Source organism: Hydra vulgaris, chromosome 15, assembly GCF_038396675.1.
Source record: "Hydra vulgaris chromosome 15, alternate assembly HydraT2T_AEP".
Lineage (NCBI taxonomy): Eukaryota > Metazoa > Cnidaria > Hydrozoa > Anthoathecata > Hydridae > Hydra > Hydra vulgaris.
The window spans coordinates 4,577,264-4,695,000 of NC_088934.1; the positions used below are offsets into that span (position 1 = coordinate 4,577,264).

General features: G+C 27.1%; 4 protein-coding genes across 5 annotated transcripts; 2 read left to right on the forward strand and 2 right to left on the reverse strand.

The window, feature by feature from the left end:
• The first annotated feature begins 1,595 nt into the window (after nt 1-1,595).
• On the forward strand, nt 1,596-2,882 carry LOC136071966 (glycoprotein-N-acetylgalactosamine 3-beta-galactosyltransferase 1-like). Its single transcript, XM_065818629.1, has 3 exons — nt 1,596-1,841; nt 1,948-2,155; nt 2,231-2,882. The coding sequence occupies exons 1-3, from the start codon at nt 1,659-1,661 to the stop codon at nt 2,836-2,838; spliced, it is 999 nt and encodes a 332-aa protein (XP_065674701.1). The 5' UTR covers nt 1,596-1,658; the 3' UTR covers nt 2,839-2,882.
• A 12,692-nt stretch (nt 2,883-15,574) lies between these two features.
• LOC136091697 (uncharacterized) lies at nt 15,575-16,471 on the reverse strand. Its single transcript, XM_065819404.1, has one exon. The coding sequence runs from the start codon at nt 16,469-16,471 to the stop codon at nt 15,575-15,577; it is 897 nt and encodes a 298-aa protein (XP_065675476.1).
• A 13,802-nt stretch (nt 16,472-30,273) lies between these two features.
• Nucleotides 30,274-100,008, forward strand: LOC136072048 (Golgi apparatus protein 1-like). Of its 2 annotated transcripts, none has more exons than XM_065820065.1 (25): nt 30,274-30,474; nt 47,392-47,537; nt 54,750-54,785; nt 58,321-58,410; nt 58,615-58,842; nt 66,563-66,808; nt 66,911-66,961; nt 68,021-68,147; nt 68,983-69,203; nt 69,325-69,440; nt 69,513-69,614; nt 70,604-70,760; nt 73,980-74,117; nt 74,556-74,642; nt 74,758-74,820; nt 77,518-77,628; nt 78,853-78,941; nt 81,382-81,481; nt 84,961-85,053; nt 88,003-88,413; nt 88,492-88,593; nt 98,187-98,279; nt 98,813-98,933; nt 99,045-99,151; nt 99,324-100,008. In XM_065820065.1, the coding sequence occupies exons 1-25, from the start codon at nt 30,357-30,359 to the stop codon at nt 99,492-99,494; spliced, it is 3,324 nt and encodes a 1,107-aa protein (XP_065676137.1). In that variant the 5' UTR covers nt 30,274-30,356; the 3' UTR covers nt 99,495-100,008. The 2 variants fall into 2 exon arrangements, with proteins under 2 accessions (XP_065676137.1, XP_065676138.1); XM_065820066.1 differs by lacking the exon at nt 73,980-74,117 and adding an exon at nt 74,156-74,293.
• Nucleotides 100,009-112,847: 12,839 nt separating this feature from the next.
• On the reverse strand, nt 112,848-117,046 carry LOC136091698 (uncharacterized). Its single transcript, XM_065819405.1, has 5 exons — nt 116,676-117,046; nt 114,022-114,273; nt 113,699-113,875; nt 113,230-113,517; nt 112,848-113,147 (listed from the first exon to the last, which is right to left on the reverse strand). The coding sequence occupies exons 1-5, from the start codon at nt 117,039-117,041 to the stop codon at nt 112,848-112,850; spliced, it is 1,383 nt and encodes a 460-aa protein (XP_065675477.1). The 5' UTR covers nt 117,042-117,046.
• Nucleotides 117,047-117,737: the final 691 nt, after the last annotated feature.

The following is a 117,737-nucleotide window of genomic DNA, read 5'->3' on the forward strand; positions in this document are numbered from 1 at the left end:
TATAGTTGGGCCAGTAATGGTACCAACTGTTAGCCAACTGTTTTATTACTGTTGGGCCGTTAATGGTACCAACAGTTTATTAAATAGTTGGCTAAGTGTTGGTAAAAGCGTAACGTTTTTTTCACGGTACCAACTAAATAGCCAACTGTAGCTAATAGTTGGTTATTAGGGTCGGGCCAACTTTTTACCAACTGTTCGATGTTTACTGGGTCTCTAACACTTTTTTCGTAAGTACTTTCGTTTTAAACATCAAAAAAAACAAAAAAACAAACTTTAAACATAGTTCCTCCTCCTAAGTAGTTTTATTTTAGTATCAGTTGTTTTTTTTATCCGCCTTTTTATAAAGAAAAAAATACCAAAATACAATCCAAACACAGAATCCTTATACAATTTCTACTAAAATGAGCTCTTTTTAATTTAAAATTTGTTAAAAACTGATAAAATCAACAAATCTTATGATCAAGTTCTCTCTCACGAAAAAAATAATTATCTTTTCTAAAAACAACCTTTAAAAAACTTTATGTTAACCAAATATAATTTTTATTTCAAATTCAATTTAATTGAATATTTTAAAGTTTTAAGTAAATAAAAGCATAATATTTACTAAGTTAAACTATTTATGTCTCCAATAGCATTTAAAACTTGAATTTAAAAAACTATATACAAAAAAAACTTAAAATTTTTCAAAAATTATGTCGCTCTAATAATGCATCATGATAGGGATTCAATAAAAAGATTGTGTTGACTCCGGTCATCTCATCCGGTATACTTTTTGAGCCCCTGTCTAATTAAATTGATTATTTTTATTTTATTTTATGAAAACGTTCTTTTCTGTGTAATTGAAAACGTTTCTTTGTATTTTACTTTTTTTACCTGCACGAACGGCGAAATATATGTTGGAAAAAATAAATCCTAGAATATGTAGTAACCAAATTTAATATCATGAAGTTTCTATTTAAAAAAAAATTCTTCAAATTTTGAACAAAAATTCAACTTGCCATAAACCGGAGAATTTTAATGCTTAATTGAAACAGTATTTACTAAACGTGGACATATTAAATATGTTTTTACTAAACGTGGATATATTAAAACAGTATTTACTATATATATTAAAACTTTACTGGATATATTAAAACAGTATTTACTAAACGTGGATATATTAAAAAAATATTGCGTTTAGTCTCTTTCGTTTTCAAAAAAATGCCGACTTTCATTTTCCTGAATATTTTAATTCTGGAGACAAAGAAGCTTTTTAATTTTGAATAAAAGAGACATTTTTGGATTGTAAATACTTAAAGTATTTGCTACGACTGTTTTATAAAGGCTGTCCTGTCGCGTTTCATGTATTTTAGTGATATAAATGGTAAATAAGACAAATGACAAGAACTTAAATTGTACTTTTTAACATTATACAGTAATAGTCAAAGTAACAGTTTTAGTCAAAAATAAGCGGAAAACACAAAAAACTTAAATTAAAAAATATATATTTTAGATTTAAAGAATTGCAAATTGTTCTGATCTCTCTCAACTATGCTTAACTCCCTTAACTACGCTGAGTTATAGCAAAAACCGCAAACAAATGTAAAATACGTTTTTTTTAATATAGGTGTATTGATCGTTTTCTGATCTCTTTAAAACACTATGCGCCGCCGTACACTATGCGTTGTTACTTTTCTACTGTCAACAAGGCTAAAGTTTTCTTACTTGGATTTTTGGTTGGTTTAATAATAACAATTTTGCTAAACAGTTGGTTGGCGGAGCAAAAAGATTATTATCCTAGTCCAACTACAAATGATTGCTACAAGACTTTAACTTCGCCAGCAATATTCAATAATTTAAATGTAAGTTTGTGTTCGAACAATATTGGATTTTATTTCTTTTGTTTCTAGAAATAAAATGTGATTTTAAAATTTTATTGTACAAGCTAAAAAACCATTTTTGTTTAAGGATTTGTATTCAAAGAAAGAAGAAAGTGTTGCTCTTGAACTTGCTCGGAAAGTTAGAATTTTATGTTGGGTGATGACACATCCTGTCACACTTTACAAAAATGCAAAGGCAGCTCGTGATACATGGGGGAAAAGATGTAATATTATTTTGTTTATGAGTTCTGTTCAAGATGATTGTTTTCCAGCTGTTGGACTTGGAGTAGCAGAAGGTCAATTTTTTTCAAAAAGAGTTAAATGTAAAGCAATGTTTTTATTTATTTTGTTTATTTATTTATTACTTTTAGGTAGAGAAAATTTATGGCTGAAAACCAGAGCAGCATGGAAATATATATTTGAAAATCATTTTAATGATGCTGAATGGTTTATAAAGGTTGATGATGATGCTTTTGTTGTTCTTGAAAATCTACGTTTATTTTTAAATCCACATCGAACTACTGATCCCCATTATTTTGGACGTCATTTTCAAACTTTCAAAGGTTATAATAGTGGAGGTGCTGGCTATGTGTTTAGTAAAGAAACATTGCGCAGATTTGTTCGTGTTATGAAAGATCCATTTCTTTGCAAAGAAGTCTCAGATTTTGAAGATAAAGAGATTGGAGTTTGTCTTAGTGCTGTTGGCATATATCCTGAAGAAACACGAGATATTAAAGGGAGAGAAACATTTCATCCATTTCATCCATTAGTTCATGTAATGCCTGGTCTTATAAAAAGCAATAATTGGTTATATCAATACAGTAAATGGGAAGTTCGTATAGGTCCTGAATGCTGTTCAGATAACAGCATTGCATTTCACTACATCAGACCAAATGACATGTATTTTTTAAACTTTGTTCTTTACCAGGTTCACCCCTTCGGGATTAGTCATTCTAATGTTTTAAACTACCATGTTTAGTAGAAAATTGATTGTTTTAAGTTATTTTATTTATATCACTTTAATATCTTTTATTTCTTTTATTTAACAAGGTTTCTAAACTTAATTTTATGGCATCTGTTTGATAAATTAGGTTTTGCAATTATAAGACTTGCTAAATTTATCCAGATTTAATTAAACATGTTTTATTTATATATATGTATGTATGTATATATATATATATATATATATATATATATATATATATATATATATATATATATATATATATATATATGTAAATTATGTTAGTGTATTTTACAAATAGAGTGCTCAATGTTCTTAAAGAACAGAGCAATAATTAATTAGTAAAAAACAAAAGTAAAAAAAGTTAGATAAGTGTTTTTTACTAATTAATTATATATATATATATATATATATATATATATATATATATATATATATATATATATATATATATATAATTATATATATATATATATATATATATATATATTTATATATATATATATATATAAACACACTATCTCTCTCACACATACAGATATACACACACAATAGTATTCATCACTGCATATGCACGACATTAGTTGTATATATTTATATATATATATATATATATATATATATATATATATATATATATATATATATATATATATATATATATATATATAAGCACACTATCTCTCTCACACATGCAGGTATACACACACAATAATATTCATCACTGCATATATATATATATATATATATATATATATATATATATATATATATATATATATATATATATATATATATATATATATATATATATATATATATATATTTATAAAGATTTCCTAGATACATCATATATATAATAAAATGTCCTAGCCCTGGCTATTAAGCTCACCTTGAATTAATGTTTAACCTGGGCCGGGGTTGTAAAAAATCCCAAATTTGGCCAGGGCTTATGCGGTTAGAAAGAAATGATATGAAAATTTTCTCAAAAGTTTTCCCAGATACATCATATTAAGCAACCTTTTGAAAAAGGTGTATATATATATATATTATCACATCGTCGTAATGTTGCTTCTTTTTCTCTTTTCTACAAATACTATAATATGCACTGCTTTAAAGAGCTAGCATCTCTTGTGCCATCTACTAAAATTCATTCTTGTGTTACTCGCCATTCAATTAGGTCTTATCCTTTCATGGTGGCTGTTCCTAATTGCTCCAAAAAATCTTATTTGTCTAGTTTTTTTCCAAAAACAAAATCGTTTCCTTCATCTTGTTTTCCTGATTCATATAGTTTGCAATCTTTTAAGTCATCTCTCAATCGTTATCTTGCTCTATAAACTATCTTTTTTCTTCCAGTAACTTCTAATTCTAATATATATGTATATATATGCATATATATGTGTGTATATATATGTATATTTGTACATATATTTATGTAAATTTATAAACATATTTATAAATAATATATAATATAAAATAAATATATGATATAAGATAATTGTACAATATAAAATAAATATATAATATAAGATATGTATATGCATAATATAAGATATATATAAATATATATGTATATATATATATATATATATATATGTATATATATATATATAAAGTTTTCCCAGATACATCATATATATAATAAAATGTCCTAGCCCTGGCTATTAAGCTCACCTTGAATTAATGTTTAACCTGGGCCGGGGTTGTAAAAAATCCCATATTTGGCCAGGGCCGGGTCCCCATTCACTTCCTTGAGTGTTGATATTCATTAGTATAGGAATGTTGAAAGTTTTGCGATAGTTGTTTGCATTAAATAATTGAGTTTTGTTGCAGTAAAAAATAACAAGACACTGCAAGCCCCAATCTGTTACAGAAGTGAGATCAGATTAAAATCAGCTGCCTGTTCTAAGCGATCAAAACAACTTTTTGTATAGGCAGAAGTATAAAGTTGAGCCATTAGCAAAAAGAGCTACTTTCGATGTAAGGTTTTTAAAAAGATCAATGACGAAGGTAACCAAAAGATAACAGGATAGAACCTTGTGTTACTCCAAAAGTTTCCGGAAATGAAAAAGATTGTTGTCCTCTGTGATGGCTTATGCGGTTAGAAAGAAATGATATGAAAATTTTCTCAAAAGTTTTCCCAGATACATCATATTAAGCAACCTTTTGAAAAAGGTGTATATATATATATATATATATATCAAAGGGTAAATAATAAATATTTCTGGTTTTAAATTTTAGTTAATTGAATATGAACTTTTTTTATCATAAAATTCAATAGATATTTTTCAAAACAAAAAAAAAATTCGTTTATTTATCTTGAAATTTTCTAATATAAAATGAAATTAAACATTCATATTAATTTAATTAATTTAAATTTAAACTAACTAATTTTTATTGGTTGATAATAAAATTAACAATTCAAAGACCAGAATTTTTTCCAGTTATAGTTACCTGCAATCATTTAATTGCCCTTTGTGTGTTCAAATATATACATATATATATATATATATATATATATATATATATATATATATATATATATATATATATATATATATATATATATATATATATATATATATATATATATATACCCATGCCAACAAGTTATTTATAGAATATAATTGTTTTTAACATATTGTTTATAATATTTTAAAGTTATTGTTACTATTATTATTGTTATAATGTTATTGTTAAATTGTATAATTTTGGATTCGTTATTGTGGGTGTTATTTTTGATCATTAATAAAATGGAAAACAAAACTATTACTCAATTATTTTAATTTTTATGAGTTTAATTTATCATTGACTAAAATTTATTAATTTTTTTATAATATATAATTTTTTTTTTAATTTATAATTTTTTTTAATATATAATTTTTTTAATTTTTCTTATGATATGATTCTTATGATATGATTCATTTTCTTATGATATGATTCTTATGATATGATTCACATTGAATATATATTACATTTTATCACATTAAATAATCCCTATATATTTCCTTTAAAAATTTTGTGGGTATTGTGTTGGGATGTTATTAATGTAGCATCTAAGTTCAGGTAAGCACGGCACCATCGTGTATATTATGTTTATATATTAAATATTAAATTAAAAACATGTTAATAAACGAGCCACACTTCATAGATTAACCAGGCTTCAGAGATCAAGGCTGGAATATAACCCTGTGAGGTACTCTTGTTATTGGTATTATTTTTTAAGACGCATTTTTACAAATGGCCCTACCAAATTTTTAGTGGTTAACTTAAAAGCTCGTTTGGAAAACTGTCATTTTGTAGTTCTATATTAATGAGTGCTATAGTAATGAATCTTTACAGCTAGTCCGTGTCTGTTAAAATGATGACCTAAGAAAGATTAAAAAGGATAATTGTTTTATGGTATTGTAGAATGGTACCTTTTGAAAATGGTACGGTAGTAAGTGCACATTTCATTTTTCACAGGATTTTTATATCGGGTTTTTAGTGATAGGTAAAGCTGAAAAAAAAATTCTATACTAAATGATTTCCACGAAGTGTGAGAACGAAGTGAAATTACGTCGTTTGTCGAGGTAACAATCTTCGTACTATAGCTAATAAAAGAAAGGTTTTGTAAAATTCAGGGGAAAAAAAATTCATTAACTTTTTTTTGTACCGAAATAAACAAAACAATCAAAGTCGCCGATGTTCATTTCGCATGTACTCATTCCAAAATATAGCATTTCGCAAGTTAAATTTCAAAATAAAGCTTTTTTGCTATTACGAAATTAGCGCTTTGGGACGTAGCATTTGCGAAAAAAGCGCTTTCTCTAAACGACGTTTCGAAGTCCTTTATAAAAATTTGTTCTCTAAATGGATAGAGTTGTAAAATTTAAATATTTTTATCTACCAAAATGTTTGTAGTTAAATGATATTTTTAGAATCACTATCTGTGAACATTAATAAAAATTATATATATATATATCTTGAAGAAAATAGTAAATGGAAAGTAAAATAGTATGACCATTCAACAAGCAACAAATCTTTGACATTTGAAATATTTCCATAAAACATTGTCGTTATGTTTTTTAAGATTTGTAATATCTGATGCAGGGCAAATCTAGGAATAAAATGAGGTGGGCGAATCCTTAAAACGTACCAACTGATTTCTAAATCAAAAAAACTCTTCAAAACTTAAAATCATCCGACTAAAATGTATCAAATGCCCGACTAACCGACTATATTCCACAAAAATCGACTATAACTTAAAAATTGCTTTTTTTTTAGGGAGAACGAGAGGAAGGGGTTACACCCCGTAGATTTGCTCTTGAGCCTTCTCTTTTGAAAAGACTCTTTTCAGTCTTCTTTCGAAATGAATTGTTTCGCAAGTTTCTTTTCACAAGTCGTTATTACAGAATTTAATTTATTTTATTTCTCATACAACGCTTAAGGGAAGGTAAATTATCGCTAATGTAAATTCTGTAAAAGCATTTAAAAATACGGTAGATAAAGAATCTTTATCTAAAGCGGCCGTGACGTAGTGGTTAGAGCGCTTGCTTTAGAAGCAGGAGATCCAGGTTCTCGAAACAAACTCTGAACATAATTTGCGTCACGGTAATAGGCTATTCACACGAGGGTACATTTGACGGAACAATCCGTGGAACATGGAACATGAACAAATATCCTCTCACAGGACGGGTGACATTAGTAAAAGTTAAGGCTTTCCGTTTGTCAGCGTGCGGGTCTCAATTATTGACCGAAGGCATTTGTTTGCGGGTGTGCTGGTCATTTTTCCATTTTAGAAGACCTACAACGGAAGGGCTCGCACAATGTATTTCGGGTGTTAGCATTTTAAGGCCTTCCGTTTCAGACTCGCGCTTTATTTAAGCAAAATAAACTATGGCTTCCAAAAGGATATTTAAATGGTCTGAAATAACAGTACAATTAGAATTGTAGAAATACGTTAAACTGGATCAAGATGGTAATAATATACAATGCTTGCTATGTAACGTTGGAATTGTTATGTAAGTTCGAAAGGGAGGATCTTTCGCTACACACGAGTACAATCAACATTGTAAATCCATTTCACATGAGCTATCTGTTCGTAAAGAAAATGAAGCCGAGTCTTCCCAAACTAATATACATCAATTTTTTCCTGTTGTTCTACCAAAATTTTTGAATTTAGAAATTGTGTCTACTTCTAGAACTGATTTTAGTATAATTACTGAAGCTAAAATAAAATTAACCATAATAAACCATGCGACGCTGTATTTAATAAGAGAAGAGAACTTGTAGTCCTTTTTAACTCCTATGGCATTATGGGTAGTATGATAACTGATAATGCAAAACTTGTTAAAATAAATGATAAAATTTATCTTCACAGCATTCAATGCTCTGGAAATCACATCAAAAAATGTGATCACTGCATTCATTTATGCAGAAATCAATCATTCATTAGCCGATTGGAAGCAATACAGATTATAAGAGATGTTTTACAAGTTATAGAATCATCTAAAATTCGTGATGCAGACTTAAAAGTTCTTATAAAATTTGTAAAGAGCTGTAAACTTAATCATGTACGGTGCAATGAAAAGCAAAAATTGTTAGCTGGAAAGGTCAGTTTAAAAATTAAAGGTGTTACTTCATTATTTAATCTGAAAAAAGAACTTCTGACAATTAGAATTACTGTTTCAGAAACGAATCAAATTTCAGGATATGATTCATTTTTTAGATAATTTTATAAATTTTACAAAGAAAATCCTAAACAAAACTCTACTACATGCAATGCAGTCTTGTCTAATATCAAGAGCAAGTGATAAAACAAATAAAAAATTTCAAATTGTGATGTTAGATTTTTTTTTGACTGCTTCGAACATTTGGTAAATCTGTTTATAGATTTGTTGCTTCAAATCTCTCTAGTGTTTCTTTGAGACATATACAACGCATCACTGCAAAAACATCGAATAGTTTTATTCTTGATGTTTCTTCAGATAATCTTAACTAAAGATTAAATGAAATTTATGAAATAATGTCTGGTACCAATAAACTAATTGTGTCTGTATCTATGAATGCTACCAAAGTTATACCAGCTCTTTTAACTTGTGTAAAGTTTAATTGTATTGTAGGAAAGGTTGCACCAAATCATATACTGACAACAAATGATGAAACACTTAGTGGTATTGGCAGTACAACAGATCAAGCAACAGAAGTTAAAGCTGTTGTTATAATGATTCACAATTGTCCTGAAGGAGTGACACCAATGAAATTTTTATGTATTCATTGCCAAAGTACAAATGAAAGTAATCATACATTTAATAATCAAATTTATGATGTTTTAATAAAACATCCAAATTTTGAAGTTGTGTCATATTGCACAGATGGTGTATCATATAAAAGAAAATGAATTACAAAGATTTTATTATCATTTTTTGATGAAAAAACAAATGAAGTTGCTGAAAAAACAAATGAAAGTTGTGAAATTCTTGTTGCGAAAAGAGGCTTAGTTTTGATACATTCTACTTTAGCAGAATACGGAGCCTTGAACGGTAGCTATATGCTGCCATATCAAAATGCAGAACTAGAAGAGATAAAGGACATTAAAAAAAAGTATTTTATAAAAATTGATTGCTGTGAAATTACTGAATAGCTTGCAGTTGATTAAACTGCTTAAAGCATTTTGAAGTTTTCTTTTGGAATATTCAAAAAATCTCTTTGGTAATACCATTTAAAATTTTGCAGTAGTTTTTGTATGTATTTATTTCATAAGTATATAGCAAAGATAAATTAGTTATTTTTTAAGAATGATAAGGGGAAAGACACTCCAGGAAAGCTCCTCCACTCCCATATATATATATGTATATATATATATATATATATATATATATATATATATATATATATATATATATATATATATATATATACATATATATATATATGGGAATTTACCGGTAAATGGTAAAAAATGGTAAATTAAAAAAAATAGAAATTCTTATGAAATAACATGCTTTTTTGACTCCTTAACATAATTTAGACATAGCTATGAATAAAACACAAAAACTGCAATTTTTAGGATTTATTTTTCAACAAAAAATGGGCTTTAAGGAAGCACAAAGTGTCAAGTAGGTCATCACTCATTCTGGATCGAATTTTTGTGACAAATAGTCCAGCAGCAGAAAATGCTCTCTCCGATTCAACACTTGTGGGAGGGATAGTTTCCAGACCATTGAATAACAGCTCAAGATTTTCAGTTCTTTTGCTGGTGGCTTCAAAGACCATCATTTCTTTTGAAATGGCCTTAAACTCATCATTTGAGTTATGTCTCTGCTTTTTGGCTGAATGTTCGATGACCTCTTCCAACTCTTCCTGGAGAGAAAGTTATTCTTCAGCTTCTTTTCGTCCTTTGCCTCTCTCTACTTGAACCAGGATTTCAATGTCTTTTGTGGAGAAAAGCCTTGAAAGCAACGACATTGCAGTTTTCTGAAGAGTAGTCTTAGAAGGCATGTTGAAAATTTCATGCTCTTCAATTTCGTGAAGGCAGTCTGGGTTGGACAAATATTTGTACAGACTGATCAAGTTGCTTTGTCTCCTCCCTGTAAATTGCTTTAAGACAGCATCTTTCATTCTGATGCAAAGGCTGGACTTTTTCTGATTCAATTTATTGATCAGAAACTTGAAGATTCCCTCTGCTGTCAACAGGGTAGCATTTTTCCTGCAAAGAGCTTCGCTGCCAATTTGACTGGTTTAAGGGCATCAACAATGTCGGTCAAGATATCCAACTCTTGCTCTGTGCAAATGAGACTTGGAGAAATGTCTGCAAGAACAATTCCAATTTGTTCATTGATTTTTAGAAAATGTTGAATCATTGCCAAGAGACTTTTCCATTTTGTTCGACGCTCAAAAATGGTAGCAACTTCTCGGCCGTGGTTTTTTTTAACTTCTTCTTGGAGCACATCGTTTTTGACTGGAGATTTCCTAAACAACTTGACAATCTTCCGAACTTTGATGATGACAGACTGGAAATGAACTTTGACCTTTGGGAGAGAAATGCTTTCATTGATTTCATCATCAATGAATCTGGAATTTTTTTCGTTGTCCGAATCTGAATCTTCCTCCTCGTCATTATCGCTCTCTACCTTTTCATCGTCCAAATTGTTGCTCTGATTTTTTTCGTACAAAACTTCCTGAAAGAACTTCATCAATTGACTCCTTCTGAAAAAATGTTGAGATTTTGGGGACTGTTTTGGCTACAGGTTTTCTTGTTTCTTTCTTGTCCTGGGGCTTTTTTATCCCATGTTTTTGATCAAGATGGTACCACATTCCTGTTGTAGATCCTGTGAACTGAGTTTTGTTCCCACATATCTTGCAAACACTTTCAGAACAATCTTTTTCATAATGTTTTCATTTTTTTATGAAAACTGTAATTATTTTATGTGTGTCAGTTGACTGACTAAAGTACTACTTGACTAAATAATAGTATTGAATAAAAATGATTGAATAAAATTGAATAAAAAATGAATAAAAAAAGTAAACACTAACACTTTCTTTTAATTTATAAGATGCATCAAGTGGCATCAGACGCCATTTATAATGGAAAAATTAGTTAAAAAGTTCAAATTTGTTTGTTTTGATCACTGATCTTAAAATATAACTAGATAGCGGATTCTATTGTTTTTTCCAAAAAAAATTGAAGCCAAAATTGGCCTCCCAAGATGTCGGCAATTTTAGTTCCAAGCGGTGCACAGTGGGTCAGAAGCCGACAAAACCATACAAAAAAGTTTTTAAATTTTGAAATTTTGAAAAACGCAAATTCTGCTCAATATATTAATAAGCCAGAAATTATATTTTATTAAAAAATAATTTTATAATAAAACGCCATATTTGTTGTTTAAATATTTCCTTAAATACTTTTTATCAATAACAACAAAAAAGTGTGAAAATTTTATTTTTTTACATCTTTTGAAAACTTTGATTTCTTATTTTAAAGAAGTTTAAGTTTATTTTTTAACTCATAAATGACTTATATAGTATTATGTTAATATTTAAATCAGATAAAAAAAAAAAATTTTTTGCATTTTATATAAATATTTTCAACAATGAAAGCATCAATAATTTTGAGTTATAAGTTTTTATTTTTTCCAAAAATATCATTTAAAACCATCGGATCAACCTGTATCAACCGCTTAAAATGATATATAATTGAATACCAATATGACATTGATCTTGTGGTATAAAAATTGGCTGCCTATAGCTGCCTAAACGAATACACTTTTAAATTCAATTAACTACGTCCACGTTTCTTGTTAATGCGTTTTTGATCGATAACAAAAAATTTAAGAAGATTTGAAATTTAAAAACTGCAGTTTGACTTTATAATAATTTTTATAAAAGACATAAGTTTAAAATTAAATATTTTTGTATTTTTTAATTGCTTTCCAGTAACTTCCTCGTATTTGCTCAATGAACATTTAGATCGCATTGAAACCATTATTCCTAATTTTTTTATGCTACCGTTTTAAAGTAATAAAAACTCAGAGAAAAAAAAAATGGCGAATATTAGCGTTTTTTAGTGTAAATTTTAAACTTCAACAGCGAATTAGAGCACTTTTTGATGATTTTCAGACCTATGTTTTTATACGATTCTTAATCAGCATAAAATTCTCTATTATAATCAGCAATAAAAAAAAAAAAAAGAGGGGGGGGGGAAACTGCAGTAGCGCCGAGTCTTCTATCGTTGGCTCTTGCAATAGTTCAAGTACACCAGATGGTAGACTTTTTTTTTTTGTTATGTAACTTCTTTCTTAATGTGCAAATTAAAGGATCAGATGCACATAAAAGGCGATGAAAAAGGTCTATATTGTTTTTTTTTCGATCGCATTTTCTTGTAAAATTTTCACGAAAAATCTTAAAAACTTTATTGGTAGCTTCTTGAGCCTCTTCAGAAAACATACCTAATGGAAGAGTAAATAGTTCGATGACTTCATAGCCATGAATCAAAATCTTATGAAGTGTTTGGGTCATAGGATACCAAGGGTACAGGAATACATAGAGCGAAGCAGTTTCCCAACAGAATGTTTTAAATTTGAATGAGTTAATTTCATAACCACTTGATATTGTGACCAGAATAATATGAAGCCTTTTTATAAGATCTACATCGATGTTCATTATACTAGCTGAGACATCGTATTGCTGAAAAAATCGCCTAGCTGTGTTGCCATCGTTTGATGTACCTGCCCCACCTATTCTCGGTTGGTCTATGACAAGACCTATCCTTGTTCGAAATTCAGCACAGACTTCAAGCTTTCTCAGTTTAACAATATTTTTTTCGTCTTGATTTCTAGCCTGCCACTTCATAATCGGCATCTTATAAGAGATATGGAGCATACATTCTTAAAACCTTATCCAAGCATGCAAAGTTGAAACGCCATGTTTTATATTGCCTTCTGAAGTTTTTTTTTGAACAACTAAAGATAAATTGTTCATTTCAATTGGAGATGCACCACACACTGAACAGCATTGGTATGAGTTGGTTGCTGTGGAAATAATAGTTTGAATTTTTCCATCTATCATTGTTAAATTTACAATATGTTGTATTTCAACTTCCTTTGTTGTACCGTCCTCCAATAAAACAGGTACAATAGATAATGTTATCTCTTTAATAGAAGCCATAATTGACTCATATTCTGCAAGAGTTACTTCATTTGATTCTTTTCTATATTTAAATCTCAGAGGTCTGCAGTAATTAGTTGACGATGGTTTCGGATTTCTCCAAACAACCTGTTTTTTGTCATCTTTGAAACAATATAGTTCTAGAGGAACCAAGCAAGTTATGAAAAGTGATTCATCTGTATGAAGTTCACTGGAAACATCTGACATTTGTTTATAAACAGATTGTCCTGTTGCACCATCAAAACCAGCTTTGTATATTATAAATAGTTTAGTACAATCTTTAAGCACAGGTGAATTTAACACAACACTATAAGCTGAACATATTCTTGATGCAGTATGAAAAAGAAGAGCTTGTAATGGAACTTCTGCAGAGTAGTCAGTGACCTGAATGTTTTCAGGGTAGCATTTATTTTTAGCCTCTTTTACAATATAATAGGATGGGTATAGAGAGCTGAATGGAAGAGCATTGTTTCTTAAATGCTGATAAGTTTCTTTGGATAAATTAGCATCTAAGACTAGCGCTAATGATTGTTCTGAAGTAAGTGATTCTGTCAATAATTCTTTGTTGTATATTTTTTTAACCATTTTTGCTTCTATAAACCTTTTATCCCTTTTCAAACTTTTACTTGCTGCATATAAAAGTTCGTTTAAATTATATTTACTTAAAAGCTCTTTAATTATGCGAACTTTAGTTCTCACAGACGCATCTTCAAACAAAATCGAAGGGCGTCCACCTTAAAGTATAATATTATTTTATCAATTTTTAAATCGTCGTAATAATATACAAATAAATTATACACATTATAATAAATTTACACATAGTTAAAGTAAACATACCACAGGTTTTTGTTTCGATTTTTTTTTTTTTTACAGTCATATATAGTTTGGTTTAACCAAACTTTATATCTTTTTTCAAATACTGCACTTGTTCTATTCGATTTTTTCCACTTGTTTTTAGCTTGGTAAATAAATTTCGAAATAATTGACAAGTTATCATTAGATTCTTCAAAATTGCTTTGGGAAACAAAACTCAAAATCATTGCATGGAAATCATCATAGGATAGCTGCGAGCTGTAGTAACATTAGAGCTTATCGAGGCTCGCTTTAAAAAGGTTGACAGTTGGAGAACCGATTACTTTATCTGGTAACATATTCCATGCGTTGGCAATGCGATTGTTAAAAAGTGGAAACGAGCTAAGTTATTGCTGTACTTTTCACGGTGAATTCTTTCTCTGTGATTTGCTCTTTGTGGAATTGTGATGAGAGAAAAGTGCCAGTTGACTATGTCAATGATATTAACAATTTTATATTTTTGGATGAGGTCACCTCGTTTACGACGTTCAACAAGAGAAGATAGGCCAAGTTGTAAACATCTGGACTTGTAGTCTAACTTTTTTAGTTTGTCTGGTATTTTGTGGCTCTGCGCTGTATTGATTCAATAGTTTGTTCATCCTTCACCAAACGAGGGTTCCAAGCTGGAATTGCAAACTCAAGTAAAGGACGGATGTAGGTGGAGTAGAGTTGTTTCCATAAAAAAGCGTCATGAGATTGGAAAGTGTGTTTTAGGATGCCTAGCATTTGATTTGCTTTACATGAGGCAATGATGGATTGGGTTTTTACTTTGAGATCATTGGTAATTTGAATTCCCAAGTCACGCTCAGAGGCGGTTGCTTCCAATGTAGTTCGAGTTGTTATTGAACAAGGGCCTAATTTCTCCATTGAGTACTTAAAAGGAGTTAATTTTTTTGGCCAAAGTGCTTGATCTTGCATTTCTTTGCATTTAGCTTCATGAGCCAAGATTTAGTCCACTGGACAATTTGGTCAATATCTGATTGGAGTTGAAGTTGAGCAGCAAGTGAGTTGACAATACTTAGGATTTTAGTGTCATCAGCGTAAATCTTACAACTGTTTTCTTTGCTTATTACATCCGGCAGATCATTGATGAAAATAACAAATAAAATTGGACCCAAGACTGATCCTTGCGGAACTCCACTTGTCACAGGTAACCAATTTGATTGAGTGTCGCCAAGGATGACTCGTTGAGACCTGTTGAGTAGAAAAGCTTTTATCCAATTGAGAAGATTGCCTTCGATTCCGTACATTTTTAATTTGTAAAGCATTCGTTGATGTGGGACTTTGTCAAAAGCTTTAGCAAAATCCAGAAATACGAGTCAACTGGTAGCTTTCTGGCTATATTTCCAGTCAAGAAGTCCATCGTTTCAAGGAGATTTGTAATGCATGCTTTATTCTCTAAAAATCCGCGTTGACTATTTGATAAAAGATTGTTTGATTTTAAATGCTGCATGATTGCCTTCTTAACTAATTTCTCCATTATTTTACACGAAATCGAGGTGAGGGATATTGGTCTATAGTTTGATGGATCAATTCTGGAGCTCTTCTTAAATAAAGGTGTTACATTTGCTTTGGACCATGAGCTTGGAATTTCACCGTTGTCAGATGACTTTTGAAAGATGAGAGTAAGTGGAGAAGACATTGAGGTAGAACAAAAGCGTAAAACGTGAGGACTGACATTATCTACACCAAGTGATTTAGATATATCTAGTGCTGAGAGTTCCGTTAGAGTGGCCAGAGTATCAAAAGATATACTATTGAGGATTGTGTTAGTTCTACGATCAAAACGGGGAAGATTGTCATTGGATGGCTCTTTGATGAAAACTGATTGAAATTGATTGTTAAGTGAGTTGGCTATTGTAATTTTGTCAGAGCTAATGATCTCACTGGAACTGGTGATTCGCATAGATGAGATCTGATTTATTACAGAGCATTTACTATTTATGTATGAAAACAGTCTTTTAGGATTACGCTTATCATTGGCAAGGGCAATTTCGAAAGATTTCAGAGAAGAATGACTTAATTTTTTAACAAACTTTCTAGTTTCTCTATATTCCCCAACCAGTGATGTGATTTTCCATTTTGAACTGACGTTACGAGCCCATAGCGATTTTTTAAGACGAATAAGAGATAATAGTTCTTTTGTCATCTATGGTTGTTTTTTGGGGGATGATTTGTTTGGCATACGAGGGATAAATTAAAGACAACATTCATTGTATTTGTTGAGCCAAAGTTGGTAACATTGTTCTACATTTAAGTCTTTAAAAATAGACGACCAGTCAACATTATTGAATTCTCTGTTGATTTTTTCGTAGTTACCATGCTTGTATATAAATTTAGAGCTGTTGAAACGTGATAATTTTATGCTGGAAGCCAGTTTGTAATGCCAGGTGATAGTGCAAAGATCTTGATCAGACAAACCGAGTGGAGGACCGATGTTGATTTCGCTAGCACGATATGAAGAGTCACATATGATGAGATCAAGAGTGTTTGTCATAGGGCGATTAGCAGGTTTGAAAGTAGGGACAGTGACGATTTGGTGAAGATGACAATCTTGAAAAAGAGAGACAAATGAAGAACTGAGACCAATTTTACTAGAGGAAAAGACTGAGTTGAAAGTCCAAGTAATCTCTGGGAAATTAAAGTCACCAGCAATGATGATACCGTTGTATTTTTTAGTCGATATTAAAGTTTTGGCATGGAAAATAGCACTTGAAATCTCTGAGAAGGCTTCGATACCGGAGGATGGAGGATTATAAATGCAGCTACGGAGCAGAGTTTTATTCAAAAGCTTTAGCTCCACCCATAATTGTTCTGAATAGTAAGGAATAAAATCTTTGTGTAGTAGGGATTCCTCTATTTTGTTTGAGATGATTTTACTGTTTATGTATATAGTTACACCTCCTCCAATTTGGTTGCAACGGTCTGAATGATAGAGGTTGTAGTTCTGAAGAGAGGGAGTTGATTGGTCATTGAACCATGTCTCGGTGATAAAAATAATGTCAAAAGAGTTGTTTTCTGCAAGTAAGGACAGTTCGATGAGTTTTATTGGATTGAGGGAGGTTGCATTGGTGTAGAAGCACGAAAGATGAGATAATTTGATGAAAGAGCTGGCCTCGTTAAAGAATGTTGAACTAGTGAGATGTTGAGAGCGACTGAATGGCTTCAGCAGTTGATTTCCATTGGAGGAATGGATTCCTCTCTCTTCCATTGATGTTGACTGTTTTGGATGTGTCAATGCATTTGATTTTTTCGCTGCGGATGACAAATTGAAAGGGTTTGTCAAGTAAATCTTTTGCTAACAGTTCTGCATTTTCTGTAGCATGCTTTTTGTTTAAGTTTTTGAATGTTTCTTGTTCGAGAGGTGTACGGTCTGGGCGAATGTAGACAGAATTTAGTTCATCTATTGAGGCAAGTCGCTTTGCACTTGTTAAGAGATTATTGCGGTGCTCATTCGAGTCAAACTCAATGATGATCAATTAATTTGGTTCAGCTGCTTTGTAGTTAAACTAGTGTTGTTGTTGATTTTTTTGTGAAATGCCTAACAACTTTAAAAGCAACATTATAGTTAAGATTTTTAAGCATACTTTGAACTGAAATTAGCCTCTGGTTATTGTCAAAAGATTTTGGAAGACCAAAAACTATAGCTCTTTTTGATTTTGTTTCTACATTTTTAGCATTTTCGTTGACTGCTGTGATAATTGCTTTTTTGGCTTCTGAACCGTGCTTGACCGCGGTTACCCAGTTAAGAGTTGTGGTCAAGCTCGGAGATGCTGACTTTGGCTGTTGAAAAATATTTGCTTTTAGAGTAGTATTTTCAGTTTCAAGAACAGATACGCGGGTGAAAAGCATGCTGACTGTGGCTATTAGTTTTGATATCGTAGCATCAAGTTTTTGAGAAGCAGCTGGATGGTTACCTTGACCAAGGCCTGTCCAGTTCGCTGCTAGAGCAATAAGTTGGTCAGTTAAAAAAGGTGTGGTCATAATCATCAATGATTTACAAATTGCTCATCTGATATTTTATATTTGATAAGAAGGCGACCACCTTGAATAACAGTGGAATACATCTTAGTCAAGAACTTTTTAAACTTTTTATTTCTTATTAACACAAATACTGTAAAAAGTTTAGATGTGTTTTTTTCCGTCAGGGTTATATATATATATATATATATATATATATATATATATATATATATATATATATATATATATATATATATATATATATATATATATATATATATATATATATATATATATATATATATATACATACATACAGGGTTATATATATATATATATATACATACAGGGTTATATATATATATACATACATATATATATACATAGAGCCGTAAGAACAAAAATTAGGGGAATTGGGGGAAGGACAGTACTACCCCGAAATAGTTTTAAGGACCTTTTTGTTTAGTTATTTTTTCAGTCAATTTCTTCATAATTATTTATTTGAAAAATTATTGGAGGGGGCAAATGCTCCCTGCTACCCACCCGGTTGCTACGGGCCTGATATCTATCTATCTATCTATATATATATATATATATATATATATATATATATATATATATATATATATATATATATATATATATATATATATATATATATATATATATATATATATATATATATATATATATATATATATATATATACTATATATATATATATATATATATATATATATATATATATATATATATATATATATATATATATATATATATATATATATATATATATATATATATATATATAAAAAGCGAAATAGAAATATAATTTGGTTCAACCCACCGTACAGCAAAAATGTTTCAACAAACATTGGAAAAGCGTTTTTAAAATTAGTTGACAAACATTTCCCTCCCTCTAATAAATTGCACAAAATTTTTAACAGAAACACTATTAAAGTAAGCTATAGCTGTACAAAAAATATTGATAGAATTATAATTTTGCATTGATTAATAAAAATGAATTTCTCAAAGAAAAAAATACTGAAAATTTTAACTGCAAGCAAAAACTTGACTGCCCTATGAATGGCAAATGCTTATCAAAAAATATTATTTACAAATGCATTGTTTCCTCGCAAAACAACCCTGATAAACATTATATTGGCTTAACCGAGGGCAAATGGAAAAAACGTTATGCCAATCACAAACAATCTTTTAAACATAAAAAATACTCAAAAGAGACTATGCTGTTTAAATATATTTGGCAACTAAAAGAAAAAAGTATTAATTTTAAATTAAACTGGTCTATCCTAAAAACTGCGCCTGCCTATAACAACATTTCCAAAAAATGTATACTATGTTTACAAGAAAAATTTGAAATTATTACTCATTTAGATCAAAAAAATTTACTGAATAAAAAATCAGAATTAATTTCTAAATGCAGACATGAAAATAAGTTCCTTTTAAAAAATTATAAAAACAAATGACCAGTCCAATTTTATCCTAATTCTAAAGAATTCTTTTCATGATTTTTTAATTAACTAATGTAGTTAATGCAACTTCCTGGTTGCAAAATACTACAGTTATTACATAATTAATTATAACAATTCCCAACTTCCTGTGAAATAATTTTTCTATAATTTGAAAATTTTTTTATGTTTAGACATTCTTCCTGATGAACCTACTGATGGTGAAACACAGTGTTGAAGTAATCAAAAATTAGATAAGTGTTTTTACTAATTTATATATATATATATATATATATATATATATATATATATATATATATATATATATATATATATATATATATATTAGTATAAAATAACTTATCAAACAGTTTTCATTTTACACTGTGTTTCATTAATTAAGACTAATCAAAAAAAGATTTCTGATGAGTCTTTATCGACATATCTTCTCCGTCCAAAATAAGCAAAAATTGCGTTCAAAAACCGTAGCGATAGTAAATAATCAAATAGTAGTTTCTCCTCTATTGATGAGATGAGGTTCTACGTCGCCGTGAAGTTTCTCTGCAGGTGTATCACCACCACCTTCAGGAAAATGTTCTTCTGGAAAATTTGTAGTGAATGCTTTGCGCATGTTCGAGGCATTGTCTATCACAACACACATAACTTTGTCAAGTATTTTATATGATTTACAAATGGATTCAATATGTTCGGCTATGTTATCCCCAGTATGAACACCTAAGAATTGTGTGTGACAGCGATAGTTATGTATGTAAAGCGCAGTTACACCAAGGTAATCCCTCATTTTTCTATCTGACCAAATAACAAGTGTTAGGGAAATTGCTCTACAATAGACACGGGTAGTGATGAATAAACTTTTAATATAATGCATTTTTTCCTGTATGTGATTTTAAATGGCGAATAAAGTTGCTCGTAGTCACAACTAATTAAAGCTTGACAACATTTACATTGTGCTGATCTAGTTTTTTAATTTTTATTTTTCTCTAACTCTGTAGAAGCAAAATTAACTACTCCAAACAATGCAAACTCCAAACACTGCAAACTCCAAACACTGCAGGCGTTTTCTAAACTTTTATAGCACTCATAGTTTTAAGTTAGCTTTTAAAAATTTACAAATTGCCGAAATCGGTAGCAAACACACTTTAGAGTATTTTGAATTGAAAAAGTAGTGACTTCAGACTTCCAGAATGGCGGACGCGTTTTTATAACGAATTTTATGAATAAATTACATAAAAAATAATAATAGGAAGATTTGGAAGGTTAATGGAAGTTTTTGATAAAAAATTAATTAATTAAAAATAAAGAGAGAGTTTAGAAAAGAAATAAATAAAAAAGACGAACAAAATGTCCCAAACCAAATCAAAACTCCTTGCGTAAAAGCAAAAAAAAAAAAAAAAAAAAAAGAACGAAAAAAACTTTTTATGTTTTTTAATTAACTTTCAAGTTAATTTAAAGATTCAAAAAGTTTTTATTTTTAATTTTTTTTTTCATCGCAATTAGTTTTAATAACAAAATTTAATATAAATTTAAAGATTCCGAAATCTCAATATAGTTAGTAAAATTTTTGAAGAGGTGTTTCTGAAACAGCAAAAGGATATTTTGAAATTGATAAGCAGTAACTTGAAATGAACGAATTGACGGGTTACTAAAGGATATTAATACATTTAAAGCCACTTGCGAGTCTTTAAAAACAGAAAATGAAAAGAGAAAAGCTAATCAAGTAAAGTCAATCAGTCAGTTGCTGAATTACGAAAAAGTACAAAAGGACATTGAAGAAAGTTTATCGTTTCATCAAGATTGTCACGATAAAAAGGTTAGTGACCTAGAGAAACAAATCTTTTTAATATCTAGTTCAGGAAGCGAAGACAAAACAAAAATACAACAACTCGAAGATCAGCAAAGAAGAAATAACTTAAGATTCGAGGGAATTACTGAAAACGACTCGGAAATAAAAATAATAAATATTCTTAAAAATAATCTAAATGTAAATGGAGTGAAAATAGAAAGAGCTCATCGGACAGGTAAGCCTAATACCAACAAGCCAAGAACAATTGTGATCAAGTTAATCGATTAAAAAGATAAAATAAAAATTCTGAAAAATGCAAACAAACTTAAAGGTTTGGGAGTATTTATAAATGAGGATTTCTCCAAAACATCGTTAATAAGAAAAAAATTATTCAAAGAAAGAAAGTTACAGAGGAACAACAGTAAGTATTGTATTATTATATATGATAAATTAATTGTAAAGGATTTTAAAAAATCAAAATTTAAATTATTTTATTTTATTTGTTCTTAAAATTACTCTTATTTAAAATGGCTGACGAAACTGACAGATCCGATTTTGAGTTTAAAACATTTGAAATTTAATAATTTAACACTTTTAAATCAAAGTTCGGATCCTGATATTAATTTTTATAACAATGATGAAGTAATTAAACATATTAGCCCATTATATTATAACTCAAACTCAAAAAATATCACAGAAGGAATGGACGATAACTCAAAAAAATTTTGAATCATTAAAACCGTTTTTATATAAAATCAAAATTAGTTTTAACATTATTTGCCTTAGCGTCATGGTGTCATGATAAAAATATTGAAAGCGATTCAAATACCTAATTACAATGTGATACACCAAGTTAGAGGTTGGGGCAAGGAAGGTGGGGGTTTATGTATATTTATTATTAACTCATTATCATACAAATTTATGCAAAATTTAAGCTCAACCACTAATGACTACGAATCATTATGCGTGGAAGTCGTTAGCAAAACCTCAAGAAATATTATTATATATGTATTATATAGACCGCCTACAGGAAAAATTAATGCATTTAAAGTTCACATTAAAAAAATAATTTAGAGTAATTCCACGTCAAAACAACCAATTTTTTTTAAAAATGCAACCATATGTCCTTGGATTTTTTTTATATTTTTACCATAGTTAGTACATTATAAAATAAGATAAATCCCAAAATTTCAAGGTCTAACTCCCAACGGTTCGTGAGTAATGGTTGTTTTAATTTTGGCTACTATTATTGTTTTGGTCATTTTCCGCCATTTTTAAATTTACATTTCTCCTTATAAAATCAAGTCTATAAACATGTGAGTTCTAAAAATAAGTGACTTAGTTAATTTCTAGGTGAGGAATTTGAATATATAAATAAAAAACTCAGTTTATAACTAAAAAGTACCTAAATATCAATTATAAATGTTAAAATAATGGACACCTGCCCCAGTAAAATTTTTAGGTGTGCAGTAAATTTTTTATGCTTAAAATTTCAAATTAGATCATTATATGTTTGAAGAACATTGTGTTAAAAAATCATTTCAGCCAAACACATAGTTCAAAAATTTAATGAAAACTATTACAAAAATAGAAAATATTGCATATTTCGCTTATCGCAGCATCCAAAATAAATAAAAATGATGCATACTTGAATTGATATACAATTTTTTATAATATATCCATTAAAAATTAATGATTTACAAATACATACTTATTAATTTTGTTAAAATCTTTTTTTGAAAGTTCGTATTTGTCTGATATTATTTTTGGTGCACTTTTTAATGTTGTTACATTGGTGATTGGTATCCAACAATAATCATCCCTTTTCGGCCAGAAAAACTGTTAAGATGGACCGTGTGGATGCATAAACTTTATTTTTATATCATTATATTCTTCATCTTTTTCTTCGACTACTGCAATCCACCAAAACGAGTCATATGTACATGCGTAATATTTGTATTTCTGCATTAGCTCAGAAGTTATTAAACTTAAATTTTGGTATCTTGATTTTTTAGTTATATTAATAGATTTTGGATTTATATCGTTACTAGTTTTTTTAAATAACATAGATGTTTTCGAAACTGGTATTCAATGGTGAAATCCTCGACTTCCTGGTATTTTTTTTCCCTTCTCAAATCGTTTATTTTATGTAGCTCTAACATTATCCATAGTTCCTTTATCAGTTTTAAAGAACTTTATTGTGAGCATTTTTTGAGAGCAAAATTCAAACATTGCATCGATTGTTAGCATTTGATTTTTCTTTGGACGTTCTCCTGCTGTTGTTCGTTTTACTGTACCACCTATTGCATCACAAGAAGATTTGCCATGACTAGTTGAAAAAAATGTCCATTCAGCTTCCAATAAAAAATCTTCTGATCGATTGCATAGATTTAGAAAATTTTTATAATTTTTATACTGTCCTCCACATACATCAGAAAAGTAATACAATTTGAAAATTAAAGAAGGGTTTCTTCAATATAATTACATAAAATATATTTGAAACCAAATTACCTTTTATTTTTTTAATTTTTATATGCACTTTATAAACATTACAACAATTGCCATTTTTCTTTTCAAATCTTTTTCCAAAGTAGTGAAAATGGTGATTAAAAATGCTGAATAGTTCTTCACAAGCACGCAACTCAGATCTCCATAAAATGTTTTGACGAGTATCAGTGTCTAGGTCATGAAGTAAAAAAATCTCTTTATTTCTAGAATATGAGGTTTTATGGCATTCTGACTTCAAAACTTTACCAATATCATATGAAATCATTTTGATAATGAATTAAATGTTATACTTGCATATTTAAAAATGCACAAGTTTTAGTTACATTATTTATGTAGAATTAATTGCAACATTTAAATTAGATGAATATATCTGAATTCAGCAATTAAACTTTGATAATTGGAAAAGACAAGGAACCAAGGAACAAAAAGGAAATAAAAAAATACATTAAAAAAACTTTCATAACTTAAGAACCACTTAGATTTAGATAGGAATTATCATTTTTTCCTAAAGTACTTTGGCGAAAATTGAAAAAAAAAAATCAGAGAATTTCGGGTTGTATTTTAAGTAACTTCCAGTTAAGTTCTATACTCCAAACCTTTGAATGTTCATACTTATGTCATTTAAAGTGTTTTGCAAAAATTTGCGCTACAAAGAACCTGGGAACAAAAATACCCTAAAAATTAGAAATCTAAAACGTGGGGGAAATTTATTTTTTGAAATACTAACTCTAATATCCTAAATTAGGTAGAAATTTCTTTAAGGTAATAAAATTTCATTGAAAAATAATGATATGGAAAATAACGATTTTTACAACCCCCTTGTTTTGAGGGGGTTGTAAACTTTACATGGTTATACATTTTGAATGCCAAATGACTTTTTGACAAAATTTTAAAAATATGTACAATTTTTAGTCTTATTAAAGCAAGTAATTTTTCTGTTTGGAAAAATCAATTCCCCTCACGTTTGGGCGGATGATTTCTACTTTTTAGGGTATTTTTGTTCCCAGGCTCTTTGCAGCAATTTTTCGCAAAACATCTTTAAATGACATAAGTATGAACATTCAAACGTTTGGAGTATAGAACTTACCTGGAAATTATTTAATTCAAACACCGAAAAATCGTGGTCCGCCCCTGCAATTATATATACATTTTTAGTACAAAAGTATAATATTTACAAAAATATGCATTTGGCATAAATGAATTTTTCACACAATGTTCTTCAAACATACAATGATCTTATTTGAAATTTTAAGCTTAAAAAATTTACCGCACACCTAAAAATTTTACAGTGGCATGTGTCCATTATTTTAACATTTATAATTGATATTTATGTACTTTTTAATTATAAACTGAGTTTTTTATTTATATATTCAAATTCGTCACCTAGAAATTAACTAAGTCACTTATTTTTAGAACTCACATGTTTATAGACTTGATTTTATAAGGAGAAATGTAAATTTAAAAATGGCGGAAAATGACCAAAACAATAATAGTAGCCAAAATTAAAACAACCATTACTCACGAACCGTTGGGAGTTAGACCTTAAAAATTTGGGATTTATCTTATTTTATAATGTACTAACTATGGTAAAAATACATTAAAAAATCCATGGACATAGGGTTGCATGGCCTGGTTGTTTTGACATGGAATTACTCTTTAAAAAAATCAAGTTTAAGTAAAAGTGTTTATTATATCGGAGATATTAGTTTTTACATTTTTGACTATGACGTTAATAAGCACATTAATAATTTCTTTAATGTCTTTTTTCAATCTGGTTACAGACCATTAATCAATAAACCCACGCGTGTAACTAAGACTAGTGCAACATCAATAGATCAAATTTTTACCAATGAATTTTTTTTCATTAAAAACAAAAACAGGAATATTTAAAACGGATATTACGGATCACTTTCCGATTTTTATTATTTCAAATAAATGCAATAAGTCTTATTTTCACAAAAGGAAAGTAACAAAACGACTAATAAACGATACCTCGATTAAATCTTTTCATGGTATTATATCATTTTAAAAATGGGACAAAACTCTCTTAAATTTAAATGCTGATGAAGCCTATGATATCTTCTGAGCTAAGTTTCTTAAATATTATAATAAAGCATTTCCCAAAGTTACAAAATTATTAAAAGAAAAAAGCCTTTTAAGTTCTGGGATAACAAAGGAAGTTGTTAAACCTTCAAAAATAAAACAGCAATTATATTGCAAATATCTTAAAAAAAGAACACTAGAAAATGAAACTAACTATATAAATTATAAACGTTTATTTGAGTTAATTTTGAGACGTTTAAAAACTAATTACTATAGGGATCAAATAATAAAAAGTAATGGTTCACAAAATACATAGCGCATTATTAAGGAAGTAATTGGCAAGAAAAATTTAGACAGAAATGCTCTGCCAAATATCTCATATTCAATAATAAATTAGTTGTTGATAAATTATATAATAGCAGAAACGCTTAATAACTTTTTTGTTACTGTTGGTAAAAGTTTATCCGCAAAATTGAACCATCTAAGATAAGCTTTAAATCATACTTGACATCAAATAATGCTATTATGCCTAATCATAAACTTACAAAGGTAGAATTATTAAATTCAGTATCCATGTTAAAACCTAACAAAAGTTCAGGTTTAGATGATGTCAAGCAGTAATGTCGTTATTAATTCACTAAAATATATTACAATACCACTATTACATATTTTTAATTTATCTTTAAAACATGGAGCTTTTCCTGAAAAATTAAAAAGTGTAAAGGTTACACCAATTTTTAAAGCAGGTGATCCTTCTGATGTTTCCAACTACAGACCGATCTCTGTTCTTAAGAAATATTTAAAGCTTTTGATGAACAAAAATTTACTTTAGGTGTCTTTATTGATCTAAGCAAAGCGTTTGATACCGTAGATCATAATATTCTTCTTTATAAACTTAAAAATTATGGCATCCTAAATTTTAACTTAGATTGGTTTAAGAGTTTCTTGAAGAATAGAAATCAATACATTTTATATGATGGCAAAAACAGATTTAATGACAATTAACTGCGGAGTCCCTAAAGGATCAATTCTAAAACCGCTTTTATTTCTCATTTATGTAAATGATTTGAGTAAATTTTCTAATATCTTAAACTCAAATTTTATTTGCCAACGATACTAATGTATTTTATTCTAATAAAGATATTAATATTCTATTTGCAACAATGAACAAAGAGCTTGCGAAACTAAGCGAATGGTTTATATCGAACAAATTGTCCTTAAAAATTAAAAAATATATATATACTTGCTTCCATCGTCTTTATGATAATGACAACGTTTCCTTAAAACTTCCTAAGGTTTTTATTAATAACTCTTATGTCAAAAGAGAGGGTTCTTTGTTGTTTCTAGGTGTAGTTTTAGATGAAAATGTAACGTGGAAAGAGCACATACGTATAATCCATAATAGAATTTCAAAAAATATAGGCCTCTTCTATAAAGCCAAACAGCTGTTAAACCAAACTTGTTTGAAATTTATTTTTCTTTTATTCATTGCTATCTAAATTACGCTAACGTTGCTTGGTGCAGCACTAATGTATCTAAAAATAAAAAGCTTTTAATTAAACAAAAACACACTGTAAGAATTATTGGAAATGTGGATCGCTTCTCGCACACTAAATTTCTTTTTAATAAATTCAAAATACTCAACGTATTTCAACTTAATTTATATCATATTCTTATATTTGTTATAGTTAAATAAAATGGCACCCATTTTATTTAACTGATTTTTTGAAAAAATAAATCATTTATACTCAACAAGATTTTCAAATAACAATTATATTCAACCAAAAACATATTATTCTGCTACAAAGTTCTCGATTGCAATCAGAGGACCTAAATTATGGAACACGTTATTGGATAATGAGTTAAAAAAAATTCTTCCCTTGATCAATTTAAAAATAAAATAAAAAATAAATTTTTGATAAGTGACAACAAATAAGACTTCTTCTAAAACTTTTAAATAGAAATAATCACTCGTTTTATTTACTTGTTATTTACTTTATTTTTGATCATATTTATTTTTGATATTAATCTGAATTTTTACCTTTCTTTGATGTCCATGTTTTATCTCATTTTTATTTATTTTTTAAATTAAAAATCTTAATAAATAAAAGTCTGAAAAATAAAATTATAGATATATAAAAAGTATTTTTATATTTGCATTTATATATGCATTTTATGTATATATATTGTGATAACCGTTGCATTTGTATATGTATTTTATGCATGTATACATTGTGATAACGGTAATACTTTTTTTTGTTATTTATATTCTTGTTTTGAAGGGGCTTGACGATTAGACTGAATTTGTCTTCTTTTTGCTCTAACCCGTGTTTATACATTTTGTAAAAGTCTAATTTGTAAAAATTTGTAAAAATTTTGTAAAAAAATTCTTTAAGAAAAATAATACTTATAAAGTCACTAACGGGTGATGCGGAAGTTATCGGACAAATTAAAAACGTCAATAACTTATTTATAAATAAAAAAACAAACTACTTTTATATTTTTTTTTAAATTAAGCATTTATCTTTTAATAAAAATATATTATTTTTTATATGAAAAAACACCACCATCTGCAATTGATCTCAATTATGCTCTGACGCCTTTCATATGCGAATGTAAAAAGTTTAAATCAATTTCTTGTAGTTTTAGTTTAATGCGATCAATCAAAACTTGCTCTATTGAAGCTTTCCAATCTCCCTCGTAAACCTTCTGTGCCAAATGTCCCCAAAAATTTTCAATTGGTCGTGCTTGAGGCACATTTGGGGGATTGGATTCTTTATAAACGTAATAGACATATTGGTCCATCCAATTTAGAGAATCTTTAGAATAATGAGAACTTGCTAAATCTGGCCAAAATAAATAGTTAAAGTCTCCATGATACTTGTGAATAAATGAAAGAAGTCGTTTTTCTAAACATTCATTAACATAGATTGATGAATTGATCGCTACAGCCTTGGAAGTGCGAAACAATGGCTCGGACATACCATGGTCAGATATGGCTATCCACATTATTAATATTTTTGGAAATTTCTTATTTCCTATATAACGAACACTTTTTGGGCATGTCTTTTTGTTGTTTGTGTAATATCTAGAATTTCCGGGCATGTTGCCCCCTGCAAAACAAAAGTATTTTTCGTCATCGATGACTAGAAGCGATTTTGTGTTATAGAGTTGGTTAACTAGTTTCCTGCTTCTTTTCTTTGCCTTTATTTGTTGTTCTATAATGTATTTTGGAGTCTTTTCACGTTTTCTATATTTAATATTATTTTTTCTAACTGACGACCAGTTGTCGATTGATTTACACCGAATTTAATACCTATTTTTCTCTGACTGACCCCTTTTCGATTGTTGACAAGTCTCGTTAATTCGGCTTTCTTTTCTCTAGTCCAGGATGTCGGACGACCAGGGTGCTTTCTATCAGAAAACGATTGAACAGTTTTAAGTCTTTTTAGGTTATCATATATTGTACTTCGAGCAAATCCTGCCTTTTCTAAATAATTTACGATTTTTTTTATTTTTTATATTAGGTTTATTTACAAAAAACATTTTTAGTCGCTTTCGAAAAGATTCTCGTTCAGCTGCATTTAAGCTCATTTTAAATAATTGTGTTTCAAATAATAAAGTTTAGATTTTATAGAACGTTTATGCCTACGCATAAAACCACAAAAACTAATTATTATGCTCAAATAATGAAATTAGGATTTGTCCGATAACTTCCGCATCACCCGTTATGCCGAAATTAGCAAGTCTCAGAGCAAAACACAAGTCGATTCCTGAGTTGAGTCACGGGTGTGACTAAAGTCGGACTCGAGTTCGAGTCGATTGACTGGAGTCTTAAGCTTATATATATATATATATATATATATATATATATATATATATATATATATATATATATATATATATATATATATATATATATATATATATATATATATGTTATAGTATGATATAAAAAAACCAGATTTCTTAAATTCTCATTTCCATAAAAATTCATGATAGGCCGTTTAGGTTGTACAAAATCTTTAAAATTTGAATAAAAAAAAAATGTAATTCCTAAACTTTTCTTGACGTAAACAAATAATTATTTGAACTTTATTTAAAAAATGTTTCAGTCAAACTATAATTATAAGAAAAATAAATTTATCGGAAAGAGTGCAATCCGGATTTTAGTTTGCGAAGATCTTTTACGTGTCATAGTCCGTTGTTAAATTTAAAATATACGAATAAATCGTGGAAGTGAAGAAATGGCGGAGTTTAATTATTTTAACCGAACAAAAATAAATTCAATGAAAGTTTACTTACTTCTGATACTTCTACATTTTATTATACATGGGAATGCTAGGCCTCCTAATCAGAAGGAAGGTAGGCTAAATTATATTCCCTTACAATATGATAAATTTTGTAAAAGTTCATAATTATAATATTACATTGCTACTTGTTGACTGAGATTGAAGCAAAATTATTTACAGACAAATAAAAGATATGCACAAGTTTAGCGTCGTGTTTATCATCATAAATTTAAATTGTTAATACTACAAAAAAATAAGGAGCTGATTTTTATATTTATAATAATGATAATAATAATAACAATAACAACAACAAAAATAATAATAACAATAAATAATGCAAGTTCTATAAATAAGTAATTCTATATTTATGTTTATAATATAATAAAATATTATTATAATATTACATTTAAAAAGCTTTTAATTAAAAGTTGAACTTTAATTTTTTTTTCTTTTAAAAACATCAAAACCAATAGTTTTCACTATAAACTTTACACTTTTAAAATTATTCAGAAAAGTTATTCTTAATACATAGCATAGTTTATATTAGTGAGTTTGTTGACATATATCCCCATCTTTTACTTGTTCCGAAACATATTTTTTTTGAAATATTATCTTATAGTGATGGAAGAAAAGATTGTACCATTGTATTTCACAGTATTCACTCTAACATTTAATTAAATTCAAATAATAGACATCATTCAACTAAAAACAATTATTATGTTTAAAGCTGTTATTAAAAATTATATATATATATATATATATATATATATATATTTATATATATATATATATATATATATATATATATATACACTTCTATAAATTGTTGCATTTGGGAGTACAGAAGGTAAAAAATGATTCTTTTGCCGACAAATACGTCACTTTTAATTACTTTTGACTTTTTCGTGTTGTCAGAAAGTTAAAACCCTTAATTTAAATACAAATTAATCGTTTTTTAAAATAAGCGCAAATTTATTTGACCAGAATGTTTTTAAAAACATTCTGAATGTTTTTAATAATATTCAGAGTGTTTTTAATGGAGTGCTGCTACATCAACTGACAAATAGCCTGACTCGCAATGGAGTGCTGCTGCATAAACTATCTTATAGCCTGACTTGCAAGGGAGTGCTGCTATATTGACTGAGGGTTATGTTGGGGCAGGCAGTCTATCAAGTGATAAATAAAAATTCTGGTCTTGCATATTAATTTTTTTTTTGTGTCAACAAAATACGGAAAAACTTTCTGACAACCAGTTAAGAGTAATATATATATATATATATATATATATATATATATATATATATATATAATATATATATATATATATATATATATATATATATATAGAGAGAGAGAGAGAGGAGGAGAGAGAGAGGAGAGAGGAGAGAGAGAGAGAGAGAGGAGGAGAGAGAGAGAGAGAGAGAGAGAGCGCGAGAGAGAGAGAGAGAGAGAGAGAGAGAGAGAGAGAGAGAGAGAGATAGATAGATATAGATATATATAGATATAGATATATACATATTTTTGTGGCAAACCAAAATTTAAGTTTCCAAGTACAATTCATTAAAAAATATATACTGTTGCGCTTTCACTTAAAATGCCTTATGACAAAAAAGTTAAATGTACGCTAAATGTACTCAGCAAATTTTGCGACCTTCGTCCACGCAATGTAAAATCAGTTACAAAATTTCCGCATAATGTTTGTGTTTGTAGTTTGCATGAAAATATGCGATTTGCCTTAAATGCATTAACAAAATCAATTCAAGCGCTTTTAATCAAAGTTGGATCTGAAATGATAAATAACTTTGTTTGTGAACCGTACACATACAATTGCGCCTATGACAAATGCCTTGCATGCAAAGGTATGAAACAGTTCGATAAACACTTGCAAACTGTTAATACATTTGATTTCGAAGTATCCTGGGACGAGTGGAGAAAGCCTGAAACTAAAACATATGCAAACATTGAAAAAATTTCAAAAAAGTCTACTGTAACAGAACTCATCCAACACATCAGCGATGTGTGATAAGTTCGTTAAACACGCATTTGTAAAGAAAAACCAATCAACAATTTTTAATTGAATCAATCAACAATTTTTAACTGAAGGAGGTTTCGATGAGTGTTAATTCTGAAATTGCGGTAATCCAAGTTGACTGGGCTGAAAACGCTAGGTGTTTCTATCAAAATGAGCCACAAGCGGCTCATTTTGGTCAAAATCAAGTTTCTATCATGACCCTAGCAGTCTGGAACATTGAGTTAAAAATATTTGCCATAGTTTCAGATTCAACTGATCATACTTAGTCTTCCGTTATACCGTACATTGACAAAATCCTTCACTTTATTCCTGATCAAGTCAAAGAAGTACACATGTTCAGCGATAATGCCACTTCTCAGTTCAAAAACAAAAGCATTATGGCTGCAATGGTTGTGTTTGAAAAATGTTTTTATAAAAAAATCTTCTGGCATTTCTTTGCAGTGATGCACGGGAAAGGAGTGGTTGACAGAATAGGAGCTACTGTTAAGTGAATCGCAGCCCTGAGAGTTTGAACTAGTCAATACGAAATCAGGTCAGCAGCAGATTTTGCGTTAGCATTACAAGATTTGCAAATATCTGTAATTCACATGTCAGAAAACGATACAAGACAACAAAAAAATGAACTTGGATTCAGTTCAATTTTAAGTTATTCAAGAAAAATCAAAGGTATATCAAAATCACATTATTTTTATGTTCAGAATGATAACGTTGTTCCGATGCTATTTTCACCTGAGTATAATTAAAATTTATTACAAAATAACAAGACTTAATGATTTTAATTTGGCTTTTTGTTTCGTCACTGAACGTTGTGTCACTGAACTGATAGTTTTTTTTCTGTAAAATAAAACGACATGAAAACTTTATTGTTTGTGGCTTTTTTTATGACTACCTTATTGCCAAATGAATAAATTACAACAAAAAATCTAATAAGTCACGCAAGAATTAAAATTTCAGCGAAAACTCCATTTAAAAGTATGCTGATAAAAAAAAACTTTTTTCTGCGTTGCGTCACTGAACTCATGTTTTAATTTTTGCTATGTAGCAGTGTTATGTTAATACAATTGTGTTTAGTTTATATTATAAAATTTTAATTCAAGATTGATTTAGAGTAATAAAAAATTATTTTTGAGTTATAGAAAAATTTCTATTAAAAAAAATCTCTCCGCATGATGCGTCATTGAACTATGGAATTGGCCATATATATATATATATATATATATATATATATATATATATATATATATATATATATATATATATATATATATATATATATATATATATATATATATATACACCGTAAAATTGCCTAAGCTTGGTCACTTAAGCTTTGAACATTTATTTATCACGCAATTTTCAATTTTTTTTCCTGAAACATACAGAAAGTTATATTGATAATTGATATTGTAAAAATAAAAAAATGAAAAATAAAAACTGCTCTTCAATATTTAGTTTAAAATTAAAACATCTACTTTGACCTAACTTTTAATACGATCTCATAAGTTCGGCCACTATATAAATACTATTAATGTATCACAAACTTAACGTCACAAATAATGAAAACTAATTTTTAAATGTTGTTTTATTATAAAATTATGATATAAATTCAGGTAATACCAGTATCTAAGGAGGGCGTCGCCCCAGCTCAAAAAAAAAAGTCTTTCCGGGCACCGAAGAAAACAAAAAGAAGTACATAAAAAAAAGGTCTTTTTAAACATAAGTAGTAGTATTTTTCATTTTTATTGTATTTAGTCAACTATTTTATTACTTTAAATAAAATAGTTGACTAAATACAATAATAAAATTGAAAATATATTTTACAATTAATTTAAAAAGGTTTTTTCAATTAACAAAAAAACACTAAATTGCTTTATGTTTGTTGCCAATTTTTGCACTTATCTTTGACCATAGTAGAACAGCAAGATCCAAACAACCAATCATCACAAGATTCGCAACACATTCATAATTGTCCTTGAGCTGTAATTTTATCTCCAAAAAAATGTCACAAGCTTGATATTTTTCAAACTCAAAGAATCGTCAGTTAATTTTGAAATTATGAACAAATTTATTATTCGAATAAGATACCATGGTGTGTATCCATTATAAAAAAATGTCAACATTTACTGGTAAATTTACAGGTAAAATTACAGGTAAAATTTAGATTCGCAACACTTATCAATATTTTACAATATTACTGCTAGTTAAAGTATCTCAAAGTTCAAAAAAATTTCAAAGTTAGAGTATTTCAAAATTTCACTAGTTTTTATAAAAAATGTAGTTAATTTTCAAAAATTAATAATTTTTTTTTGTAAATATAATTTGATAATTTCTTAATAATACTAAGATTAAATATAATCATTTACTTTGATAATTTGCTTATTTTAAGTTTGAATAGTATATATTTTTCAAATTGTTGTTTTGTTATAAAAAAATTATATTTACGAACTAATTAAAAATTTTATTTGAGAAAAAAAATTTGTAAAAGTTGAGTTTTGCATACATTATATATATTTTTTCTTAAATGACCGAAGTTACATGGTGACCGAACTTAGGCAATTTTACGGTTACAATAAACAAACAATAAACACAATATCCTTAATAATAATTAAAAAAAAATCCATTTTTAACACACTCGTCATCGTTCAAAAAACTTTTATATAATCGTACAGCCTGGATTTTATTTTGCTGTGCAAAAGAATTACATTTTAAATGTTGCCTAAATTGTTATTGTTGTTTTATGTTTGTGTATAAGTAAAAGTTATATGCCTGACTTTATTACCATCATTCAATAAATATCAGCTTCTATCTTCCTCAAATACAATAATTAGTCAAACAGTTATCCTCAATTAAGCATTGATGGTAATAGAAACCAGTTCTTTTCGACACCATTAAAAGTTGCTTTATTTCAATTTTATTATTTTATAATATTTTTTTTTTGCTAACATTTTCACTCTGAAAAAGGCTGTAAGCAACCACAATTAGAATTGGAAGTTACTGGAACAGAAAAGATGAAGTTTATAGAGCAAGATAACGATTAACAAACAACTTAAAAAATTGCAAATTATATGAATCAGGAAAACAAGATCAAGGTAGCAAATTCCAAAGAACTGATGTTTGAGGAAAAAAACTAGACAAAAAAGAATTTTTAGAGCACTTAGAAACAATGACAGTAAAAGGATAAGGCTCAATTTAATGACGAGTAACACATTAATGAATTTTAGTAGATGGCACAAGAGATGCTAGCTCTTTAGAGCAGTGCCCATTATAAATTTATAGAAAAGAGAAAGAGAAGCAACATTATGGCAACATTACTTTGTCTAAAAAAGAAAGGGCATCATTGAAGATCTGCCCCAGATATGGCAACAGTATTCCATTAAGGGACAGATTTGAGATTTGCAGAGATAAAGAATAGAATCCTGAGTAAAAAAGTGGGTAGCATGATAAAGAGATGCAACCTTGGCAGATGCTAATTTTGCAATGGATTTGATATATGGTTTCCAAGAAAGATCGGAAGTAAGAGTTAATCGTAGAAAACAAAAGGTAGATGACTCATCGAGTACATTACCATTCATAAATATAGGAAGAGATTATTATCTAGATTATTGCAATAACGATTAGCTGAACAAAATTGAGTTTTATCTGAGTTAAAGTTCACCAGCCAGTGAGCCACATGTTAAAGTTGCAAAAAGAAATTGCTAAAAAAATGTTGGTTTTATACAATTTATTAAATATATTGTCAATTTCAAATGTAAAATAGACCATTTTCCAGTAACCTTTAGACCTATGTTTTTATATGATCTCTAATCAGTATAAAATTTCCAATCATAATCAATCATAAAAATGGGTGAGTGGAAACTATTATAACACCCTGTTTTGGCCCATTTTCAGCCATTATTAAAATTTCTGTAAATAAACTACAAATATTCTTGAAAAAAAGATCTCATTCAATTGACATAAATTAAAACCTGGCAGTCTCTCTGGTTCACTTTGCTTGCTAAGCCAATGTGTCTGCATTTTTTTCAATTAAAGAAAACTTGTTATTTTTTTTCTCTTAAAGAAAACTCATTTTAAGAATACTTAAAAATCTAAATCAACTTATTTCTTTTTATATTATTATTATATATTATCTTTTATATTATTATATATTTTATATTATTATATATATATTATTAACTTATTATATTGTTTAATTTTAAAATACTTTGTTTAACTTAAACCTTTTTTTAATCTTTTTATAAAAGGCTTTTTAAAGCAATGCAAATTATCATACTTAAAAAAAGAAAAATAAGCAACTTAAATTTGAAATAGCAGACCTAAAGTAGGACTCAAAAACATATATCAAATAATAATTATGGTTTAAAAAATTGTATAACAACATAATTTATTGCTTCAGTGAAAATATTCTTTATCTAGAGTTGATACCTTCTGTTAATCAAAAGTTATTTATCAAAACTTAGTTAAAAATACTTTAAACAATTGCAGTTAAAATTCATTACTTAACTAGGTAACATTTTTAACTTGAACTTCCATAAACCCAGGCTTGGATAGTAAGATGATTGTAATAAGATAGTAAGATTAAATGTAACTGAACACTCTTATAATTTTTTTTCTTTACAACTTGACCACAGCGGTTTTGATGTTTTATCTATTAAAATGCTATAACAAATTCTTACGTTAAGAATAACTTTTAATGGTTGATCTTTTCTAAAGCTTTTACTATACGGAAAAGCTTTGAATAAAATAAAAATTAATTATAGTGATTGTTTAAAATAAACACATTTTGAGTAATTAACAAATGTTATATATATGTTATAAATTATATATTAAATATAATAATAAAATATATAATAAATTATATAAATTATTAGTATATTTAGTAAATTAAAAAAATATGTTATAAATAACAAATGTTATATATATGTTATAAATTTTTTTATGCTGGCATATTTTTTTAATGAGAATTTAATTGTTTGAAACTATTTTTATGTCTTCCTAAAAATCTTCTTAAAGTATTTGTACATTACTTTCAATTATGAATAAGTTGAATTAAATCTTCAGTTGCAATGGAAGAATTTAATTGCTTTATTTTTTTTGTTGCTATTTTTATAAAGAATTGTTTAAAGCTACAATATTTGAAAAAAAAATTTTGTGCAACTTCTTGGAAAAAATGTTTATACAATTTAAAAATAATACATATAACACTTTTTAATAATTTTAATAAAATTTGTTCATTCATTAAACAATCATTAAAAGTAATTTGTTAAAGCGTTTTGCATAACTTTAATAAAATGTTTCAAAGGATAAGTTTTAAAGTAATTTATTTTAAACACAATTAAAATTGTAACAAAAAGTAACTTAGGCTTCGAGTTTTTTTTTTAGTGCTTATATATATTTTCTTTTTCGTAAGGAGTTTTTTTTTTTTTTCATTATTATTTTTTTAATTTTCTTCCTAGTTTAAGTTTAGTTAGCGTTACTTTTTTCAGTGCATTTCTAAAAGGAATAAAAATCATCAAAACATCTAAACGTTCTTGGTCAAGTTGTCAAAAAATAAAATCTTTTCCTTTACGCCATTCCTGTCCAAGCCTGTAAACCACATTTTTATTGATTTAAATATTCTTAAATAAAATAGTGTTATTAAAATAACTTGTGCGTATCAAATAAATATTTCAACTTGTTATTTTTTTATATAACGCATATTTTATGTTTATAATATAATCTTTTTATAATGTACAGTTCTAAAACCTGCCTGGTTTACGTTTTTTTATATCAGCCCTCAGAATTAGAAAAAATGAAGTCGGCAATATTTTGCCTACCATCTTTAAAAGGTTGGCATTAGGTTGTGAAAAAAATTTAATACAAAGGTTTTACCATATAACATAGAAACAAGGTCGGCAATTTGTTGCTAACCTCAAACACTTTAAGGTCAGCAATTAAATTGGCATTGTTGAATGCCAACCCCAATCCCGAGGGCTAATGTATCTCATTACCATACCGCTTTTTTTTCATGAATTAAAATGTTAGACTTACTTTCGTTAATGACATTGTTGAAGATTTTGCAAGATACAAGATTTAGTAAACTGGTAATAATGCTTAGCATCAGACAACACCTTTTATGCATTAATTTCTTGTAATAATGAATAGGCGTTTGTTCTTGGAAGAAAAAAAAAGAAGATTATTGTTAGGTATAGCAGCTGCATAATATAAAAACCATGGAGTAGAACAAGGCTTGACTTGGAACTGATAAGAAGAAATAAAAGCCTCCATACCTACCTTGATCCAGGAAGTTACATCAGAGATGCATTTATCAGTGGACAAAGAAAAGACATCACCCCTATGATACAAACATAGGGCAGCAAATTTTTGGGGGCAGCAAATTTCTGTAAACATTTTTAATTTAATAAAAAGCAATCCAGAATTCATACGACAATCAGAGTTTCAGTGTAGTTAAATAACAATTAAATGAGGTTGATTCTGTGCAACACTGTAAGTTGTTACGATATTGTAGAATAAATTTTGTTGTGTTGGTTGTTATATATGGTTACCTTAGTTATGTTTTCATAAGAGCTTATTGGTTTGCACAGAATCAAGACATAATGAGCTAAGAGCAGCAAAGGTCAATGGGTAAATACTTGTAATTATTTATTGGGATAAGTTTTAGTCTGAAAGTTGTTTTGATTATCTTTTAGTTCATGTTTTCAATAAATTGTGATTTTTACCAAGTATTGGAATTTGTTTTGTTGTTATTTCTTTTAAAAGGATATTTATTTTGTTTATTTGTTTATCTTATATCTATTAATCATCATTATATTATAATTGTTTCAATAAAAAAAAACAGAGTTAAGAAAGCATCATGCATTCCTTTCTTGACCTAATGCACTTTTTTTTTGCTTGTAGTGCCGGCTAATTTTTCATAGCCTATGTGTGGCAAAATTATAAATTTGCCTCCACATACATATATACATATATACATACATACATACATGCATACATACATACATACATACATACATACATACATACATACATACATACATACATACATACATACATACATACATACATACATACATATATACATTAAGGTGTCCCAAAAAACAACATTTTTGAAAAATATATGCAGAGACCCCCTTAATGTGTACTATCTAATACAAAAACACTAGATTTAAAATTTTTTTGATTAAAATATATTTTAAGAGGTCCCTCAAGACCCTCGAATATTTAATGGGTCCCTAATATTTTCAAAAAAAAATTTTCAAAAATATGTCAACCTGGTACTCAAATGAAGCGAAATTATATAAAAATTTCAAAAATAATATAGATTTCAAATATAGAATTGTTATTTTTGGTTTTATTACATGAAAAATTACGTTTTTTAACAAAAAACAAAAAAATGGATTTTTTTAATGTATTTTTATGACAATTTTGATAAATAAGTTTAAATTTTTCCAAATTAAATATTATTTTTGAAATTTTTATATAATTTTGCTTTATTTGAGTACCAGGTTGACATACTTTAAAAACTTTTTTTTTGAAAATATTAGGGACCCATTCAATATTCGAGGGTCTTGAGGGACCCCTTAAAGTATTTTTTATTCAAAAAAATTTTAAATCTAGTGTTTTTGTATTAGATAGAACACATTAAGGGGGTCTCTGCATATATTTTTCAAAAATGTTGTTTTTTGGGACACTTTAATATACATACATATACATACATACATACATACATACATACATACATACATACATACATACATACATACATACATACATACATACATACATACATACATACATACATATATACATACATATATACATACATACATATATACATACATATATACATACATATATACATACATATATGCATACATATATACATACATACGTACATACATACATATATGCATACATACATACATACATATGTACATACATACATACATCAAGCCTCGAAATCAGGAAAAATAAGGTTGGCAATAAATTGCCGACCTCAAACTGTTAGAGGTTGGCAAAAAAAAAAGAGTTACAGTAAAACATAGAAATGAGATCGGCGATTGTTTGCCGACATCAAACACTTTGAGGTCCGCATTGCCAAACATTGACCCTAATTCCGAGGGTTAATGCACACATACATACATTATTATGTATTATGCGACTGGTGGTTTTTCATTTATAATAAAAAACAATTAGTTTTTAAAAATTAGAAACAAATTTTCAAAGATCTTAAAAGAAACCATGCAAAAAAAGTAACAGTTAATTAGAGTGAAAGATAAAAAAAATTAATTTAATAAGCTAAAGTTCTAAAATAGTAAAATTAAAACTTGATAAACATAAAACTCAATAGAAATTATTTTAGACGTTTGTAGTTTATGTTTAGAATTATGTTTGGAATAAATAGAAGAGGCTAGGGCTATTACTCTTGACATATCTAAGGCTTTCAACAAAGTTTGGCATACTGGTCTTCTCCATAAGCTTGTTTCATATATATGTATCTGGGAAAGTTTTTGAGATTATCAAATCATTTCTTTTTAACCGCTTTATTAAAGTCATCATCGAAAGCCAACACTCTTCTTTATTTCCAGGAACTTCTAGGGTACCTCAAGGTTCTATCCTTGTACCTCAAGGTTCTATCCTTGGTCCTAGTTTGTTTCTTATCTACATTAATGATCTTCCCAACAACCTTACATCTAAGGTAGCTCTTTTTGCTGATGACTCTTTTTTAATACTTTTTTTAATTTTATACTCCTGTCTTAATGAAAGGTTGTTTTTTTTTGATTGCTTAGAACAGGCAGCCGATCTGGAATCTGATTTCACTTCTGTAGCAGATTGGGGCTCACAGTGGCTTGTAAATTTTAACTCCAATAAAACTCAGCAAAAATTTATTTATTGCAAACAACTATCCCAGTACTGTCGACACTCCTATATTAATGAGTGGCAACCCTCTTACTGAGTCTTTTTCTTTACGTCCTCTTGGATTATCGTTTACTACTGACCTTTCATGAAATCCATATATACAATCGGTTGCTAAATTAGCATCTGCTAAGGTTGTTTTTCTTTATTGTGCTTGCATTTTCTCTCTCCTGATTCCATTCTCTACCTTTACAAATCTCTTATTCATCCCTGTATGGAATACTGTTGTCATATTTGGGTTGGTTCTTCTAATGATGTTCTTACTCTTCTAGACAAGGTCCAAAAATGCATTGTAAATTTAGTTGGACCCGTTCTATCTGCTAACCTTGTTAAAGTTGCATCTCCTTCAAAGGAACGATCATCTCTGGTTCCATCAACTAAAACTCATTCTCGGTTGACTCGTCATTCAGCAAAGTCTTATTCTTTTACTGTATCAGTCCCTGCATGCTTTAAAAACTTTTATTCATCTAGTTTTTTCCCCTGCACCAAAACCCTTTGAAACTCTCTCCCATCTTCATGTTTTCCTGACTCATATAACCTTTAACTTTTTAAGTCTTCTGTCAACCGTGTCCTTGCTCTAAAACTCTTTTTTTTTTCTTCTAGTAATTCCCAACTTAATAGTGGTTGCTTGCAGCCTTGTTGGGAGAGAATCAGAATAAAAAATAATAATAACTTTGATTTTTTCTAACAGTTTTATATTACACCAAACTCTTTTAAATAAAGTAACAAAATACTATTGTTTATTGTTTTATCAATATGTTCAAAATTGTGTTATTTGTATATTTATTATATCAAAATTCTCAAATAATATTATAAATAACTTATTTTTTATTTAAAAAGTGGATCATTCCATATGAAATCATCCAAAAAAAATATTTTTGACACCCTTACATTTCAGAATTTGTTCATTTTTACCTCACTTGCAGTCCATATTAAAAAAATAATAGCTGCAAAAATTTTAGTTAAAAATACACATGGGTTCCAGATGTATTGTAATAATGATGACTCATCGTTTTAGTGCTTATCTGAAGCGACTACAAAGCAACTTTGACATATAGTATTATCATAATAGCTTGGGGAAATTTTCTAAAATTTGGTACCCCAATAGAATTTTACTTAGGGAATCCAAAAACAGCGTCCTCAAAACTTGATTGTTTCAGGAAATGTCTTATTTATCCAATTTTGTTCAAAATTATTGACTTGTAAACTCATGATTTTTGGAGGTAAAATGAAGACTGTGGCCAAAAACCCAGAGTAAAAAGTTTAATTGTATGTCATTATTTTATCTTAAGTCTACTGAAAAAAATTAGATTTTTCAATTGTCTCTTTAATACTTGATTCTCAAAATTTGCGTTTAAAAATTCCGCTTTTTTAGAAAATTTTAAATTTTGTAACAAAAGTAATTGAATGTTTTTTAAAACATTTATTTGATTAAAACATCAAATAGTGTTATTTATTGACTAGTTTAGGACATTTATAGTCATGGGGCAAGGGAGGGCCAGGGGGGGTCACTCCCTACATTCCCTGGTTGGGACGGCCCTGCATTCTTGTGCCAGGAACTGTTCTTCAACCTATATATCTTTTTTCTAATTGTGCTTGTATTTGGTAGATTTCATCTTTAGAAGAAATCTCGGCTTTACAAAAGGAGTACATTAAATTAACATCTAAAATCTGCCTAGTAGTTATTTGTTTTAGACTTTCTTGACATACTACTCTTTTAAAAGTCCCACCAATACCATCAGGGGGGGGGGTTTACCATGACTGGTAGCAAAAAGTACACATTCAGCATTTAAATCCAAGTCTTTACTGTGATGAAAAAGATTGATATAGTTTTTAAATTGCAGGCCTTGTTACGAGATTTCGCTGCGTAGCGAAAACGCGTAACGCATTTCTAAGTAACTCAACTCAGCAATTATATTTTGCATCATTAGAAGTTATATTGCGTCACTAGCGTCTTTTCAAGTACCGCATTGTAATTAAAGTTATTTTATTAACGCGTTAAAAATCATACAAACAGTTTGTTTTTTTCTCACTATAACAAAAGTTACAAATAAAATCTAAGTTCTTATTAAAAAAATCATTTTTATTATTTTTTTCAAATATGAACTAAATTTTATTTTGAGAAAAATATTTTTTTCATGAAACGTAAAATATTTGTTTATTTTCTTATGATTTTATATTTGGTTTTTGATTATTTTATTAACTGTTACATAACATTTTTTCTTATTTAATTTGTGAACTCTTTTTAATAATGTTTTTAAACAATAAAGTTTTTTTTCGTTATTTATCAGTTACCGATAACATATTCGTGATCATAATTTATTTTCATAAATTAAATGAACGTCATTAAAACTTTACGTTATTGAATTAACAATAAACAAAATATCTTATTAATAAAATATTTACATCAAAATAAATCGTGCATTTTTTAAACTAATTATGACTAAAAATAATTTTTATATTTAAAAGGAATTTATATATTTAATTCCTTAAGATAAAACTTAAAACACTTTTTTTTTTTAACTAATTTTAAATAACAAAAAAAAAAAATTATGAAACAAACTGTTTCTTTAACAAAATAATACATTATTTTACAATTGCAGTTAAATGCTTTTACTTAGACTTTATTTCTTCTGAATAAAAGTCACGTTAACGGTAATCAAAAGATAATTTAAATATTCTAAAAGATATAAGTTTTTGCGTAGCGCAAAACTGCTGAACGCGTAGGCAAATCGCCTTTTCGCAAGCAAAATGCGAGCTGCGTAGCGCTTCTTAACAAGGCCTGAAATTGTGTTGCACAACCATCAGAAAAGTATTTCACCCTTGGTACATCAGTTAAATTTTCTTTGATATTTCTAGTTATATATTCCTGAGTCTTGTAAATAAATCCTGTGTCATGATCAACATCTTCTGAAAGGTAACAAAAAGATTTATGTTTGAGAACTTTTTTCTCTATAAAACAAAGTACAATTGTAAAGAGTGAGCATTGACTTTTTCCTCCAGTGATAACTTTAAGCTTAATCCTGAACAACATCTTGATAATTTTCAGCAAAATCTCCTAAAATTAAACATTAGTTTTAGTTAAGGTTTTCTTTACAGTTTATTATGCATCTATTTTGTGTTTTAGCAATATATGAGTGAGTGGTAAGGTTGTCAATGCTGTTTCATAATAAATCATTATATTCACTTAGTGGCAATGATTGTTTTAGTAGTATTGTACGATTGGTACTCTGCCATTGCTTGAATGCTACATCTTCTTCGAGCTTATTGTTCATAAACTCCTGCACTAAAAGACATTTTAATGCTTCAATACCAGGGCATTGATTACATTAATGCAACATACATTCTGCATTTTCAAGAGAACAAACAATCAATGCCATGGCATCAATGAGAAATTATGTATTTTGGTCCTGGCATCATTCTTGAAAATTCATCACTTTGATAAAAGTTAATCACTAAATTAATTGTGTCTGGTGAAAATGAGTTTCCGGTTTTTTTTTGAGGAAATGATAGAATTCCATGCTCATCTTTAACTTTTCTTGCAGTTCAAACAAAATACTCAGACACTTAAAAGTAGCTTGATATCTTTGTACGTGTCCATGATTTTGGTGTAAGTGTTGACATTTGCACCTTAAGGTGATAAGAGTCAGTCTCTGAATTTTTTTTTTATTTCATACATTAAAATCATGCTCATTGTTAATGTTGTTGTTTGAAATGGGGCTTTTTATTTCTATTGTTAAAGAAGTTTCTTTAATGTTATATGCTAATAAGACCATTTTCGCAACTCTGTCATTAGTGTTCTCAAACTTTTGTTTTGCTGCAGGCAATTTCCTGTGTTTTGAAAGACTTTTTAGTTTGACTGGTGAAATTCCAAGCTATCCTATAGTGGTATCTAAGTTAATTTTTCTCACTTTTTGATTCCCATTCCTCTTGTGAATTTAAATCTTCATCAGTTTCTACTGCTTTTTTGTAACATTTACTGCAGAATTTTCAACCTGGTGTTACATAAACATTATTTTCTTGCAAAAATTTTGCCAATTCTAGGAAAATCTTCATATTACCTTAGAAACAAATTCAGTTTTAATTTTTTTAAATAACTGAAATATAAAAAAATTTTTATAAAAAATAATTTTTTTTTAATTTAATTTTTATATCAATTCTGTTTTTGAGATAATAAGAGGTAATTATTTCAGTTCCAATCAGCATTCACCGATTGGAATTGAAATAATGAAAATATATTGTTTTTCAAACTTAAACTAAAAAAAAAATTATGTTTTTTAATTGAATTTTAATAACTATTTATTAATAATTCATTTTATGTATGAAAAAAATTAAATAAATAAAACCCAGAGTGATTAGGGAAGGGGGGGGGGGGGCAGAGTTGATCATAGGCCCCTGGCCCTCCCTTGGCCCATGACTATAAATGTCCTAAACTAGTCAATAAATAACACTATTTGATGTTTTAATCAAATAAATGTTTTAAAAAACATTCAATTACTTTTGTTACAAAATTTAAAATTTTCTAAAAAAGCGGAATTTTTAAACGCAAATTTTGAGAATCAAGTATTAAAGAGACAATTGAAAAATCTAATTTTTTTCAGTAGACTTAAGATAAAATAATGACATACAATTAAACTTTTTACTCTGGGTTTTTGGCCACAGTCTTCATTTTACCTCCAAAAATCATGAGTTTACAAGTCAATAATTTTGAACAAAATTGGATAAATAAGACATTTCCTGAAACAATCAAGTTTTGAGGACGCTGTTTTTGGATTCCCCAAGTAAAATTCTATTGGGGTACCAAATTTTAGAAAATTTCCCCAAGCTATTATGATAATACTATATGTCAAAGTTGCTTTGTAGTCGCTTCAGATAAGCACTAAAACGATGAGTCATCATTATTACAATACATCTGGAACCCATGTGTATTTTTAACTAAAATTTTTGCAGCTATTATTTTTTTAATATGGACTGCAAGTGAGGTAAAAATGAACAAATTCTGAAATGTAAGGGTGTCAAAAATATTTTTTTTGGATGATTTCATATGGAATCACCCAAGTATGTATTTCTTATGATAAATGATTTCAATATTTCAAAATATCTTATTTTGTTTAAATATTTCAATATATTATGTGAATGCTTTTAAATAATAACAAATTACTTCTAAGGAATGTTTATAATAAACACGTTTAAATTATCAAACAGTATTTTTATAATTTTTCTTATTTATGTAAATACATTTTTTTTTCCCAACAAAATTCAAAATTAAACAATAACACCTTTATTAAATAAATACCATTGTCAATTTTTAAAAAAAAATTATTTAATTTTTTGTTTAGCAAATGAAGTTTTTTCTTAACAAAGAAACGTGTACTCTTTTTAATAAATTTCTTTTTAAAATTTTCAGTATTGTTTTTTTTTAGTTTTCCCTTTAGTTTATTTAGTTCTTTCAGCACATTTTTAAAACACTTAAATTGTCAAAACAAACATGCAAACATCTGTGGCCAAGTTGTCTAAAAAATTATTTTATGGGTGGACAAATAAGGAGTATGACTATAAGGAGTAGGACAAATAAGGAGTATGACAATACATACATACATACATACATACATACATACATACATACATACATACATACATACATACATACATACATACATACATACATGCTTACATACATACATACATACATACATACATACATACATACATACATACATACATACATACATACATACATACATACATACATACAAGCACAAACATACATACACGCACATACGTACATACATACATACATACATACATACATACATACATACATACATACATACATACATACATACATACATACATACATACATACATGCATACATACATACATGCATGCATGCATGTATGCATACATACATACATACATACATACATACATACATACATACATACATACATACATACATACACACATACATACAAATCAAATTAATTAGGCGAAATTCTTTGATTAAGATAAGATGATAAATAATATCTCTCTCAATTTTTTAGAAGAAAAGATCCACTTTGATCCTGCAAGTGACAAATATCTGTTGTCAAAAGATGAAACTTGTATACAGGATGTGAAAAATCTATGTAAATCAGTTAAAAAAGAAAATAACTTTGCTGTTTTTGTTTGTTTGCAAGATGCTGCTCACGTAAGAATTTTTGTTTAGACTTGAAATTTTTAGAGTTTAAGTATAGTTAAAAACATAAAGCTTGAATAGAAAGTAAATAATTATAGAAAAAAAGTTAATGACTTGAGATATTAAAGCATTCTTTAGAACACAGATTAAGTTTTTCTAATATAATAAAATATAATCTCATGTTTTATATAAACTGACTCACAAATATCACATCCAATCGAATGAGAAAGACAAATACCTGCTCTTTACCATTTTAAGTATAATTGATGGATTTTGATTTAATTAAAGTGATATTATATTGAAAAAACTTTAGTATTATTTACCTTTTTTTGTATTATTGTCAACATTTTTTATTGATAATTGAAAATATATATTATAACAAAATATTGTGGTTTATAAATTTGTAAGTTTTTTAGAATAACTAGTAAATCAAAAAAAAATTCTTTTTTCAAATCCATGCTTTATGCAAGCAGAATTCTATTGGGCCTAGAAATTCTTTTTTTGTTATCTTTTGTAGAAGGAAAAATTACTGTTTTTTTTTTTTTTAAATTTAAAAATTACTGTTTTTACTAAATTTTTGTTTTTTAACCTAATAACTTAAGACTTAAAAAACAATAGGTTTTGAATCGCTGCACTTTAATGTCTTCGAAACTGCAAATAATTTGCAAATCAATGATTTTTGTGACGTAATACGCAATTCATATCAAATAAATAAAATGTATGGGGGAATACAAATTAAATTTTTGTTAACTTAATTAACTTTTTTTGGTCAAATTTTTCCATTTCCTTGTATTGTCATCGAAAATGATTAAGTGTGCAAAATTTGAGCAAAATTGGTTGAGAAAAAAGCTTTCAAAAATTGATTTCAAATTTTGTGGCACACAAACATATATATATATATATATATATATATATATATATATATATATATAGAGAGAGAGAGAGAGAGAGAGAGAGAGAGAGAGAGAGAGAGAGAGAGAGAGAGAGAGAGAGAGAGAGAGAGAGAGAGAGAGAGAGAGAGAGAGAGAGAGAGAGAGAGAGAGAGAGAGAGAGAGAGAAAGAAACCTTATATAAAGCATGGAAAAAAAAAAAGAAAAAAGATTGATCTAATGTTTGTATAAACTGCATTTAATCTAGTTTGTTTTATTATTTTGATTGTATATTATAAATACACAAATAAAAGTATAGTTATTACTAATTTTTAAATAAAATAAAAATGTGTCTATTAAAAGAACTTCAGTCATGTTTAATAAAAGAAACTTTTAAAACAATCATTTCCCAAACTGTTTCATATTGATTTAAATTAACTTTGTTTTGTAACTTTTTTGAGTTGTTTCATGCTTTTGAATGTTGTTGTTATATATTTTAAAAAAAGGTTTTTTATACATTTTTATTTCTATAGGAAAAAAAGGTTTTTTTATACATTTTTATTTCTAAAGGAGGAGCTCAATAGCTCCTTCTAAAAGAACAACAAGAATTCTTCAGAATTTTTTTTTTACCATCAACAAAATGTAAGTAGTTAACAAAAAAGAACAAAATTTATATCTTTTCAACAAAATTTATTAACAAAATATATATATATATGTCATAAAGTGTACAAATTACATTAAAATAATAACAGCAAAAAGAATTCTTTAAATAAATACTAAATGAAAATTTTTATAAAAACCTGGCAAAGCGAACATTTTATTTAAATTTTAAATAAGATAACACTGGTCAACAGAGAAATTGTAAACAAAAATAGCTAAAATATACTAATTCAAGGGTGCTCTAGTTTCAAAGTTATTGCAAGAGGTCTTGTCAATTGATTTCATGGTTTTTCATTGAATATGCTGACTTCATCTTTAATCGCTTCCCTTGTTTCATAAGTTTTTCATGCAATTTAACTGTTTTAACTGTTTGTTATAAAATATAATGACATTATTTCATTAATTTTAATCAAACATGTTAAGAAAGTGTGTCAATAATCCGTATTTGTTATGTTATATCTATGGCAAAGTGATATTGGTTTTAGAAATGTACTGTCCCACTAGTGATCAAAAAAGCTTACCATTTGTATTTTGGTTGTAAGTTAGGAGATCAAAAACAACCCTGGGCTCTTCACATTTGTTGTACTTCTTGTAGTGCAGGGCTTTCTAATGGGTTAAATCGCATAAGACAAGCCATGCTATTTGCGGTACCCATGATTTGAAGGGAATCAACTGATCATGTTACCAACTGTTACTTTTGCATGATACCCTCCATAGATCATGGCATCACATATACATCAACATTACTACTACCAATTTTACCATAAATTATCCGTAAAATTACCAACATTAGATACATATTCATCAAACTTTGGCAACCCACAGTTGCAGGGCCTAATTCTGAGATATCAGAAAGTATTTTTTCACACTGACAAACTTCTTTTAAAAAGTATTTTCTTTTGTTTGAATCGGCAGGTAATACTGAATTAATTTTAAGAAAGTGTCTTTCCAAAAATTTGCGGAGATAAAAAAGACTGTTTAATATCAGATGTAGATTGGTTCACCTCTCGCTTTCACTTCTTTCTTTGCAATCTTTTTGATGAATTCTTTTATTTTTCATTTAATTAGTTTCAGGAATCCGATATTCTGGCTGTTTCTTTCTAAATTTTTCTGAATTATTGAATGCTTAACTTTATTCATTTTAATTCTAAATTCTTTTAAGCAACAATTTTCAATTTAACTAAATTATACTATAACTAATTAATCAGCAAATATGCGATTCAAACCCATTGGGCACGTGTCGCCTGGAGGTCGTCCGTAAGATATCTCATGGACGTCCAGACATTTGTAAGACGTATGAAGGATGTTCCCCGGACAACACATGCCCACTGGGAATGTTATAAAGCTAAAGAAACTAATTATCACACACTGATGAATATTTGTGATATGTCTGTGTGTGACGCAAAAAAACAATGCTAAAATATCATAGAAAAAAAAAAAATACTTTTGCCATTTAATTCTGTAACTAAAAATACTCAAAGTAAAAACAATCAGTTTCATTGAAACTTTTTAACACTTCTTTTTTCAAATAGTTAGATCTTTTAAATCAGGCGCAGAAATTTAAAATGCCTTTCACTTTGGCATAAAATTTAAGATACTTCCAAGATACTTAATTGCAATTTATGATAATAAAATATTAAAAGTCATTATTATCTTTAAGAATCAAAAAATCTGGGCCATGAAATCAACTTTAAACATCATAACCACATGTAATAAGAGTTTTTGTTTTTTGTCTCGAAAATTTATCCCGAAGTTTGAATAATTAAAACATATAGAAAAACTTGTCTTCTATAATTTTTTTTTTAGATAATCAAAATATCACCTATCTCCTTTTTTTTAAAAACTAGTTTAATGTAACTAATGAAATGATATAAATTTAAAATTAAAAATAAATTTTATTTTAAGTATATTTAAAAACACACACCTAAAATATAGATCTAATTTAAAAATAATTGAATCTTTTCGACTATCAATTCGTGGCCTTTAAGATATAACTATATATATATATATATATATATATATATATATATATATATATATATATATATATATATATATATATATATATATATATATATATATATATATGTATATATATATATATATATATATATATATATATGTATTATATATATATATATATATATATATATACAATATATATATATATATATATATATATATATATATATATATATATATATATATATATATATATATATATATATATATATATATATATATATATAATATATATATATATATATATATATATATATATATATATATATATATATTTAAATATATATATATATATAAACATTTCTATTAAATTGTTAATACTTTGCATAAACAAATTTGTTTTAACATAAACAATCTTAATTAAGTTTGTTAACATAATAAAAGTAAAATAGACATTTTAAATACTAAACCTATGCTTTCTTCAATACCATTATTATCTAAATTAATTCTACTGTTTTCTTCAATACCATTATTATAATAATTTCTTCTAAAATAGTAGTTTAGGCAATTCAAAATAAAAATGACCCAAATAACTAATCTAAAATAAAAAATCTAAAATAAAATAGCAAATAAAATATTTAAAATAAGGCTTATCATTAGCTTCTAAAAATTTTAACAGTCTCTTTAGATCAACAGCATTGAATTAAAAAGATTCATTTATTGAAAAACTTACAAAAGTATTTACTTATTCTAAAAAAGGATTAAAAAATAACATATAATTAAAATAATAGATTATAAAACAACTTTAATAATAATCTGGCTATATAATAAAAAATTGTTATTTGTTATTATAATGCTGTTTATACATATTTTTTATAGATTTTAATAAGTAAAAATGTAACATGTAACAAAAAATAAAATACCAAAACGTCCTACCAAAAACTTAAAAATATTAAAAGGTTTTAATAATATACACCTTAACAATAACATGTTTAAAAAAACATGTTATTGTTAAGGTAGATCCTTAATTTTGATTTTTTAAAATTAGAATATGAACATTAAATAAAACTGTAAGAAAAAAAACTTTTCAAAAGCAGTTTTAAACTGCTGAGTCAGCATAAATATACACAAAAAGTGAGTTATGTAAAACAACTGTTGCCAGAAAAAGACTTGTTCTATCAAGCTAAAAATTTTATAAATTGGAGACACATTAATAAAGTGCCTGAAGCAGGATTATTTTATCTTTTTATGTCTTTTTATAATGACAGCTACATTATTCTAAAAATTAAACTAAAACTTGATGGGGAAATGCAAATTTTTCAATAAAAATATTATTTTTGTTGAATATCCTACTTCAAGCACTAATTTAAAGTATAGTAAAAATTTATTATCCTTTAATATAATAACTCCTAAAAATTTGAACATTTTACTATATGCAGACAGGGACTATTCTTGACTCTTTTTGACAGCAACTGTATTTGGGTACTGTCGAAATTAAAATTTGATAACCTTTTTTTTTTTACGTTTTTTATGGCAAATATTGTTTTTTCGCTAAAGAACTGATGTTCGAGGAAAAAAACTAGACAAATAAGAGTTTTTGGAGCACTTAAGTACAGTCTCAGATAAAAGATGAGACTTGACAAATTGATGAATGGCGAGTAACACGAGAATGAATTTTTTTAGATGATATAAGAGATGCAAGCTCTTTAGAGCAGTGCCCATTATAGTATTTACAGAAAAGAAAAAGAGAACAACATTATGACGATGTGATAATGGTTGGAGGTGGGCTGCACATGCAGGTCTATCAAATATTAATGAATTTCTTGAAGTTGTGTCAATTATTAAGGAATCTCTTCAAATTATGTTCAAAAACATTTGCCTTGGTTGAAAATTTTAAATATTCTCCCTCTCAAGACAAGCAATTGCAAAATTTAACAGCAAAAACTATGGGTGTGGAAAATGTCATGTTTTCAGTAGTTAAAATAATAAACAGTGTAAGTCCAGTAGTTCATTAAAAAGTTTACATTTCTGTTAGAGCTGACCCAACATTACTATATACTTATACAAAGAACTTCAAGGAAAAGATCAATTAAATGGAAAAATGTACAACCTTAACCTTTCTGTTAAAATTAACTTTGCGGGAGCAGCAGTTAAGGATTAGAAAATGTCAGTCATTTTTTAACCTTGAGCTGAGCTGAATCCTGGAAACACATCAGAATTTGTTGCCTGTATTGCTGAATTAAACACAAGATTTTCAAAAAAGTTTGAAGATATTAAAAAAGATGCTGTCAAAATCAAATTGTTCACAGTGTCATTTTTTTGTTAAAATTAAAACTGTACTAGATAAATTCTGAATTGAGTTAAGTGATGTTTTTAGAGAGACATAATCAATATAACCTGATAGTTTACAAAAATCTTGACCAAAATAAATACAGCAGTTTAGTTAACAATGATGGGTGTTTTTTTTGGTAGCACATGCTTGTGTAAAAGTGTGTTTTCTTCGATAAAATTTGCAAAGTTTAAAACAAGATTTGTACCGATAGATATTAACTTGCAGAATACTTTAAAAATTGAAAATAGTCAATTGACAATTGAAATAAAAACTTGAAAAAAAAAAGAAGCAGGTTTTTGATTACCATTAAACTATTAATTGTACTGTACCTAATAGGTAGCTAGTATATGTGTTTGCAATGTTCCTTTGTGAGACCACTTTTAATAAATTAAAAAAATCAATTTTTTTAAATAAAGTATTTTTAAAAATCACCGGCCCAGTTAACAGGTTAAAAACATAACCCTTATCAAAAAAGTTACGTCCACCCCTGTTCTAAGATTATTATATTAAAAAAATAAACAAATAAAAATTGCTTTTAAAAAAATCAATTTTTTGCATTTTTTTTTCACAATAGATTTATCTTAAGAAAGTTATTCTATTATATTACAACTCTATCTACTTGATTTTTATTTATGGTAAACACTCTTCTTTTGTAAATGTATTTTTATGTTTTATTATTCATATTTTAAGCTACATATTTACATAACTAAAGTTACATAAGTTACATACTTACATATTTATATACCCCTAATCCTTCAGCAAACTCAAATTACCTTAAAACTGATCCTTAGACAAACTTAAGTTAACTATAAATAAAACTGTAAAAAAAAACAATTGAAAAAGAAAAACTGTAAAATTTAAAATAAACTTTAAACTTTACATAAGTTTAAATAAATATAAATAAATTAGATATTTGAAAAAAAGTGCTGAGATTCGTGTTTGCAATTCATGACCTTTAAGCTCCCACACTCCCCCACACTGGTTTACACAAGCTATTTATGGCTCGCGCAAAACTAAAAATTTCCGAGTTTTTAAAGCTGTGGATTTCAGCAGGCATGAAATATTTTTTTATATTTGATAAATATATTTTTAATATTTTTTAAAATACATCCTGAGTGGTTACAAGATGAATTATAGTTAAAAGAACTATTATTGTTGCATTAAAAGATGGATTTTAAAAGATCTTTGTATTTTTGCTGTATGATTTGCTTTTCACAGCATATTATTTACAAGGTTTGTGTTCCAGAGTTTTGAGTTAAAAAAAAACATTTAAAAAAATTGAATGACTTTCTTGACTGTAGTGGTCCCTTCTGGAGCCTTGGGAGGAAAAATAATAATAAAAAGTTAAAAAGTCAAGATTTTTATTTGAGTTTAAAAATGTGAAAATATTTATAATTTTAGAAAGATGAAGATAGTCTTTCTGATGAATGTCATGAAGTAAGTGATGTTTTTTGGTTTTAATATTTGTTTATTGTACTTACTTTTTTTTGTAAACTATAGAAGATTTATATTTTCATGTATTATATATAAATTAGTAGAAAATTAGTTATCAAGTTTTTTTTCATTTTACACTATTTCATCAATTAAGACTCATCAGAAATGAATGATGAAATTAACAAACTTTAATTTATATCAAAAATTAAATTACAGGAACTTATAAATGTCTTATCTACTGTATATTTCACACATTTGTGGAATATGTTGACATTGTATAAATAATTCCTTAGAATTGTTCACTTCTGGTATTTTTTAAAAATATATTTTTAAAAGGGAAATTATTTAAATTACTTTTTGAGCTCAATTATTTTTATAGTTTTTTAAGACAAACTTATTTTTATGCATTTAGAAATCAATTTCAATTTTTTATTAAATGAACTTGTTTTGCATGTGTAATTATTTCAAATTTTTCTTGTCATTGTAATATGCATTTTTTTGAAATATTATTATACACAGGTGCTGTTTTAGTCTGGATCAATTCAACATAAAATCATCAATTTTTTGATCTTTCAATTCCATATGCATTTTGACAGCTTGTTGTCTTTTAAATACTTTTTATTTTTAATGGATTGCTTATTATTGGCAAAATGTTTTTTTTCCATTAACCCTCTGTTAAGCCAACATAATTTTTATCAGATTCTATTTAAAAGAAACAATACATTTACAGTGAGCAAAAAAATTAATCATGCAGCCAATAGAAATTAATAAAAGTGCATTTTTCTCAAAAGGTATAAACTTTTTTGAAAAACTAATTTCACCAAAAGATAGCGCTTAAAAAATACATTAAACATCATGTTTGAAAATAAAAAATTTGAATTTGTTATATTTAAAAAAATAAAGAGCTAACTTTATTGAAAATTCCTGACAAAAAAATTAATCATGCAACAAGAAAATTCGAATGGTAAGTATCAAAAATTATATTATATTTAATTATATTATTTATTTATATTAATTTAAACTATATATTTATATTAATAAACTTTCCAGCAATGACCAGCATGGAAAATATAAAATATAAAAGAAGCTACACATCTCATTCGATCGGACTTCGTGCACGAGTAATTGCGTTATGGCAAGATGGCCAAAGCCAAAGATCAATAGCTAAAACGCTATGTATATTGCCTGCAACCGTGCAATCCATCGAGGAAAAGTTTAAAAAAGTTGGAAACCTCGAAAATCAACCTGGAAGAGGATGCAAACGAAAGACTACGGCGCGTCAAGATCGATCTTTGATCAAAAGATTCAAAATTAATCCAAGATCTTCGACAACAGCAGCAGCAAAAGAGTTGGAAGAGAGTTTTGGATTGTCTCTCACACCGCAAACAATTAGAAATCGCTTGCATGAAGCGAATTTACATGGATGAACACCACGCAACAAGCCGTATATAAGCCCAATCAATAGAAAGAAGCGGCTCGAATGGGCAAAAAAGTACGTGGATAAGCCACAAGAGTTCTGGGACTCAGTCATTTGGTCTGATGAGTCAAAATTCAATTTATTTGGCTCTGATGGAGCTGTAAAGATATAGAGGAAGCCAGGAGAAGAGCTTCAATTGAAGTGTTTAAATGCCACAGTTAAACATGGTGGCGGTAATATTATGGTCTGGGGATGTATGGCAGCAAGCAGAGTCAGAGAATTGGTGTTTATTGATCAGAGAATGGATCAATATTTATATAAATCAATTCTGCAAGATAATTTAAGTTCATCTGCAGAAATTGTCGGGTTGAAAGATAATTTTATCTTTCGGGTCAGATATTACCAGAAACTTGGTAAATTCAACGCGTAGACGTTGTTTAGCCGTCATTCAATCAAAGGGTGGACCTACGCGTTATTAATTTTATATTAATTTTCTTTATTTTTAATTTAGTTTAATTTTTTAAATTATGCATGTTTAATTTTTTTGCCTTGGTTTTTTGATTTTTTATTTCTTTTGTAATTTTTCGTAACTTTTATTATTATTTTGTAATTTTTTAGTTCCTTTTTCGATAAATTCATATATAAATTTTAATTATTTAATATAAAAATCATAAATTTTAACTTAATTTAGTTTAAATTCAGTTTTAAAAAATTTTACTATGGTGCATGATTAATTTTTTTGCTCACTGTATATACCACAATTTTTGATAAACATTTTTTACTCATTGAGCAATAGTTTTTTTGTTTACAATCACAATTTTCTTTAATTTTTTTTATTTCGAATTTCTTTTTTATTTAACAAAGCATTATTGTAACCATTTATAATTCTTTTCACTTTTTTCAAATAACTACAGCTAATTGTACATCAATTTTAATTTTTATCAATTTTATTTTATTCATCAGAGGGTGGGAAGTGTTTATCCACCAATTTTAAAAACACTTCTATGTATATATATTTAATATGCTCAGACATTTACTTGGAAAAGTTAGCAAAATGTTTCTATTTATATCTTATATGTTGTAATAACACATAATAAGCTTCGAAATAAAAATTATTAAAACAAGAAATTTCAAATAGTATATGAAAAACGCAATTTATATTTTATGTTTTCATTTTATTTAAAAAGATATCAAGGTTTTACATTTTCTATAAGTTATCAAGTTGTTTTTAGGACCTAATTTTTCAAAAGAAATATCAATTTAAAGTTTTAAAAATTTTAAAAGATTTTCGAGAATTTTTAATGCTTGCTTACAATATATATTTAATTGAATGGATATATATATATATATATATATATATATATATATATATATATATATATATATATATATATACATATATATATATATATATATATATATATATATATATATATATATATATATATATATATATATATATATAAGCACATGCTTTCTGGAAAGACTCAATATATATTTATATGTATACATGACGTGCAAGTAAAAGACAGCAGTCTCATCATCAATCTCATTTTGTTTGTAAATATACAATATGTTTTTATGTTATATAAAAAATAATTTTAAAAATGTTGAATGTTAAAATTCATAAATAAAAAACAAAAAATCAAAACAAGGTCATATACATTTTGATCTCATAAATGAGTATAGAATAAAACTATTTGTATTATAATATAATAATTTGTAATATAATATAATAGATTGTTTTTATTATGGCACGTAATAGAATAAATTAATTTAAGTTATTAATTTAATCATTAAAAATAGAAAAATATGGTTTAGTCAAATAAGTACTATTAGTCAAACTGCTATTTTAAGTAGCAGAGTAGTCAAATAAGTACTGTTTGACTGCTGCTTTAAGTTTGAGTAGGTACACAATCTAAATATGAAGAACAGATCATTATTATTTTTATCATTAACAAATTATTACAGAAAAAAAAATTATTTTAATCTTTTTCTGTAAAAACTATATTTTTTATAATAATAATAATAATTATTATTATTATTAAAATAATAACAATAATAATAATATTTAGTTCTTATTTGTATTAACAGTAAAATTGTTTTACTTTTTTTTACAAGACATTGTGGCACTACAAATATAATTTAACACGTGATCCCCGATTCGACCAGGCTGCATACAAAACTTGCGAATCAGCAATAAATACTAAAGTAAGTAGATTATTCTTTTTAATATTAAATTGTGGATTTATTTAATAAAGTTAATTCATTGCTTTTTTTGTTATATTTAATTAATACATATTTTTCGATTGTTTTATTTCTTGTTGAATGTATACTAACACATTTCACGTTTAGATATTATTTAATATCATTAACATAATTAGCATAACATAGTATGTAACACATTAATTTAAGCTTTTAAAAGAATGTCCTATGAGTTCAATAACTTCTCCTGGATTTTTGATGAATTGTCTCTTGGAACATCGTCAAATGGTTGATGATCATAGTTGTAAACAGTTTTTGATGCGAATGTCGGCTATAGTTTTTGAAGATTATCGACTCATTAAAGGTTTTTATGATCATTGTGAAGCTGATGTTAAAAAAACTAACTGTGGATCACTTAGCAAGCCATCAGAAGAATATGTAAGTTGGTTTAGTCATTCTTTTTTATTTTATTTTTTATCAAGATTGTTTTTTTTTTTTTGTTTACTTCAAGTATTAGTATTACATTATATATGTAATATTAGTATTACATTATAATTATATATATATATATATATATATATATATATATATATATATATATATATATATATATATATAAAATAATTATATATATATATATATATATAAAATAATAGTATATGTATATATATATATATATATATATATATATATATATATATATATATATATATATATATATATATATATATATATATATATATATATATATATATATATATATATATATATATATATAAAATAATAATAATAATATTTTATTTTTTCCAGTATTAAGCATGTCTAGATTTAAAAAAGGTTAAAATAAGGTTTATAGAAAGTTTTGCTCAAAAGAAGTTGTTAATGAGAACTCTTGAAGTGGAGGTAAAAATTTCAATTAAATGGTCTGCAAGGCTCTTAAAAAACAGTGACATCAATGTTTTTCTTCAAGTTTGCATTGTTTGATATTTTAATAATAATATAACGTATCTCTTAATAACCAAGTCATTTAACTATATATACAGTGATGTACACATCATGAGCATCTGATGGAAAACAAAAAATTTTTTTTAAAGATTTTCTTAAAAGAATCTCAAAGTGCCAAAACAAGTTGTGTTCATATCTTAAATAAACTTTAGAAAACAAGTTTAGATATAATTTATCAAAACAAATTTGTTATTGAGATAACTAGTACTGAGATATTTTTAATCAAAAAAACTTCTCAGCTTTTTTGTAACTTCAACATCTTATTATAGTCTAAGCCTAATTTTGGCTTATGGTTCTGCTTAGTTTTTTTTTCTATATAAATATCTGGTTTGTTAAAAGAATAGTGTGTTCAATTTAGAGGTTTTTTTAAACAATAAATTTATATATAAGCTTGGATTTTCCCTTTTTCGAATTTGCAATAAAACTTTTGCACTGCATTTCAGTTTATGAACCCTTTTAGTTCTCAGGTTTCACTTTTGACAAAATGAAAAATGTAACTGAACTTTGATCTGGCTTTTCTTAAATAACTAGTTTTATTAAGAAATAAGCACAATGTTTATTTTTTCACTGATAAATTTTTTTTTCTATTTTGTTGTTACTAAAAATATTATTTTTGGTTTTTAGATTTGATTAGAGCGACTTGTTTTTAACAACCTACAGTCATATTCACATCTCTCCGATAAACTAACGGAGTATTCTTAAAACTTTTCATGGTTTAAAAAAAATTCTATTAATAAGTGCAAGTTAGCAAGTTAAAATATATTTTAACTTTAACAGCAATGCTTATTTTTATTGACATCAAAGATAAATACTTTAATGAAACAAGATTTCTTTTTTTTAAATAAAAACATGCCGTAACTTTCCTTTGTAAAAAACATTTTGACTTTAAAGATAAAAAATTTTTTTGTTAATGTCTTAATAAATAATTTGTTTTGGTTATTAAAAGTTACATAAGTTTACATTTAGGTTGTTTATTTTTCTTCAATTTTGTTTTATTGATATGTAATTAAATTTATTTTCTAAGGTTTGAGGTTATGGTTTCTATGATATGAATACAACTTGGCTTGGTACTTTGGGACCCCTTTTAAAGGGCATTTAAAAATATCAAGTTTGTTTCTGCATATTTTTTTTTTTGCGTTTTCTGCTTTTCTTTTTTTTCTTTTAATTACTAATTAGTAGTGATTCTTCCTGGGAATTTGTTCCCGGGAAAAATTTTATTCCAATTTTCCGGAATCCCGGGAAATTTTTTTCGGGATCCCGGGATTTTTGTACACACATTTTTTAACTTTCCCGCCAAAGTCAGAATTTTTTGTTTTCCGGACCATAAGAAATATTGCTTATTTATATTGTTTACATATTGAAATTTATCGCAGCGCATTGGGAATTTTTAAAAAAATGTCCTTTAATCTTAAAACTTCGAAGGTTTGGAGTTATTTTGATCTTAAAAAAGCAGACGAGGCACAATGCAAACATTGTCCAAAAATATTACTATGCAAAGGTGGTTCCACTGTTGGATTGAAGAGGCATTTAGAAAAAATCCATAATATTATTTTAAATAAAGAAGAAGAACCATCAACTAAAAAACGTTGTGTTCAATTAACAATTGATTCCATGACAAAAAAAGTTTCATTGGGAGAACGATTGGCTCGTTTTGCTGCGATTGATGGTTTTTCTATTAATGCAATAACTGAATCGGATCAAATTCGTGAGTTGCTTCGTGATAAAGGCTTCACTCTTCCTAAATCGAAAACAGATGTCATGAATCTTATATATATATATTATTTGGAAATAGTCGAAGAAAATAAAAAAAAGATACTCGAAATAAAAGAAAAAAAATGCAAGTTTAGTATAGATTTGGATGAATATTCAAAACATGGCAGAAGATTTATGAATATAAATCTTCACTTTAATGAAGGCTTTATTAATCTTGGATTAGAGCGAATGTTAGGATCGCACAATTCAAATGATTACCTAGAACTACTCATCAAAAAATTAAACATGTTTAATGTAAGTCTTACAAATGATGTAGTTTGCATAACAACTGATGGTGCTTCTGTTATGGAAAAATTAGGATATACTTCGCCTTCTGAATATCAACTTTGTTTTGCACAAGCAATACATTTAGCCGTTGTTGATGTAATATATAAAAAAAAAGGTAAAAATAATAATCAAAGTACTAATGACAAAGATATTGAAGATGATGTCTTTGATGATGACGATGATTATGATGAGGAGGAGGATCAGCAAAATGAAATTAGTGACCAAGTTCCTGATCTTGTTCCTGAGCTTCATAAAGTTCTTGTTAAAGTTAGAAAAATAGTTGTAACTTTTAAAAGATCTCCTTTAAAAATAGATTCTTTAAAGCGTTATTCTAAAAATGAATTTGGACAAGAGCTAGTGCTAATTTTGGATTCAAAAACTCGTTGGAATTCAATGTTGACCATGATTCAAAGATTTATTAAAGTTAAAAAAGCAGTTTTTAAATCTCTCGTGGATTTCAGTTTAGAAAACCTAATGTTGTCTGATGATGATACAGTAATTGAAAATTTAGTAAAAAGTCTGGAACTTATTGTCTTAGGTTCTGAAATGATTTGCAGAAGGGAAGCAACTTTATTAACAGCTGATGACACGTTAAAATTTATGGTTAAAGAACTTGATGTTCAAGATTGCTACCTAGCAAAAGATCTTAAAAATGCTTTAATTGAAAGAATATGTCAAAGAAGAAAAAAAGATCTTGTTGGTTTACTAAAATTTTTAGATAATCCACAATCTTCAAAAAGTGATATGGATGATGACTTATTTAGCATGCCATCTAAAGCAGTTATGATAAATTTAGCGATTGAAATAGCTGGTCGACTTTTTCCCATAATTGAAAATATAGAAAAAGAAAAAGATAGCGATAGAAAACTTAACAATAGTATTATTGATATAAATCAGTTATCTGAATCTATGCCTGCCAGATTAGAAAAATTTGTAAAAAAAAAAGATGTTTTTGAAGTCAAGTGCAATAAATCAATTATGCGTCAAGAATTCAATCTGTTTGAAGCTACTAATAAAAGATCGCATAACTTAGATATGCTTTATAATGCGCTTTTAACTATTCGTCCTTCCAGTGTAGAGGCTGAAAGGGTGTTTAGTTCAACTGGATTTTTTTTACCAACTATAGAACTAGATTGATCGACATTCATCTCGATGCACTGGTTTTTCTCAGAAGTCACTTTAAAGTTGTAAACAGTTACAAAAAATAAATAGAAAAATAGAAAAGTGTATTTAGTTATTTATATTTTCTCTGATGAAGATTTTCCCGGGAATTTCCCGGGATCCCGGGAACAATGTAAATAATTCCCGCTATCCCGGGAATGGAAAAAGTCCGGGAAATCGCAATCCCTACTAATTAGAAGCAAATTGTACAAGCATTTAAATTTTTTCGTTTTAATTTTTTTGCAAATTTTTTTTAAATATATAGAAAAAATTAATTACATTTAAATTGTCAAAAGTTCGGATTTAGGTTGTTCATTTTTCATCAATTAAGTAAGCTCCACCTCCCACCTCCTTATTTTACAGAAATAGGGCCCCTCTTGCCGTCTATATTTAATGCATTAATTGTGCCAGGATAGCCAGCAACCTGGAAAAGTCAGGAAAATTCTAAACTATATTAAAAAGTCAGGGAAATTTATTGATTTTTGCAAAAGTCACGGAAAAGTCAGGAATTTTGATGAATTCAGTATCTATCTATCTATCTATATATATATATATATATATATATATATATATATATATATATATATATATATATATATATATATATATATATATATATATATATATATATATATATGTATGTATGTATGTATGTGTATATATATATATGTTTGCGTTCCCACACAAATTTTGAAAGTTTAGTGGAGTTGGCCTTGCTTTCATAAACAAAAGAGTTTTATGTTTATACCACCTGTCTTTGAAGGTTTTCAGTTAGCCCAATTTAATTGCATAATTGATAACGTAGCCAAATTATTTTAGAGTACAATTGATAAATATTTCCCTAAAGGCCACAAATTTCACAAATTTTTTAATTAAAACAACTTAAAGGTTAGTAATAGCTGCTTTCCAAACATCAAGAGTACTATTACTTCTCATAATAAAATGACATTATTTAATTCTCATGAAAATGCCAATCAATTAAAGCAGGAAGACGAAAGATTTCTACCCAAGGGCCATCACAAACAAAATCACGGAAAGAGTCCCAGTCAGTTTTAAGGTAGTTGTAAGAGGTATAATGATAGGGGGGTTCTGATGATGAAGAAGAATAAGATAATAGTTTTAAAGAGATCCTGCTAAATTTTTTAGGTTTGAACCTTGAAGTCAAGTTTTGCTGAAAGGAAAATAAGTATATTTACATAAATTATATAGACTGACACCATAGGGATCATCCATAAAGTATGTACGCTCGGAGGGGAAAAGGAGGTCTGCAAATGGCATATATGAGTTGTGAGTGTAGTGTGTCAATTATAAAAGAAAGGAGACCCTGAATTAAAAAAATATCATAATATGTTAGATAAATAGGTTAAAAGCGTAGGTACTTTTAGGGAGGTTGAATAGAGGATTATTCAAAAAAGAAGGAAACTCAAAAAAGCGTATTGCAAAATGCTGGGGGGGGGGGGGAAGGGGTAGACAAAAAAAAGTGTACATACTTTATGGACAACCGCATACCTATCATAAAATTTATACAGTGTTGGCCGAAAAAAAAATTTTTTTTCAAGAAACATTTTACACTTTTTTCAATAAAGAGATTTTTTAGATTTTTTTTGAGAAAAAAACAGGCGAAAATATTTATTATAAAACCATGTAAAGTTGTTGTTTTTCCGGACTGTGGACCATTGGTTTGAAATCAAAAGTCAGAAATGCGATGCAACCTTTAGTTTTTAAGTTTTAGATTAAAATGTATAGGTATGTTTAAAAACCCCATAAGGCGTACTTTGGAACTAGCAAGAACGCCAAAAGGCGTACTTTGGAACAAAAAGGGTTAAAACTTTTTTTTAAGTTTTCAAATGCATTTTTTTAAACAGAGCAATCGTTATGTTCATTATCTCTAGTAATTTGTTTCAATGTTGAAAATTGGGCAATTGAAACAATTTCAGACAGGCACCAAGTTTTGTAAATACATTTAAAAAAAAAGCTATGGTGTTCTTTTATTTAATTTCTTCCGTCATTACAAAATTTATTAATCAAATAATATGCTTTACAAGTGATCAAAATTTATTTTCTGGTTTTCTTGTTATATAATTAATGAGAAAAAATTAGGGGTGCACCAATGCATCATCGGCCTGCCAATGCATTGACCATTTAGCTGATGCATCTTGGTAACCTTTGGCCAATGCCTATTGTTTAAAAAAAAATAGTTCATTTTATTTTTGTGTTTCTATATTGTATGCAAAAATATAATTATTACATAAACGAAAATGGCTGAATAAGCCTAAGTTATTATGTAGACATATCTGCAACCAGCATTAAGTGTATTTTTATAATAGAAGAAAGCAATTATATGACTTATGGATCCAAACTACACAAAAAGATAAGTTTAAAATCAATAAATGTAAATGTTATGTTAAATGTGAAAAAAATTATCTGCCAGATGTTTCTCTTCTTGATATTTTTATTTTGCAAAATTTACAAATTGTTTTGAACGTTTATTTTTATCTATATCAAAAGTATATTAGACTATTTTGATTTTTATTGAGCAAAGCAACTAAGCATTAAGCAAATTTTAGTACATAAGCAAGCATTAAAATTGACTGTAAACATAATATTTGGAAGAAAAAAAATGTATACATACATACATACATACATACATACATACATGTCCCAAAAAACAATATTTTTGAAAAATATATGCAGATACCCCCTTAATGTGTTCTATATATAATAAAAAAACACTGGTTTTAAAAATTTTTTGAATAAAAAATATTTTTAGGGGTCCCCCAAAACCGTTGAACATCAGACAGGTCCCTATAATTATTAAAAAAATAGTTCTTCAAAAGTATATCATGTTAGGTCTCAAAAGATACAGAATTTTTTTTTAATTTTAAAATTAGTCATTATTTTATAAAAAACCCTAAAAAAAATTATAATTTAAAAATCTTGTTATATTCTCTACTTTTCGTTTTTGCTTAAAAGACATCATATTCTCTGTACACTAAAATCTAAAATAATAATTTTTTAATGAAATGATTATTATTTTAAAAGTTTTTATATAATTTTGCTTCTTTTGAGACCCAACAAGACATACTTTTGAAAAACTTTTTTCTTATTAATATCCTAAAAATATTTATTTAAAAAATTTTTAAAACCAGTGTTTTTTTATTATATAGAACATATTAAGGGGGGTGTCTGCATATATTTTTCAAAAATATTGTTTTTTGGGACACCCTAAAATATATATATATATATATATATATATATATATATATATATATATATATATATATATATATATATATATATATACATACATACATACATATACATATATACATATATACATATACATATACATATACATATATATAATATATATATATATATATATATATATATATATATATATACATACATACATACATACATACATACATACATACATATACATATATACATATACATATACATATACATATATATATATATATATATATATATATGTATATATATATATGTGTATATATATATATATATATATATATATATATATATATATATATATATATATATATATATATATATATATATATATATGCAACCCTCGGAATTAGGAAAAATGAGGTCGGTATCAGGTTGGCAAAAATTATTTGATACAAAGGTCTTACCATAAAACATAGAAACAAGGTTGTCAATTTTTTGCTGACCTCAAAAACTTTCAGGTCGGCATTGCCGAATGCCGACCCTAATTCCGAGGGTTGTATATGTATATATATATGTATATATATGTATTTATATGTGTATATATATATATGTGTATATATATATATATATATATATATATATATATATATACATACATACATACATACATACATACATATATATATCATTTATTACATATGTATATTTACATATGTATATTTATTACAGATATATATGATAAAAACATTTATAGGCACAGCATGAGCAAAGTGAAGTTGTTAGTTGTCTGGAGGCAAATATTAATGAACTAACCCCTCAATGTCAAGAACAAATACTAAAAATTGCGGAGCTTCAAGCTGATGATTATCATCTTGATAGACCACTTTATTACGCTTGTCAAGAAGCTCGAGAGCGTTTTTGTCGTGATGTTAAGTCTGGTGATGGACGCATTTACAAGTGTTTAACTGAACATATTACTAATGACTTGATGTCACAGCAAGTATGTTATTTCCCGATTTTATGAATTTTTTGGGTATGGTTTTCTTTCTTGTTGTTTTAGTTGCATTATTGGAAATATTTATTGTTGTATATATATTTTTAGTGTGCATTAAAATTAGTTGCACGAGAGAAGATGGTGCAAAAAGATGTTAAGGTATTTTTTGTTTTAATATGTTTTAACAGTCTTAAACTTACATATAGAATAGTAAAAAAAAAATTTGTTTTTTGAATATATTTTTAAAAATTTGTTTATGCTTAATTTTGCTTAAATTATATTAATTATGCTTAAAATTGTTCAAAATGTTTGTTATTTAGTATACATTTTATATTGTATTCGTATAGTCTAAAAACCTTTGCCAATGCCCCATAAAAATACTCTCTTTGATGACTTGTTGGTATTTTTTCAAATCTTCAAAAGCAAACTTTCTAGTTTAAAACTCAAAAATTGATTTTTAACGCAATATATGAAAGATATGTTTATAAATAGGTAATTTGTGCTAAAAATGGCAGAAATAATGAAACAAGGTTTAATTCTCTGAGTACTTTTCTTCTAAACTAGCAAAGGTTATGCAGATTTTTTTAAAGGGTTTTATGTTTTGTTTTGTATAAATTTATATTTTATGTTGTTTAAGATAAAAAAGTGAATACATGATATTAATAGGGAAGGTCAATTTGGAAACTGAGTCATTGAACTAGTAGAGTTGGGTGTATTATTGCAAGTTAAAACATCACTCTTAAGGAATTTATGTATATTTGTTTTGTTTTTTGAGAAAAGCTAATTTTTGATTTTGTTGTATAAAACAATGTTTTTAAAAAAATTTTCAAAATAAAAGCAGCATTAAAAATAACGCTTAAAGAGAAAACATTTTTGAAAATCATTGAGTTTAGAATATTATTTAAAAGAAATAGTCTTAACTTTACTTTTAAATCTGCCCAATTAAATAGTAATAGTTTATATTCTTTTTGATAAATGTCATTAAAGTAGATAAATTTGTGAACGTAAAATGAATTAAATTAATGATTTTACTTTTTACAAGTCCAATGCCTATTCCAAAAAAAGTTGAAAAATTTAAGTAAAATAGAATGTTTTATAAAACGATTTCTTTAAGGTTTTCTTCTTGCAAAGCAATGTGCAAAATAAATTTTATATAATATTAAATTATGTTAAAATTAGATGTTTTCAGTTATTTTAGGAATAAACAAATTTTTTTAGGTTGATCATAGTCTCTGGTCAGCATGTGAAGCTGACTTCAAGAAATACCGATGTGAGCAACAAGGAATTACTGAGCATGGTGCTGGATCTAATCTTTTATTGTGTTTGCAACAAAGAATTTCACAAGGTAAAGTCTAACAAGGAGAGTCTAGTTTAATAATAAAAACAAATCTAGTCTAATAATACAATATTTATTAAAATAATTTTAAATACAATATTAAATTATTTAATGGAATAAATACATTATCATTTTGTTTTAAAACTTTTAAGCATTTGTCAAGTATAAAGTTTCGTTAGCATTTACTGATAACACTAGTTTACAAATTGTTTTGAATTTGTTAAAAATTGTTGAAAAATTTTTTTTAAGGAAATAATTATTAAAGTATTAGTAATAATATTATTTTTGCTAATAAAAGCACAGGACAGCCAAAAAAATCTGGTTAAAATCTTTTTAACCAATGAATTTATGTATTTTACGCTGAAACATATTTAGTATTAGTTTTTTTTTTTTACTACTCACAGTTCATTTACAATATGACAAGGATTATATATTGCAAGTTTATAATAGAATAAATCAAAGTATATTTTATCAAGGTATCTCTGTATGTAAAGGAGGCTTTGCGTATCTATTTTTATGACATTTTCCATCAAAATTGTATCTCCATAAATACAAGCAGTATGTATGGCTAAATCTTTACTTAAATTTATATACATCAATCTATGTACTTAACCGCACTCCTGATCCCCCCATTCCTAATTTATTAATCTGTTACTGTAGATTTAAAATATCTAAATCTTATTTAAATCTTAAATTATTGTTTTAAATTATAAAACAAATATTTAATATATATATATATATATTATTGTATATTTAATATATTACAGATATTATCTATTTAAATTAGATTTAGATTTAGACTTTATACAGGTAGCTTTCATTAGGTAATGATTTTATTTTAAAGGTCAAAATGTTGACCCTGCTTGTCAAACTGAAATGAATTCGTTTTCCATTCAAATATTCGAAAATTATCAGTTAAATCCAATTATTGTTGCAAAGTGTGAAGCTGAGATTCATACTCATTGCTCAAAATATATTGGTAATCGTGATAATGGCTACATGATGGATTGTTTAATGGCATTAGCACCAGAAAATAATTCTTTAAGCGAAGAGTGCTTTACATCGGTTTGTTTTTATTAAAATATTTTATGATTATTTATTTTTGAGTAGATTTTTATATGTTCTTTTAGTTCCATTTTAAAAGATAGCAGATATTTTATATGTTTTTTTAATTCCATTTTAAAAGATAGCAGAGGTGCTACGAGAAACAGGAGCTGGAAGTAACTATAAGGTTGATAGAGCATTGTATTTGGCTTGCGAGTCTGCAATCTCAACTCTTTGTTCTGGTAAAGATGACACAGCGTAAGTTTGTCTTTATTGTCTTTATCACACATGTTCATAAACATTTTTTTTTCAAATGAATTTTTTTTTTAGTGTTCTTACCTGTCTAATGGATAATGCACATTCACCTAAAATGCCAGAGGAATGTTCGGCCCAAGTGTTTCATCTGCAGTACTTTATGTCGCGTGATTTTAGGTATTTTTTTATATACTATATATGTAAACAAAAATTCTTAAGATACTTGACATTACTCTTGTTTGTGTAAATGGTTGTAGTTTTTTGCTGAACAATCAATGTTTCATATTATTATAAACACAGAAAGGTTTGGTTATATAATTATATATATTAAAAGTGACTATACTTTCTTGAGCACCATTGAAACAGATATACTGTAGAAGTAAATGTAGAATAAATGTAGAAGTAGTGTGTATAAAAATTTGTCTATTATACCATTTATTTATATTCTTTTATACATTACAGCAGATTTAGTTTGTTTCTATGAGTGTAACATTTACACAAGTTTAAAGACCAAATATTTATTATTAGACACTAAAAAAAATTTATCAAACACTAAAAATTAATCCTTACGTTCTGAAATTAATCTTCTGGCGTTCTTACTAGATCTGAAATACGCTTGAGTTTTTAAATATACCTTTATATAACATATTTTTTTACTTTAAAAAATTAGTTAAAATGCTTACAAAAATATATCAATTAAAAATATTTTCCTATCACTATTATTGTGTAATTATGTAATTTTGATTTGTTAAGCAGATTTTTATTTTAACTCTTTCATGTGCGCAAATTAATTTGAGTGCACTAAGTTGGCTGAATTGTGCAGACTCTAGGTAACTTACATTTAATATATTGAAATTAATTATATAAAAACTATAATAAAATGTTGTCTTGATATTTATTATTTAATTTTACATTACACAATTTTTTTTTTGATTAATTTAAAAAAAAACTGAGTTCAGGAGTTAAATAAGCAAAGCTGTACATAAAAATGTTATCCAACTTGATGAACATTAATATATATATATATATATATATTTTTAAATTTTTATTTTGGAAGATTTTTTTGTGCCTATTTAAACTAATTTACACAGATGGGGAGACAGATGTAGGTGATATCCTATCATTTGTGTGAAGCTTCTATATATATTTGTTTATTATTTCTTCAGACTGGATACAGAACTATACTTGGATTGCCGGCATGATGCAGAAGAAATTTGTCATGCTGCAGAATTCAATGAAAAATCTGAGAGTAAAATACCTGGCAATTTTGTCATAGCATGTTTGTATCGTAATTCTTTGGATTCAAGTCATGTAAAAAAAAAGGTATTATTTTTCTTTTTTTTATTATTTACTTGTGGTTTATTTTATTTTGACTAAATAACCAATAAATAAATATTTTTTAAAAATAAAAATAAAAAGAATTATTATCCTGAAAATATAAATTATTAATTTAAACATTAATAATAATTAAATTAAATTTAAACAATCTTTATTAGTTGATTTTTAAATTAACAACTGAAAGTTTAAAGTCCAGAAAATTTAGATACATCAACTTGCAATGATTTAATTAACCCTTTGTGTAGGAATTTATACTTAATAGACTTTAAACCTTTAGAGTTTATGCTTAATAGACTTGAACCAACTCCAAGAATACTGTACATTGCCAATGAACCAAAAAATATAGTTAGGGCTTTTGTGATTCAGTTTGAATGCTTAATAACATAACATTGTTAAACATAATAAAAGTTAAAGTATTGTTATTATTATAGTAGTTATTATTGTTGTTGTTATGTTGTGTATATTATTATTTTGGTTTGGTTTTTGAAATAAAATATAGTTTAATATTAAGTGTGTTGTTTTTTCAACGTCGTTATAATTGAAAACATTGAATGCTTAAGTGTAAAACGTACAATAAAGATACTTTCAGGTTTGTCGCAACTACAACAAACACCAAACAGTTCAGGTCACAACTGCAACAATCAATTATTGTTTTAACAATTTTTTAATATTGCTTATGTAGTCATCCTAAATTTAATATCTTATTATTTGGTGCATGATTCTGCTTTATTTAATTGTTTTTTGCTTTAAAAGTCTTGTAAATTTACTGTATTTATTGTATGGACTGCAACGTTTACAATTGGATTATTTAAATGGTTAGTTTAAACTAAGTGTTATTTAATTTTTATTACAAATTTAAGACCTTACAAAATTTAAACCAGTTTCAACCTTTTAAAACAGTTTTAACCTGTGCTAGAAACAACTTTGGTTAACCTGATGAAAGTATAAAATTGCACTTGTTTCAAGCAGAGCTGGAAAAAACCTACTTTATTATTTCAGAAAGTGGATTTTTAAGGGTTTTTTGGGTGTGATTTTTAAATGCTAAATATCATTATCAAAATGAAAAAATCAAATATTAATGACTGCATGACAAACATAATATGGAGATTTCCAGAAAATGCAATGAATATCATAACAAAGTTGTTTATGATATTAAAATTTTAGCAAAAAATGATAATGTCATAGTAATAGTTTTCAAAACTTAAATTGTAAAAACAAAAAACCCAGAAATTCTATTTCATTGGGTTTTTTAAAAAAACCCTAAAGCCCAATTTGTCCAGCCTTGGTTTCAAGAAATCAGGAAGAAGAAAACTTAGTTATTTACTTGATTTTACATAAAATATTTTGCTAAAATGTTTTTGTTGAAGACAAAACTTTGTTTAATTAAACAATAAAGTTTTCATATTGTTAAAAAAAATTTATATGATGGGGATATTTTTGATTTAGTTTTTATCAATTGAAGTAAAACTTCAAGTAAACTCTTACTTTATTTTAAAAGGATCATTTTTTAATTGTTAACTTACCTCATTCTTTTTAAATCAGATCACAGGTTTTCATTTTGTACAAGTAATTAAAGGAAGGTTTTAATGCAATAATTTAAATTTAAAGTATTAATAACAAAATTAAATCAAGAAATACTAAACTTTTAATTTTTATTTAGTTAGTGTTATATTATCAAGTAGCTTGTTCAAAACAATTATAACAAAAAATTATTGTATTTTAAAAGTTAAAAAAAACCTTTAAAAACATTTAAAAAAACTATTCAGCAAACATTTTAACAAAATATAATAAATAATATTTATTATAAAATTGAAATCCTTTAATATATAAATGATTATTAGAAGAATCATTTTTAAATTTAATTTTGTAAAATTGTTTGTTAAAATTATGTGTAATAATGTATAATGTTAAATTTAAATTAATTTTAAAAATATTTTTGTTAAATTTGTTTTAAATATTTTTAAAGAAACAATCAAAACATTTCTTAAGTTACATAAAATATAAAGTTCAATAACTCTTTGACTGCGCAATACAATTAAAAGGTGTTTAGAAAGATTCTATCAAAAAAAAAACAATCATTCGTTTTCACAACAAAAGATATATCAAACAATGTGTCAAAAAAAGAAAAAGTTATGAACTATTAAGTGGTACCATATATAAATTACTGAAACTGATATTTTAGTATTAAAATATCAGTTTCAGTAGTTGCAGTTTTGAAGATCAGGGTTTTGCCAGGACTGTGGCTCACCGCACTTTAACAGAAAAGTCACGATTGTGGCTCACCGCAGTCAAAAGGTTAATTTAAATATATAAGAACATGTATATAAAAAATGTAATCAGTCAGAAATAATAAGTTTGGAAATGAGCATTACCTGATTGCAATGCTAACTATCGCTTTCGATTACTTAATGACACGCACGCATACTCAACCACACATACTCTTTTCTGGTGTTTTACAAATCAGAACTGTGTATTTTTATTGTGATGCCACCACTAGGAAGATTAAACAAAATTAATTTTGAGCTTTTGTCAGAATTTTTTCCTAGGTAAGTTGTCTTTGCCATGTTTAAAAAGCCTCACCTGATTCAATATTGGATCATTTAACTCCATTCTTGCTTTGAAAAGTACAATTCGATATAAACTAAACGGTTTGTATCTGAATGAGTTATGAATTTTTTACTTGTGGTATTATTTTTAACCAGTTTAGCGCATCTTTTAAACTAGTGTAACATTTTAAAGTCAGAACATTCTCAAATTTCAAATGTCAAACTCTTTCAACTTTTCTCTCAAATGTATTTGTGCTATTTCAAGGTAAAAAAAAAACTTAATATTGATGAATATTTTCTGAGTAAAAACTATTATTTTATTTTTTCTCCTTCAAGTTTGTAGAATTGTAGTGTTTTATGTTAAAAGTCATCAGGTATCAAGGAATACCTTGTTTTACCTAATCATTCGGTTGTTTTTTATCTATTAGATTTTAAATGTTAATTTATTACACTGTAGAATCAAGAAAATTTTTTATTCATAAATATATTCTGCATGTTTGATTAGACTAATTTCCCAAAAGCATGACAATACATTAGCCAACCCATACATAACCATTTTAGTTATAAAATAATTTATTTTTAAGTTTTTTTTTTGCTTTTATTTTCTATAAAGAAGATGATGTGTAAGAACGCTTAAAACTAAAAAAAATTTTCATAGGTTTCCCCGATTTGTGCAAATCATATTCGTCGAGTCATGCACCAGCGCGCAACAAATATTCGGTTAATGCCTGAATTAGAAACTCCATGTCTTACTGACCTTGCAAAACATTGTATTGATAAAGTCAAAGAAGGGGAGGTAGGTTTCCTTTTTTAATTTTAATTTTAATACTTTAGGTAAATGAAAAATGTGCTGGCCACATCAGACGTATAATGCATATTCGTGGAGCTAGAGTTAAATTATTACCTGAGATTGAAATACCGTGTCTACTTGATCTTGGAAAGTATTGTGTAGATAAAGTTGATAAAAAGCAGGTAGAATAATACAAGCTTTTTGAACAATTTGTAAACAAGTCCAGAGTTTTCCAAACTGTACAGAACAATTGTTTGATAGTTAATTAGTTAATTATTTTTTGGTTTTTTTTTTTTTTTTTTTTTTTTTTTTTCTGTGAAAGATAGTAGTTTCAGTTGGTAAATTAGTAAATTAGCATATGTTATATTTATGTTTTAGTTTTCAGAATTTTCAGTAATTTCATTTTATTACTATTACAAATAAAAATTTATTTTGAATTCTCAGGAGATTGAGTGTTTACAAAATAACTATGAACATCTTACTGATAAATGTCATGAAGCTGTTAAAGAGTTTACTAAGTTTGAGTCTAAGGTAATGATTTTTTTTCAAAAATGTTTATATAAACTATTATTGTGTATAAATGTAGGTAAAATTGGATTGACTGAATGTTTGAATAATATAGTTGATGAACATTTCCTAATAATAGGACTTTGATTTGGATAAACACCTAGTTGACAAATGTGGTCCAATGGTTCATAAGTTTTGTAAGGTATGACACTGTTTTATAGTTTTCTTCAATTAAGTTGTTTATTAATGTGTGCGTAATATTATGTTTAGAGGAAATCGAGTACACAATATAATTAAGTTGGAATTTGGTATGCTCCATAATGTTTTTTAGATCTAATTCATCTCAAAATCAAACAAAAAAAAATTAGAAACCAACTTAAAAATATTTTATATCCCAATAAATACTCCTTTCTTACAAGTTTTACCAGTAGAAAAACTGAGGTTTGGTTATTAGGAACTGTCATTGAATATCTTCCAGCCAATTGGTAGCTAGTTAAAGGTGATATACTCAGATATTTTTCCTTTCTTAAAGTGGTCCACAAGTGCCAAAAAAGGTTCATATCATAAATAATTCTTAAAAATAAGTTTCATGTTAATTAAACTTTCCAGAAAAAATTATTTATCGAGATATTGGTGAAAAACTTTTTAAATGGCGTTTAAAAAAATTTTAACACCATTTTTTTTTCTCAATGTGAAGTTTCGGTTCTTTGATTTGTATTAAAATAAAAAAAAATTGTAATTATTTTAAAAAAAATATCAGTATGTTTAAATTTACATGTTTTATATTTACAGCGCTTGTTGTTACTACTTTAGTTTACTTGTTGTTACTGTTAGTTACAGTATAAGTTTATCGATATTTAAAAAAAGTTGCTGGTCTGATTAATGTGCTTTTGTAATTAATAAATGATGTCAGTATAAAAAAGTTCTTTCAAATAATTTAAACTCAAGTTATAAATCTTATGTTTGGGTTTACGTAGAATAATGCCTTTATATAAAACCTTTTAAAAAAGGTATAAAAGCTAACTAAAAATAACACAATCAAGTAAACACCTTAAAAGTCTGACTTAGTGCTATAAATAAGTTTATATAAATATAAATTTAAAGATGATATTTGTTAAAAACAAGTTCTGCTAATAAAATCTTAAAACTGGGTTGGTTGGATTTATTAGGAAATAATTAAAATACATTTAATTTCAGGTGAATCAAAACGATATATTTTAATGGAAATAAAAGTAAAGCAAAGTAGAAAAGCGGTAATCTTTACAATTACAATTTTTTATTTTGCTAAAAGTCTCCAGCTGAACTAAAATGTTTAATGTAGCACAAATGTTTTTTATAAAAGTGGAAAACCCAATCTAATTGTGTAACTCATTTAAAAAACTCTTTGGTAAGTACATTTATTATTCAAACCAGATATTTTTACAACGGAAAAAACTTTACAGATTCATGGAGTTAATATTAACCTCTCAATCTGAAGTATAATGGCAAAACAACAAATATTTTTTGGTAATATCTCAAAAAATAAATTGTTTTGGTACTTTTAATAAACCAAAAACTGATTTGCTAATCTTTATTTACAAAATAAACATAACTTGTCTTGGCACTTGGAAATCCCTTTAAATTGGTTCTTTAAAACAGGATCAATAAAAAGTACTAATAAAAAAAACACAGTTTTACCCAAATACTATTTTCATAACAAAATAGGGAAAATTTAGTAAAAGTTTGGTTAAATACCTGAGGTAGAAAACCAACAAATTATAAGTAAGAAAAATACTCAACAAGTAACAATAGTCTTTTCGAAAAGGTAGTAGAGGAGGTTTTTGATTCAAGCAAAAACTGGTGTTCCTTTACAAAATAACTGGCGTTTCTTTACAAAGAAAAACTGGTGCTCCTTTACAAAGAAAAACTGGTGCTCCTTTACAAAGAAAAACTGGTGCTCCTTTACAAAGAAAAACTGGTTTTCCTTTACAATGAAAAACGGGTGTTTCTTTACGATGAAAAACTGGTGTTGAAAAAAATGAATGTTTAAAAAAATACTTACATCGCTTGTGATTTTGCTAGTAAATCTCAAAAAATATGAAAAGCTGAAACACTGAGAATTTTTATCACTTAAGATGGCAAAAACAAGTGTTATTACACAAAATATATGCTAAAAAAGCTAAAACAAATAGCTAAAATAGAATCATATAACTGAAAATGCAACTTGCTTTAACTTTTCTGAAATGTTGGAGCTTGCAGAAGTTTAAAGGTTCTGAAATTTAAGCTAACCATTATGAAAAAAAGCATAACAGTTAGTGAAGCTAAGCTAATGCAATGATCCCTGTTGTATTAAAATATTGGTAATCTTGATATGGGATTTGTAGTTCTTTCAAAGAGCTCTTCATAATGGTATAGGAGGAAAGTATAACAGGAAAAGCTGAAAATATTAAGATTGTATTTAGAACCCTAGACTTCAGTGTTCTTTATTAAAATGGAAAAAATAATGGCAAACAACTGCTATGACTACTGACCGTCTTGCAGTGTTATTTCCAGCAAACCTGACTACATTAATAAAAAAAATTTGTATAGGCTCAATTAGTGATGACACTGGTAGTAGTATGGCAGCACTAACATACACTTGAAAAGGTGACGCTTTTGGAAAATATTGTTGGCTTTATAATGAGAAAAAATGTATTAGCATAAATGTTTGAAAAAGACAAGTTTACCCAAACAAAATAAAATTTTTTTTTTTTTGATTTTGAGATAAATTAGAACTAGAAATCCATTGGGGAGCATACTGAATCCCAACTTAATTTATATACATATATATATATATATATATATATATATATATATATATATATATATATATATATATATATATATATATATATATATATATATATGCTATCTTTAATAGCATGAACTTGAAGAAAACCAAGGAGAAAAAATTCTTGAGTGCTTGATTCAAAATAAAAATGAAATTGATATGGACTACAAGTGTACCAATGCATTAGAACACTGGCAGTTGGTAAATATGATTATGATAAATAAATAATTATAAAAATTATAATTGATGAGATATAATTCTTATTTTATTTAAATTTTAGTCTTATTATTAGCACACTATATATACTGGGTGACCCAGCCACACCGTAACATTTTAAAAACAAAACTTGAAGGGGTTCACATTGACTTATCACAGAATTTTTGGAACAAACACTGGAGGACACCTCTTTTGATCACTTCCAATGATACCCAGGAATATCACAAAGGCTAGGCATTTTGTTTTAAAGATATATTTGATGTGGTATGCAACATCTTCAACTTTATCAGTGCTTAGATACCTTGTAAAATATACATGTTCATACTACAATGTTTTATGATGAACCCTGGTGTGACTGAAAATCTGTTGTTTTAAATTTTATATTTTTGAAAATTTTTAAAAAATTTTTTTGAATCATTTTTTCATTCAAATTTTATTTTTAATTCCATTCCATCTTTTTAGTTTCAAACTAAATATATGTAAATTAATTAAATTTATAAACTTTTTATTGTTTATTATTTTATTAAATTATTTAAAATTTATTTAAGGTTGTTGGTTTTTTAATTCAATTTTTTTTATCCAACAGTTCTTAAACTATTATGAAATAAATTATTAAACTAGTGACAGATTACTTGCTTCTTAAGCAAGAAGTATGGAGTTCTATTGCCAGCATATTTAAATGTAGTGGCCCCCTTAGCCTTGGGGATGTAAGTTTAGTAAATGATAAAATTTCATCATCATTACACATTATTTATACTCATAGTATTTGACAGATTGTGACAGTGCCTGATTGTAACATGCAGATTAAAACTTAATATTTGAATGGATTTAAACTGAATTAGCATAATTAACAAATTTTATGAGGGTTCTAAAAAAAATTCAAATTTTTGCAAAACTTTCTTTTGTTTTTTAAACTTCTTGTTAAATTTCTATTACGAATGTCTCACAAATCAATGAAAGAAGGAATTTTTTTGACACACAAGGGTGTTATAGAAATTGAAAGTAGAGTAGGTATACCTTAGAATAGTACATATAGAGGAAGTATTTAAATTTCATTAAAGATCAATCATTTTAAAGCTTTAACCACAGAAGAAAGGCCAAAATGCTATAAGTCTAAACATTAAATTTATTTTTTGTCATTTTTTTAATTAAACCTTTAAAATTAAATCCAATTATAATATTGATATTTTTTTTTTTTTTTTTTTTTAGTTAGAGATGAAAGATTTAGAGTTTAGTCCTTCTTTAAAAGAATATTGTTTAAATGATGTCTTAAAGTTATGTCGCAACTCAAAAACAAAGTAAGTTTTTCTCATTTTTGTATAATGATGAATAAAGAATTTTCATTGGGCGGCGATAAATAATTTAATGCTATCTTGAATGTCAATGGATGCTACAATCTGTTTTTGCTTTTTCTCTAATACAAGTTTAAAAATTTTTTTTTCCTATTAATTTAAAGGTTTTAAAAAATTTGCTATATTTAAAAAATATAAGTTATGAGTTATAACTAAAAATACTATTTTTGTTTCCTTTATAACAGAAATATAAATATATATTTCTGTTATAACAGTTAACAAGAAGAATGTGAAAAAAAGTTAACAGTTAACAAGCCAGCTTTAGACTTGACTTTTAAACCCAAGTGCAAAAATGAGTTATGTTCATATTAAAGAGAATGTCTAAAAAAGTTTTAGTTGAAAATTTTTTATTAAAACAAAAGAAATTTAAGATTCAGTATAAAAAATTAGGTTGTAGTTTTTTTCTATTTTGAAAACATATAAATTTTTTTTTTCCACATACAATCAGTAAAATCACTTTTATTCATATTTTTTTTCACTAAATCTCAAAACATATTAAAAAAATTTAAAATAAATTAGTAACTTTACTTTTAAGATTTTACTAGTGAAACTTATTTATAACAGTTGTTAGAATAGTTGTATATATTTTTTATATATTCATTATATACATTATATATTTTTTATATACATTATATATTTTTTATATAAATTATATATATAGTTTTATATACATTATATATATATAGTTTATATACATTATATATTTTTTTTGTTTATAATTAACCTTTTTTTAAATTAATTGTTTTTAAATCTAACAGTTGTTAGAATAGTTGTATATATTTTTGATATATTCATTATATACATTATATACTTTTTATATACATTATATATTTTTTATATATTTTTTATATATATTTTATATTACATTATATATTTTTTATATACATTATATATTTTTTATGTAAATTATATATATAGTTTTATATACATTATATATATAGTTTATATACATTATATATTTTTTTTGCTTTTAAATTAACTTTTTTTAAAATTGATTACTTTCCTATAAGTTAGAGTAAGAAAGCTACATATAAAATTATTTTTAATAGATTGTAAGAGAAAAATATAATTAAGGTTGCGGTAAAATTAAAATACGGTAGTGGTGTCGTGGTAGAGCGCTTGCTTTACAAGCGAGAGGTTCCGAGTTCGATCCCTACCACGTTCCTGGTAGTACCGCGCTCAACTTGTTTCTCTGCACAGCGGCCTTGTTTGTCAGGGTTTGTGTTTTGGAGTTATAGAGTTGAGAGAGGGTTCTAACCACAAGTAGCCTCCTCATCTGTAGTGGCCTTATTGGCCTTGGGGAGGTGAATTAACAAAAAAAAAAAAGATTTATGGTATTTCTCAAAATATAATAAATATATAAACAAAAAGATGTTATAATTATCCTATTATATATTTTGAATCTTTTTTATTTTTATTTGAACAATGTGAATTTTTTTCTAGTTTTATCTATACTTGTTACTAAATTATTTTTATTCTCCTAATAAGTTGGTATTCTACGAGTTCTTAAGTTTTAAATTAATTGATTTTGGTAAACAACATCATTTGTTAGAGATATTTGACTAATTCTTTATTTTTTAGTTAGCAAATTGATAATTTTGTCAATTTAGTTCAGATTGATAAACTTTAGTAATTTTCATATGGATATAATGGTAGTCTTGCTATATTTTGCATTTGGATTTTGATAAACTGTTAAAATGTTGGCAACTCCTCACCAGTTAGAACCTTTCTTTAAAAAAAAGGCGAAGAAAACCTGTATGGATAAAAAAAAAAGCTGTCAATCATATCAGCTATGAAGATTTGAATTTCGATGCTAAAGTGTCAAAATTGAATCATTTGAATGTTGGTGCTGAACAATGGTGTAAATGTGGTATAACCCTGAACAATGGTGTAAATGTTGGCGCTGAACAATGTGAATGTGAACAATGGTGTAAATGTGGATACTGTAAAACTATGCCACTTAAAAAACAATTTCTTTGTTTTGTTGAATTAAAAGCAATAATTACAGCAGATAAAAAAAAGTGTGTTTATTTTAAAGACCTGAAATTCTGACTAATATGGAGAAGGCAAACTTTGTCTAAAACTACAAAGTTAATTTTTCTTTGTGTATAATTTTAATTGTTTTGTTTTAATGAAAAAAGTTTGACTTTTTTTGAACATTCTTTTTAATATGTACACAACTTGCCTCGGCACTTGAAGGTCCTTTTAGCTACCTTTCAATCATATACCTTCAAAAAATAAACCTTAAACAAACCCAATTCGCAGAGAATCAATTTAAATATGGTACTACCGGCAATATAGTTGGGTTTGGACTTTGGTTCCTTGTTAACAATGTGAGTGTTCTACTCCTGAACTACTACCCAAAACTTTATATAATTTTTTTTAGGTATGAAGCAGTCACTTGTCTTTCAGAGAATATAGTAAAAGAGCAAACATCTGTATCTGAAAACTGTAGAACACAGATCAAAAAAGAACTTATTACACAGGTATTTGTCTGAGCTATTATAACTAATCAGCTCTCTAAGATTGTATCCCAAATTAAATGATTCGTGGATTTTATCGAAAAAAAAATTATTTTTTATAGTTTTATTGTGATTAGTTTATATATTGTCATATATTATCATAAATTGTCATGAGTTATCAGTATTTTCAATTAACAATATGCAGCAATATGAACGCAATGTAAGATCCTTTTGTTAACCATTATTGAAAATTTTAATGAAAAAAAAATTGTTGGATTAAATTTTTTTCAAAAAAAAAAAAAAAAAGTTAAATATTCAGGGTCAGGGTAACAATATCAGTTTTTGCCATTTCTAATCACATCTGTCCAACAACATCTGTAAATATAATGAGGTATAATAACATCTGTCCAACAAAATCTGAAATTTTACTCATGTCTAATAACATCTGTTCAACAACATCTGAAATTTCATTGGTGTCTAATAACATATGTGCAAAAATTAAATGAATATTACAGATGTAGTTACATCTTTTAAATTATCAAAGTGCAATAACATCTGTGCAACTACATCTTTGGATTTTACAGATGAAGTTACATCTTTTAAATTATCAAATTATCAATAACATATATAATAACAAATGTAATAACAACTACATCTGTAGATTTTAAGTTATTTTTAAAATGAATTAACTAATAATACATTATTTTAACCAGATTTTATTACATCTAGAAATTTTTTTCAGATGTAACTACATCTGGAAAAAAATATTAACTAATAATGCATTATTTTAACCAGATGTAGTTACATATAGAAATTTTTTCAGATGTAACTACATCTTGAGAAATTCTTCCAGATGTATTTGGACTTGAAAAATTACCAGATTTAGTTACATCTTTCTAAAGATGTTGTTAGGGGTTGTTGAATTTTCAGATGATATTGGATAGATGTTATTACAGTAAAAGAAAAATACAGATGATCTTGGACAAAAGTGTACAGATGAACTTGGACTACTCCAAAGATGTTGTTGGACAGATGTAGTAATCTTTTACCAATATTCACACTAGGAGGTGGTTTATTCAATTTTTAGTAAAATATTTCCGTAATTAACCATTTCTCCGTAATTAGCCATCTCATTTTGAATTTAAGTACTTTATAATCCATTTAATTAATTATAGTATTAAAATAATTACTAGTTAAATCTTTTTCTTTTTTTTTTAAATCAAACAGTCAGACTAAGTAATAATCAAGTTAGTAAATTGAAATAAAAACTAAAAATTCAATATTTATTAAATATTTTAAAAACAGTAATAGAGTAAATACTAACAAAAAAGGAGAGACTTAAGGTGGCTCAACCCTATTAAAAATGTAAAAAATAAATAAAAAATCATAATTTTTTTTTGCTTCTTTATTTAGTTTAAACATTGCAGATACCAAAAATATATCATTTGAGATGAATTATATGTTCCATTATAAATAAATTTTTTATGGTATAGGTGAATAATGTTATCCATAGCAACACCTTAGCATGTCAGCTTTGTTTTGTTTGCTCATTTTTGACACAAAGCTTTTAATTTGAACTGCAATATGCATTTTTCAAATCTTTGTTTTACGGCATTCTGTTATTTACAAGTTATAGTTTTGATTTTAATGATCACAGTTAAAAAGGAAGAAGTTATGTTGTTTATGTTGTGTTGATGTCAACTCAGATGCTATAGTGATTTCTTCCTATATTTTTTTATCTATCTCAGTAATACCAATAACTGCATTTATTCTTTATATGTTTATATAGTTATTAAATATGAGTAATGATAAAAATAAATTAAGATTAAACAGAAAAAGTTTATATCTAACAGATATACATGTACTGCAAAAAATTAAAATTGATAAACCACAAGTAAAAAAAGCTGTTTTGTCATCAAAAATCAGTTTAGATGAATCCTAACTGTTGATGAAGGAGATTCTAACTTCTTTATAATAGTTTACTTTGGAATATTGCATTGATGTCTTCAACTTTTTAGTAGATGCCTAGGTTGTGGTGACAAGTTCACTGTCAGTCTTGACCGGATAAAAAAATTGGGACTCTCGCATAACCTTAAACTAGAATATATCTTGTGATTGGAGTTATAATTTTTACTCGTCTCCTGAGATAAAAAATAAAAACATTCAAGAAGCCAATGTAGGTGCTGTAATGAGTTTTCGCGAGATTGGTTTTGCCTTCAAACAACAAAGAGCCAGTGTAAATGGCAAAGAGATTAACTTGAAGGTACAAGTACAAGATAAAATTGAAGGTACAGTCTACAAAGCACATTTAAATTTGCCTCTAGCTATAAACAAATATATTGAAAGCATCTTTAAAGATCTTGGCTCTGAAAATCTTCTTTAAAAATGCTTACATGGGTTTACCCAAAATCCAAATGAAGCTTTAAACCAATTAGTTTGGAAGAGCTCAAAGTCTCATTTTGTGTTATGAACTGTTTTAGAGATAGAAGTATATTCTGCTATCATTAAATATAATGGGTAACTACAAAGGGGTTATTGATCTTAATAATGTATTTAAATTGTTAAATTTGACTGCTGGGAAATACTTTGGCTGCTATGCAACAAAAAAGGGCAATCAAGCAAATTAATAGTAAAATGAGCACACAAAAAAAAAAAACACAGAGGAAAATTAAAAGTGTAGTTAAAAAAGAGATTCTTTGACCAACAAAAAAAAAAGGCAGAGGGTGAAACTTATAGCTCTGGGACACACTAATTCATATTTGTATACTATTTATTTCATTTTTCTCAGAAATTAGTTTTTCACTTGAATTCAAACGACAATTATTAGTACTTTTATTCAATTGATTGACTTGAAATTTTCTCAGAGTTTTCTTCGATATTGGAGCTAGGTACTAAAACTAAAAACAACTATTTAGAACAAACAGAACTTGTTTAATCACACTTTATTTTTCTAAAATGACCTGATTTTTTAATGCCTAAAAAGAATTGTCAGCCATTATGGATTGGTTCATTTTTGAATTTTGATTTTAGTTCAGAACCTTCTTTACTACTTTACCTATATGCTGTCAAAATTTGGTTCAAATACTACTTATAGATTCTGAGAAACTAATGTTTGAAATTCGATACTTTTTTGATAATTTTTGCAAACACAGCTCTTTTTTTAGCCATTTTTAATTAAAAAATCACAGATATACAACAGAAAATAGGAATAATACTCAAAAATTAAAACTTGAAAAAGTTTCTTTGCTTTTATTAACCTCTTCTGGTAAAATCTGGAGAGTCATTATATTTTATTTATGGTGTCTTTTGTTTGTTTTGTTTTTTGTTTTCATTTTTGTATAAGTTAAAAGCATTTGTTTTCTTGGACTTATTTTTATTTGTTTTTGTTTATTCAAATACTACAGTACTAAAGTACTTTTAAAAACATTTTTTTTATTAGGGTGAGGGGGAATTATTTTTTCATTTTAAATTCTTTATAGCTACTGGTGTTACATTTTTTTTAGAGTGAAAATATAAAGCTGAATCCAAACTTGTTTCAGGCATGTCAAAAGGATATCCAAACATTTTGCAGCAATGTTCCTTATTCAGGGGCTCAGGTTGATATTTTTAAATTAAATATTTACTTGTAGCTATACTAATTAATTTTTAGTGTTATGACAAAAAGGCCTTCATTAAAAATTTGTACATTAAAAGAACATTTAAATTATTCACTTGTGTTATAACAGCTTTTAAACTATTCACTGTCTCAGATTTCTAAAGACTTTTAGAAAATCTTTGACAGTGTCATTAACAAAGACAAGTCAAATGTTCATTCACAGGTCTGATCTTATTACTTTGCCAAGGATAAAGCAGACCTATTTGCTAAGAACTTTTTTCTCCAATTTGACTCTTGAATCTTGGTCATATTCTTCTTGCCATTCCAATTAAACAGGTTAAGCCATTGTTAGACATCTGAATTACTCTTAAGTTGCTAAGGTTTTTTCTCAGTTAAAAACAATGGAGAACACTTTGACCCCTCCAACTAATGTCAATCAGTCTTCTCTCTATTATTAACACAGTCTTTGAGTCTTTAATCAATAAATGTCTAAAAACTCATCTTGTTTTTAATAATTTACTCGCTGACAATTTGCTAACTGTTTGACTGAAAGATTCTATTGTGCATTAGATGGAGCCAGTGAGGCAAGGGCTTTATACATCTAAAGTGGATCCATTTGCTGAAGACTAAACTTTATATTTCTGTCTTGACAAAAAGTCTTCTCTTTTTGATTGCTTAGGACAGGTAGCTGATCTTGAATCTGATCTCTCTTCTGTAACAGCTTGGGGCTTGCGGTGGTTTGAATTTTAAATCCAACAAAACTTAGTTATTTACTGCAAACAACTATTGCAATATTATTGACGTTCCTGTATTAATAAATGGCAACCCATGCACTGAGTCCTTTAACGTCTTCTTGGATTATCATGGAAATCATATCTCATGGAAATATACAATTGATTGCAAAGTTAGCATTTGTTAAGGTTGCTTCTCTTTATCGTGCTCGCCATTTTCTTACTCCTAATTCTATTCTCTTCCTCTAGAAATTTTTTATTTGTCCCTGTTTGGAATACTGTTTTCATATTTGGGTTGGTTCTACTAATGATGCTTTTTTTCTTCAAACAAGGTCCAAAAATGCATTTTAAATGTGTTTGGACCTACTTTATTTGTCAAGCTTAGCCACACTCCCATTCTCGTAAGGTTGCATCTTTTTTTTAATAATGGTTGCTGCTTAATTGATCTATAATTATCAATAAAACTCATTCTCGCTTGAATTTCATTCAGCAAAATCGAATCCTTTTACTCATTAAGTTTTCTTAATAAGTAAAAGTTTTTAGAGCATGAAAGTACAGTTACAGTTTCTTTTAACTCTCTTCTAACTTCATGTTTTCCTGATTCATACAACTTACAACTTTTTAAATCTTCTATCAATCGTTTCCTTGCTCTTTAATCCTATTCTTTGCTTTTTAGTCCCAACTTAATAGTGGTTGCTTGCAGTCTCGTTGGCAGTGAATTGGTTTAAAATTTATTAAATAGTAGTTTAAAAGTCACTTTCATAGTTGATGTCAATAAATATTATAGCTTTTTTGAAAATAGTATTTGAAACTGTGATTGTATGCTGATAAAATGCATGGAGACTATTAGCAGCCATAGTGTAGTTATTTCTGGCTTCAGAACTGGAAGTTTGTGATTCAAAGCCCGCTCTGGCCATATATGCATCATTGGTTAGGAAGGAGCTGTAAACTTCTGTTTAAAGGCTAACCCCCAGTCCTTTGTGATAAGATTTTTAGGACTTTTTTGAGCACTTAAAAAATTTTTTTTTCTAAATTATGAATAATTATATTCTAACCATAATTTATTAAAAATTAATTTTTTTAAAAATTTTTTAAGGTGAAAATAAAGTTACTCTGTGGAAAAAAGACAAAATCCGATTTTTTATTTATTTCAAAATGATTAAAAAATTTCATTTCTATAAGTTTTTTTATTTAATATACAACATATAAAAAATTATTAGTAGCAATTTTTATAAAGTTCAATTATTGTTTAGACATTTTAATAAACAAATTAATTAAAGAAAGTCTTTTAATAAAATCTTCTTATTTGGCCTGTTAACATCGAATGTCTATAGCTTGGAGTCCTCTATCACCTATCTAATTTGTTTTTTAATTATTGAATAAGACTTCAACCCCAATGATATGTCTGTCCAGAGCTTTTTGGGCTTTAATGCAGTTTAATGTGCTTTAATGTGTTCCTTCATTTTAAACTATGCATGTGACCAGGAACAGCTTTTAAGCTTAGCTATTTTTTTTAATGTCTTTCTTTAGAAATTTAAAGGTATCTGCTGTTCCATCTTGCTTTACAATGCATACATATCACTGATGTGGCAAAATATAACTTTTAATGAAATAAATCAATTTGTAGGTAGAGCTTTGCGCATATGTTGCCAATTGACATTGCCTTATGCAAAAAACAATGTGAATATATTAAAAGTATAAAATAAATATTTTTTTTATTTTGAGAGGTATTATTACTCACCTTTAGTCCAAGCTTACATTTTAACAAAGAGCTTGATTCTGTATAAAGCTCTTAGTAGTCAAGATCCCAATTTTTCAGTATCAAATACCTGTTAGCAATATGCTCAACAACTGTTTAGTTCTTAGATATTCACCCCTCATTCTATGTTTTATAAGTTCATTCAATTTCTGTGATGTCAGCTCTGATTAATTAGTTAGCTTTCATATTTCATAACTGTTCTAAATCTTTTGCTATTAGTTACATAACTAATGACAGTGCAAATTGTATGTGTGGGTATATATATATATAAATATAAATATATATATATAAATATATATGTATATATAAATATATATACACACACATATATATATATATATATATACATACATACATACATACATACATACATACATACATACATACATACATACATACATACATACATACACACACATATATATAAACTAAAAAAGGATCTAATAAAATGGGTTTTTAGGTAGAGGAATGTCTTCGTAAAAATCACAGAAAACTTCAAGACAAAACATGTAAAGATTTGCTTTTCAAGCAAGAAGAAATGGAATCTCAAGATACTGAACTTGATTATAGAATGATGCATGTATGTAAGTCAATGATAAAAAAGTACTGTATGACTTACACTGAATCTCATGAAATTCTTCAGTGCTTGCGTGGAGTCACTCATGACAGGGAGATGAAACCTGCTTGTCGAGAAATTGTAGAAGAACGTCAAATTGAGCAGGCTGAATCTTTTTTTCTTGATGCTGATTTAACTAAAAATTGCATGCAAGAAGCAAAAAGCTACTGCCCTGAAGAATTGGCTAAAGCAAAAAAAGGTGTCGATGATGGAGCTGTATTTGGTTGTTTAGTAAATGCATTGTTAACTAGAAAGGTTGGTAGTTTTAAAAAAACTTAGTAACTGCAGTTAATGAATAATTATTTAAAATAATTTTGTTTTATTAAATCTTAGAAATTTCAACCTAACTGTGAAACCTTTGTTCGTCATCGTGAAGTTGAAGCTGCTGGTGATAAAAATTTAAACCCTCAGTTTTTAGCAAGTTGTGGTGCTGAGGTATGTGGTGTTTATTCGTTTTTTTATTAAACTTTTTATTAGACTTGTAGGTGAAAGTGTTTTCTTTCGTCAACTTTAATCAAAGTATTAGTTTAAGAATTAAGAAAATATATTCCACATTATTTGCCCATAAAAAAATACTATCTTGATTGATGGGAATTAGTAACGTTGGTTGTGGAAATGTTATTAATCAGTTATTATTTATTGTTAAAAATAAAGTAGAGTTGTATTTCTATATTAACCTATTCATAAATGTTTTCATACTTAAGCCATTTTCATGTGTGTGTATATATACACACAAACATATATGCATATTTGTACAAGTATCTTAAAATGCTTGGTCTTGTATGAATCAAACAGAAATAAAACTCCAGGGACTGCTGACATGCAGAGTTGTTAACAAGGCCAAAAGTAGCAAGGCCAAGTCCAAGGCTAAAGTCACATGTTACAAATCCAAGGCTAAGACCAAGGCCAAAAGTTTCTAGGCCAAGGACAAGAGTTATAAGACCAAGGCCAAGTATAAGACTTTCAAGGCCAAGGTCTATGCAAACATTTTCAAGACCAAAGACTTAAATTTTGGCCTTATGTTAAGGTAAATTATAATCAAAACTGTAGGTAGAAAAAGCTGCAACAATAAAACCACATGTTGTGAAATTAAACCAAGGTTATGCGCAGAATTCAACGAAGTCAATAAGAAAATATACTTGTAGATATAAATGAAAGTCGAAAACAAAAATACATAAAAATAAAGAATTAAAATTTTTAATTATTTAATTTTATGTATTTTTGGGCTTAATGCTAACAACTAACATTAACATCTTTTAATAAAAAGTTATTATTAATTTTATTTTGACTAATTAAAAACATTAAGATATATCATGTGATTTAATATATAGATGTAATAAATTCTCATTAACCAATCGTGTCATTGATTATTCTTTTAAAATGGCTAGTCAAAAATGGCAATTTAAACTGTGACATAAAACACAAAATTAAGTTCTAAAGCTTTCAAGTAAGCAAAAATAACTTTTGTAAACAAAATTAACTGTAGTAAAATTCTTAAAATGCAAACATGAAAAAAAGTTTTGAATTCTTTAAGAAAAGGTGGAAGGCTGAAGCCAAACCAATCAAGGCCAAGGCCAAGGTCAACAGTTTCAAGGCTAAGGCCTTAATTTTTGGCCTTAAGGCAAGTCCAAGGACTGACAACTCTGTGTACATGCATTGGTTTGGCCAAATACTTACAAGATATAAGATTACAGATTACATTAAATTTTTCTTTAGCACAAAAAAGATTAAAAATTAAGTTAATTATTAACTGTTGAATTAAAATCAATTTTTTTAAACTTATTAAAACCATTTTTTTTTTTTTCATTTTCTTCAGTTGGGTATAATGATTTTTTTAATACATATATTTATTATATAGTTTTATAACATTATTTATATTACAATTAATATTGCTATTTAATAAATTTTAAAATTGTCATTTATTATAAGAAAAAGTGACATGAATGTAACATAATGTGATTATGGCAGACCTCTAATGACTAAGTTAATGACTTGAATAAAACATTATTATAGTTATGCTAATTAAATACGAAATTTTGTAAAATCTTCTGTGAAATAAAATCATACCACAAGAGTGTTTATGTTGAAGATGAGATACCACAAGATGCTTTTATGTAAATACATAAACATGGTAATTATATTTAAATTTTTAAAGTCTCTATTATTGAAATATTTGGCTCAATTCGATTGGGAATCTTAAAAAAAAAAAGAAGAGTTTTGAGTACGTATTAATTTTCTTTACTTTTCTTTATCCACGAATAATGAATAAAAATGGCACCTACTTGCTACTCGCTTCATCGACAGTACAACCACTTCTCTCAAAACATCAAGGTAAATTTCAGCAGTCACCTTTAAGTCATGTGGAAAAAAAAGCAGAGTCATGATTCTCTTTAATTGTTGACAACACCTAGTAACACTGTATCAGGAAATCTGGTTTTCATAACAATAAGGGCTTTATTATTTTCACAGAGCCACCTGTTGTTTTTCTGTTGATTTTTTTTTTTCTTATTCTGGTTCATTCCCAACTAGTAAACTTGATATTTGACCAGGGCCGGAGTCGGGTTTGATAAAATATAGCCGGGACCGAGTTTGTGACTAGGGCTGCACAAACATTTATACATCCTAAAGTATATATTTTTTATTCAAAATTCATGTTATTTTTTGTATATATATGCATATATAAACATCATTATGATCAATATGATCATCATAATCATATTTTTCGTCGTCATCATCATCTTCTTCTCTTTCGGCAAATACTACACCATAAAAATACTAAAGTTTATACAAATATGAAAGAATATTGTATACCAGTATCTAAATAAATAGCAAACATATATGTCTATATCCACAATATGTATGCATAAAGCGCATCTCAGAAGCTTTTATTCTTTCTGGACTAAAAGTTGGAAGCTTTTATTCCTACTCTTCAATTAAAGTCATACCTGATTCTACTCCACATTTTTCACCATCTTGAACCGTTGCTTTATTAATCATTTTTTTTGTCTTTTTTACAAGAACATCTCTCTTAAGAACAAATGTCCTTTTATTATTCCAAGAAGCCAATGTAAAAAGCTCCCGTCTGATATTACGCTCTGTTATTCTCAGTTTACTAAATCTTGTATCTTATATCAAATGTTAGGTTCTAGAGACTTTTGGTTAGTCTTCAACAATGTTATTAACTAAGTAAGTCTAACATTTAATCTTATTATTTATATAATATTTAATAATTTTTAATTTTTAAAAAGTGCTAAATAAGTAGTTTTAATTTTTAAAACTTTAAAAACACTTTGACCTCTCCAACTATCCTATGATTAGTCTTCACTCTGTTATTAGTTTCTTTATATAAAAGTTTTGAGATTATTAAATTATTTCTTACTAACTGCAGTAATATAGTTATTCTTAAAGGCCAACACTCTTCTTTATTTCAAGTAACTTGGTAACAAGGTATCTTGTGGTACCCTTGAAGAGTTATAAGCACCACTCTCAATGTGTTTCTCTGCACAGCGGCCTTGGTTGTCAAGGTTTGTATTTTGGAGTTATATGGTTGACAGTTAAGTACCTTCCTCGTCTGTAGTGGCGTTTTCAGCCTTGGGGAGGTGAATTAACATATAAAAAAGAATAATAAATTAGAGCTGCTTTATCTGCCAAGTTTGAGCCACTCTCCCATTATTTTAAGGTTGCATTTCTTTCTTTTTTCTACAAATATAGTCATGGTCAATGCTCAAACAAGCTATAGCCTCTATTACGAAAACCAAAACTCATTCTTGCTTGTTTCTTATTCAACAAGTTGCATTATTTTACTGTATCTGTCCCTTCATGCTATAAAAACTTTTATTAATCCAGTTTTTTTCCTTGCACATCAAAAAAACCTTATAACTATTAGCCATTTTCATGTTTTTCTTTTATATACAATCTACAACTTTTTGAGTCTTCAGTTAACCATTTCCTAGTATTTTTACTTATTCTCTATTTTAAAGTAACTCATAACTTAATAGTGGTTGCTTGCATTCTTGTTGAAAGTAAATTAGAGTTTGAAAATGTATAAATATATGCCAGTATTTAAAAAATAGTAAATATAAGCATAAAATTATAATATACAAAGTATTATAAATTTTTTTCTAGCCCCGGCTTTCAACCCCTGCTAAATCTTATAGTTTAGCCGGGCCCAGGTTTGAAAAAAGTTTTATTTTTAGCCAGGGCCAGGACCCAGTCATTCACTATTCCTAACAAGGCTGCAAACAACCACAAGTTAAAAGTTACTAGAAAACAAAGAATAGAGTTAAAGAGCAAGGAAACGGTTGACAAAAGAATTAAAAAGTTGTAGGTTGGATGAGTCAGGAAATCATAAAGATGGGAGAGAGTTCCATAGGGTTGAAGTGAGGGGGGTGGGGAAACTAGACAAATAAAAGTTTTTAGAGCATGCAGGGACAAATGCAGTAAAGGAATGAGACTTTGCTGAAAGTTGAATGAAAATGATTGATGGACCTAATGATGATATCTAAGAGATGCAACTTTTTGGTGATGGTAGAGAGGTTACTGGAATAAAGAAGAGTGTTGGCCTTTGAGTATGACTTTAATATTGAGGTTAGAAAAAAATGATTTAATCTCAAAAACTTTCCCAGATACACTATATGAAGTAAGCTTCTGGAGAATGATGCCAAACTTTGTCAAAAGCTTTAGATGAGTCAAGTACAATAGCTTTTGCCGCCTTGCCACCTCCATCTGATGCAAAATAAAATCTTTCAGTCGCAGCAGTTAGCAAGTCAGCTGTAGAGCAAGAAGATCAAAAACCATATTGATTGTTTGATAGTAAGTTATTGATTTGATACAAAGATGTGATATTATAAATTTGTTGATCAAAGCCTCAAAGACCTTGCTATTATTAGAAGGCAAATCAAATGATAATTGGTGAGATCAGAATATTCTCCAGAGTTTTATAAAATTGGAACCATTGGTATCATCAAGCACTTATTTAATAGTTTAATTGAATAATAATTTTATATTTAATAGAGAATTGAAGAGTTCTGAAGAACTCTTTAGTGAGACTATGACAGGAATATTTCCTGGAACTCAAGCCGTAAAAGAGTCTAATTTAGATATGACTTTAGCAACGGAAGCTGAAGTGATTTGAATGTCTAACAGTGGGTTAACCTACTTTATAATTGGAATGTAAGGAATTGCCATAAGATTCAAGAATCGAGTTACAAGAAAAGTTCTTTGCAGATAGTTCTGCCTTATTTAGCCATAAGATTCAAGAATTGAATTACAAGAAAAGTTCCTTGCAGATAGTTCTGCCGTATCCTTGTCTGAGTCTATAAAAGAGGTATGAGATGAAAGATCATTGCATGGTTGTAACCACTTAATGGAGAAAAAGGAGAAGCTGAACACAACCTTAGGCCTTGTTATGAGATTTTGTTGCGTAACGGAAAAGTGTAAAGGGAATAAATACAACTTCACTCAATAAAGATACATCGATAAAAGTTTAATTACGTCAGTTGCGTATTTTAAAGTACCTCATTGTAATTAAATTTAAAACCACATTTAAAAAAGTCTTTATCTTTATGAAATATCTTCAAATTAAACAATATTGTTATAAAAAAATCATAAATAAAATTTAAATGTTGTTTAAAATAAAAAAAATTTCCTTATTTAAACTTTTTTTTCTTCGTTAAAACATTCGTTTTATGGTTATTTTTTTTTTAAAGGGATTTAAATGTATTATTACGGGAGAGTTTTTTAAACTATTTACACAAGTACACTATTTGGGTTTGCCCAATAAAAAAAAACGTTCATGCTGCCTAAAACATTTTAGTTCAACTGGCTTTTGACAAAATAAAAGTTGTAATTAAACGAAGATTACCACTTTTCTGCTTTGTTTTTTTATATTTTCATTAAAATATTTTGTTTTCATTTACAGTGAAAACTAATATTTTCACTATTTCTTTCTAAATCCAAAAATAATACTATTTTCGATTTTAAGATTTTATTAGCAGAACTTGTTTTTAACAAATATCAGTATAATTTTGAAATTTACATATCTTGTATTTATAGCACTAGTATTAGTTTTTTTTTTAAGATAAAATAAATATAAGTTGAGCTTTTAAAGTGTTTACATATTGATCGTGTTATTTTTATTCGGTTATAAAATAAACAATGCTCGTTCATCTTGTAATGAGAGTATTAATTGTAAACTAATTTAGCTGTAAAGTTAAAAGCTATGTTGGTGCAACAATTTAATGAATGACACATCTATTTCTAGCCTACTACAACATCTGCAAAAGGGCCATCAATGTCACGAGAATTTGGATCCAGCGCTCTTTTGAGCATCTTAGCAAATTAGCCATTGTAAATGCAATTGCTCGACTGAATAATTGGCTAAATCAGAAAAGGTATAATCCTCTCCCTTCCACCAACGTTTCTTCTGAATGTGATTTTGGTGAAAAATGCTGTAAACTTGTCATTGAAAGAAATGCTTAACTTTGCAATTTTGAAGAAATATTGCAAAACAGGAAGATTAAATATTTCGATTAATTTATCCAAAATTATGTTATGAGATAGCAATTTTCAAAAAAGGAGGGAATCGTGGCAATATATTTGCAAAATTCCTATGAATACTTGAAAACTGTGAAGTTAACAAGTGTCGAATTAGAGTGTGGATTTTTAGTACGTGGCAACTGTCACAAAATTACGATCATCTCTTGAGGATGATACTCTAAACTATGTTTCTTGCAGGCTTATTTTACATAGGAAAAAAAATGAAAAATGAAAAAGTCAGTAGTTTTGATATAAAATAAATAAGCTTATTGAATTCATTAAATTTTTACTATTAACTTGAGATTTTATTCATATTATGGTAAATTTAAAAAAAAAAAGTTTAATGCCAGTATTATACTGGTATTACCGGTATTGAAATTACTCAGAAAAATGGTATTGCTATTGGATGCACTATTTATAACTCGAGTTTAAAAGAACTTTTTTGTATTGATGACACAACTACAAAAGCGCATTAATCAGACCAGTATTTTATTTTTTAAATCATAGAGCTGTAATTTACCTTTGAGAAAATTTTTGGCTCATTTTGGCTTAAACAAAATCTTTGCATACTACTCATAAACTAGTTAAACATTTTTAATTGACGTTCAGTCTATGATCAATTCAAAAAATTAATGATAAAGAAAAAACTTTTGTTAAAAAGCAATTTAAAAACTGAAATTTAAAATAAAGTTATATGTAATACAACCATTTTAAAGTAACTTGAATTAAATTTATTAAATTTTTTTTTTTTTTATAGTTTTCTTATACTTTAACATAGTTAGAAAATTTTAGCAGTAAAAAAATTGTAAAACAGAGCATTTTAAAATTTTTAAAAGAATTTTAATTAAATTTAATAAAATAAATTTATATTTAATTATTTTTAAATATAACAAATTTAATTTAAATTTGATAAAATAAATTATAGATATTTTTTTTAAAAATCTCTTTTTTTATCTAATAAAAAAAAATATTCCTCAAATGTTTTTTAGAACAATTAATTACAGCTTAATGTTTTCCGCATAAACTATTCTAAAATACTGTTTAAATAAACTAATTGAAAAAAGTTTTTGAGTAATGTAAATAGCGTAACGCATACATGAAATTGTGAATACGTGTGTAAAATTCAAATAATGTAACACTTCTTAACAAGGCCTGCAAATTAGGGTCAGAGACAAGACACAATTTAAGTGAAGGTAAATGAATGGGGTTGTCCAGAAAATAAGTTATAAAGTTGCAAAAGTTATGGGCTTTAGTGCCAGCAGGGTTTGTAGTGTTAGCGCCAAGCCATTCAGTGTGATTAGCATTAAAGTCACCAATAACAGCAATATTGGCAATAAGAGAAAGGGCATAGTCAATTTGATCAGAAGTTACATCTAAAAGAGTGCAGTCTTGAGAAGATGGAGAATTTATAAAGAACAAAGAGGAAGGTGATAAAGTGAAAAATAAAAGAATTGTCAAAAGTTTTAAACCTGATTTCTCTACAACCAAGTGAATTGATGCTTAAGTATACCCTCGAGCCAAGCATATGACTATTGAAGTCTTTGTAAATCAAAGAATAGTACCCATCAATACTGAGATCTGAAGAAGAAACAGTCAAATTTAAATTATTCTTACAAAGAGCAAAGAAAAGTTAAGACTCAACTTATGGAAAGTTACTTTTAAGGCCACAAATCTTTGTGAAAGATATATTTAATTAGTTTTTTATGTTTAATATTTTTGCTTACTTTGGGCATGGTTTAAGCTTAAAGAGAACTTTACTAATTCACAAATACAGGATGGCAACCCAAACAATGAGCTGAGATACTCATATCAGAAGATGTTAACTACATCCAGCTAAAATTCCCTCCTTGGACCTCTTGGTAGCAAATTCATGTTTTGGAAGTGAGATTTTTTTGTGATTTTAAAGAGCCTAATCTTAAAAACTAGATTAAATTAATTTATACAAATCAAATTGCCTGTTGATCCACTTAATTAGAATTTTTTAAATAATTTTTATCCACATGGTGGACAAACATTGAAAAGTTCAGATGAATAGAGAGCTGCGTTCAAAAGTGGATAAGTCATCAAAATTAGCTGGATCAAGATTTATTTTTAAATTGATCTCCGATGCAAAGCATCTGTTAAGGTTTCACTTTTTTTTAAAAAACCATTAAAATTAATTGGCACTAATTTATAATCACTAAAGATATTTTCTAAAAGTCAGGTAAATTTCGCATGGCCGCATAAAATTGCTACATAAAGAAGACTTTTTCATAAACTTAATATGAAGATCTTGATGCTCTTCTGAAATACTAAGAATATAAACCCCACAAGTAGAAACATCAGAACTAGTACCAAAGTCATCAAATAAAACTCTTCTCATTTTTAAAAAAAGAAGTGACATTGGTATTAAACTGTTGTGGTTTTGTTTTGCAGCTATTGTAGAAAATAAATTACATCTTTCTTCCTATTTGAAGTTTCTCCATTACAAGGACTTACCTAATGATGACTTATGTGATGTTGCAAAAAAGTGCAACTCTGCAGTAATGGTGTAATCTTGTTTATTGTAGCATAAGTTGATAATATTTTTGTAATTTTTATATCATGATGCAGCTCCATGACTGAAATAGATAATATGTTCAAATATTTGTAATTGTTTAAGTTTATCAATGTTATTATTGATAAAACAATGAACAGCATCTGTTCCATGTTTCAGATGATCTAATATAACTCAATAACTTTGACTATCAAGTTTTTCATCTTTTAGAAAATAAACAATAAATGATGCTCTTGTAAATTGTCTAACTGTTCACAAACCATTTCAATAGATTCATTTAAAGTTGCTCGGGCTAAAGTATATCGGATGTTTAATTTTTACCATTGATAAATATTAACTTCGCTAACTTCATTTTCATCAAATGATGTTCCAATATAATCAGATAAAACCTCTTTTCCAGGATGTTTATCACATCTGTGCTGTATGCAATCTCTTTTTTCAATGCTATAAACCATTAATTTCAATAAGGTCTTGTATAAGAAGCTTTACATTTCGATGGTACTGTAAAAAACAAACTGCATGCAGACCAGAAGCACTGCCAACAGGAAAAAACTTAAAACTTTTCACTTTTTTTGCATGGTTGTTTAAAGGGTTACAACTTTACCTTCGATGTTGATTCTCGTACCTAAACGAGTAAACTTTCTTGCTACAAAAAAATAACATCATTACAAAAAACTACAAAAATTACAAAACTACAAAACATTACAAAAACTTCTATGGGACTTTCTTCTTAAATAAAGAAGCTCTTAGTTTAATTTAGACAGTTCTTTAAAAATTACTATTTTTAGACTTTTTGGAATTAGTTCAAAAATAAAAACAGTTTATTATTATTGACTATTGCAAGAAACTTTTTAGTGAGTTTTACTGCCTGTTTAAACCTTTAATCTATGCATGGTACAGAAGCACCCTCTTTATTTTATATTTAGTATGGTTATATTTGATTTTATTCTTTTAGATTATGAAGCTTTGTTCTAAATCTGAATACAACGAAGTCATGGAGTGCATGAAAGAAAATATTGCAAGAATACAATCAAAAGCTTGCAAAGAGGTTATCTTTACATCTTAATCTTTTATTCTATACAGTGAATGGCACACAGTTTAATACATATATAAAAGGTGTTGTTTTTCAACACTTTTTGCAGGTATATGGAGTTTTTAGAACATTGGAACCCTAATTTTTATTTGAATCATGGAAACCTGGAATTATTTTGTTGATTTAATGACTTTTTACGGTATAAAAGTTTTGAAAACATGTTATAAAATTCCTGTAAACTAAAATTTTAAATTTAGAATAATGATATCCATTTAATTCCATAAGATTCACTGTTAAAAAATGTTTGATTCCAATTGGTTGATTCCAATTAGTTGATTCCAATTTGTTGATTCCAAAACTTTTCTTAAATCCTACTTTTTTTTTCCTTTAAGGAAAATAGGATTCTCTAGTCATTTTTAAAATCCGTAAAAAAGTTTTGAAATGAATTAATAAATCCGGAATCTACCTATCTCTGTTTCTCTGACTTTCAGACCTTATCTCTGCCTCTCAATTTGACAAAAAAAAACCAGAGTATTATATATTTACAGGAAGTGAAAAAGTTAATAGTTGAAGGGATTGAAGACATCCACGTTGACCGTCAATTAAATGATGTTTGCGCCAGAGATATTCGCCATTTCTGCAATGATATGCCAGAAGAAAACGGTCAAGGTATGATGTTTTGTTCTGTACACAACTTTTACATATTTTTTAAATTTATTAGTAACAGCATTAGTTGGAATTCTATATTATTCAAACAATTTATTAAAATAATCTATTTAGTTATAATGTGTTTGATTGATGTATACAATGCTAAGAATCTTCGTTTACATCAAAACTGCAAAAACTTGCTTGCTAAGAGGATGTCTCTATATAGGGATGCACAAGTTGTAAGTTCTTTCATTCCATAAATAATCATCATATTTAAATATTATTAATGTATTTTTAAAAGATAAATTTATTTTTTACTTAAATAGGAGCTAATACGTTATTTTCAAAATTTCAAATAAATTCTAATTTTCCAATAGAAATAAATTTTTTCATTTACAAATTTTTCTTTAGGAAATAGCAACTTTCGATAGTATTTCTACTGTACTTGATGCCATAGCTGCTTCACCGAATAGAAACTACGTATATATATTTGCTTTGATGATTTTAAGCATACTCTTCGTTAGTGGATTAGTTTTCGGTCGCTTTACAAAAAAAATTCGATCTGACATAAAAAACAGGTAGAAGAGTAGATATTAAAATTACGCTTTAGGGTCAGAAGATTTGTTTCTCTTTAAAGATGCCGCGTAACTAAATGTTATGTGGGTTTTCTAATTTGGTAGGCATCTTTATATCTTACATGTGAATTTTTTTTTTAATCAGCTAATATGTATATTTTAAGATGTTCTTATATGACTAGCCGTAGTTTTTGAAGGATTATACGGCTTTAAAAACTAAAATTACTTCAAATGAAGATGGTTAGATTAGAGCGACTGGTGAAAAAATATTAAATTTAAATTGTTTTATTTTTTTAAATTTATTTAACATAGCTGTATACAAGCAATGGAAAGAAATCATTTTTTTTATTTTTATCAACAATTTTTCCTGAATTTTTATTGTCCACTTTTTACTTTATTGGGGTGTTTTTTTATGCTTAGAAAAAAAAATTATTTTTTAGAAAAATAAATTTGAAAAATGAATTTGTAAAGTTTACGAACAAACGTGTTCTTGTGTTAAAATATGTTTTATGTCTCGGTAACACTTCTTTTTTCTTATTTACTTAATTACTATTTGTAATTAACTCCTTTTATATTTTGTTACCACTCTGCTACTGTGTACACCTACTATGCTACTGTGAACGAGGATCATAAAAAAAGCAAGTTAAGCATTTTAAATTTCACAGAACCAACGTAACGAAATCATTTAGGTATTTTTTTTTTTTTAACTTTTTGTTTGACGCTCTAACCAAGCTATCCAGCCACAGACGTTTGAAATGAATATCAAAAACCTTTTTGTTTTGGGTGCTTCATAAGACTTGACGGTCTTGCGTTAGATGTTTTTGGGGCATTAAAAAAAAATTTTATTGCACGGCCATTACTTTGAAAACATTAAGGCACAGTAAAAAAACTTTATTAACTGCAGTAGCTTCTGTAACTATCGAACCCAAAAAGTACTATAAAGTCCTATAAGGATTTGCTAATAAAATAAATAACTGAAAAAAATTAACTAAAATTTAAGTTGTTTTAATTTGATTTATAATCCTAAACTTTTTGACTAAAGAAATGCCGACGCAGTAATACCTCACAAAAATGCATTTATATCATGGCCTTGCCCATGGCTTTAAAGACCTATTCACTATGCATCCATAAGATTTAAATAGTGATATTTTTTCACTATTGAAGGTATAATTTCAATTCTTATTTCCACGCTCAAAAATTACTAAGAAGAAGTCAAAATATATAAAAATATTCGTTTTAAAAAATGTTTTAAAATTGTTCAATATTGCTCTCTAACCAACAAATTAACCTGTTAGAATATACAAATGAAACTTCAATTAAACTAAAAAGTTCTGTTGACCTTGCCAATATTATTAGAAGGTATCAGACATTTATGCAGATAGCGGTATAAAACTCAAAATCTCCAGGATCTTATATAATCCGAAGTGTCACAGGGAGTTGTGTTCTCAGTATTTAAAAAAACCAACTTTTGCAAATAAGTAAAAGTATATTATTTTAAACTTGTTTATATTAAATTATTATATATCAACCGCTTTAGCCATGAACGTGAACGGACATGCTATTAGACAAATAACTGCTAAAAATAATTTAAGGTTTAATGGTTTCAAAGAAAGTGATAATGAAACTTGGCAAGAGAGCGAGATAAAAATACAAGATTTGTTTCAAAACTTGGTATTAAAAAGAGGGCTCTAGGAAAAATCCCCCTGGAAAATATCCTCCCGCAAAAAATAAAATTTTTCAAAAAATATTGCTTTGAAATTAATAGATAGCCTGCCCAAACCAAAACTCTCAGTTAATTTAGCAACACTCCTTGTATGTTCTGGTAACATCTTTAAGATTATTGAATCCTTCCTTTACAATCGTAGTATAAAAGTTGTCCACGATGGATAGCACTCTTCTTTATATCCTGTAACTTTAGGGGTTCCTCAAGGTTCAATCCTTAACCCAATACTTTTTTTAGTTTACATAAACGATCTTCCAGATATTCTCACATCTAAGGTGGCATTGTTCGCTAATGATACTACCATATATTCTTGTCATGATAAGAAGTCAACATTCTCTGAATGCTTGGAGGGGGCATTTGAGCTTGAAAAGGATCTCACTTCTGTTACAACATGGGGCCCACAGTGGCTGGTGAACTTCAATACAGATAAAAGTCAATTTTTTTCAGCCAATTGTTATCGCAATAATTTAGATCTCCCTATATTTATGAACGGTGATGTACTCGATCAGTCATCTACTCTTCATCTTCTAGGATGAACTCTTACTTCCTATCTTTCTTGGAAACCATATACTAAATCATTTGCAAAATTCGCATCTGTCAAGGTTGCATCTCTTTATCGTGCTCGACACATTCGAGCACGATAAAGAGATGGCAACACATTGGAATAGTGTTGCCATATCTGGAAAACATTGGAAACATAGTTAAACCTGCTCTTGCAACCAACCTCCAACAATTATTACATCGTCGAAATGTTGCTTCTCTTTCTCTTTTCTACAAATACTATAATGGGCATTGCTCTAAAGAGCTAGCGTCTCTTGTGCTCGTCAATCAATTAAGTCTCATCTTTTTCCTGTGACTGTTCCTAAGTGCTCCAAAAACTCTTATTCCTCTAGTTTGTTTCCTCGAACACCAGTTTTTGAAATTCGCTTCCATCATCTTGCTTTCCTGATTCATATAATTTGCAATCTTTTAAGTCGTCTGTCAATTGTTATCTTGCTCTACAATCTTCATCTTTTCTCTTCCAGTAACTTCCAACTTTAATTAGTGGTTGCTTGTTGTCTTATTGGAAGCGAAGATGTTAAAAAAAAAAAATTTCTACCTATTTGTCAGTCTATATTTGTATACTCTTTGCATGTTTTACCTATTTGTCAGTCATTGTATATACACTCCTTGCATGTTCTACCTATTTGTCTGTCGATTTATGAAAAAATGAAGGGTTAAGGATCTGTTTGTATTATAATGCGTATGTATAAAATACTTATATTATAATCCAATCAACCTTATAATTTTCAAGGTAGACAATTGCTTCATTAGATTACGGTATAAAAATTCTCCTCGCTTTTTCATTTCGTCACATTTTCATTCAGAACGTTGCGTTGTGGTTTAAATTTTTTTTTTTTTAAATTCAAAAAATTTGTGACATTTATTATTCCAGCTATTGTTATCATATTCTTCAGTTTTGAAAAATTAAATTTCTAATTATGGAAGAGAAAGATATGTACTATATCTTTAAGTAAAATTATTTTAAATTTCTGTTGTTACTGTGCATAATACAGAGCGCTTTTGCGATGACCTATTTGAGTTTTAATAAAATTATAAGACAATAACGTTTTTGTTGACAAGTATGGTTTTGTCGAGTTAAAATTTTTTACGAGCAATGAATATAGATTGTTGACAATCAGATACTTTTGTAAAATTATCCGCCAACGTCCACGACTACTAATGTCAAATAGGCTTTGACAAATAGTACATTTGAGGAGCTCATGTTTGATCTGCGTTAAGAAAGGAAACATTTTCTTTAAATTATCATTAAACGTGTTTAACTTTCTCTTCTTACGATTCATTTTTTGAATTTGATGTATAAATAGTTATAAAGACCTTAAATTATTTTTTTATGAACACTTATTTTTATGAACACTTATTTTTATGAACACTTATTTTTATGAACTTCTTATTAAAATAAATCGCAAAGCGTTATTTACAATAATTAGGGAAAAAAGGCTCTGTGACTAAAGAGCACCTGTTGATATGTGAGAGTGTTAAAAGATAATTGATATAATATGAAACACATCCATAACTTTGTTTTATTAATGTTGTTTAGTAAAGGTTTATAGTATTTTAAGTACTTGTTTAGTACAATACTATTCAAAATATTTTTTGTTTATTTATCTATAGGTTTTGATAAATACAAAAATTAAAAACTAACAAAGCAGTAATAACAATATGTAAACAAAACTACAGTGGCGAGCAAAATAATAGGTGTGAATAATAAATTTCACTTAAATTGACATTTTACAGTATATTTTATAAGGTGACATCTAGGAATTGATTGCTACACAAACTATGCTTATTTTATTATAACAGAGAGCAGTATATTTCCAATTTCTTACAAATTTATGACGGGAATACCCTATTTATATATTTAACCTACAAATTTGGTGGAGCAAAATAATAGGTGTGTGTTTATTTTAACCTGTTTGCTGTAGGATTTTTTTTTTTTTTTTTTTTTTTTTTTTTTTTTTTTTTTTATTTGCCTATTTAAAATAATTTACACTCGTAATTTATAAAAACAAATATTTACATGACTGGGGCTTGAATAAGACAAAATTCATCTTATCATTAAGCCCCCCCCCCCCCAAAAAAAAAATGCATATTCATCAAATAAAATGTTTTAACAAAATGCAAAAAATAAAATATATAACGTTTAAAATATTTAGTAATTCAAAGAGTATTTATATTTAAGAACTGATTAGTAAAATAAGATGATATATAAGTATTAATATTACAAAAAGAATTTACAATAACTTTTTTTAATAAAAATTGAAATTATAAAATTTTACAATATTTTTAGTAATTAGTATTTCAAATAATAAAACTTAAAAAAATCGTTTGTAAATTCAAAACTTATAAGATAAGAAATACATTTACAATAGCAGACTATTGTTTAGAATATTAAATATAATATTAAAGAGTAATTAGTAGGTTAATTTTTGTTTTTGTTTGCTAGTTTAAAAAGCTTTTTAGAAGAACTTTAATTCATTTTCATGTATCATCAGTAATTGCTTAAGTTTTGTTTTAAACTGGTTTAAAGAATAATTAGATTTCAGCTCATTATTTAATATTGTATTCCACAGCTTAGGACCTCGGTTAGCAATTGAGAATTTGGTTGCTGAATAATGTGTTTTGGATTGAATGTAATTGTTTTTTGAAAATCTGGTAGGGTATATGTGGTTTATTTTTTCAAAAAGTGAATTAAATAACATTGGTGATATTTTTTTATCAAGTTTAAACATGAAGATAAGAATATGGTAAAGGTTTAGTTTATATACATTTAGAATATTAAGTTTATTAAATAATGTTTGAGTGTGAGAGAAACGGTCTACGTTTGTAATTATCCTTATAGCCTGTTTTTGTTTACTAAACAGTTTTTTTACTTTTGTTGCGTTTGTGCTGCACCAAGCAACGTTTGCATAATTTAAGTAGCAATGAATTAAAGAAAAATATAAGTTTTTTAAACAAGATAGATTTAAAAACTGCTTGGCTTTATACAAAACACCTATATTTTTTGATATTTTATTTTCAATTAGACCTATGTGGTCCCTCCAGGTTAAATTTTCATCCAGAACCACACCTAAAAATTTTATTGATTGCTCTCTTTTTAATAATGCGTTATCAATAAAAAGATCAGGAAGTTTTAATGGAATATCTTGTTTTTTATGAAGACGATGGAACAAAGTGTATTTGGATTTATTGATGTTCAAAGATAGTTTGTTTGATTTGAACCATTGGGTTAATTTTTCAAGTTCTTTGTTTACTGTTTGAAATAATTTACTGATATCTTTACTAGAATAAAACAAGTTTGTATCATCTGCAAACAAAATTAAGTTTAAAATGTTAGAAAATTTATATAAGTCGTTAATATAAACGAGAAATAAAAGTGGTCCTAAAATTGATCCTTGAGGAACACCACAGGTGATTGACTTATATTCCGTTTTTCCGCTATCATATGAAATAAACTGCTTTCTATTAGACAAGTAACTATCAAACCAGGACAAATTAGTATTTATTATACCATAACTTTTCAGTTTGGATAGAAGGATTTGATGATTGACAGTGTCAAAAGCTTTACTTAAATCGATAAATACACCTAGGGTATACTTGTCTTCATCAAACCCTTTAAATATATCATGAACAAGGTGAGTGATTGCATGATCAGTTGAATGACCAGATTTAAATCCAAACTGTTTATGAAAAAGAATATTATTAACATTTAAAAAGGAATATAGTCTATTATACATAACCCGCTCTAATATTTTAGAAAAACAAGAAAGAATTGAGATTGGTCTATAATTCGTAACATCGGAAGGATCACCTGATTTTAACACTGGAATGACTTTTGCAATTTTTAGATTAAAAACATTTTATTATTTTCATTTGTTGTTGATATAAAGGTAAGGTTAATATTTATGCAACTTGTATAAAATAATAACATATCATATTTGTATTGAATTAGAATTAGATATAAAATGGGACGAGGAAAACATTGCACAGCGATAGAAAGAAAACTTATTAGAAATTTAAGAAAACAAGGAAAAACTTACACGGAAATTTCAGTTACGATGGGATGTTCTCAAAATAAAGTTACAAATGCCTTAAAACCAGAAAAATCACGTGAGAATAGAGGAAGACCACGCAAAACGTGTCAGCAGACCCATTCAAGCAAGCAACAAAAATTTTAAATGAAATTAATGAAAATGTTAGTGTTTGGATAGTTAGAAGAAGGCTTTTAGAAAGTAAGTTGCCAGCTCGAACTCCGAGGAAAGTACAATTACTTGGTAGAAAGAACATTATGAAAAGAAAAAATTTTTCAAAAAATCATATTGCTTGGCGGGGACCAGATATGACCAAAAAATGGCGTAATATTTTGTGGAGTGATGAAACTAAGATTAATTTATTTAATTCTGATGGAAAACAGTATGTAAGAAAACCATCAAAGCAAGAACTTTCACCTTGCTTCACTGCGAAAACAGTGAAACACGGCGGAGGAAATATAATGGTGTGGGGTTGCTTTTCCTGGTACGGTGTGGGGCCACTTTTTTGGATCAAAGATATTATGACCCAATATACATACGTAGATATACTAAATAATGTCATGTTGCCATTTGCCGAAGAAAATATGCCGATAATTTGGCATTTCCAACAGGACTGCAACCCAAAACATACATCCAAAGCTGCGAAAGAGTGGTTTACGACCAATAATGTAATAGTTTTAGAATGGCCACCTCAGTCACCGGATCTAAATCCTATTGAAAATTTATGGAGGCCGTTAAAACTTAAAATTTCTGGACAAAATCCAAAAAATAGAAATGAACTGCGGATGATGCTCCAGGAGGCTTGGTACAGCATTCCTGTAGAAGTTTGCAGAAAACTTGTGGATTCAATGCCGTCAAGATGCACGGAAGTATTAAAAAATAAAGGGTATGCAACAAAATATTAATAATTTGCAACCCTATTTACTTCAATCTTCATTTTTTATTTTACACCTGTTATTTTGCTCGGTGTGGAATTTATTTTTTTTAAATTAAAATATATTATATATATTTAATAACTTAATTTTTATTAGTTTCTGTTTATTTATGTAATAAAATAAAAGTTCTAATAAAAATTCAAATTTTTATTTTATTTGTTTCAAAGATATTATCGTATTTGTTAATTTTTTGGTTCGCACCTATTATTTTGCTCGCCACTGTATATACTTCAAATATGCAGAAATTTTCTGTAATTTTACCATCATAAGTGATTTTATGATTTAAGCATTATTATTAGTTTGGCAAACATTCTGAAATGTAAGACATAAGCAATGTTCTTGTGGACTCTCCTTCTGCTGTATTGTTTGAATAAACTGGGTTTGGTTGAATAATATAAGTTTCTTCATTATCTTTAATAGCTGAACTTGCTTATTTACACTGTCATAATCAACTAATGTTTTGTGTCTCTCGCAAAAATTATGTAATACAAATGTAGCATAAACATTGGTACAAGTTCCAATTTAAAATCTATTTTTTTGGTAAGAATTGCCCAGCGAGCTTTTATTCTCCCAAATGCACATTCGATAGGGTTTCGAGTCGATCGAAGCATACTACTAAATACTAATTGCTCGTTATTACTACAGGCTTGATCCTTTTTTATACAAAAGGGAGTTTAGAGGTAGGCTGGATCACCAATAGTATATGCAATACTGATGGTAATGTTCCTGGTAAGGAACCGCCGCGTTGTTTTCTGTTTATGGATGAGTTTGCAAATACTTTGCTATCGTGAACACTTCCTGGCCAAAAGCACTCTACATCCATAAACATTCCTTTATAATCACATACTGCTTGAACATTCATGGAATAATATTGTTTATAACAAAAATAATCTTGAGAGTTTTCAAAAGGACAGGCTATTAGCACATTTGTATCGACTATACAATCAAAAGCTAGAATCATACCAAACTTGGATTCAAACTCAGCCACCTTTTGTCTCATTTCGGTTTCTGTTTTCGGTAGAGATATAGATTGGTCCTAGGTGATAAACAATGGTTTCGCACACTTGTGTAATAATTAAAGAGACGGTATTTACTGCAATCCCAACAGTTGGCTGTCATTATTAAGGAACCAGTATCTTTAAGATAGTATAGAGTAATTGCAAGCTTTTTTTCTGTGCTCAAAGCTCTATAATTAAGGGATTTAGAATTAGGTGCTATGTGTGGTTTAAGTTGTTCGGCCATATCCATAAATGCACTTTTTGACAATCTAAAATTTTTAACCCAGTAAATTTCTGGAGAAATACTAGCTATCATATTTTCCCACCAATTATCAGACCGTTCAAGTTTGTATCAACACTGTTGACAACAGCCACTGGGTTTTTTACTATTTTTTCTCAACATTTTGTCTTTAAGCTTTTTAAGGCGAAAGTTTTTTTTAAGAGATTTTTAATGATAAATTAATTTGATGCTCATATTGTAAAATACGTAATATTGTGACACTTCTAATGTACATCAAATAAGATTGGAGAGCTATTAAACTTAATTGTAGCAATGAAAACTATTTTTTTTTTTAACTTCCATTTTTGATTTAATAATTTGCGCGAATGATTATACATAAACAAACGTCACGTGATCTTAAAAACGTCCCGCTAGAGCAAGATGTTTTTTGCATATGATTATAGCTGAAATTCATCCTTAGGTGCTGTTCATATGGACGTTTTTTATTCATATGAACAGCCCCTTAGTATGCTGAAACTAAACAAAGCGAGTAATTTTAATGATATTAATAGCAATATACATAAAAATTCGAACGGAATTATTAAAGACACTCTTTTTAAGATTTTTTTATCATGAATGGAGTTTTTCCTGATTAATTTAAAATAGCAAAAGTTACACCGATATTTAAACGAGGAGATCTAACAAATCTTAATAACTATCGCCCTAAATCTGTTTTTCCAGTTTTTTTGAAAATTTTAGAAAAAATTATGTATCAGTTTATTATAGAGATAGGGACCGCGATATAAAATTGTGAAGCGCTTCCATCGCTTAACATAAAAAAAAACTAGCTAGATTTTCCTTCATCCATCTTTTAAAAGAAATTAATTTCCAACAAAATGCCATCCCTTTTCATTGATAATGTCGAAATACACAGAATAAATGTTACAAAAATTTTTTATTTTTATAATTTTTAAGTGTTTATATTGATGATGATATTGATGAACCTTACTTGGAAAATTCACATTGAAAACTTCTGTAACAAAACTTCAAAAAGTATAGGAATTTTATATAAGGTAAAATTTCTCTTTTATTCACATCCATATTAACTATGCAAACATTGCATGGGCTAGTACCAACAAAACCAAACTTGAACCTCTTCATCTCATCAGAAGCATATAGCACGTTAAATAAATTTTAGTGAACGTTTTACCCATGTAAAGTAGGGTGTCCCAAAAAAAAAAGTACCTCTCAACTTTTTCCCATTTTCTAAGGTCCAAATAGGCTAAAATTTCCAAAAAAACACTTTTGCTCCAGTAAAAGTGATAGCTGTAAAATTTCATTTTTCAAAAAAAGTGCAGTTTTTTTGTGAAAAATGAAAGTCTCTTAAAAATATTTATTTCTAGTTTGAGAAATTATTCTCTGGCGACCACTATGAGTTTCTTTATTGTGTTACCCAATAAGTCGTCTCTAACAAAGTTCTGGATCAATAGAATTATCTTTTCTTCACATTCATTGACACATTTAATTAGCATCAAAACCTCTTAAATAAGTAAAACGTCTAACAGTCATTTCGCTTTATTCGCCATTTCAACTCTCCAACATGAATCTCAGCTATTCTACCAGCTCAGTTAGCTCCTATAAGAATGAATCACAACCTATTGAAACCCCGCTTAGTAAGTTTCGTTGACCAGCTAATATCTGGTAGCTTTGGTTTCCCCATATGAAACTGCTCAGACAAATTATAATGTGTCACTTTTATCATCTTCATCCGAAAAAAAAAAAAGCGATTGATAATATAACTTAACTATTAATGGAAGGCTCCAGATTGATGAAAATGAAATAGTGGTACATCTCCTAATAATTAAAAGACAAATAGTTCACATAGGTTCTTGTAGTCCCCGTGTTAAATATCTCTGTGGTCAATTGCCTCTTGAGGAACTTCAGGACCTCCATTTTAATGTTGTTTAGAAATAAACCAACATGTTACCTATTCTAATCAAAGCTGAGGTGCTCTGTCTTATTTACCTTGTTCTGAGTAATCAGCCTTTATATAACCTTACATATAGAGCTTTCCTGTGCCATTTTATTTTCTCATCAGTAAGATCCTCCACAAAATGAGAAATGTGCACCTCCAACATATGTTACCTGCAGATAAATCAAAACAGGGAAGGATGTGAAATTTTAAAAACTCAAAAAAGGATCTTCTGTGTTGGAGTGTTGGAAGCAGTGATGTCACAACGAATAGAAAAGACCCGTTCAACAATGTTGTAATACTCTCGAATATTTAAGATCACATCTGCCTGGTCAACTCCCTTGAGCGTTCAGCTTAGATTACTCTAAAATTGATGTCACTTGTGTTGTCAATATCATTGAATGATGTGTTGAATCTTGTTCTTCACATCCATTAAAATAGAAGTAACACATGTTTCACTTTTGCAGGTAAGATATTCGCCAGGAAACCTATGAGAACAAGCTACAACAGACTTAGTAGCTTAAACCGTAAAGATTTTAAAAATAGTCATCAGTATTTATTTATAAAATTGTACATCTGAGGTTTTCCAATGCTGAGAAGCTGGTTAAAATATTCAATTAGCTGTCCATGACAACTGATTGAATACTTTACAGGTAACAGTAGCTTTCTGGTATTAGTGTCTTCCTTTTTTTTTCTCTTTATTTGCGTTTATTCTGACAGGACAACCAGGATTAGCCAAAAAGCTGAACTTTTTAATTGACCAAAGATGACTTAAATTGGCATGAGGCAGGTTTTTTTTTATAAGAGAATTATACGTTTATAAAAATATAAGGCTCAGGTTATGTTTAAAAATTAAGCGTATGATAAGCATTTTGTTACTTTAAATCATGTTTATGAGCAGAATACTGAAATATTCGTTGGTGTTTATTTGATGCCATAAAAACCATTTAATGAAGTTATTGCGTTGCAAAACAAAAAAATTTATATACAAGTATAGATGATTCTTGACCTTACAAGAATGCACACGGTTTTGTAAGCTTAAGTATAATTATGAGACTCTTAAAATATTTTAAATAAGCGTACCCAAGGCTGTTACAAAAATCCAATATTCATATAAAATAAAAGCATGTATTACACTAATAATAATATTATTCACCTTACTATTCATTAATAAATTTTTAAAAAAACAAAAAATAGAGAAAAATGTGCTAAGAAATTAAATAACATTGACAACAAAACAACATTAACTTTCAAAAGTTTAATTTTTTAAATTTTACAAAAATCATTTTTGACAACTGATTTTGTTTTTTTGGTTATTAATAGCCTCAGTGGACTTCAGAGAATGGCAAAAATTTAAGAAATGTCCTCAAAAAGGAAAAATAAAACCTATTTCTGGTACACTCTTTTGGTAAGCTCTACTCTAAATTATGCATGTTTTTGAGCACAAATCTGTTAATACCGGAATTCTTAAAGGTGTTCACTTGGTGTATGAAAACCATTTGATGAAGTTGTTTTTTATTAGTGCAAAATAAAAATATTTATGTATCAAGTTCGAAAAAAGTTTATTTGTCTTTTTACAAGACTTACGAGAAAGCGCGCATTTTTGTAAGCTTAATCATATTTTCGAGCCTCTCGACACTTTTTTGCCTAAACATACACACTAAAAATTTTGATGTTATATTAAAAAAAAAATATAACGACAAAGTTGCGCGAACTAACATCATTATAACATCAATATAACGTTATTATATCATCAAAATGATGTTATATCTGAAAAATATAACATTATTTTTCAAGATATAACATCAATATAACGTTATTATAACATCAAAATGATGTTATATCTAAAGAATATAACATCATTTAGATGTTATAATAACGTTATATTGATGTTATATCTTGAAAAATAACTTTATATTTTTTAGATATAACATCAATATAACGTTATTATAAAATCAAAACGATGTTATACCTGAAAAATATAACATCATTTTGATGTTATAATAACGTTATATTGATGTTATAATGATGTTAGTTCGCGCAACTTAGTCGTTATATTGATATTATATCTGTTTTCGTTAATAACATCATTTTAAAATTAATTTATTTAAAAATTAGTAGTAAAAGATCATATGTAAATATATTTGCTTTGAAATAGGCATTATAAATATAATATAAATAAAATATTTAAATAAATCTCTGAATATACTAACATAAACTAAACCTATATATATATATATATATATATATATATATATATATATATATATATATATATATATATATATATATATATATATATATATATATATATATATTTATATATATATATATATATATATATATATATGTATATATATATATGTATATATATATATGTATATATATATATATATGATATATATGTACATATATATATGATATATATATAAATGTTATATGTATATGTTATATGTATATATATGATATGATATATATCACATATATCATATCATATATATATATATGTATATATATATATATATATATATCATATATATATATACATATATATATATATATTTATATATATATATATATATATATATATATATATATATATATATATATATATATTTATATATATATATATATATATATGTATATATATATATGTATATATATATATGTATATATATATATATATGATATATATGTACATATATATATGATATATATATAAATGTTATATGTATATGTTATATGTATATATATGATATGATATATATCACATATATCATATCATATATATATATATGTATATATATATATATATATCATATATATATATACATATATATATATATATTTATATATATATATATATATATATATATATATATATATATATATATATATATATATATATATATATATATTATTAGCACTTAAATAAACCATATATTTTTAAATAGTTGGTTGCTTTATGTGACTTGTAAAGAAAAGTTTCCTTTAAAATCATTTCTTGTAAAATACCGAGTGTTTGTGCATAACTTGAAGGGAATGTCAGGTCCATAAGGTAACAAATAGCAATAATGCAACAAAGCACTTCGCTGACTGATGAAATTTGTGCTTTCTTCAACTCACATCCATTTCTACTACGAATCATAAAATGGGTTTCGTTGAATACCACTTGTGGACCCGGTATTGATACTTGTAGCATTTCATCCAGATCATCAGACTGTTATTAAATAATTTTATAATCAAAATATTATATTGCTAAGTAATAATAAATCTATACAAAAAACAATTTTATTATTTACCTGAGTTGCATGGAAAGCATTGCTAGAAGTTTTTTTACAGGAGACATTGCCTTGAAACTTTATTAAATTCGAAAAATCAGACCCATCAGAAAAAGCTATACTACAAAACTCTTTAGAATTATTCTCGAAATCATCAAACATGGGATAAAGTCTGCAAAACTTGCTTATAAGAAGAGATGGAGATAATTGCAGTCGAATTGGAATGCTTTTAAATATTTGGGGCTCAAATAAATTCCTATTTAAAATTGCAAAAACTTGAATCGAAGGTTTACTCTTCTGCAGCTCAATCTATTAAAGAATATGTATTGTAGAATAAAAATTGTAAATATTTGAATAGTAAAAAATTTTATAAAATATACATTAAATTTAATACTTCATATAAATACAACACAAATGATGAGATTTATTGGTAAATGTATTTTACAATATAAAATTTAAATTTGTACAAAAAAGCCAATTATATACAAACTTCAACTTCATGAAGTAACTGTTCTTTACTGAGAACTGGTTCAGCAGAATTAACTAACGCCAACAAAGACAACGATTTTTTTGATTTGGATAGTTGTCCAAATTTTGGACTAGCTTTGTTTGACTTAGTCCATTGTTGCTGTCGTAATATATTAGCTATTAAACCTAGAAGCTTATCCTAAAAATAATAGCATAAATTAAAATTTTTTTGTTTGTTATTATATATTGCTACATCATCACACAAAATTTGTTGCAAACAAAATAACAAAAAAATAAACTGTATTGTATTATTTTCATGAATTTAAATTATTAAAATAAACGTACCCAGTCCTCCATAAATAATGGAAATCGACTTATCATTGAAGACTTCAGGCGCGCAAAAAACTCTCTTCTTACCCATTTATCGTTGCTTTGGGGAAGACAATCCCTGCAATAATTAATTAAGGAGGTTTTTAACTGTTTTTTAATATCATTGATGGCATTAATACTTCTTTCATTCAAAAACTCAATCAATGAAAAATTGAAATATTCTTCAATGTTACGAATATCAGCTTCAGGAAATGGTACTTTTAAGATCTAAAGAATACAAAATATATACTTTTATCTAAATAAGTTATGATATCCCTGAACAAATATTATTGTTATTAACTTAAAAACATTATTTATGAAAAATAATTCTTTATATGGAGAATTGTTATTACTGAAATCATATTAATACAATTAACTGTTTATCGCCAATAACTATTACACAATAATTTATATAAGACAGTTCCGATGAAAATAAGACAGTTCCGATGAAAATAAGACAGTTTCAATGAAAATAATGTTTATATTACAAAAAATTTAAATTCGGTATTGCTGTTGAAAATAATAGTATTTTATTTGTGTCATCAGAGCAAAATTGAAGTACACACCATGGAAACACAAGACTGTCTGGTTCTATATATTTAATACCAGACGAAATTTCAGTTGTGATGCAAGCAGAATAACTTTTTTAAATATTTAACTTCTGCGCTTTGAAAATACGCTTTTCATTTTGTGTTAAAATTCCTAGAATTTTATAGAATTCTAATTTATTTTCAATTGTGTCAGAAACAATGTCACCTTGCTAATAAAGTATTCCGTTAATGACCGCACTTGAAATAAAACCATCTTTAAATTTTAATTGATCAACCTCTCCATAAACATCACATCCTCTTTCTCAAAAAAAATTAAAAAACAATCCAGTTGTATTTACAACCATTGCTTTGCAAGCTGAATATGGTATGTTTTTAAATTTAAAATGTCTGAAATTTTTTATTACTTGATGATTACGCTCAAACGCAAGACAGAGATGTCCCCATAATGAGCCAAATTGAGATGCTTGTGATGGATAGTGTACAAGAAAATGCAGTTTTGGAATAAAATTGTTTGAATATAATTGAAGGAAACTGCAATGATGTGCTTTAATATAAACCTTTAGGTCCTTAATATAAATATCAGTTACTAACGGAGACATACATAGTTGCACAATTTGTATAAGTTTAACTAAGCACTAAAGGTGAGGATCAGATAAATCCATAAATTTTAATAAATAAAAACACAGCACACGAGAGAGAGTTAATACTTGTCCACTACCAAAACTTCCTCGAATTTTAAGTGAAGGTAAAATAACACCAGGTTTTTAAGTGAAGGTAAAATAACACCAGATTTTTCAATACCAGAAGGGTATTTGTATGACTGAAGCCATTGGTTAAGATTAGCTAAGGAAAATTTTTCTGGTATGCAGTAAAATAAAAATAATTATAAATGTAATGGCACAAGCCCTTCCAATAAATCATGCATTGGATCAAAAAGTAACTGCTTGGTGACATCAAAATTTGGAATATCTGATAAAATACTAAAGTTAACAATGCTATAATTTCTCGACCATTTTGTTCTATCAGTTTTACTTAGCCCAGAATTCAACTCATTTAAACGTACAACATGTTCAGGCAAATTTCGAAATAGACACTCTTCATGAGTTGTAAACTTAATCATTTCTGCTCGCGTTGAATTACAGCGCCTACAGCAGCGAACAGTTTTTTGACTAAATCCTTCTTTAAATCCTCCAATTGAATTTTCTGCTAATGAATCTCCAGAAAAATACAAAATCTCAGCTGTAACGGACATTAACTTTCCAGCAATACTCATTTTTACCCCTGTATATAAAGATTGTATAGTTTCTTTAAAATCTTTAAGTAACAAAGAAAAATAAATAGAATTTTTAGTAAGCTTACTAAATGTGAAAACCAATGGAAAAATAGATGATGTTCTACCTCTATACTTTCCAGGAATGTTAAAAATTTGAAAATACATAACCCAAATTTTGTGTTTGGAACGGCTTTACCAATTGGATTTGTAATGCCAATATTATCTGCATAAATAGCTAATTGGATATGATGATGTGTATTTGATACCTTCGTAAACTCTATAATCTCAGGTGATTGTAATAAAAAATTTAGCATCATCATAAATGGAACAACTGATCCTTTACCAACAATCTTTATAGTAGGCATAGAAAATGCATGTTTAAGATATTTTTCATGAGAATATTGCGATGATAACTTTTTACAGGAATCAATTAGTTTTTTTACATCAAGAACTGGGCCAGTAAATAGCTCTTTTAAAGTTGAAAATATAACATCTAAAACAGTCTGAGTACATCTGTACTTAGACTGCAAATGTAAAGCTAACATGCCAAGATAATCATTATTTAAATCAATAACATTATCATACACTATTTGATCAATTATTATATTAGGTTTGGTATTATAATCAGCATTATTATTTTCTTTAGTACAACTAGCAATGTGCTTTTGATAACCAAATAAACTTTTAAATTTGGAAAAACAATTAATACAAAACACGGCGGCACCATTATTATGTAATTTTAAATGATTTCTCATTAAAGTGTAAGTATCCGATATGAAAGGACAATTAGCACAATAAAATGTTACCTTTCTTTTGGTTAATTGAGGTCTACTGCAGTTAGATGAGCCTGCAACCAACTCTGTACCTGTATCAGTTTCCATAGATTTATTTGTTATTTGCATGGTAGAGCAACCTGAATAATTTTTTAATGATGACTGATGAGATTGATAATTAAAAGAGGAATTGAAGGAAAAGTGTTGGTCTGTATTGACAGCAGAATCGACTTCATTTCTTTCTGAATTGTTGAAGTCTTCTAAATGAGCTAAAAACCCATTTAACGGAGGACTATTTGAAATATCTAAGAGACTGGAAACTTCAACTGTCATTTCCACTGATTGCTCACACATTACTGCAGGAAAAGTTGAAACGCTTACTGCACAAAAGTAGAACATACTAAAAAAAAAAAATTTATTTTATATATATATGTATGTATATATATATATATATATATATATATATATATATATATATATATATATATATATATATATATAATATATATATATATATATATATATATATACACATATAGATAGATAGATAGATAGTAAAATCTCTCTAATTTAAATCTCCTTAATTCAAAAACCTCCATAATTTGATTAAATACAAAGCCACCGCAAAATGCGTTCAAGAAAAATCAACTTTCTATAATTTGAATATCTCACTAAAACTCTCTTTTATTTTTCTCCATAAAATTCGAATTAGAGAGATTCTACTGTATATATATGGGGTAGTGGTGTAGTGGTGGAGTAATCATCTTGTAAGCAAGCACTCAAAACTCCAGGCCTTTCCAGTCTTTCCATATAAATCCAGGAATTCCCAGGATGTGGCAACCACAATTTTTGACTCCCCATTACAAGTAACTTTTACAGCTTTCATATTAAATATACTATTTGTCGTACAATATATTAAAAATGTTATACATATATCAACAAATACTATATATATATATATATATATATATATATATATATATATATATATATATATATATATATATATATATATATATATATATATATATATATATATATATATAAATATATTATATATATATATATATATTATACATATATATATATATTATA

Coding starts and splice junctions, on each gene's coding strand:
- LOC136091698 (XM_065819405.1), bottom strand. CDS start 117,041: ATGTTCTACTTTTGTGCAGTAAGCGTTTCAACTTTTCCTGCAGTAATG. Junction 113,518..113,698: donor AGTTACTTCATGAAGTTGAA/GTTTGTATATAA, acceptor ATTCTTTAATAG/ATTGAGCTGCAGAAGAGTAA. Junction 113,148..113,229: donor ATGCTTTCCATGCAACTCAG/GTAAATAATAAA, acceptor ATTTAATAACAG/TCTGATGATCTGGATGAAAT.
- LOC136072048 (XM_065820065.1), top strand. CDS start 30,357: ATGGCGGAGTTTAATTATTTTAACCGAACAAAAATAAATTCAATGAAA. Junction 47,538..54,749: donor GTTTGCAAGATGCTGCTCAC/GTAAGAATTTTT, acceptor TTATAATTTTAG/AAAGATGAAGATAGTCTTTC. Junction 74,118..74,555: donor ATAAAGTCAAAGAAGGGGAG/GTAGGTTTCCTT, acceptor TTGAATTCTCAG/GAGATTGAGTGTTTACAAAA.
- LOC136091697 (XM_065819404.1), bottom strand. CDS start 16,471: ATGACAAAAGAACTATTATCTCTTATTCGTCTTAAAAAATCGCTATGG.
- LOC136071966 (XM_065818629.1), top strand. CDS start 1,659: ATGCGTTGTTACTTTTCTACTGTCAACAAGGCTAAAGTTTTCTTACTT. Junction 1,842..1,947: donor CAATATTCAATAATTTAAAT/GTAAGTTTGTGT, acceptor TTTTTGTTTAAG/GATTTGTATTCAAAGAAAGA. Junction 2,156..2,230: donor TGGACTTGGAGTAGCAGAAG/GTCAATTTTTTT, acceptor TATTACTTTTAG/GTAGAGAAAATTTATGGCTG.